Genomic DNA, 144179 nt, shown 5'->3' on the forward strand with positions numbered 1-144179 from the left:
TTTAAGCCACAAAATGTTGGTATGTTAGGCAGCAATAGATAACCTACAGTAATCTTGTTCTGTAGTCAAAGCTTTGGTTTTTCCAGCAGCCATGTATGGATGTGAGAGTTGGACCATAAAGAAAGCTCAGTGCTAAAGAATTGATGCTTTTGAACTGTGGTGTTGGAGAAGACTCTTGAGGGTCCCTTGGACTGCAAGGAGATCCAACCGGTCAACTCTAAAGGAGATCAGTGCTGAGTGTTCATTGGAAGGACTGATGCTGAAGCTCCAGTACTTTTACTACCTGATGTGAAGAACTGACTCCTTGGAAAAGACTCTGATTCTGGGAAAGACAAGGTGGGAGAAGGGGAGGAAAGAAGATGAGATGGTGGGATGGCATCACAGACTGTGATGGACCTCAGTTTGAGCAAGCTCCAGGATTGGTGATAGACATGGAAGCCTGGCAAAGAGTTGGACATGACTGAGCAACTGAACTGAATCTTGTTCTAATTAAAAGCTCTGTTGCAACAGGACCCTTCTTTTGAGCATTCAGTGGGACCCAAATGTTATGCTTTGACGTCATTTGGAGATGTCCTAATTCCAAAAAAAGTATCACAAAACCTTTACATTTTCCCAGTCCCTCACCACTTGATTTCAGTGCCCACGAAATGATGTATATCTTTATCTCAAGTTCTATCTCCTTCCAGGCAAAGATAATGCCCTTCCCTCTGGGAGGATTTATTTTTATTTGTTTTGTCTCTGCTGTTCCTCAAAGCACCTGTAAAATGCTCAAAATACCAAAGCAGTCATTTTCCAGCTGGTCAGTATATTGGGCAAAGCCCTCTGTAATCTAGCTTTGCGTTGTTTCCTTGATCAAGTGGTCACATGGAACTCATTATCAAGCTGTAAATATGAACTAAGGGTGAAAAGGTGTGTGTGCAACCTACCAAGCTACTTGTTAATGAAAACTGCTGGGGTTTTGGCTTTGGGCCTTTCTGAAAATACCACTTCCTCCTGGTGAAAGGAGTCCTTATCTAGGAGAAACATATCTCCGGTTCAGAGAACTCAGATTCTGCAGCCACGTGACATTACTTGGTCAGACATTACTAGGGTCCAGTTCAGTTCAGTTCAGTCACTCAGTCGTGTCCAACTCTTTGCGACCCATGGACTGCAGCATGCCAGGCCTCCCTGTCCATCACCAACTCCCCGAGCTTACTCAAACTCATGTCCATTGAGTCGGTGATGCCATCCAACCATCTCATCCTCTGTCATCCCCCTTTCTTCCTGCCTTCAATCTTTCCCAGCATCAGGGTCTTTTCAAATGAGTCAGTTCCTCACATCAGGTGGCCAAAGTGTTGGAGTTTCAGCTTCAGCATCAGTCCTTCCAATGAATATTCAGGACTGATTTCCTTTAGGATGGACTGGTTGGATCGTCTTGCTGTCCAAAGGACTCTCAAGAACACCACAGTTCAAAAGCATCAATTCTCTGAAGCTTAGTTTGTTTATAGTCCAACTCTCACATCCATACATTGGAAAAAACATAGCCTTGACTAGACGGACCTTTGTTGGCAAAGTAATGGGCCCAAGAGCAAGCCAAAAACTTTGCTAAAAAAAAAAAAAAAAAAAAAAAATCAAAGGGACTCCACTGTAATTCTGTTTAGACTTCCACAGGTCCCATGAAGCCTCCTGCCCTGCCATACATTCTGCGAACGTCACTGGAACTGCTGGACCAGGAACGAAGATGCACAGTTCTACCTCCCTGCGGGCACCCCACTCCAGTACTCTTGTCTGGAAAATCCCATGGACGGAGGGGCCTGGTGGGCTGCAGTCCATGGGGTCGCTGAGCGACTTCCCTTTCACTTTTCACTTTCATGCATTGGAGAAGGAAATGGCAACCCACTCCAGTGTTATTGCCTGGAGAATCCCAGGGAAGGGGGAGCCTTGTGGGCTGCCGTCTATAGGGTCGAACAGAGTCGGACACGACTGAAGCGACTTAGCAGCAGCAGCAGCTGGACCAGATGAGAGCCTTCTGCTCGGTGCTGCACTCAAACTGCATCTTCCAGTCCACCCGGAAAGTGGGTGCGAGTTCACTGAACAAGCAGACATGTATAAAAGAGAACTGAGGGGAAAGAAACCTATTGCACGAGCTAAAGAGTAGCACTTGCCCGATCTTTGTGGCCTGGACCAGCGAGCTCCCAAGAGACCTTCACCTTCAAGTTGAGGCGAAGCAAATGGATTAAGATGAACAAACGAAGGCATGCCTCCGTTTGAGGGGATCCACCTTCACCCACGATTTGAGGTTTTCATCAACATGGGGTTCAGGGTAGTTTGTGTTGTTCTTCAAGAGAAGGCTGAGCTGTTCCACATTTTCTTGCAGACTGCCCAGTGCCGGAGCGCGGATTTCTGGGGTGGCGTCGGGTCGGGCGCGCTTGGCCCCACGTTAGCTTTTGGAGAAGGGAATGGCAATGCACTCCAGTATTCTTGCCTGGAGAATTCCATGGACGGAGAAGCCTGGCAAGCTGCAGTTCACGGGGTTGCAACGAGTCGGTCACGACTGAATGACTGCAGAGAGGCCAGCTCCGCGCCGGAGAGAGCCCCGCCCCCTCAGGCCCCGCCCCCGTACCGCAGGCCCCGCCCCAGTCGCGGGGCGGGCCGGGACGACGCGACCCACGAACACCTCAGGGCAGGCAGTTGCGGACGCCGCGGGAGCGGACGCCATGGCTGCGTTAGGACTCGCTTCGTTGCTGGGCCGCGTCCCGGCTACAGCGTGGAGAGCGGCAAGTAAGGCGCCCCGGCCTGGGGCCGAGGTCGCGGGCAGGGTCGCGAAGGCCCAAGCACCGAGAGAAACGCGTCCGGCCGGGCGGCGGTGTGCTGCCGTCTCTGGGGCCCTCGGGACCGCAGAGCCTCCCTGGCCATCGGACTCGTGCGCGGGCAGGTCCTTCCCGCCCGGGCTCAGATGGAACCCGAGCGGCACGGTCACAAGTCCCGCCCGGCCGCAGGCCTGCTTTCCGCCGGCCGCCGCTCTGGCCACCAAGGCGGAGCGGAAGTTCCGGGTCCTGGAGGGCGCGCTAGTGCGCGTGCACGGTGCGAAAAGTGGGCCCTGAGGCAGTGCACGCGTCGTGTACCTAGGGTATTTACATTGGAAAGGATTTATGGCAGTTTGCAGTACAAAATACGGAAAAGCACTGAATTTTGGAAAAGTAGGCCAAGGCAAATAAGTATAATAAAAATTAGATGAAGCCAGGAGACTATTAAAGTATGCATGCTTTCAGTAAAAAACAGACATTTTTTTTAAAAGCCTTTTTTGTTGGAAATTTTTCTCGATATATGTTACAACCTTAACCCACAGAATATTCTAAGCATAGTTTTAATTTAGGACATCCTGGAGAAGTTGAAAGTTGAAAACAGTTCCAGCCGGCATCCTAAAGGGCCCAAGATGTTTGTTTTCATACATATATATATATAGTTTGTTTTCATTTATATATAGCTTGTTTTCATTTCTGTCATCATTTCTCCCCCAGACGTACTGCTTTTTGTTTTGTATTTTTTTCAGACTAAACTTTTTACTCTGTATTGGTGTGTAGCGTATTAACAATGCTGTGGTAATGTCAGGTGAGCAGGAAAGTGACCCAGCCATACATGTACATGTATCCAGTCTCTCTCCAACCACCTGCTCCTGACCCATCCAGGCTAGCACATAACATTAAATACAGTTCGATGGGCTATACAATGGGTCTTTGGTTATCCATTTTGAATATAGTAATGTGTACATGACCCAGACATACCACTTGTTGATTGTAAAAATTGTAAATGGTCCGGAAATGAATAATATGGAAAGTAAAATCCCCCTTGCTATACAAACCTCAAAGTAATAACTGTATACAATTTTGCTCTGTGTTTATTCAACATCCCTTTTTCACTGAGGTTAAAAGCTCAACAATGAAATGTTTCATATCAAAAACTTATACAACATCTATGAGTTAAGAAGCAAAGCCAACATTTATGAACCCATTCTCCAGTTTAAGAAATAGAATGTTTCCATTGCCAAGCTGTGTGCTGCTTCCTGATGCACTTGTGTAACTTTATAGAAATGACTTCATGCCTTTTGTATTTGTTTTACCATTTTTTCAAACAACATTGTTCTGAAATCCATCCATATTGTTATGTGATGTTGTAATTAGTAAATGGTGAAAATGTATCATACCTTTAGGGGGTTTCCCAGGTGGCTCAGTGGTAAAGAATCCACCTGCCAAACAGGAGATGTGGGTTCCATCCTTGGGTGGGGGAAATCCCCAGGAGAAGGACATGGCAGCCCACTCTAGTATTCTTGCCTGGGAGATCCCATGGACAGAGGAGCCTGGCAGTCCCTGGGGTCACAAGAGAGTCGGACACAACTTAGCAGTTAAACACACACACATCATACTTTTTTCCTTTCCCCCTCTCAGTGGACATTGTGTAATTCGGGAAGCACCAGATTTGGCTGCTACACATCTGTGGGTGCGCTTGCACAAGAGGTTGAATTCCTGGAATGTATGGTAAAGACCTGTTCAGTTTTACAATGTGATGCCAAATCGTAAAGGCATTTTTCATTCCTACTGGCAATTAATACTTCTGCCAGCAGTATATCAGAGTTTCTATTGCTCCAAATACTTGCCAACATCTGATAGCATCAGAAAATTTAATTTTTGTCTGTGTGTAGGGTGTTGAAATAGTATTTCATTATGATTTTGCATTTCTCTGGTTAGAGAAATGAAACATCTTTTCAAAAGTTTTTTTTATTTTTCTGGTGAAATATATCTTCATTTTATTGGGATTGTTTGTCTTTCTTATCTATATTCTTTACATATATTTGACCTCTATGCCTTTTTTAAGTTGCATAAGTGTGGCAAATAGCTCTGTTTGAGGATGGCAGGAATGACAAGTGCTTACTGAACTGAGAAGGCATCTTGAGACTGAAAAAGCGAGGCAGGGAGGTTCATATAATCAGTGGGTCAGTTTATCATAGGGTGACTTATAGGCTGGGATCAGGCAGACAGCCATCAGGAACCATTAGCAGCTGTACTTCACACTGCCAAGGGGCCAGTGGGACAGTTTTATAGTTAACCTAGGGTGTGAAGGTATGTGGGCTTCCCTGGTAGCTCAGCTGGTAAAGAACCCGCTTGCAATGCAGGGGACCCTGGTTCAATTCATGGGTTGGGAAATTTCCCTGGAAAAGGGATAGGCTACCCACTTGAGTAGTAACCCACTTGGGCCTCCCTGGTGGCTCAGATAGTAAAAAATCTGCCCACAATGTGGGAGACCTGGGTTTGATTTCTGGGTTGGGAAGATCTGAAGAAGGGGATGGCTACCCACTCCAGTAGTCTTGCCTGGAGAATCCCTATGGACAGAGGAGCCATGGGGTCAGAAAGAGGACACGACTGAGCAATTAAGCACAGCACAGCAGCATATGAAGGTAGAAGGTGTTGTGGTGGCTGGGAATATGTCAGCTAAGGTTTTCATCCTTGTTTAAGGGGACTAACAGTTTAGAGGTTACCTGATCCTAATGATTATTTAACAGTATCTATTAACTGCTGAGCCCTTGACAACAGAGAGCAATTTACCCCATACAGTCCTGGGTAGGGTCGGCAGAAAGACTGGAGGAACTGTGTAGCCCAAGATGATGTCACTTAAGATATCAGCTGTATAAGCTAGGTTGTGAGCTGTTTTTGTCACTCTTATGGTGTCTTTCTAAAAAAATTATCTTCAGAGCTTCCCTAGTGCTCAGTGGTGAAGAATTAGCCTGCCAGTGCAGGAGACACAGGTTCGATCCCTGGTCCAGGAAGATCCCAAATGCTATAGAGCAGCTAAGCCTGTGCACCACAGCTTTTGAGCCTGTGCCCAAGGGCCAGTGAACTCAACCACTGAGCCCATGTGCCACAATTGTTGAAGCCCATGCACCCTGTGCTCACCAACAGGAGAAAGCTCTGCAGTGATACGCCTCTGCACCACAACTAAAGAGTAGCCCCTACTTGCTGCAACTAGACAAAAGCCCAAATAGCAAGAAGACCCAGCACAGCCAAAAATAAAATTTAAAATAAAATTATCTTCAGCAGAAGATAGAATAAAATTATGAATCCGATTGTACAATTACAGAGCTTCAAAGGAAAGGTATCTTTTGGTAAACAAATTTATAATGCTATCTTCTTGTCTTGATACTTTTGTTTATTATCAGTGCTTTGTAGTCTTCTGAAAGAAAGCCTTCCCAACCCTAAGGTCATAAAGATATTCTCTCTCCTATATTTTCTCCTTAAAGGTCTATAGTTTAGCTTTTTTGTATTGATCTCTTTATTCCAGGAATTTATTTTCATGCATGGCGTGAAGCAGGAAACTGATTTCACTTTTTTCTCCTGTCAGTAACCACTTGTCCCGTGTCTGTTATGTTGGACTTCCCCCCACCCTCCGATGAAATGCAGCTGTCTTACATATGCATGGACACCTGGGTTTATTTCTTGGCTCTCTTTTCCGTGTCATTGATCTGTTTGTTCCTGTGATGTAATACCTATCTTAATATCCATAGTTTTGTAACAACTCTTAATATTTAGTAGGGTAAGTCCTTTCATGTTGTTTTTCAGAAGTGTCTTGGCTATTCTTGGATATCTGCTTCCATATAAAATTCTTTTTAAAAAGTTTCTGCTGGAATTTGGTTACAACTGCTCAGTATTTTCTAAGATTATTATTTTCTAATTGCTGCTTATGTATGGAAACGCAGTTGACTTTACTGATTTTGTATCTGGTAACCTGGGTAAATTACTTTATTAATTTCAATAATTTATTTGCAGATTTTGGTGGGGTGGTGCTGGGTAGACACAAATATTGCCTGCAAATAATGAAAATCTATTTCTCCCTTTCCAATCTTTATATCTTTTTATTTTCTCTTGTTTTTCTGTTCTTGGTTAGGTTTTTCAGTACATACACTGTTGACTAGAAGTGGTGATAGGCATACTTATCTTGTTCATAATTATAAAGGGAATATGTTCATATTTTAACATGCAACATTAGCTGTAGATGTGCCCTTTATTAGGTTAATGAAGTTTCTTGCCAGTTTCTAGAAGGATTGGGGTTTTGTTTATTTGTTTATGTAGTTACCTGTTTTTTTAAGACAAAAGAAATCTTGAAAAATTCACTTTTCTTCATCTTGTTTTTAATTCATTTTTCTTGTTTAATACAGTGGGTTGGTGAATTACAGATTTTTCTGTGCTAATTAACTCGGATTCCTAGAAAATATTCAGATGTATCCGGATGATTATGTTACTATAATATTGGGTGTGGTGTGCTGATATTGTGTTCAAAAACTGCCCTGTAGTTTTCTTCTCTTAAAATTTCCTTTGCTGGTTTTGAAATTAAAGTTATTCTAGCCTGTTACAATGAATTCAAGAGTATTTTAGTCCTTTTCTTTAAGATTGAAATAAGCCATTCCTTGAGTGTTTGTTACAGTTTACATGGAAAACTATCTGGACCTGCCCTTTGGTGTGAGGTAGGATTTTAAATCTGGAAAAGACTCTGATGCTGGGAGGGATTGGGGGCAGGAGGAGAAGGGGGACAACAGAGGATGAGATGGCTGGATGGCGTCACTGACTCGATGGACGTGAGTCTGAGTGAACTCCGGGAGTTGGTGATGGACAGGGAGGCCTAGCGTGCTGTGATTCATGGGGTCGCAAAGAGTCGGACACGACTGAATGACTGAACTGAACTGAACTGAAGATGTTAAATTACTAGTTTAATTTCTGTAATGATTATTGTGGGTTTTTTTAATCAGATTTTCTCTTCTTAATTAAGTTTTGATGAATTTTCCTGGGAAAGTGTTCATTTTGTATACTTTAAATATATAGGCATAAAGTTCTAACTTTTGCTCTATGTGGGCTATGTGAGCTTCCCAGGTGGCGCTTTTGGTTAACAGATTTGTAATGTTATCTTCTTGTTTTGATACTTTTGTTTATTATCAGTAGTCTTCTGTAAGAAAGCCTTCCCAACCCTAAGGTTATAAAGATATTCTCCTATATTTTCTCCTTAAAGGTCTATCAGTAGATGCACAGTTTTCTAATGCCTTTTTCCATGACTACAATACCACCTGTTTTATACTCAGTTCAGTTCAGTTGCTCAGTCATGTCTGACTCTTTGCGACTCCATGAATCGCAGCACGCCAGGCCTCCCTGTCCATCACCAACTCCCGGCGTTCACCCAGACTCAGGTCCATCAAGTCAGTGATGCCATCCAGCCATCTCATCCTCTGTCGTCCCCTTTTCCTCCTGCCCCCAATCCCTCCCAGCATCAGAGTCTTTTCCAATGAGTCAACTCTTCACATGAGGTGGCCACAGTACTGGAGTTTCAGCTTTAACCTCATTCCTTCCAAAGAAATCCCAGGGCTGATCTCCTTCAGAATGGACTGGTTGGATCTCCTTGCAGTCCAAGGGACTCTCAAGAGTCTTCTCCAACACCACAGTTCAAAAGCATCAATTCTTCGGCGCTCAGCCTTCTTCACAGTCCAACTCTCACATCCATACATGACCACAGGAAAAACCATAGCCTTGACTAGACGAACCTTTGCTGGCAAAGTAATGTCTCTGCTTTTGAATATGCTATCTAGGTTGGTCATAACTTTCCTTCCAAGGAGTAAGCATCTTTTAATTTCATAGCTGCAGTCACCATCTGCAGTGATTTTGGAGCCCCCAAAACTAAAATCTGACACTGTTTCCACTGTTTCCCCATCTATTTCCCATGAAGTGATGGGGCGGATGCCATGATCTTCGTTTTCTGAATGTTGAGCTTTAAGACAACTTTTTCACTCTCCACTTTCACTTTCATCAAGAGGCTTTTTAGTTCCTCTTCACTTTCTGCCATAAGGGTGGTATCATCTGCATATCTGACGTTATTGATATTTCTCCCGGCAATCTTGACTCCAGCTTGTGCTTCTTCCAATCCAGTGTTTCTCATGATGTACTCTGCATACAAGTTAAATAAGCAGGGTGACAATATACAGCCTTGACGTACTCCTTTTCCTATTTGGAACCAGTCTGTTGTTCCATGTTCGGTTCTAACTGTTGCTTCCTGACCTGCATACAAATTTCTCAAGAGGCAGGTCAGGTGGTCTGGTATTCCCATCTCTTTCAGAATTTTCCACAGTTTATTGTGATCCACACAGTCAAAGGCTTTGGCATAGTCAATAAAGCAGAAATAGATGTTTTTCTAGAACTCGCTTGCTTTTTCCATGGTCCAGCGGATGTTGGCAATTTGATCTCTGGTTCCTCTGCCTTTTCTAAAACCAGCTTGAATATCTGGAAGTTCACGGTTCACATATTGCTGAAGCCTGGCTTGGAGAATTTTGAGCATTACTTTACTAGCATGTGAGATGAGTGCAATTGTGCGGTAGTTTGAGCATTCTTTGGCATTGCCTTTCTTTGGGATTGGAATGAAAACTGACCTTTTCCAGTCCTGTGGCCACTTCTGAGTTTTCCAAGTTTGCTGGCATATTGAGTGCAGCACTTTCACAGCATCATCTTTCAGGATTTGAAATAGCTCAACTGGAATTCCATCACCTCCACTAACTTTGTTCGTAGTGATGCTTTCTAAGGCCCACATGACTTCACATTCCAGGATGTCTGGCTCTAGGTCAGTGATCACACCATCATGATTATCCGGGTCGTGAAGATCTGTTTTGTACAGGTCTTCTGTGTATTCTTGTCATCTCTTCTTAATATTTTCTGCTTCTGTTAGGTCCATACCATTTCTGTCCTTTATCGCGCCCATCTTTGCATGAAATGTTCCCTTGGTATCTCTCATTTTCTTGAAGAGATCTCTAGTCTTTCCCATTCTCTTGTTTTCCTCTATTTTTTTGCATTGATTGCTGAGGAAGGCTTTCTTATCTCTTCTTGCTATTGTTTGGAACTCTGCATTCGGATGCTTATATCTTTCCTTTTCTCCTTTGCTTTTTGCTTCTCTTCTGTTCACAGCTATTTGTAAGGCCTCCCCAGACAGCCATTTTGCTTTTTTGTATTTCTTTTCCATGGGGATGGTCTTGATCCCTGTCTCCTGTACAATGTCACGAACTTCATTCCATAGTCCATCATGCACTCTATCTCTCAGATATAGGCCCTTAAATCTATTTCTCACTTCCACTGTATAATCATAAGGGATTTGATTTAGGTCATACCTGAATGGTCTAGTGGTTTTCCCTACTTTCTTCATTATCAGTCTGAATTTGGCAATAAGGAGTTCATGGTCTGAGCCACAGTCAGCTCCCTGTCTTGTTTTTGCTGACTGTATAGAGCTTCTCCATCTTTGGCTGCAAAGAATATAATCAGTCTGATTTCAGTGTTGACCATCTGGTGATGTCCATGTATAGAGTCTTCTCTTGTGTTGTTGGAAGAGGGTGTTATGACCAGTGCATTTTCTTAGCAAAACTCTATTAGTCTTTGCCTTGCTTCATTCCGTATTCCAAGGCCAAATTTGCCTGTTACTCCCAGGTGTCTCTTGACTTCCTGCTTTTGCATTCCAGTCCCCTATAATGAAAAGGACATCTTTTTTGGGTGTTAGTTCTAAAAGGTCTTGTAGGTCTTCATAGAACTGTTCAACTTCAGCTTCTTCAGCGTCACTGATTGAGGCATAGACTTGGATTACTGTGATATTGAATGGTTTGCCTTGGAAACGAACAGAGATCATTCTGTTGTTTTTGAGATTGCATCCAAGTACTGCATTTCGGACTCTTTTGTTGACCATGATGGCTACTCCATTTCTTCTGATGGATTCCTGCCTGCAGTAGTAGATATAATGGTCATCTGAGTTAAAGTCACCCATTCCAGTCCATTTTAGTTCGCTGATTCCTAGAATGTCGACATTCACTCTTGCCATCTCTTGTTTGACCACTTGCAATTTGCCTTTATTCATAGACCTGACATTCCAGGTTCCTATGCAGTATTGCTCTTTACAGCATCGGACCTTGCTTCTATTGCCCGTCACATCCAAATTGTTTTTGCTTTGGCTCCATCCCTTCATTCTTTCTGGAATTATTTCTCCACTGATCTCCAGTAGCATATTGGGCACCTACTGACCTGGGGAGTTCCTCTTTCGGTATCCTATCATTTTGCCTTTTCATACTGTTCATGGGGTTCTCAAGGCAAGAATACTGAAGTGGTTTGCCATTCCCTTCTCCAGTGGACCATATTCTGTCAGATCTCTCCACCATGACCTTCCCATCTTGGGTTGCCCCACAGGCATGGCTTAGTTTCATTGAGTTAGACAAAGCTGTGGTCATAGTGTGATTAGATTGACTAGTTTTCTGTGAGTATGGTTTCAGTGTGTCTGCCCTCTGATGCCCTCTCACAACACCTACCGTCTTACTTGGGTTTCTCTTACCTTGGGCGTGGGGTATCTCTTCACGGCTGCTCCAGCAAAGCACAGCCGCTGCTCCTAACCTTGACAAGGGGTATCTCCTCACCACCGCCCTTACTGACCTTCAATGTGGGGTAGCTCCTCTAGGCCCTCCTGTGCCCGCGCAGCCACGGCTCCTTGGGCGTGGGGTATAGTTTGGCTTTTTTGTATTTAACTCTTTATTCTACCAGGAATAAAGTCGCCTGCAGCGCAGGAGACTTCAGAGACTCAAGTTTGATTCCTGGGTTGGGAAGATCTCTTGGAGAAGGGCATGGCAACCCACACCAGCATTCTTGCCTGGAATATCCAACAGATAACACTGGAATCATGATAATTCTCTTATATATAAACAGTATAAGACTAGATTTTGGTGAATTTTTATTTTGAAGTCTGATAGTATATACCTTTTAACTGGAGAGGTCAATCCATTTGCAATCACTATAAGTCACCTACATCTAAATATTTAGGTTGTGAACTTTCAAAGATGTGAATGTGTGTTCCATCTGCGTTGGGTGAGATTGAAATTGCAGCTTGCCCTGCATCTATTGCTGATGATTCTTCAGCTCTACCATCTTCCACCTCCTCTCCTTCCTCCAGTTAGTAACTCTTGCCTTTCACTTGATGCCAGCCCTTGTATGACAGTTGTTGAGCTGTCATACTATACTTTTCAAGGTATTGTACCATAAGATTAAAAATGTTTTATTTTTGTGTTTGTTTTTTATGTATTATTTTTGTGAGAAGTTTTATAAACTTATAGTACAGTACTATATAGCCCACTGTGATAGTTGGGTGAAAACTGAAAGTTGCTTAGTTGTGTCCAACTCTTTGCGACCCCATGGACTATACAGCCCCATGAAATTCTCCAGTGGGTAGCCTTTCTCTTCTCCAGGGGATCTTCCCAACCTAGCGATTGAACCCAGGTCTCCCACATTGCAGGCGGATTCTTTACCAGCTGGGCCACAGAGGAAGCCCAAGAATACTGGAGTGGATAGCCTATCCCTTCTCCAGGGGATGTTCCCGACCCAGGAATCAAACTGGGGGCTTCTGCATTACAGGTGGATTCTTTACCAACTGAGCTACCTTTAACAAGGGAAGACTAATTTTGTTGGACTTACAAACAAGTAGGACTTAACAAACATTCTCGGACTGGAACTTTGGTATGTAGGGGACTTACTGTATGTTGTGCTTAGTCACTGAGTCATGTCAGTGTGTTCAACTCTTTGCAACCTCATGGACTAGCCCACCAGGCTCCTCTGTCCATGGGGATTCCTCAGGCAAGAATACTGGAGTAGGTTGCCATGCCCTCCTCCAGGAGATCTTCCCAACTCAGGGATTGAACCCAGGTCTCCCACACTGTGGGTGGATTCTTTACCATCTGAGCCACCTGGGAGGCCCAAGAATACTAGAGTGGGTAGCCTATCCCTTCTCCAGGGGATCTTCCTAACCCAGGAATCATGTCTTGCATTGCAGGTGGATTCTTTACCAGCTGATCTCTGTTGGACTTACGAACAAGTAGGACTTACCAACACTCTCAGACTGGAACTCTTTTGTATATAGGGGACTTACTGTATATTAACTGATAAAATTGACCTTATTTCTGCCATCTCATTCTTTGTACCTTCTATTTGTCATACTTTCAATTAAATGTTTTCTTCTTTCATTTTTTTCCTCTGTGATTTCAAAGATACACATTGCTTTTTATCGGTTACTCTTGAAATCTGAATGCATGCTTGAGGAAGTTGAAGTTAATTAATATCTTCATGTTCCTCCTAAACAGTACAAAGCTTAGAAACGCTTTGAATTTATTCACCCTCCTACTCTGTTGTTCAGCCTTTTAGGGGTGTGTGTGTGTGTCTGTATGTTTTCTTGTGTATATGTTAGGGTAGAATTGTGTAGTAACACAAATCAACATATTACATTTTTATATAGTCAATGTTTAAAACTTCTATTTTTCTCTTTTTATCTCACACTTTACTTCTTGAATCAGTTTCTTACAGTACATTGTTTAGAAGTTCCCTTTGGTAATAGTCTTGTGATAAAGTTTCTCAGTGCTTTTTTTTTTAAGCATGTATTTTATTTTTAATCTGAAAATATGGTTTATTTCTCTCGTTCTTGCAAGGTTGTTTCAATAAACGTATCATTGTCTCACAGCTCTATCTCTTCTGGCTTTCTTTATAGCTATTGGGAGGTCCTCTTGTCTAATGTTTGTTCCTTTATTAGTAATCTCTGCTTTATCTAGCTACTTTTTATATCTTCCTTTGATATTGGCTTCTTCATCATACTTATTTAATTTTTCTTTTTACTTGCTGCTCTCTGTGTTTCCTACATCTGAAGATTCCTGTCTGTTGGACGTCTCCTGGTCTTTTCATTATTTCCTTCTGGAACTATGATTAAACAAACATTTGTTAGCCCTCATTTTATCCTCCAAGTATTTTAACATCACTTGTGTTATTTTTGTCTCCTTGTTGCTATGCTTTTTTCTGTATAATTTCTTCAGAACTTTATTCTGGGCCACTAAGTCTTTTCAGCTGTATCTATTCTGCTATTTAGGCCTTTTATTGAACTTTAAATTTGTGGTTGTTGGGGGTTGGGGTTTTTTTTTTTGTTTGTTTGTTTGTTTAATTATTGGCCTAGTGAATTCACAGTCTCTTACTCATTTTTCTCTTTGGCTCCATTTTTATTTCCTTAAATGTATTACTTATTTTAATTTTGATTTCAGTGTATAGATCTTTATGGTCCTAGCTCTGTTGTTTGTTGATTTGGCATATAATAGCTTGTTTCCTTGAATGTTTTATTGGTATTCCCTCTTTGAGACTTCCATAAGACGTGAATTGAAAAACTATTTGTCCTCAGAGGATTTGCTTCTGCCATGTGTGTGAAAGCACTTCAACTTCAGACTTTAATCCACTTTATAGAAAGATGCTCCCCTGAGGGTCTTTGAACCTTGCACATAGTGTGTAATCTGAGATAAACACAGATATGGTCAACCAGTGGCTTCAAAATATCAAGAGGGGCTCCCTTTTTAACATCGTTACACAGAACAAAGGTGTTCATTAACTAGAATTTGTCTTCTAGTCCCTTGCTCTTTGGACCAGCAACGGGAGCATCACCTTGGAACTTGTTAAAATGCAGACTCTTAGGTCATACCAAACCTATTAAGAATCTGCATTTTAATAAGATCTTCCCCAGGTAGTTATATGCACGTTTAAAAATCTTCCAAATCACTCTCTTTACTCAGTGCATGACCCTTCCTGGGTTCTGGCCTCTAGTAGGCTTTTTATTTTGCTTGGGTTCAAAAAACTGTGCTCTCCCAGCTGTCCTGAGACCTCTGTACACTAAACTCTAGGGGAGAAAGACCCAGGTTATATACCAGCTTAACTCTTTATCTTACAGGAATGCTTTGATACTCTTAATCATTATTTCCTTTCTTAACATTTCTTTCTCGGATTTAGGAATGTTTTTTTGTGTGTATGTGTATATACACACACACACACACACACATATATATATATATATTTTTTTAACCTTTTTGGATGATTTTGGCTGTAGGGTTTGCGCATCTCTATCAAATTGCTAGAACAGAAGTTTTGAAAAGTAATTTTTATTTTTTAGTGACAATTTGCTCTTTCCCTTTGCTTTTATTAGTTCTCTTAGAAAGTCATCTTCTTGCCTGTAATGTTCTTATAGACACAATTGTAAATAGGCTTTGGATAAGGCCAAAGCATCCCTTGAAAAAGAAGATGTGAGCTTTATGATGAATTTCCTCATTTCTGTAAAGGAGCCCAGTGTCCTGTCTAATCATGTACTGTGCAAAAATTAGAGAAGTTCTTTTCCTCTGCATTTTGTCACACGTCTACCTGATACAAAAATGGTTCTGTTTATGGTTCCGTGTCTGAGAGCACCTTGAGAAATCTGATCTTTTGGCTTTTCCTTGTAACCGTTACAGGCGGGTCACTGCACTGTCCACATTACAGTCTAAGGGAATGGAAAAAGAAATCCAGGGCAATTGATTTGTTGCAAAATTGAGGTGGCCTAAAATTTGCACATGTTTTTCCTAACCCAGCCCACTGGCCACAACTTGGACATGTGGCTGCTTGGCTACAGGGAAGGCTGGGATATGTGATCCCTAAGTGAGTGGCCTGTTGCTAAGCTTGATCACAGACAGTGGGAGTGGGCATTCTGGAACTCATTGGAAGGGTAGAAAGCAGCTCGGCTGCTGGACACACTGCACAGTCTCTACCACATCTGCCCAGTGTCACTTTTCCAGAAAATGATCATGTTCATGCTAAACAGAATTATTATAAATCGCAATTATACTCATACAAATAAGTTGACATTTTTTCCAGCTCCTAACACAGTGCCTGGCACATTGGCACCTAAGGCATAATATTACTTTTATTGTTTACTGTCGTATATCTGCATCGTTTAAGAAGCAAAATTTTAGCTTCAGATTTTGTCTGTGTTATACTTGATAGCCAGGGATTTTGTGCCATTTTTATTTTTGCATAAATGCTTCTGAATTTATAGAAAATTTGAAACATACCATACACTTACCAACGGAGAAGGCAATGGCACCCCACTCCAGTACTCTTGCCTGGAAAATCCCATGGATGGAGGATCCTGGTAGGCTGTAGTCCATGGGGTCGCTAAGAGTCGGACACGACTGAGCGACTTCCCTTTCACTTTTCACTTTCATGCATTGGAGAAGGACACTCCAGTGTTCTTGCCTGGAAAATCCCAGGGACGGGGAAGCCTGGTGGGCTTCCATCTATGGGGCCACACAGAGTCGGACACAACTGAAGCGATTCAGCAGCAGCAGCAGCAGCATACACTTACCAAAAACAAGACCTGGAGCTGACTGTGGTTCAGTTCATGAGCTCCTTATTTCAAAGTGTGTTAAGTCAGTCAGTTGTGTCCAAATTTTTGTGACCCCATGAACTGTAGTACACCAGGCTCTTCTCTCCATGGAATTCTCCAGACAAGAATATTGGAGTGGGTTGCCATTTCCTTCCCTACCTTATTGAAAATTCAGGCTTCAATTGAAGAAAGTAGGGAAAATCACTAGACCATTCAGGTGACCTAAATAAAATCCTTATGCTTATACAGTGGAGGTGACAATTAGGCTCAAGAGATTAGATGTTGAGGTAGACCCATTGCCTTCAGAACTATGGACAGAGGTTTGTAACATTGTAGAGGAGGCAGTGAACAAAACCATCCCAAGAAAAAGAAATGCAGGAAGGCAAAATGGTTGTCTGAGGAGGCTTTACAAATAGCTGCAGAAAGGAGAAGTGAAAGGCAAGGGAAAGATACATCCAACAGAATGCACAGTTCCAGAGAACAGCAAGGAGAGATAAGAAGGCATTCTTCAGTGAATAATTCAAAGAAATAGAGGAAAACCATAGAATGGGAAAGACTAGAGATCTATTCAGGAAAATTAGAGATACCAAGGGAACATTTCTTACAAGGATGGACGTGATAAAAGAAATGGTAAAGAACTATTAATAACAGAAGCAGAAGAGATTAAGAAGTGATGGAAAGAATACACAGAAGAACTATATAAGAAAATTATTAATGACCCAGATAACCATATGGTAGAGTCACTCACCTAGAGCCAGGCATTCTGCAGTGAAATCAAGCGGGCCTTAGGAAGCATCACTACAAACAAGCTAATGGAGGTGACACAATTCCAGCTGAGGTATTTAAAATCCTAAAACATGATGCTGTAAACATGCTGCACTAAATATGCCAGCAAATTTGGAAAACTCAGTAGTGGCCACGGGACTGGCAAAGATCAGTTTTCATTCCAGTCCCAGAGAAGGGCAATGCCAAAGAATGCTCAAACTACCATATGTTTGCTCTGATTTCACATGCTAGCAAGGTAATGCTCAAAATCCTTCAAGTTAAGCTTCAGCAGTACATAAACCAAGAACTTCCAGATGTATAAGCTGGGTTTTGAAGAAGCAGAGGAACCACAGATCAAATTGCCAACATTCGTTAAATCATGGAAAAAGCAAGGGAGTTCCAGAAAAACATCTACTTATACTTCATTGACTACACTAAAGCCTGTGACTCGATCACAACAAACTGTGAGAAATTCTCTAGCTTGTTTATGTCCGTGTACACATTATACATGTGAGATATCTCTAATTCTAAAAGGTATTATTAGAATTGGAGTTACAAAGAGCTCTATTTAAAAAAAAAAAAAAAAAGAATTCCTAGTTCTACCAGACTGAAAACCACAATCACAGAAAACTAACCAATCTAATCATGTGGACCACAGCCTTGTCTAACTCAATGAAACTATGAGCCATGCCGTGTAGGGCCACCCAGGACAGATAGGTCATGGTGGAGAGTTCTGACAAAATGTGGTCTACTGAACAAGGAAATGGCAAACCACTTCAGTATTCCTGCCTTGAGAATCCCATCCATGAACAGTATGAAAGGCAAAAAGATAGGACACTGAAAGATGAACTCCCCAGGTTGGTAGGTGCCCAATATGCTTCTGGAGATCAGCAGAGAAGTAACTCCAGAAAGAATGAAGAGATGGAGCCAAAGCAAAGACAACGCCTGGTTGTGGATGTGACTGGTGATGGAAGCAAGATCCAATGCTGTAAAAAGTAATATTGCATAGGAACCTGGAATCAAGGCATAGGTCCATGAATCAAGGCAAATTGGAAGTGGTCAAACAGGAGATGGCAAGAGTGAACATTAACATTTTAGGAATCAGCGGACTAAAATGGGCTGGAATGGGTGAATTTAACTGAGATGACCTGAGTTAAATTATATCTACTATTGTGGGCAAGAATCCTGTAAAAGAAATGGAGTAGCCATCATAGTCAACAAAAGAGTGCGAAGTGCAGTACTTGAATGCAATCTCAAAAGCGACAGAATGATCTTGGTTCTTTTCCAAGGCAAACCATTCAATAGCATGGTAATCCAAGTCTATGCCCTAACCAGTAATATGAAGAAGATGAACAGTTCTATAAGGACCTACAAGACCTACTAGAACTAACAAACACCCAAAAAAGATGTCCTTTTCATTATAGGAGACTGGAATGCAAAAGTAGGAAGTTAAGAAACATCTGGAGTAACAGGCAAGTTTGGCCTTGGAGTACAGAGTGAAGCAGGACAAAGACTAATAGAGTTCTGCCAAGAGAATGCACTGGTCATAGCAAACACCCTCTTCCAACAACACAAGAGAAGACTCTACACATATACACCACCAGATGGTCAATACTGAAATCAGACTGATTATATTCTTTGCAGCCAAAGGTGGAGAAGCTCTATACAGTCAGCAAAAACACAACCGGGAGCTGACTGTGGCTCAGATCATGAACTCCTTATTGCCAAAATCAGACTGAAATTGAAGAAAGTGGGGGAAACCACTAGACCACTCAGGTATGACCTAAATCAAATCCCTTACAATTATACAGTGGAAGTAAGAAATAGATTTAAGGGACTAAATCTGACAGACACAGTGCCTGATGAACTGTGGACAGAGGTTCATGACCTTGTACAGGAGACAAGGATCAAGACCATCACCAAGAAAAAGAAATGCAAAAAAGCAAAATGGCTGTCTGAGGAGGCCTTACAAATACCTGTGAAAAGAAGAGAAGCCAAAAGCAAAGGAGAAAAGGAAAGATATGCCCATCTGAATGCAGAGTTCCAAAGAATACCAAGGAGAGATAAGAAAGCCTTCCTCATTGAGGATAATGTTTGCTGTGGGTTTGTCATATATAGCTTTTATTATGTTGAGGTATGTTCCTTCTATTCCTGCTATCTGGAGAGTTTTTATCATAAATGGGTGTTGAATTTTGTCAAAGGCTTTCTCTGCATCTATTGAGATAATCATATGGTTTTTATTTTTCAATTTGTTAATGTGTATTACATTGATTGATTTGTGGATATTGAAGAATCCTTGCATCCCTGGGATAAAGCCCACTTGGTCATGATGTATGATCTTTTTAATGTGTTGTTGGATTCTGATTGCTAGAATTTTGTTAAGGATTTTTGCATCTATGTTCATCAGTGATATTGGCCTGTTTCACAGCAGGATCCTCTATGACCCACCTCCCAGAATATTGGAAATAAAAGCAAAAATAAACAAATGGGACCTAATTAACCTTAAAAGCTTCTGCACATCAAAGGAAACTATTAGCAAGGTGAAAAGACAGCCTTCAGAATGGGAGAAAATAATAGCAAATGAAACAACTGACAACTAATCTCAAAAATATACAAGCAACTTCTACAGCTCAACTCCAGAAAAATAAATGACCCAATCAAAAAATGGGCCAAAGAACTAAATAGACATTTCTCCAAAGAAGACATACAGATGGTTAACAAACACATGAAAAGATGCTCAACATCACTCATCATCAGAGAAATGCAAATAAAAACCACTATGAGGTACCATTTCACACCAGTCAGAATGGCTGCGATCCAAAAGTCTACAAATAATAAATGCTGGAGAGGGTGTGGAGAAAAGGGAACCCTCTTACACTGTTGGTGGGAATGCAGACTAGTACAGCCACTATGGAAAACAGTATGGAGATTCCTTAAAAAACTGGAAATAGAACTGCCTTATGATCCAGCAGTCCCACTGCTGAGCATACACACTGAGGAAACCAGAAGGGAAAGAGACACGTGTACCCCAATGTTCATCGCAGCATTGTTTATAATAGCCAGGACATGGAAGCAACCTAGATGTCCATCAGCAGATGAATGGATAAGAAAGCTGTGGTACATATACACAATGGAGTATTACTCAGCCATTAAAAAGAAAACATTTGAATCAGTTTTAATGAGGTGGATGAAACTGGAGCCTATTATACAGAGTGAAGTAAGCCAGAAGGAAAAACACCAATACAGTATAATAACGCATATATATGGAATTTAGAAAGATGGTAACAATAACCCTGTGTACAAGACAGCAAAAGAGACATTGATGTATAGAACAGTCTTATGGACTCTATGGGAGAGGGAGAGGGTGGGAAGATTTGGGAGAATGGCATTGAAACATGTAAAATATCATGTATGAAACGAGATGCCAGTCCAGGTTCGATGCACGATACTGGATGCTTGGGGCTAGTGCACTGGGACGACCCAGAGGGATGGTATGGGGAGGGAGGAGGGTTCAGGATGGGGAACACATGTATACCTGTGGCGGATTCATTTTGATAGTTGGCAAAACTAATACAATTATGTAAAGTTTAAAAAAAAAAAAAAAAAGAAAGCCTTCCTCAGCGATCAATGCAAAGAAATAGAGGAAAACAATAGAATGGGAAACACTAGAGATCTCTCCAAAAAAAATGTGAGATACCAAGGGAGCATTTCATGCAAAGATGGGCTCGATAAAGATTAGAAATGGTATGGACCTAACAGAAGCAGAAGATATTAAGAAGAAGTGGCAAGAATACACAGAAGACCTATACAAAAAAGATCTTCATGACCCAGATAGTCATGATGGTGTGATTACTCACCTAGAGCCAGACATCCTGGAATGCGAAGTCAAGTGGGCCTTACAAAGCTGGTGGAGGTGAAGGAATTCCAGTGGAGCTATTTTAAATCCTAAAAGATGATGCTGTGGAAGTGCTACACTCAATAACCAGCAAATTTGGAAAACTCAGCAGTGGCCACAGGACTGGAAAAGGTCAGTTTTCATTCCAGTCCCAAAGAAAGGCAATGCCAAAGAATGCTCAAACTACTGCACAATTGCACTCATCTCACATGCTAGTAAAGTAATGCTCAAAATTCTCCAAGCCAGGTTTCAGCAATACATGAGTCATGAACTTCCAGATGTTCAAGCTGGTTTTAGAAAAGGCAGAGGAACCAGAGATCAAATTGCTAACATCCATTGGATCATCAAAAAAGCAAGAGAGTTTCAGAACACTTCTGCTTTATTGACTGTGCCAATGCCTTTGACTGTGTGGATCACCACAAACTGGAAAATTCTGAAAGAGATGGGAATACCAGACCATCTAACCTGCCTCTTGAGAAATCTGTATGCAGGTCAGGCAGCAACAGTTAAAACTGGACCTAGAAAACAGACTGGTTCCAAATAGGAAAAGGAGTATCTCAAGGCTGTATATTGTCACCCTGTTTATTTAACTTCTCTGCAGAGTACATCATGAGAAACGCTGGGCTGAATGAAACAGAAGCTGGAATCAATATTGCCAGGAGAAATATCAATAACCTCAGATATGCAGATGACACCACCCTTATGGCAGAAAGTGAAGAAGAACTAAAGAGCCTCTTGATGAAAGTGAAAGAGGAGAGTGAAAAAGTTGGCTTAAAGCTCAGCATTCAGAAAACTAAGATCACGGCATCTGGTCTGTTACTCATGGCAAATAGATGGGGAAACAGCAGACTTTATTTTTAGGGGCTCCAATATCACTGCATATGGTAACTGCAGCCATGAAATTAAAAGACACTCCTTTAAAGAAAAGTTACAACCAATCTAGACAACATATTAAAAAGCAGAGACATTGCTTTCCAACAAAGGTCCATCTAGTCACGGCTATGGTTTTTCCAATAGTCATGTATGGATGTGAGAGTTGGAATATAAAGAGAACTGAGCACCAAAGAATTGATGCTTTTGAACTGTGGTGTTGGAGAAGACTCTTGAGAGTCCCTTGGACTGCAGGAAGATCCAACCAGTCCATTCTTAAGGAAATCAGTTCTTAATATTCATCGGAAGGACTGATGCTGAAGCTGAAACTCCAATATTTTGGCCACTTGATACGAAGAGCTGATTGATTTGAAAAGACCATGATGCTGGGAAAGACTGAAAGCAGGAGGAGAAGGGTACAACAGAGTATGAGGTGGTTGGATAGCACCACCAACTCAATGGACGTGAGTTTGAGTAAACACCGGGCGTTGGTGATGGACAAGGAGGCCTGGCGTGCTGCAGTCCATGGGGTCGCAAAGAGTCAGACAAGACTGAGCAACTGAACTCAACTGAGTACTGCCAGTCCATCATAACTGTCTCTTCAGAGAGCAATATGCAGGTAAAGAAGCAATAGTTAGAACCAGACATGCAACAATGGACTAGTTCAAAATCAAGAGTGAAGTACATCAAGGCTGTATATTGTCACTCTACTTATTTAACTTATATGCCAGTTACATCATGCGAAATGCTGGATTGAATAATAAGTCATAAGCTGGAATCAAGGTTGCTGGGAGAAATGTAAACAACCTCAGATATGCAGATAATACCTTTCTAATGGTAGAAAGTGAAGAGAAACTAAAGAGCCTCTTGATGAGGGTGAAAGAGGAGAGTGAAAAAGCTGGCTTAAAACTCAGCATTCAAAAAAAAAAGATCATAGCATCCAGTCCCATCATTTCATAGCAAATAGATGAAGAAAAAGTGGAAACAGTGACATTTTATTTTCTTGGGTTCCATGATCACTGTAGACGGTGACTGCAGGCACAAAATTAAAGGCACTTACTCCTTGGAAGAAGAGCTGTGACAAACCTGGACAGCATATTAAAAAGTGGAGACGTCACTTTGCCAACAAAGGCGTGTGTAGTCAAAGTTATGGTTTTCATTAGTCATGATGGATGTGAGAGTTGGACCATAAAGAAGGCTGAGCTCCAAAGAATTAGTGCTTGCAAATTGTGGTGCTGGAGGACTCTTGAGAGTTTCTTGGCCTGCAAGAAGATCAAACCAGTCCATCCTAAAAGAAATCAACCCTGAATATTCATTGGAAGGACTGATGCACTTCTGTGTCTGAAGGTGTATTCTTGATGTTTCCACAGATAGAGATGTATTCCACGTCCACCTACCCCTCCACCATCTTATTCTCACTATATTTATTTTCTTACTCGTTGAATTTTATGGGCCCTTTCATTGAGGAAGAAGACTAATTTTAATTTGCATTACAGTTGGTCATTCAGAGAGTCAGCAATGTTGTCAGTCACTGAGATCCATGCAGTGGATATGCAGAGTGTATTATTTTGAAATTGTTAATGTAGTTTGTGATGTTAACTTTTTGTAATCTTGCAAACAAGTCATGTAAATTCCAAATTGGCTGTGGAAGGTATATACGTATACACAAACAGACACACACACACATACATACATACATACAGATAGTTTTATGTGTGTATATTTGTGTGTGTGTGTATATATATATATGTATATATATATAATTTTTTAAAGCAGGGGTAGGATAATGTAGTGATTGTTAGAAAATGAATAAAATATATGTAATGAAAGAAAATTCTAATTATTTGTAATACTACCAGGAGCTTCTAGATAATTCTATAATAATAATAGATACAATTTGTCACTATGCTAGGTGCTTTTAATGAATTGCCCTATTTAGTCATCTCATGAGATAGGTACTATTATCTTCAATTTAGAGAGGGAAGAAATGGATTTTAAAAAGGAAAATAACTTGACAAAGATCAAACAACTAGTAAGCAGTTAGTTTCCTATTACTGGTATAATGAAATACCACACACTCAGTGGCTTAAAAACCCTTAACAGTTCTGGAGGTGAGGAATCTGAAATGGGCCTCTCTGTGTGGAAACCAAGGTGATAGGGTTGTGTTTCTTCTGGAAGCTCCTGGGGAGAATCCGTTTCCTCCCTCTTCCAACTCCCAGAGGCTGCCCAATTTCCTTGTCTTGGTGGCCCTTTCCTTCATCATTGGAGTCAGCAACATCTTCAGGTCTGTCTCCTACTGCCCCCTCTCTGGTTCTCTTTTCTAATTCTCTCTTCCCCTTTTAAGGACCCTTGTGATTAAAGTAGACCCACTCAGATTGTTCAGGACAGTCTCTCTAGATCAGGGTCATCTGATTAGCAATCTCAATTCCATTTGCTACCTAATTCTCTTCCAGCATCTGACCTAACCCACACAAAGATTCTGAATATTAGGTTCTCACCCTATTTCAGGGCCATTGAAGTGCTGCCACAGTGGTGTGACTGGAACTAGTACCCACCTCTGTCTCTAAAGCCATTCCTTCACAGACTTGAAACCCTGCCTGCCCCGCCCCCCCCCCCCCCCCCCCCCCCCCGCCCCCCGCCATCCCAGAGGTTGTTTTTCAGAGTGGTTTTGCCCTCATTGAAGATTTATCTCAATAAGGGTTGGATAACTTCCATAATACTGAAAACTTTTGTTGTGGTTCAGTCGCTCAGTTGTGTCCATCTCTTTACAATCCATGGACTGCAGCACACCAGGCCTCCCTGTCCATTACCAACTCCCGGAGTTTACTCAAACTCATGTCCATTGAGTCGGTGATGCCATCCAACCATCTCATCCTCTGTCATCCCCTTCTCCAGCCCCCAGTCTGTCCCAGCATCAGGGTCTTTTCCAATGAGTCACTTCCTCCCATCAGGTGGCCAAACTGTTGGACCTTCAGCTTCAGCATCAGTCCTTCCAATGAATATTCTGAAAACTTACCTTTCTCATTGTAACATAGAAAGTGATCACATTTATACATTGCAGGTGCCCAGTGGGTTGCTTGGTGGTAAACAATCTACCTGCCAATGCAGGAGACATGGGTTTGATCCCTGAGTTGGGAAGACCCCCTGGAGAAGGGAATGGCAACCCATTCCAGTATTCTTGCCTGGAGAATCCCATAGACATAGGAGCCTGGCAGACTCCACTCTATGGGTCGCAAGAGTCAGACATGACTTAATGACTAAAGCAACAGCAACAACAGGTGCCTGGTACATTTAAAAATGTTTAATTTACAGAAAAAGAGGACCATTATTAGAATTTAAGAGTCCTAAATACAATTCCTTGTGACATCTTGAAATTTAAATACTAAGTATTATCATTTAAAAGTTCCTACTACTTAGTTACTCTTAGTGACCTGATTCTTGGTATTTTGGGCATTGTTTCAAATAGGAATCAAAATAGTTTTTACAATTTTGATAGTGATTAGCTTATTTCACAGCTCTTCTTTTCAAATTGATAGCATCGGTTGCCTCCAAAGAAGGAAACTGGCTGTCTGAAAGATAGGGGCAAAAGGAAGAATTGTCACTATATTTCCTTTTGTATTTTTAAATTTTGATAAATGTGAATGTATAAGGTTAAAACAAGTAATTAAAAGTATTAAATTTTGGAGTAGAATAAATGAACAGCTTCTGTTTTTTCACTGTCTTCCCTCTGCCAGGATCACCCCTTCTGTGTAATTTGAGGAAAATAAGTTCTCAAGGAGGAAAACCTGAACCTAGCAAACAACCTCTTAAGAAGCCAAAGTTACCAGAAGGTCGTTTTGATGCGCCAGAAGATTCCAGTTTAGAGAAGGAACCACTGACAAGTGAGTATAGTTAAACTCCTCTCAATTTTTGAGGTCTCAAAGAAAGTGTTTCTGTTACTGAGAAAAAAATTAAAGACACATATTACTGTTTATAATTCTTCATTAGCAGTAATAAAGAATATTTCAACAATGAATAAAATTGCTGTATTGACCATCAATATGTATGGGTTTTAAAAAGAGTTTTACAGGCCCTTGGCAGTGATTGATTATGTTTGCTCATGTATTCAATTCCATTATTCACATGAAAAACTATGTGAATTAAGATCTACTTTGATGCAAATAACAGAAACCTATTTAAACAGCCTTAACAGAAGGTAGGGTGTGTTGTTAGTAAGGTGCAGGGAACAGGTTAGGCTCAAGGGCAGTAGTGCTGCTGGCCGTTGAAGGAAGACTGGGACCTCAGGGCTAAGCACTGTGGAAACCAGATAGTCTCCCTCCTCTTGTCTCTGGTGGTACTGAGCTGTTTTCTGTCTCCATACTCCCTCTGAGTCCACTGGGCAGAAGGTAACTGCTCCCAGCAGCTACTCAGTTCAAGAGAATAACCAAACTGAGAATACAGTTTTAGTCTTCATTTCAAATTTCTTAAGAAGAAAGCTCACTGGCCCAGCTTGCATCTGGTGTCCACAGCTAAGTCAACCAGTGGCCAGGGGCCTGGGTCACAGATGAAAGAGGTTGTTCTCACTGTAACCATGTGATTTGGGGAAAGAAGGGGAAGTTTGTAGAATAAAGAGGTTTTCTAGAAAGAAACGGAGAAGGCAATGACACCCAACTCCAGTACTCTTGCCTGGAAAATCCCATGGACGGAGGAGCCTGGAAGGCTGCAGTCCATGGGGTCGCTGAGGTTTGGACACGACTGAGCGACTTCACTTTCACTTTTCACTTTCATGCGTTGGAGGAGGAGATGGCAACCCACTCCAGTGTTCTTGCCTGGAGAATCCCAGGGATGGGGGAGCCTGGTAGGTTGCCGTCTATGGGGTCGCACAGAGTCGGACATGACTGATGCGACTTAGCAGCAGCAGCAGCAGCTAGAGAGGAAGGATGATAGACCAAACATTATTTTGTATTCAGTATGTACAAATTTTGGCTCATGTCTTAAACCTCTGGTTTTTTTAAAGTACTGCTTTGTTTTCATGCTGTACCCTTTTGTACCTTTGAATTGTGGAAAATGTGCAAGTATTAGCTATTCAAAAAGTAGTATTTCATACAGTATAAATGTAAACATGCCACTTTTTAACTTTGGCAAGGTTGCCCTGCTTGTGTGATTTTTCCAGTTTCATGAGTGGTAACCCATCTGTATAGTGAAGCCTGTGTCTGGAATTCTTTCTAGAATGTAAAACTTCGGGGTTTTGCTCACTCATGAAATATTTCAGTTATGTCACTGTACCAAGCACAGTCTAATAAGGAGATCAACCAGCCAAGATGATGGAGACTTCTAAACCTTCAGAAACTTCTTTGAAGGTTTTGCTGCTAAGTCGTTTCAGTTGTGTCTGACTCTTTGCGACCCCATAGATGGCAGCCCACCAGACTCCCCCATCCCTGGGATTCTCCAGGCAATAACACTGCAGTGGGTTGCCATTTCCTTCTTCAATGCATGAAAGTGAAAAGTGAAAGTGAAGTCACTTAGTCATGTCCGACTCCTATCGACCTCATGGACTGCAGCCTAGCAGGCTCCTCTGTCCATGGGATTTTCCAGGAAAGAGTACTGGAGTGAGGTGCCATTGCCTTCTCCGTTGAAGGTTTTAGCTAAGCACAAAAATCTGAGAGGAACGATTTCCTTACAGTGTCTCACACAAAAGCAGCAGTCTCAGAAATAGACCCTCACATATATACTTAAGTAATTCTTGACAAGTGTGCTGAGACCATTCAGTGGGGAAAAGAACAGTCTTTTCAACAAGCGGTACTTTGAAAACTGGATATCCACATGCAAAAGAATGAAATCCTTACCTTATACCATATTCAAAAACTAACTGTAAGTATATTAAAGACCTAAACTTAAGAGGCAAAACTGTAAAACTCTTAGAAGAAAATTGGAGAAAATCTTTATGTCCTTGGATTTGACAATGATTCCGTGCATGTGACAACAAAAGGACAACCAACAAACAAAAATACATGAATAAGACATCATTAAAATTAAGAAATTTTGTTTATCCAAGAACATTATCAAGAAAGTGAAAAAAATAACCTATGGAATGGGGGAAAATATTTGTAAATCATATATCTGAAAAGAATTAATATCCAGAATACAAAAAAATTACAACTCAACAACAAAAACAACCCAATTCAAAAATGGGCAAACAACTCGAATAGACATTTCTTCAAAGAAGATATACAAATGACTGACATAGGTTTGAAAAGATGCTTAACATCACTAATCATTAAGGAAATACAAATCAAAACCATGGCGACACACCATTTCACACCATCTCTGTAGTTTAAGAAAAACTAGAAAATAATAACTGATGGTGACAAGTGTGGAGAAATTGGAACCACACGTTTCTGGTAGGAATGTAAAATGATACAGCTGCTATGGAAAACAGTTTTGCAACTTCCCGAAAAGTAAAATACAGAACTACCATGTGACCTTGCAATTTTACTCCTAGATATAAATCCAAAATAATTAAAAACAGAGACTTAAACAGATATCCGCACATCCATGCTATATTCACAATAGCCAAAAGATAGAAACAACTTAGACGTCCATCAATGAATAGATGAACAAAGTGTGTTCTGTACACGTAGTGAAGTACTGTTCAGTCCCAAAAAGGAACGGCATTTTGATATATGCCACAACATGGGTGGACCTTGAAACATTGTGCTTAGTGAAACAAGACAGACACAGAAGGACAGATATTATATGATTTCACTTATACTAGGTACCCAGAGTATGCAAATTCATAAATTCAGAAGGTAGATTAGAAGTCATCAAGGTTTAGAGGGAAGGGGGAATGGAAAGTTTATTTAGTGGGTACATAGTTTATACTGGGAATGATGAAAAGTTTGGACCATAGTGTTATGGTTATACAGCATTGTGAATATTTAATGTCACTAAATTGTACCCTTATAAATGGTTAAATATATATTAGATACAAAGAAGAAAGCATATTTCAACAGTTAATCATCTGTCTGACATTGCTAGACATTCATCTTAATTTTTGAGTTATTAAAGTTTACGTTGAAAATACATTACCAAATCCAGCAGATGCTTTGCAGTCTTCATTTTATCTGAACTGTCTACAGCCTTTGACAATAACAACTACTACTTACGGAAATCTTCTGTTTTGGTTTTGGTTATGCTGTCTTTAGTTTCTCATTCTACTTCTTTAAACATTTCTTCCTGGTCTCTTTTTTAAACTCCTCTGTATCTGCTCAACTCCCAAATGTATGTATTTGCCAGATCTTTGTCCTGAGCCCTCTAAACATTCCTAAAAGAGCTCATATCTTCCTGAGATTATCTGAAGTATCATGTGTGTTGATGATGATTACACATTTATACCTTTAGTCACACCTCCCTCCTGAGCTGCTCCACCTACAATTGCAACGTCTTTGTTTGCATATTCCAGATATATTTCAAATTAATACATCTAAAACTGAACTCATCCTTTTCTCAGTGTTCCCTTCCACCAGTCCTGCTCCAGTCCTCTTCCTTCTGGATTCCCATTATACCCCATCAACTCAGTCACCAACCCTGAAATCGGGATAATCCTTCACTCCTGCCTCTTCCTGTGGCCTGGATCCAATCCCTAACCAAGTCTTTTTGGTTCTACTTTCTTAACATCTCTTAAATTCACCTCCTCTTTTCCATTCTATTGTCGTTCAATCCCCAAGTCGTGTCCAAGTCTCTGCGACCCCATGGACTGCAGCATGCCAGACATCCCTGTCCTTCACTATCTCCCAGAGTTTGCTCAGTTTCATGTCCATCGAGTCCGTGATGCTATCTAACCATCTCATCCTCTGCCACCCTTCTCCTTGTGCCTTCAGTCTTTCCCACCATCAGGGTTCTTTTCCAGTGAGTCGACTTTCTCATTGGGTGGCTGAAGTATTGGAGCTTCAGCTTCAGCATCAGTCCTTCCAATGAATATTCAGGGTTGTTTTCTTTTAGGACTGACTGGTTTTATCTCCTTGGAGTCCAAGGAGTCCATCTTATTAATAAAGCCTAAATTCTGGCTGTCTCTAGTTCTTTAGGTCTCCTAACAAGTCTGTCTTCTTCCTTGTTGTCTTCTTTCTAATCTAGTCTCACAGCCTCTAGTACATACTTTATGGCTAGCCACCTGTCTGATGCAAAGGTGAATAAGGAAAGGAAAATGAAATATGTAGATTACTATGAACAGGACACTTTGTGGTAACCGACATGAGAGATACACAGAAAAAGGTCAAAGAGAAGTAGACAAAAGAGGGAACATTTGAGCTGAGGTTTAAAGGAACAGTGAAACTGTGATAAGTAGATGGGAGTTGTGGGGGAATGTTTCCAATAAAGAGAAAAAGGAATGCTTAGAAAGAAAGGACTGGGAACATGACACATGAAAGAAGTAGCCAGTGCATAAACTGTATAGTGGATTAATAGAAAATAAAGCTGGAAAAGTAGATTCGGTTCAGATCTGAGAGGACTTGAAGTAAATGGGCTTTTTGCAGTGGACAGTAAGGAATACACTGAATGTTACTGGATGGAGATTGTTTTAATCATCTTCTTAAAGTATAATCTGCATATAATAATATTTACCCATTTTAAGTGAAACAGTTCATTAAATATTAACATGATTACAGTCGTGTAACCAACACAAAGAATAACACAGTTCACCCCTCAAAGACTCCATTCTCACATCCCCCTGGAAACCTTTGACCTCTATCACTAGTTTTGCCTTCTTTTTTTTAGAATTTTAGCCAGATAGTCTTTTGTGTCTGCCTTTTTTCATTTAATATGACTGGGGGTGGTATTCTGTTTTTGGAATACTAATTCAGCTTTCTGTGCAGGTTAGGCTGGAGCCATGAGAGTTAGAAAACAGAGATGAGTTAAAAATCTATTGCTTTCATCTAGAATGAGACTCAGAACATGATTTGGAGTTGATTTTGGACACCCAGCCTCCAGAACTGTAAGAAAATTAATTTCTATTTCTTTAAACCACCCAGTTTCTGGTATTTTGTTATGGCAGCCCAGGCTGCACTAAGGCACCAGTGAGTCCCAGAGATACAGGAGAGAAAAAGCTTCCACTTGAGAGGCTTTCAAAGGAAGTCAAAGCGAGGAGTTCTTTTAGAAAACAGAATAATGAGGGGGAAGGACAGTTTATTTACAGTGAAGATAGAATTTTAAAATAAATGAATATTTGAAAATTTTCAAGGTAAATTCTGTATCTCCTTTCTTTTGCTTAGAGAGGGACTGCAGGATTTGGGTGATGATTTAGTTTTCTAAAGAGACGTACTTTGGGGAGGTTGATTGAGGTGATGGAGTAAAAGGACATGGAGCTGAACTTCCCTCACGAACACATCAAAAATACAACTACATATGGAACAGTTTTCACTGGAAACTGGCAGAAAGACTGGTATAATCAAGGCTGTAAGAAAGATCCACATATAATTGGGTTGGAAGGAAAGAAAAGTGATCAACTCAGGACCCATGCCCTTGGGAGAGGACTCAGAGGAAATGGGAGAGTACATGATGGAGACAAACTCTAGGGACTGAGCTGTGAGAACCACAGATTGGGTGCTCCTGTCCTGGCATCTTACACAGTGGAAGCAAGCCCCCTTGGCTGGTTGGATGGTGACTGGGACTAACAGTAAGGTGGTGGGATACCTGGACTCTGCTTATGAGGAGGGTGCATGCAGGCTTAACCCAGAGGCAGAACAGAGAGACTTCTGCTCCAGCAGCTGCCAGCTTTCCTGTGACTGCCTCAGTGTGCACCCCAACCCAAGACAAGCCAACTCTCTGGCCCCATTCATACCATGTCATGGTGTGGCCCTGAATCTGGCAGCCACAGCCAGAAAGAAGATTCAGCCATAGGATACAGAGGTGATCCAGTCCCAGCGTGGCTGACACAAGTTGACAACCTGGGCAGACCCCATTTGCTTTAACACTTCCCACTCTGGGACAAGGAGAGAGGAAAAGACACACTTAAAGGGAACAGAAGCAGCTCATGCCTGACTTTTGGGCTTCAGCTCCAGCAACCTGGGGTCATATGTCACCCCCAATAGGGCAGTGACAGCCACCTAGCTGTGGCAAGGGGAGTCCCATCCCACACCTGGCTCCAACTCTAGCCCCTCTACCACCAGGCCCACCTTCTGCCAAGGAGATAGCTATCCGCACAGCCAGAGGAAAGACATGACCTGAATCCATGTCAGATTCAGCTCTCCCACCAAAGGCATTCAGCACACACAGTCTGTATAGGGACACTCCCACATAAGAGCACCACTTTGGACAAAATGTTTGATCTAAATTCCTCAAGATAGAGAAAGTTAAGCAAAATGAAAATGCAGAGGAATTTCTCTCAATAGAGCAGTAGGAAACCCCTGAAAAGAAACTAGTGGAATAAATAATTGACTAAATAAAAAATTCAAAGCATTTGTTATAAATATGTTAACTGAATTAGGGGAAAGAATATATCTGCATAGCAATATTTTTAATTAGGAACTAGAGAATATAAAAAAACTCCCATCAGAAATGAAGAATTCTTTAGCTGAAGTAAAAAAACACACTGAAAGGAGTGAGTAGCTGGCTGAGTGACACAGAAGAATGCATATGTGATCTGGAAGATAGAATAATGGACATCACCCAATCAGAACAGCAAAAAGGCAAATTTTTAAAAATGAAAACAATCCAGGAAATCTTGGGGGTAACATATGAGGGGGTTAGAAGGAGAAGAGAGAAAGAGGAGATGAAAAATGTATTTGAGGAAATTATAAATGAAAAATTTCACAGTCTGAAGAAGAAAACAGGTACTGGAAGAGAGTCCCAAGAAGATGAATCCAAACAAATGCTCTCCAAGACATACCATAAATAAAATGGCAAATGTTGAAGAGAGAATTCTGAAGGATGCAAAGGAAAAATTATCATATACAAGGGAATCCCTATAAATCTACACCTAATTTCTCTGCAGAAACTTTACAGACCAGAAGGGAGCAGGAGATATATTCAAAATCCCAAAAGGGAAAACCCATAACCCATGATACTCTTCCCAGCAAGATTATCATTAAAATAGAGGAGTGATGAAGAGCATCTCAGATAAGCAAAAACAGAATTCATCATTACTAAATTCACCCTAAAAGAAATGCTGAAGGGACTTCTCTAAATGGAAAAGCAGTAAATTATAGGGAAGGGGAAATCCTGCTATAAAAGGCAAATGTATAAAAGTCAGGACTAAGGATCACCACTTAAGTAAGTGTGCACACACTCAATCTTCTCCAATTCTTTGTGACCCCATAGACTGTAGCCCACCAGGATCAGGATCATCTGTTCATGGGATTTTTTTTTTTTTCAGGCAAAAATACCGAACTGGATTGTGATTTCTTTCTCCAGGGGATCTCCCTGACCCAGGGATCAAACCTGCATCTCGTGCATTTCCTGCATTAGCAGGTGGATGGATTCTTTACCACTGAACCACCAGGGAAGCCTCATATCTATCAATAATTACTTTAAATGTCAAAGGACTAAATAATCTAAAGACATAGTGTGGCTAATTTGATTAAAAATGAGATCCTTCTATATGCTGCCTACAAGAGACTCACTTCAGAACTAAAGACAGAGACTTAATGTGAAAGAATTGAAACAGTTATTTCATGCAAATAAAAATGATAAGAAAGCAGGGGTAGAAATACTCAGATAAAGTAGACTTTAAACAAAGACTGTAACAGCAGATGAAGAACGGCATTATAATAATGATAAAGGGGTCAATTTAATAAGAGGATATTATCATTAACATATTTACTGCTGATACAGGAACACCTAAACATATAAAGCAAATATTAACAGACAAAAAGGGAGAAATTGATAATAACAATAACAGTAGGGTACTTTAACACCATATTTACATTAATGGGCAAATCATCCAGATGGAAAATTAGTAGGGAAACACTGGTCTTAAATAATACAACAGACCTCTTGGACTTAATGGATATGTATAAGACATCACATACAAAAACAAAAGAATACATTCTTTTCAAGTGCACATGAAACATTCTCCAGGATAGAACACATGCTAGGCCATAAAAGAAGTCCCAGCAAATATGAAAGTATAGGAATTATATCAGACGTTTTTTTCTGACCATAGCAGTACAAAACTAAAAATTCATTACAGAAAGAAAAATGGGTAAAGAGCAAATACTTAGACACTAAACAGCATGCTATTAAAAAACCAGTGGGTCAATGAAGAAATCAAAGAAGAAATGAAAAAATACCTCAAAACCAAAGAAAATGAAAATGCAGCACTCCAAAATCTATGGGATACAGCAAAAGCAGTTCTAAGAAGGAAGTTTATAGCAATACAGGCATTCCTCAAGAAAGAAGAAAACAACCTAACCTACCACCTAAAAGAATTAGGAAAAGAGGAACAAACAAAGCCCGAAGTCAGCAATAGGGAGAAAGTAAACGTTCAGTTCAGTTCAGTCACTCGGTCATGTCCGACTCTTTGCGACCCCATGAATCACAGCACGCCAGGCCTCGCTCTCCATCACCAACTCCCGAAGTTCACTCAGACTCACATCCATCACGTCGGTGATACCATCCAGCCATCTCATCCTCTGTCATCCCCTTTTCCTCCTGCCTTCAATCCCTCCCAGCATCAGAGTCTTTTCCAATGAATCAACTCTTCCCATCACGTAGCCAAAGTACTGGAGTTTCAGCTTTAGCATCATTCCTTCCAAAAAACACCCAGGACTGATCTCCTTTAGAATAGACTGGTTGGATCTCCTTGCAGTCCAAGGGACTCTCAAGAGTCTTCTCCAACACCACAGTTCAAAAGCATCAATTCTTTGGCGCTCAGCTTTCTTCACAGTCCAACTCTCACATCCATACATGACTACTGGAAAAACTGTAGCCTTGACTAGATGGACCTTTGTTGGCAAAGTAATGTCTCTGCTTTTGAATATGCTATCTATGTTGGTCATAACTTTCCTCCCAAGGAGTAAGTGTCTTAATTTCATGGCTGCAGTCACAATCTGCAGTGATTTTGGAGCCCCAAAAAATAAAGTCTGACACTGTTTCCACTGTTTCCTGATCTATTTCCCATGAAGTGATGGGACCAGATGCCATGATCTTCGTTTTCTGAATGTTGAGCTTTAAGCCAACTTTTTCACTCTTCTCTTTCACTTTGATCAAGATGCTTTTAGTTCCTCTTCACTTTCTGCCATAAGGGTGGTGTCATCTGCATATCTGAGGTGATTGATATTTCTCCTGGCAATCTTGATTCCAGCTTGTGCTTCTTCCAGTCCAGCGTTTCTCATGATGTACTCTGCATACAAGTTAAATAAGCCGGGTGACAATATACAGCCTTGATGTACTCCTTTTCCTATTTGTAACCAGTCTATTGTTCTATGTCCAGTTCTAACTGTTGCTTCCTGACCTGCATATAGGTTTCTCAAGAGGTAGGTCAGGTGGTCTGGTCTTCCCATCTCTTTCCGAATTTTCCACACTTTATTGTGATCTACACAGTCAAAGGCTTTGGCATAGTCAATAAAGCCGAAATAGATGTTTTTCTGGAACTCACTTGCTTTTTCGATGATCCAGGGGATATTGGCAATTTGATCTCTGGTTCCTCTGCCTTTTCTAAAACCAGCTTGAACATCTGGAAGTTCACGGTTAACATATTGCTGAACCGTGGCTTGGAGAATTTTGAGCATTACTTTACTAGCATGTGAGATGAGTGCAATTGTGCGGTAGTTTGAGCATTCTTTGGCATTGCCTTTCTTTGGGATTGGAATGAAAACTGACCTTTTCCAGTCCTGTGGCCACTTCTGAGTTTTCCAAATTTGCTGGCATATTGAGTGCAGCACTTTCACAGCATCATCTTTCAGGATTTGAAATAGCTGAACTGGAATTCCATCACTTCCACTAACTTTGTTCGTAGTGATGCTTTCTAAGGCCCACATGACTTCACATTCCAGGATGTCTGGCTCTAGGTGAGTGATCACACCATCGTGATTATCTGGGTCATGAAGCTCTTTTTTGTACAGTTCTTCTGTGTATTCCTGCCACCTCTTCTTAATATCTTCTGCTTCTGTTAGGTCCATACCATTTCTGTCCTTTATCGAGCCCATCTTTGCATGAAATGTTCCCTTGGTATCTCTCATTTTCTTGAAGAGATCTCTAGTCTTTCCCATTCTCTTGTTTTCCTCTATTTTTTTGCATTGATCGCTGAGGAAGGCTTTCTTATCTCTTCTTGCTATTGTTTGGAGCTCTGCATTCAGATGCTTATATCTTTCCTTTTCTCCTTTGCTTTTCACTTCTCTTCTTTTCACAGCTATTTGTAAGGCCTCCTCAGACAGCCATTTTGCTTTTTTGCATTTCTTTTCCATTGGGTTGTCTTGATCCCTGTCTCCTGTACAGTGTCACGAACCTCCGTCCATAGTTTATCAGGCACTCTATCAGATCTAGTCCCTTAAATCTATTTCTCACTTCTACTGTATAATCATAAGGGATTTGATTTAGGTCATACCTGAATGGTCTAGTGGTTTTCCCTAGTTTTCTTCAATTTAAGTATGAATTTGGGAAAAGGAGTTCATGATATGAGCCACAGTCAGCTCCTGGCCTTGTTTTTGCTGACTGTATAGAGCTTCTCCATTTTTGGCTGCAAAGAATATAATCAATATGATTTTGGTGTTGACCATCTGCTGATGTCCATGTGTAGAGTCTTCTCTTGTGTTGTTGGAAGAGGGTGTTTGCTATGACCAGTGCATTTTCTTAGCAAAATTCTATTAGCCTTTGCCCTGCTTCTTCTATATTCCAAGGCCAAATTTGCCTGTTACTCCAGGTGTTTCTTGACTTCCTACTTTTGCATTCCAGTCCCCTATAATGAAAAGGACATCTTTTTTGGGTGTTAGTTCTAAAAGGTCTTGTAGGTCTTCACAGAACCGTTCAACTTCAGCTTCTTCAGTGTTACTGGTTGGGGCATAGACTTGGATTACTGTGATATTGAATGGTTTGCCTTGGAAACGAACAGAGATCATTCTGTCGTTTTTGAGATTGCATCCAAGCACTGCATTTCAGACTTGTTGTTGACCATGATGGCTACTCCATTTCTCCTAAGGGATTCCTCCCCGCAGTAGTAGATATAATGATCATCTGAGTTAAATTCACCCATTCCAGTCCATTTTAGTTCACTGGTTCCTAGAATGTCGACGTTCACCCTTGTCATCTCCTGTTTCACCACTTCCAATTTGCCTTGATTCATGGACCTAACATTCCAGGTTCCTATGCAATATTGCTCTTTACAGCATCAGACCTTGCTTCCATCACCAGTTACATCTACAACTGGGTATTGTTTTTGCTTTGGCTCCATCCCTTCATTCTTTCCGGAGTTATTCCTCCAGTGCTCTCCAGTAGCATATTGGGCATCTACTGACCTGGGGAGTTCCTCTTTCAGTATCCTATCATTTTGCCTTTTCATACTGTTCATGGGGTTCTCAAGGCAAGAATACTGAAGTGGTTTGCCATTCCCTTCTCCAGTGGACCACATTCTGTCAGACCTCTCCACCATGACCCGCCTGTCTTGGGTGGCCCCACAGGGCATGGCTTAGTTTCATTGAGTTAGACAAGGCTGTGGTCCATGTGACCAGATTGGCTAGTTTTTCTAGTTTCAGTGTGCCTGCCCTCTGATGCCCTCTCACAACACCTACTGTCTTACTTGGGTTTCTCTTACCTTGGACGTGGGATATCTCTTCACAGCTGCTCCAGCAAAGCGCAGCCGCTGCTCCTTACCTTGTACCAGTGGTAACTCCTCACTGCCGCCCCTCCTGACCTTGAACGTGGAGTAGTTCCTCTCGGCACTCCTGTGCCTGCACAGCCACCACTCCTTGGACGTGGGGCTGCTCCTCTTGGCCGCTGCCCCTGGCCTCAGGCGTTGGGTAGCTCCTCCCAGCCGTCACCCCTAACCTTGGATGGACGTCGGGTAGCTCCTCTCGGCTGCTACTGTGCAGTCACAGCCTGGCACTCGCCCACCACCCCAACCTCGGATGTGGGGTAGCTCTTCTTGGCCATGCTTCTGTGAGGTCCGTCGCAGCCAGCGTGCTTCTGCCACGCGGTCCTGCTAAGTAAAGATTATTTCCCTCTAAGTAAAGAGTCAGTTTAGTTCAGTTCAGTTCAGTCACTCAGTCGTGTCCGACTCTTTGCGACCCCATGAATTGCAGCACTCCAGGCCTCCCTCTCCATCACCAACTCCCAGAGTTCACTCAGACTCACGTCCATCAAGTCGGTGATGCCATCCAGCCATCTCATCCTCTGTCGTCCCCTTTTCCTCCTGCCCTCAATCCCTCCCAGTATCAGAGTCTTTTCCAATGAGTCAACTCTTCCCATCACATAGCCAAAGTACTGGAGTTTCAGCTTTACCATCATTCCTTCCCAAAGAACACCCAGGACTGATCTTTAGGATGGACTGGTTGGATCTCCTTGCAGTCCAAGGGACTCTCAAGAGTCTTCTCCAACACCACAGTTCAAAAACATCAATTCTTCAGTGCTCAGCTTTCTTCACAGTCCAACTCTCACATCCATACATGACTACTGGAAAAAACATAGCTTTGACTAGATGGACCTTTGTTGGCAAAGTAATGTCTCTGGCTTTTTAATATGCTATCTAGGTTGGTCATAACTTTCCTTCCTAGGAGTTAAGCGTCTTTTAATTTCCAAAAGTGATTTTGGAGCCCAGAAAAATAAAGTCTGACACTGTTTCCACTGTTTCCCCATCTATTTCCCATGAAGTGATGGGGCGGATGCCATGATCTTCGTTTTCTGAATGTTGAGCTTTAAGACAACTTTTTCACTCTCCACTTTCACTTTCATCAAGAGGCTTTTTAGTTCCTCTTCACTTTCTGCCATAAGGGTGGTATCATCTGCATACCTGAGGTTATTGATATTTCTCCTGGCAATCTTGATTCCAGCTTGTGCTTCTTCCAGTCCAGCGTTTCTCATGATGTACTCTGCATAGAAGTTAAATAAGCAGGGTGACAATATACAGCCTTGACATACTCCTTTTCCTATTTGGAACCAGTCTGTTGTTCCTTGTCCAGTTCTAACTGTTGTTTCCTGACCTGCATATAGGTTTCTCAAGAGGCAGGTCAGGTGGTCTGGTATTCCCATCTCTTTCCAAATTTTCCACACTTTATTGTGATCCACACAGTCAAAGGCTTTAGAGGGAAATAAATAGAGAGCAACAATAACAGTAGAAAAGATCAGTGAAACCAAGAGCTGGCTCTTTGGCAAAATGAACAAAACTGGTAAAGTTTAGTCAGGATCACCAAGAAAAAAAGAAGACCCAAATAAATGAAAGGAGAAATAACAATGAAAATCACAGAAATACAAAAGAATCACAAATAGTTATATGCCAATGAATTGGACAACATAGAAGAAATAAATTTCTAGAAACATACAACCTGTCAAGACTGAAACAAGAAGACTTACACAACTTGGACAGACCAGTCATTAGTATTGAAATTGAATCTGTAATTTTAAAACTCCCAGCAAACAAAAATCCAGGACTGGCCAGTTTCAAAGGAGAATTCTACCAAACATGTAAATAACAGCTAGCACCTAACCTTCTCAAAGTATTCCAAAAAAGTGAAAATGTCACAACACTCTCAAATTCATTCTGCAAGACCACCAGTAATGACCCTGGTATCAAAACCACACAGAGACACTACAACAAAAAGGAAGTTACAGGTCAGAATCTTTGATAAATACAGATTCTAAAATCCTCAACAAAATATTAGCAAACTGAATCCAAAGATAAAAGGATTATATACAATGATCAATTTGAATTTATTTCAGAGACACAAGGATTGTTCAGTATTTACAAATCAATTAATGTAGTAGTGTACATTAACAAAAGAAAGGATAAAAACCACCTGATTATCTCAATAGATTCAGAAAAACCTTTGAAAAAAATTATCATTCATTATAAAACTCTTCATCTAAGTGGGTATATAGAGGGAACATATCTCAACATGATAAAGGCCACTTATGACAAATTCAAAGCTAACATCATATTCAACAGTAAAAGCTGAAAGCCTTTCTTTTAATTCAGGAACAAGACAGGGATGCCCACTCTTGCCACCTATTTAGCATCATATTGGAAGTTCTAGCCACAGCAGTAGAACAAGGAAGATAAATATGTATGCAAGTGTGAAAGAAGTAAAAGTGTCACTATTTGCAGATGTATGATACTGTACATAGGAAACCCTAAAGTCTCAATCCAGAAACTACTAGAACTAATAAATTCTGTAAAGTTACAGAATATGATTAATATACAGAAGTATGTTTCTTTTACATACACTAATAAACTATCATAAAGATACACCTAATAAACTATCACATAATAAATATACACAAACTATCATAAACATGAAGCTTAAAAAACAACTTCTTTAAAATCACATCAAAAAGAATAAAACACCTAGGAATAAACTTAAAGGTGAAAAACATGCTCTGAAAACTGAGACAGTGATGAAGGAAATTGAAGATGATGGAAGAAGTGGGAGGATATCCTGTGCTCTTGAATTGAAAGAAAGCATACTGTTAAAATGGTCATACCACCCAGAGCAATCTGCAGATTAAAGGCAATCTCTATCAAAATAACCATGCCATTTCTCCCAGAACTAGAATAAATAATCCATACATTCATATAGAACCACAAAAGGCCCCCAAATTGCCAAAATAATCCAGAGGAAGAACAGATCTGGAAAGATCAAGCTCCCAGACTTCAGACTGTACTACAAAACCATAGTAATGAAAACAGCCTAATACTGGCACAAAAACAGACACATAGACTAATGAAACAGAATAGAGAGCCCAGAAAGAACCCATGCACCTATGGCCAATCAGTCTACAACAAAAGAGGCAAGAATATACAATGGGAAAAGAAAGTTGTGTTGGGAAAACTGGACAGCTTCATAAGAAAGATTGGACATTTCCTCACACTACATACAGAAATACTCAGTGGATTAAGTATATACATGTAAGACCTGAAACCATAAAGAGAACATAGACATAACACTCTGTGACATAAATTGTAGCAATATTTTTTTTAGTCTGTCTCTTAAGCAAAAGAGAGAAAAGCAGAAATAAACAGATGGGACCTAATTAAACTTAAAAACTTTTGGATAGTGAAAGAAACCATGGATAAAATGAAAAGACAACCTGTGAAATAAGAGAAAATACTTGCAAACAATTTGACCAACACAGGGTTAATATCCAAATATATAAACAGCTCATACAACTCCATATTAAAAAAAAAAATAATAACCCAATCAAAAAATGGGCAGAAGATGGGAATAGACATTTTTCCAAAGAAGACATAGAGGTGGCCAGTAGGCACATGGAAAAAAATGCTCAACATCACTAATTATTAGAGAAATGCAAATCAAAACTACAACGAGGTATCGGCTCACAGTGGTCAGAATGACCATCATCAAAAAGTCATCAAATAATAAATACTAGAGAGGATGTGGAGAAAAGGAAACTTTCATACACTGTTGGTGGGAATGTAAATTGGTTCATACAATATGGAAAATATTATAGAGTTAACTCAAAAAACTGAAAATAGAACTACCATATGACCCAGCGATTCCACCAGCATGTATATATCCAAAGAAAATGAAAACACTAATTTGAAGGCACAGATTGCACCCCAGTGTTCATAGCATTATTTACAATAGCCAAGATACAGAAACAACCTAAATGACCAACAGATTAGTGGGTAAAGAAGATGTGGTGTATACACGTACACACACACACACACACAGGAATATTACCCAGCCATTAAAAAGAATGAAATCTGCTATTTGAAATGGACCTCAAGAATATTCTGCTTAGTGAAAAAAGAGAAAGAGAAATACTTGCTTTTCATCTCTTATATGTGGAGCCTAAAAAATAAGAACGAGGTATATAGCAAAACAGTAACAGACTAACAGGTATAGGAAACTAAACTAGTGGTTACTACTAGGGAGAGGGAAGTGGGGAAGCCAAGATAGGGGTATGGGATTAAGAGATATAGACTACTATCTTTAGGACTTCCCTGGTTGTACAGTGGTTAAGAATTTGCCTGCCAGTGCAGGAGACAGGAATTTCATCCCTGGTCTGGGAAGATTCCAGATACCACAGGGCAACTTAACCCAGTGCAAGGACACGATTACTGCGCCTGCACTCCACAACTACTGAAGCCTACATGCTCCAGAGTCTTTGAGCTTCAGTTCCTGAGCCCACACGCTGCAACTGTCAAAGCTCTCACACTCTGGAGCCCATGTGCCACAACTAGAGAGTCCATGCACCTCAGTGAAAGATCCCCCGTGACGCAGGGAAGATCCTGTGTGCCACAGCTAAGACCCAGTGCAGTCAAATACATAAATATTCATTATGTAAATACCTTTGGAAAAAGAACTGGGTGGTTCTAGCGGCTGATTCCTCTCCTGTTCTCCCCATGTACAGTCAGTACAGTGTGTGTGTCAAGAGCAAGACTGCAGCCAGAATGTGTGAATTGAAACTCACTTTCACCACTTGGTAGCTGTGTAACCTTGAGCTCCTCATCTGTAGAGTGGAGATAATAATTGTTCCTGTCCCAAAGGATTATTATGAGCATTAATTAATATGTATAAAGTCCTCAGAATTGAGCATGAACTCAAAATGAACATTCCTATTATGAACACCCAGTGTTAACAGTAATAGCAGCTGTTAGGCACATGCAGGAGACCTGGGTTTCATCCCTGGTCGGGGAAGATCCCCTGAAGGAGGGCATGGCAACCCACTCCAGTATTCTTGCCTGGAGAATCCAATGGACAGAGGAGCCTGTTAGGCTGTGGTCCATGGGATCACAGAGTCAGAGATGACTGAGTGACTAAGCACATGCACATAAATGGCAGTTTCAGGTAACCAGTTGCTGAAGCCAAAACCGTGTGATGAGGAAAATTAACACTCATAGCTAGAATTAATTGAGCATTCTTATGTACCTGGCACTGTGCCAGACCCTTTACATGCATTTCTTTTTTTATTTCTCAAGATAACAAGGCAGGTATGATTGTCCCCAGTTCACTTATAAGAAAAAATAAGGGGGGAAGGCGCCAAGATGGCGGAGGAGTAGGACGGGGAAAACACTTTCTCCCCCACAAATTCATCAAAAGAGCATTTAAACGTCGAGTAAATTCCACAAAACAACTTCTGAATGCCGGCAGAGGACATCAGGCACCCAGAAAAGCAACCCAACTCCTCGAAAGGAGGTAGGAAAAAATATTAAAGACAATGAAAGAGACAAAAGAGGGAGGGACGGAGTTCCGTCCCGGGAAGGGAGTCTTAAAAAGAGAGAAGTTTCCAAACACCAGGAAACCTTCTCACTGCCGAATCCGTGCCGAGCTTTGGAAGCACAGAGGACAACATAACAGGGAGAAAAAATAAATAAACAATTAAAACTTGCAGATTGCGAGCCCTACGGTAACTCCTCCAGCGGAGAAGCAGCGCAGACGCCTGCATCCGCCTGCATCCGCCATTAGCAAGCGGGGGCTGGGCAGGGAGGCGCGGCGCGGGCTGCATCGCTGAGAGTAAGAATCTGGCCTGAATACTCTGAGCACTATCTGAGCGAAATAATTTGGGCTAGCAAACCAGACTGTGGGATATCTACTATGCGAAAAGCCAGCCCTAACCTAAGACACCGCCAGCCCGCGCACGGAACAAAGGACTAAACAGAGGTAGCCGGCTGCAAACCTTCCCCCTCCGGTGACAGGCAGCCAGAGCCGGAAGGGGGCAATCGCAGCCCCAGAGAGACATTATCTATAAAACTGGCTTCTTTGCTAACTAAAACTTATTGGGGGTCTGGACGGTCAACATCTGCCTGAGAAGGTGCACCGGTTTTACACCCAGATAACCAAGTGGCGGGGAGGCGATAAGTCGCAGCATTGGCGCTCGCCAAACACCTCATCACCTGAGCTGCTCGGACCTGGGAAGAGCACAAAACGCAGCCCCAACTGAGTCTGCGCCTCTGAGGACTACCTGAGTGCCTGAACCTGAGCGGCTTGGACCTGGGAGGTGCATGCAACCCAGGGCCAGCCTCGGATTGTTCCCGGCGGAACAACCTAGAGCCTGAGCAGTGTGGGCAGGGAGGCTACACGCGCCGTGAGCGGGGGCAGACCCAGTGTGGCTGAGGCACTGCGAGCGCACGCCAGTGTCATTTGTTTGCAGCATCCCTCCCTCCCTCCCCATAGCGCGACTGAACAAAGAGAAGAAATACAGCTCCACCCACCAGAACACCGACACAAGCTTCCCTAACCAGGAAACCTTGACAAGCCACCTCTACATACCCACACACAGCGAGGAAACGCCACAATAAAGAGAACTCCACAAACTGCCAGAATACAGAAAGGACTCCCAAACTCAGCAATTTAAACAAGATGAAGAGACAGAGGAATACCCAGCAGATAAAGGAACAGGATAAATGCCCACCAAACCAAACAAAAGAGGAAGAGATAGGGAATCTACCTGGTAAAGAATTCCAAATAATGATAGTGAAATTGATCCAAAATCTTGAAATTAAAATGGAATCACAGATAAATAGCCTGGAGACAAGGATTGAGAAGATGCAAGAAAGGTTTAACAAGGACCTAGAAGAAATAAAAAAGAGTCAATATATAATGAATAATGCAATAAATGAAATTAAAAACACTCTGGAGCCAACAAATAGTAGAATAACAGAGGCAGAAGATAGGATTAGTGAATTAGAAGATAGAATGGTAGAAATAAATGAATCAGAGAGGATAAAAGAAAAAAGAATTAAAAGAAATGAGGACAATCTCAGAGACCTCCAGGACAATGTTAAACGCTACAACATTCGAATCATAGGGGTTCCAGAAGAAGAAGACATAAAGAAAGACCATGAGAAAATACTTGAGGAGATAATAGTTGAAAACTTCCCTAAAATGGGGAAGGAAATAATCACCCATGTCCAAAAACCCAGAGAGTCCCAAACAGGATAAACCCAAGGAGAAACACCCCAAGACACATATTAATCAAATTAACAAAGATCAAACACAAAGAACAAATATTAAAAGCAGCAAGGGAAAAACAACAAATAACACACAAGGGAATTCCCATAAGGATAACAGCTGATCTTTCAATAGAAACTCTTCAAGCCAGGAGGGAATGGCAAGACATACTTAAAATGATGAAAGAAAATAACCTACAGCCCAGATTATTGTACCCAGCAAGGATCTCATTCAAGTATGAAGGAGAAATCAAAAGCTTTTCAGACAAGCAAAAGCTGAGAGAATTCTGCACCACCAAACCAGCTCTCCAACAAATACTAAAGGATATTCTCTAGACAGGAAACACAAAAATGGTGTATAAACTCGAACCCAAAACAATAAAGTAAATGGCAACGGGATCATACTTATTAGTAATTACCTTAAACGTAAATGGGTTGAATGCCCCAACCAAAAGACAAAGACTGGCTGAATGGATACAAAAACAAGACCCCTACATATGTTGTCTACAAGAGACCCACCTCAAAACAGGGGACACATACAGACTGAAAGTGAAGGGCTGGAAAAAGATTTTCCATGCAAATTGGGACCAAAAGAAAGCAGGAGTCACAATACTCGTATCAGATAAATCAGACTTTAAAACAAAGGCTGTGAAAAGAGACAAAGAAGGTCACTACATAATGATCAAAGGATCAATCCAAGAAGAAGATATAACAATTATAAATATATATCCACCCAACATGGGAGCACCGCAGTATGTAAGACAAATCCTAACAAGTATGAAAGGAGAAATTAACAATAACACAATAATAGTGGGAGACTTTAATACCCCACTCACACTTATGGATAGATCAACTAAACAGAAAATTAACAAGGAAAAAAAAAAAAAAAAAAACATGTATCTATAAAGCTCACTAAAGCAAAGCACAGTAAAATGAGGTATGGCAATAAAAAAAAAAAAAAAATAAGGCATTGAGTGAAAGTAATGTTCAAAGTAATCTTGTTTCGTAGCCTTTCAAACCCTGTGGATTTGAAGTCTGTATTCTCTCTGCCCCTTTCCTCCTGTTCTAATCCAGCCAGTCCCCAGATGAGAGCCTGAAAGGGGTCTGAGAAGTCTAAGTCATTAATGCAAGTAATAAAGTTGATTGAATATGAAGATTGTATCCTAAAGTGATCTCTCAGGCTGGGAAGAAGCACGTCTAGAGCGTGTTTAAGGACTGCATAGTAGTAGCTTCATCAGTAGCATCCAGCCTCGTTAACTGTCAGCTCAGCACCCTCATCTGCAGAATTGACGATAATGCTTTTCCCACCTCCATTAACTGCCTTTTTTAAAATTTATTATTTCTTCAGAATTTCCTGATGATATTAATCCTGTTACAAAAGAGAAAGGTGGACCCAGAGGCCCAGAACCTACCCGATATGGAGATTGGGAACGAAAAGGACGCTGTATTGATTTTTAAGCCACATGTTGTTTAACTACAGTATCTTTTTCTGATAGTGTACATCTGAATTAACTTTTGTTTGATTATTGTCTTTCTGTACATCATTTAAGTCTCCTAATTTCTATAATGTGTTTTAAAATATATGTAATAGCTTTGAAAGAAAATATGCTGCTATAAATTAGGAAAGAGGAAATATTTTTATATTAGCACATTAATTTTAATTTAAATGTTTTGGGGTATTTAAGGGATGATTAGAGCTGCAAACTTTCATTTCACCATGTTTCAATTTAAGTTAATCAGTTGTTTATAAGATACAAGTGTAAATAAAACTTAAAAAAAATTTTGTTGCCGTGTTCTAAATAATTGTGACTTTTTCAATGTGAGTTAAGTAGTGCATTACAGTTTGGTAAGGCCACAGTAACAATAGAAAATCTTTAACTCTGGAGCCAATTACTTGGGCTCAAATCCCAGCTCTACTGCTTACTAGCTTATGTAACTTTGGGTAAGTTATTTAACTTCTCTGTGCTTTGGAATCCTTATGTGTCAATTGGAGATAATATTAGTTCTACCTCGTAGGACAATTGAGCTTAAATGAGTGAGTATGTGTGAACCACTTGGAGCAGTGCACAGCACATACCTCTCAGTGAGTTAGTGATGCTTACATCATAAATATTTTCCCAGGTCTCTAGGCTGCCTGGGGGGAAAGATTTAAAAACTGACATTTGAAATACTTGAGTTGAAATTGTTTTTAATGAATATAACATATAAAAAACTGTTAGTTAGATATTAGTGATTATTTGCATGGATGAACTGAGCTGAAATGTAGTTTATGTTAAACATAAAGTTCAGGCTAATATGAGAAAAGCCGGGGATGAAATGGGCCAGCTTAATCAGTTGTGAGCATTCAAAAGCTCCTGCCCTGTGGCCTTTGGATAACTGGGTCGGGAAAAGTCAAGTCTAGTTTACACAGCTGGGCTGAAGGAAGAATGGGAACCGCTGAGCCCCTGTAAGGTGTCCTCTGCTCTCCTCTGGCCTCACTCAGCCACCTGGACTGGACCTTCAGCCCCCAGTCTACATTTAAATAAGTTGGGAAGGAAAGTTTGCAGAGCATGTAGAATGCAGTAGGCTGGTGATTATGTGATATGAGTTATAAGTGCAGTATCATCTGAGATTATAGGAAGGCTTATTTAAGGGAATAAACTTTTTTTTTTGGGGGGGGGGAAATACACTTTTTAAAAAGGGTATCCTACTTCAAACCAACCAGTATGGTAACTGGGGTTAGTTATTCAGTCTTTATATCAGTTATCTCTCTCAGTCAGCATTTGTTCTTCTAATTACAGTTACTGTGTCTGCTGCGAAGTAGTAACCACATTTCTTTAAAAATATTCTATAATATAGTCAACCTCCAGTGAATTTTTGTTACTTTTAACATTCCAGAAATAACATTTTCAATTAGTTCATTAATATTATTTTGTACCATATAGTTCCACACTAATCATCATATGTGATACACAAAAGACAATTATATACTTCAAAAACAAATGTAAAATATGTTGCAATGAAGTGTATTAAAATAATAGACTCCTTAACCTCCATTAACAGTAGCATGTTCCAGGATAGTTATCATATATTAGAGGTAAAATCTGGTGACATAAAAACATTTATAGTCTATGTCCATCAAACATTCATGAAAGAACCTGAAGACTCACAGAAGATGATGTGGTGGCAATGGAAGAGTGTTACTCAGATCTGCGGGAAGCAAAGTTGACGGAGGACCCCAGCTGCTGCCCCCTGGACCCACCACTGTGTTCTTGATGAAGCCACACGTCCCCTACCAGTGAGTGAGTGTGGTGGGGCTGCGGTGAATGAGTGTTTCAGCCTGACCCCCAAAGACTCCCACGAGCCTTGCAGATTTTTCTTATGGCTGTGCTGCTGAGTGAGACTCTTCCCTCCCAACCCTTCTTTCCCTCTCTCCCCCCTTCACAGGTGTCAGACTCAGCCTTCTCCTTCCATTTATAGCTCACAAATGTCGCCCCAGTAAATCTCTCTCATGTTTAATCCCATCTTAGCATCTGTTTCTCAGAGAACTCAAACTAAACATGGATAATTATAAAAGAACAACTTCCAGACAGGTTTTCAGAAAATGTCATTAAAGTTTGTGGCTTTTTCTAGTATAATTATAATTTGAACACTAATTTTACATTGGAGATTTCTGGGAAACTGTAGGTTGAGCATTGGTGTACAAAGCTCCGTAGTTTGAGTCTTGTATCTAGTAGGTGTTTTGGTGGAATTTAATCATGTCCAGCATTTTTTTCTTAACTTTGATGTCAGATGTTATAACCCACCATAAGCCAAAATACAATATTATCAGCTATTAAACTATTAAACCTACTATTACCTCTTCCAACAGTACAAAAGATGACTCTACACATGGACATCACCAGATGGTCAGTACCAAAATCAAATCCATTATATTCTTTGCAGCTGAAGATGGAGAAGCTCTATACAGTCAGCAAAAACAAGACCTGGAGCTGACTATGGCTCAGATCATGAGGCCCTTATTGCCAAATTCAGACCTAAATTGAAGAAAGTAGGGAAAACCACCAGAGCATTCACATATGACCTAAATCCCTTATTACACGTGGAGGTGATGAATAAATTCAAGGGATTAGATCTGGTAGACAATGTCTAAAGAAGGACAAAGTTTCGTAACATTGTACAGGAGGAGGAGACTAAAATCATCCCCGAGAAAAAAAATGCAAGAAGGCGAAGTGCTTGTCTGAGGAGGCCTTATAACATAGCTGAGAAAAGAAGTGGAAGGCAAAGAAGAAAGGGAAAGATACACCCAACTGAATGCAGAGTTCTAGAAAATAGCAAGGAGAGGTAAGAAAGCCTTAAGTGAACAATGTACAGATGAAGGAAGTAATAGAATAGGAAAGACTATATATAGTCTTCAAGGAAATGAGAGATACCAAGGGAACATTTCATGCAAAGATGGGCTCGATAAAGGCCAAAAATGGTGTGGACCTAACAGAAGTGGAAGATATTAAGAAGAGGTGGCAAGAATACACAGAAGAACTGTACAAAAATGGTCTTAATGACCCCGATAACCATGATGGTGTGATCACTCACCTAGAGCCAGACATCCCTGGAGTGTGAAGTCAAGTGGACTTCAGGAAGCATTACTACAAATAAAGCTAGTGAGGTAATAGAATTCCAGCTGAGCTATTTAAAATCCTAAAAGATGATGCTGTGAAAGTGCTGCTGTCAATATGCCAGCAAATTTGGAAAACTCAGCAGTATTCAGGACTGGAAAAGTTCAGTTTTAATTCCAGTCCCAAAAAAAGGCAATGCCAAAGAATGTTCAAACTACTGCAATTGCACTTATTGTACAAACTGTACAGTTGTGTGTATTTGACATGCTAGCAAGATAATGCTCAAAATCCTTCAAGCTAAGGTTCAACAGTATCTGAACTGAGAACTTCAGATATACAAGCTGGAGTTAGAAAAGGCAGAGAAGCCAGATATCAAATTGCCAGTATCTGATGGATCATAGAAGAAGCAAGGGAATTCCAAAAACCATCTGCTTCATTGACTACACTAAAGCCTTTGACTGTGTGGATCACAACAAACTGGAAAATAGGAATACCAGATAGGAATACCAGACCACCTTACCTGTCTCCTGAGAAACTTGTATGCAGGTCAAGAAGCAACAGAACCAGACATGGAACAATGGACTGGTTCCAAATTGGGAAAGGAGTAAGTCAAGGCTGTGTATTGTCACCCTGTTTATTCAACTTATATGCAGAGTACATCATGCGAAATGCCAGGCTAGATGAATCACAAGCTGGAATCAAAATTTCTGGGAGAAATATCAACAACCTCAGATATGCAGATGATATCACTCTAGTGACAGAAAGTGAAGAGGAACTAAAGTGCCTCTTGATGAGAGTGAAAGAGGAGAGTGAAAAGGCTCGCTTAAAATCAGCATTCAAAAAACTAAGATCATAGCACCCAGTTCCATCACTTCATGGCAAATAGATGAGGAAAAAGTGGAAACAGTAGCAGATTTTATTTTCTTGGGCTGCAAAATTACTAAGGACAGTGACTGCAGCCACAAAATTAAAAGATGCTTACTCTTTGGAAGAAAAGCTGTGGCAAGCCTAGACAGTGTATTAAAAAGCAGGGACGTCACTTTGCCAACAAAGGTCTGTATAGTCAAACCTGTGGTTTTCCTAGTAATCTTGTACGGATGTGAGAGTTGGACCATAAAGAATTTGAGTGGTGAAGAATATATGCTTTTGAACTGTGGCTGAAGAAGACTCTTGAGAGTCCCTTGGACAGGAGGGAGATCAAACCAGTCAATCCTAAAGGAAATCCACCCTGAATATTCATTGGAAGGACTGATGCTGAAGCTCCAGTACTTTGGCTACTGATGCAAAGAACTGACTCATTGGAAAAGACCCTGATGCTGGGAAAGATTGAAGGAGGGAGAAGAAGGCAATGACAGAGGATGAGATGGTTGGATGGCATCACCTGACTCAATGGACATGAGTTTGAGTAAACTCAAGAGTTGGTGATGGACAGAGAACCCAGGAGTGCTGCAGTCCATGGGTTTGCAAAGAGTCGGACACTACTGAGCGACTGAACAACAACAAAAAGACATGTATAGTGTCCTCAAGCCATCCCTGGCCCAAGAAGAGCTTTCTTGGTGGGCATGCCCCTTAGAGTCACTGGACCCAAAGCTGCCAGGACTGGCTGCTCAGTGAATTATAAGAATTATTGGATGACCTGTGAATATTAAGTATTTGTGATTTGTGTTTGATATCAGTTCTGGTCCTCTGGGTACTTTGTTCTGCATGTCCCTCCTCGGATGCTTCAGTTGTAAGATCTCTTTCTGACACTCCATCTGCCTCTGGGGTTTGGTTCTCACAGACGCTGTTTGTGCCTCTCCCCATCCTGCTCCTTCTCTCTGCTGGAAGAGCAATACCATAGATTCTCTCTAAGCTAACCTCTCTCTGTCATCACCCGAATCTGGGGAAAGAAAAATGCAACCTTCTCTACTCTTGGGGCTTCCCTCGTAACTCAGTTGGTAAAGAATCAGCCTGCGATGCAGGAGACCCTGGTTCAATTCCTGGGTGGGGAAGATCAGCTGGAGAAGGAATAGGCTACACACTCCAGTATTCTCAGGCTTCCCTTGTGGCTCAGCTGGTAAAGAATCCACTTGCAATGCGGGAGACCTGGGTTCAATCCCTGGGTCTCTACTGGTGAGGGGTTTTAGATAAAGATGATAGAATCTACTCTATGTCAGTGGTTATTAACCTTTTCAGTCTTAAGGCCCTTTTATACTCTAAAATCTTTTACAGTCCGTACATGGTGTAGGACACCAATGAACTGTTGTTTATGTGTGTTATATCTGTCAATATGTGCTATATTAGGAATGAAAGATGAGCAGTATTTAAAATATTTAATTCATTTTAAAATAACCTAATAATAAGCCCATCACAAGTAAACATAACATCTTTTTGAAAAGCAACTAAGGTAAAATAACTTCCTGAAACAAAAAAAAATTAAGTGATATTGTGTTCTATGTTTATTGTTCTCTTTAATGTCTAATAAAAGGCAGCCGTATCATCTCGTATCATCTATTGGGATAATATTTTAATTGTGGTGTAAGGAAGAAAATATGTCTTTATACAGACATGTAAACAGAAAAGAGAGTGTCTCACAGACCCCCTGAAAGGGTCTCAGGGTCCCCCAGGGTCCTTGGACCACACACTTCCAAGAACTGCTGAGCTGACGTACATTAAAAGTGTGTTAGTTGCTTAGTCATGTCTGATTCTTTGCCACCCCATGGACTGTAGCCCGCCTGGTTGCTCTGTCCATGGAATTCTCCAGGCAAGGATACTGGAGTGGGTGGCCATTCCCATCTCCAGGGGTCCTTCCCGACCCAGGGATCAAACCCGGGTCTCCTGCATTGCAGGCAGATTCTTTACTGTCCAAGCCACTCACCAGGGAAACCAGACTTAAGTCACAGGGCAAGTGCCAAATACAGGCTCCTTAGAAAGGCGAGCAGAACAGGTGGAGCCTCCAAGACCAAATCTCAGAGGTCCAGAGAGCGCTGACGTGCAGGGAGCTGCGGCCTGAAATGCGGCCGCCCATCACCACCACCGGCCCCAGGACCGCTGAGGCTGCGGCTCACCACGCCGGCAAAATGAAGTCCAGGGCCGTTCTTTCTCCTCCTCTCCTCTCTGCTGTGGGAGGGTCCTGAAGGTGGAGGTCTGCACCCTGGGCGGGGGCGTGGGGGGGGGGGGGTGGTCGGGGCGCGGGGCGCGCCCTGTACTGTTCAGGGTGAATAAGGCAGGGATGCAGTCTGGGGAGCCATCTGCAGAGATCGTGCTCCAGAGGATTTTGACCGACACAGACACTACCTGTCCACCACTGGCATCAGAGAAAGCTATCTGAAAAGCAGTTTCACTGGGGCATACTACGTGTTAGTGTAACATATATGAAATACATAGGCATGTAGAAGGTTTAGTAATCCCTCAAACATGGCTTCCCACATGGCGCTAGCAGTAAAGAACCTGCTTCCTAGTGCAGGAGACCTAAGAGATGTGGGTTCAATCCCTGGGTGGGGAAGATCCCCTGGAGGAGGAAATGGCAACCTACTCCAGTATTCTTGCCTGGAGAATCCCACCGACAGAGGAGCCTACAGCCCATAGGGTCGCAAAGGACACGCCTGAAGCGACTTAGCACACACACAAACATGTTACATGGCTATTCCTGCTCATTTGAAGAACGTTTCCATAAGAGCAGTGTAAAAATAAAGTTTAAATAATCCCTAAAAGGTGTTAAATGTCTGTTCCTGCTAATTTGAAGAGTCCTTCCGTAAAGATTGGACATTGGAGCCTATGATTTATTTGTATGCCTTTTACACAGCCTTAGTTATAATAAATATGAAAATTAGTTACATGAAAATGGGTTAAAATTTAGCAGCCTGTATTCTTTTAAAATACCACTTAGGTATATTTAGGCCCTGTGTTCCTAACCTAGTTGTAGGAAGTGAAATCTTGTCTGAAGGCTTGAGTCCACAGTCCTGTTAGCAGTTGCTGGTGGAAGGAGTCAAGGACACACTGAGAAGCAGTTTGCTGCTGGTGCAGGTGTGGGAAGGACATGGACATCAAAGGAGCATTTTAGAAGCCAATTACAAGGGAATGTTGGAGGCTGAAAATACGCACAGGGGAAAACTAGGAAAGCGTCTCTGCAGGCTTGCCTCTAAGTAGCCCTTTGGAAAAACCTGAATTTATAAACTGACATGTTAAAGACTGTGGCCTGTAACCACTGTCTTAAACCACTGTGTGTTCCCTAGCACAGGGGGTCTCTGTGTTCAAACTGGCATCTACAACTTCAGAGTTATATAACATTTGGCTTCTGTGGTTTACCAGAAGAGGTTTATATTTTGTTTCATTCCTAAGTCAATGACTCAGGTAAATCCTTTTATTTTTAAAAAAGCTTACATAAGATTTTATTTTTGCCATTTTCTAATTTGCATTCTGCTGGTCAGAAGTCTCAGAACTTTTGAGTGGGTGGCCCCATATCAAGTCTGAGCCCTGGATTATATGCGTCATGGCCCTGCCATTGTCCATATCTACATTCCGAATGCCCCAGCAGGGCAAAACCTCCAGATCTTGTTATTTCACGGTTTATGTTGATAAGCTCATGCTGACTAGAACGCCCCCTACCTTCCTCTACCATCGTGTCTTGTCGTCCTCTTGTCCTTTGTAGAATGAGGCTAGGCATAAACAAATTGTGAAATGCCCTTCTCTACTACGAAAACCTGTCAGACCCTAATGCTTCCCCAGCCCGTTAGCCCTGACAGCCTGTGACTCCGCCAGCAGCTCCTCGTCGCAGTGCCCTGCCTTCACGCACGCATGTGCTATGCTGCTTCTGGTGACTTGGCCCTGGTCCTCCAGGCCAGTGTTCTGGGGAGTTTTTCTGTTCTGTAGGAGTTGTTGTTCAGTTGGTCAGTTCTGTCTGACTCTGCTACCCCATGGACGCCAGGCTTCCTTGTCCTTCACTATCCTGGGGTTTGCTCAAACTTGTATACATTGAGTCGATTATGCCATCCAACCATCTCATCCTCTGTCACCTCCTTCTCCTTCCCTCAGCCTTTCCCAGCATCAGGGTCTTTTCCAGTGAGTGAGCTCTTTGTGTCAGGTGGCCAAAATATTGGAGCTTCAGCTTTGGTATCAGTCCTTCCAAAGAATATTCAGGGTTGATTGCCTTTAGGATGGACTGGTTTAATCTCCTTACTGTCCAAGGGATTCGCACGTCTTCTCCAACACCAGAGTTTGAAAGCATCAATTCTTCGGTGCTCAGCCTTCTTTATGGTCCAACTGTCACGTCTGTACATGACTACTAGAAAACTCCGTAGGGGTTAGAATTCCCCAAACTGCGTTTTTACTGAGGGTTCTGAGTGCAGGTTAAGTTCTGCCATTTAGGTGCTCTTAATGGGATTTGAACGGGGGTGTGCGGGGGCTGCGGTCCTGCTTGACTGTTGTGGCCCCCGGCACAGGCGGAGACTGGCTCTGCCCATGGCGCAGGTCAGCATCCAGTCACCAGCCCTGCAGGGCCCAGAGGCATGCCGTGGTGACACCTGTGACTCCTGAGGACTGGTCAGCGGCTGTGGTAGTGTCCTCTTGTCCTGACCAGTTTGGATAGAGAAGTGAGTTCCACTTCCCTTGCTGCGATGGGGCGAGTGTCGCCCCTGCCAGAAGCCACTCTAGAGACCTTTTCCTTGAGTTATTCCTAGAAGCTTAGTCTAGTCACTGCCAACCAGCGCTTCCAGAAATGCAGTCGGCACTTGAATACCCTTCTGTTTAGAATAGCTGGAGAGATCTGTTTTCCATGATGAACCTTGCATGTCTGGTATTTATCTACACGGAGACCGTCGTTGTCAGCTTTGTTCCTAGACTTCTCGCCCCTTTTCTGTATGTAGTCTGCAGCTCTCTCCAGATACTTGACCACCCACATGGCAGTCCTTCCGCAGCTGACCAACAGGATTTCCAGAAAGACAGAAAGAAACAGAGAAGAGGAAGAGAGAAACAGAGTAGAAATTATTAAAGAATCAATACAAGACTATTTAGCAGAATCAGAGGATCCATTGCCAGACTAAAGAAGCCCACCAGCAGTGATTCCATGACATTACAGACAATCAAGAATAAAGAGAACATCAAAAAGCTTCCAAAAAAGAGACATTTTTAAATGTCACATAGAAAACAAAAAGGTATCGAGCTTTCCAACAGAACACAGGAAAATAATAAAGCAATCTGATACAAATTTTGAGGGTAAATTTTTTTTAAATTTAGAATTAAATGCAGCCAATATAGCCTGCCTATTGAGTGTAAGCATAGAACATACAAAATCACGTAGGGGAATAGAATATAAACATTTTCACACAGTAAATCCTAGGGAAAAAGAAAACTTCAGTCCCATGTACTTCATCTTAGAAAACTACTGATACCTGTGCCTTAGCAGAAAAAGGGCATAACTGAAACAAACAAAACAACAGCAAAACGTGGATCCAGGAAGCAAGAGCGTCAACACAGGGAAGTTCTAGGACTTGCTCCAGACGAAAGTGAAGTGGGAAGCATGTGGAAGGGGACCCAGGACAGGCAGGTGAAAGTGGTAGTCCGTCATTTAACACGCTTGAGCATTCAGTCAGTTCAGCTCAGTCGTGTCCGACTCTTTGCGACCCCATGAATCGCAGCACGCCAGGCCTCCCTGTCCATCACCAACTCCCGGAGTTCACTCAAACTCATGTCCACTGAGTCGGTGATGCCATCCAGCCATCTCATCCTCTGTCGTCTCCTTCTACTCCTGCCTTCAATCTTTCCCAGCATCAGGGCCTTTTCAGATGAGTCAGTTCTTCACATCAGGTGGCCAAAGTAATGGAGTTTCAACTTCAGCATCAGTCCTTCCAATGAATAGTCAGGACTGATCTCCTTCAGAATGGACTGGTTGGATCTCCTTGCAGTCCAAGGGACTCTCAAGAGTCTTCTCCAACACCACAGTTCAAAAGCATTGATTCTTCAGAACTCAGCTTTCTTTATAGTCCAACTCTCACGTCCATAGCATATTAAAAAGCAGAGACATTACCTTGCCAACAAAGGTCCGTCTAGTCGAGGCTATAGTTTTTCCAGTAGTCATGTATGGATGTGAGAGTTGGACTGTGAAGAAAGCTGAGCACCGAAGAATTGATGCTTTTGAACTGTGGTGTTGGAGAAGACTCTTGAGATTCCCTCGGACTGCAAGGAGATCCAACCAGTCCATTCTAAAGGAGATCAGTCCTGGGTGTTCATTGGAAGGAATGATGCTAAAGCTGAAACTCCAATACTTTGGCCACCTCATGCGAAGAGTTGACTCATTGGAAAAGACTTTGATGCTGGGAGGGATTGAGGGCAGGAGGAGAAGGGGACGACAGAGGATGAGATGGCTGGATGGCATCACCAACTCGATGGACATGAGTTTGAGTAAACTCCAGGAGTTGGTGATGGACAGGGAGGCCTGGTGTGCTGCAGTTCATGGGGTCTCAAAGAGTTGGACATGACTGAGTGACTGAACTGAACTCACATCCATATGTGACTACTGGAAAAACCATAGCTTTGAATAGACAGACCTTTGTTGGCTTGAACATTAGAAAACTTGTTTAAAACATTTGACAAATATTAGAGAATTTAGGAAACATTAACAGGTACCAAGAAAACTATTCAATTAAAAAATGAGATAGTTATTAAATTATTAACTCCAGGAACAACAAAACTTTTTGTACAAGAAAGGATATGTAGCTTCAGTACACTATTTGGCTCAGAAGGTATGTGATTATCACACAATCCTAATAAATCCTTAACTGTATGGAGAGGAGGGGGAAGAAGTGGGCAGAGGATGATATGTTGACCGTATTATAGGAAGTCAAGAGATATTTGATGAAACTGATGAATCCAAGGATGACAGTGTATGCATATTATTTAGAAATCTGGCAGTAGATACCCAGAGAATCAAGCAGAAGAACTGAAAGTAGTTTCATTCATTTCTTAAATGAAACTATTAGGTACTATTTTAAGAATTTATACATATTAAATGGGCTCCAAAATCACTACAGATGGTGACTGCAGCCATGAAATTAAAAGACGCTTACTCCTTGGAAGGAAAGTTATGACCAACCTAGATAGCATATTCAAAAGCAGAGACATTACTTTGCCAACAAAGGTTCGTCTAGTCAAGGCTATGGTTTTTCCTGTGGTCATGTATGGATGTGAGAGTTGGACTGTGAAGAAGGCTGAGCGCTGAAGAATTGATGCTTTTGAAGTGTGGTGTTGGAGAAGACTCTTGAGAGTCCCTTGGACTGCAAGGAGATCCAACCAGTCCATTCTGAAGGAGATCACCCCTGGGATTTCTTTGGAAGGAATGATGCTTAAGCTGAAACTCCAGTACTTTGGCCACCTGATGCGAAGAGTTGACTCATTGGAAAAGACTCTGATGCTGAGAGGGATTGGAGGCAAGAGGAGAAGGGGACGACAGAGGATGAGATGGCTGGATGGCATCACTGACTCAATGGACGTGAGTCTGAGTGAACTCCGGGAGTTGGTGATGGACAGGGAGGCCTGGCGTGCTGCGATTCATGGGGTTGCAAAGAGTTGGACACGACTGAGCGACTGATCTGATCTGATCTGATACATATTAACACATATATATGGAATCTTGGAAAATGGTACTGATGTACCTATTTGCAAGGCAGGAACAGAGGTACAGAGAGAAGGGACTTGTGGACACAGCAGGATAAGGAGAGGGTGGAATGAATTAGAGTAACGTTTGACATATATACACTGCTGCTGCTGCAAAGTTGCGTCAGTTGTGTCTCTCTGTGCGACCCCATAGATGGCAGCCCACCAGGCTCCTCTGTCCCAGGGATTCTCCAGGGAAGAACACTGGAGTGAGTTGCCATTTCCGGGGTGGTATTGGGGTGGCGGGAGGGAGGCTCCAGCAGGAGGGGATATGTGTCAACATAGAGCTGATTCACATTGTTGTGCAGCAGAAGCCAACACAACATTGTAAAGCAGTTGCACTGCAATTAAAAAATTTTTTTAAATAATTTACACAGGTTCGTTGTAGAAATTTAGAAAACACAGTATAAAGAAGAAAACAAAAATCATCCATAAAACCTCTGTACTCACTTAACCTTTGATGTTCTTCAATAATCTAAGTATGTATACATGCTTTTTATATGTTATCCTAACAATTTCATAGTGAAAATGATGTTTCACTGTTTTAATCTTCACTTTTTTAGTCACAAGTGATGTTAAACACTCTTCTCTAATCAGCTTTTGTAGTCTTCTGTTAATTGCTTTTTCTTGTCTTTTGCTCATTCCCTATTGGTTATTGGTCTTTTGTTATCAATTTGTACGAAACTTTTGCTTTTCCCTTGTAGTCTTTGTGTTGAAGTTTTTATTATTTTTGTGGGGTCAGATTTTTTTTTTTTTTCTCTCTCTGTATAACTTGGCCTCTGTGACCTTAATTACTGGATCCCTTCCCACGTTCCTTGGTGGTTCCTGCCCGTGATGAAGTCTTAAGTTCTGGGTCCTTCCTGGTCTGGCCGTTGACATCTGTTGCGGCCCTTCCTTCCCAGTCAAGCCCCACACACAGGCTTTTCAGCACCTCCACAAGAAAGCGGATCAACAACCTTCCGCCCGAAGTGCTGTCTTCCTCACTGTCTGCCCAGAGAGCACCTAGTGAGCTATGCCTCACGTCCTAGACTAACTTTCCCGTGTTATTTCCACAGTCAACTACTGCAGACATACTAAATTGTTTTAGAGTCAATTTTAATTCTTTGTCTTCCATTAGTCTGTGGACTCCCTGTCTCGTACCCGGGTTTATTTTGTCAGCTTTGTACCCCCATTTGCAGCATGGTGCTGGTCATTTAGTAAACACTCAGCAGGTGTTGGCTCAGTGTTGACCCCTTCATTATTCGTACCGGGCAGAACTTCAGTGGCCCCAAGACTCCCTCTCCCATCAGTAGGATGTCCATAAGTAGGATGAGAAAGCCGTTCCGTTGATTAGGCTACGTTATATGGCAATGATGATGGAATAGTCCTTCTGGTGGTCAAGTTACCTTTGTAAGAATCCACTGCAGCCAGCCAGGGGAGGAGTCTCCTGCTGACTTTGAAGTAAGACCCTCTGTTGTGAGAGTGCAGTTGGCTGGGCCCCGAAGGCAGCTTTCAAGAGGTGAACGTCGTCCTCAGTCCTACAACCACAAGACTCTGAATCCCACAGACCACCTGAATGAAGTTGGAAGCAGGTTCTGAGCCTCAGATGGAATCCCAGCTCCAGCTGACGCCTGGATTTTAGCATGGTGAGACCCGAGCAGAAGACCCAATGCCCCAGAACCCAGACTCTGGACCCAGGGAAGCTGTAGATTATGTTTGCTGTTTCAGCAGCAACAGGAAGCTGGTCACAGTGTTCAAGCTGGTGTTACTAGGGCATCGGCCTCGAACCTCGACACCAAGGACTCGGCTGGTTTTAAGACATTGCATTTTGGGTAACTGGATCCTTGTTTTCATTAGTTGTACAAGAGAATTGCTCTCAGACCTACTCTGCTACGCTGTTGCTGCGTCTCAGAAGAAACGAAGCCCTGCTACCTGCAGGCCTTCTTCCCTGGGATGCTTCCCCAGGGACCAACAGCTAAGCTTAATTCCTGCTCTGGGGCTCCTTCCTGCTGCGTTCTGTCAGCCTGTGGTACCGCTCTGGTTACCTCACAGTGAGCCTGCTCCCCTGGACGGATCCTGTGAGTGAGCTCTACCTCTCTTTATTGTGACATTTTTGCGTGCCATGTTGGTCTGCTGCACTGAGCTTCCCGCAGCAGCCTACAGCCTGGTCTCACTGGCTGCCCGGAAGATAAGACTGTTCCTTCTCACAGTGTTCCCTGTAATAGGTTTCCTAGCCCGGGATGGTTTTCTAGAATTGGGCCAGTTGCCTCCCTCAGGCGAGATACAATAGTTAATCCTAAATCAACTTTAAATTGCTATAAAGATACCCGCCAAATTCTTTTACGAATGTATTTATTAAAGAGTAATGCACTTTTTTCCTGAAAACATCCAAAAATACTAAAAGGCTTGGAATTTTCTCAGGTTTCTAACGTCAATATGAGACAGGTTAGCAAAAAGTTCCGCTTGAGTTGCATGGCGTGGGATGAGAACAAGTGGGCAGCGGTTAAGGAAGGCGAAGAGGGGCAGGCGGGGCCTGTGTGCAGCCTAAGGAGAGAGGGAGGGCTAGGAGGGTTTGGCCCAGAGACAGGCTTGGTCTCAGCGTGTCTGAGGCCCGTCCCGGCCTGAATGCAGTTGCTCTAAGGGTGCAGACTGCGCCTCAGCACTGCCCTCGTTCTCAGCAAACAGGCCGTGACCCTCAGGCTGTGTAAGGCCTCAGGCCCTTACATAGGCCCACTGTTAAAAACCATTAAACTTACCCCACTTTTTAGAACAGTCACATTCACTTAAACTACCAGTGTTATTTGCATTTAACCTTTATTGAGGAAACCTAAAAAGAATGACTAGAAATGGGAGTTAGCTCCAGCCAAATTACAAAACTCTTTACCATATTCAGATGGTCTCCAAAATTTAGAGTACCTGAACTGTGAGAGGCAAGGATGGTTTCAGAAAGAATCCTGCTGACGTTCTCAGATGCTGTGCTGAAGCAAAGCTCCACCTCTGGCTGCAAGCAGCTCGGCTCAGCTGAGGGCCAGTGCAGGGCTGAGGTGCCCCGGACGGCCTGCCAGGCCCTCCACCCACCCACCGCCCCACCGCAGGCCGGCGAGCAGGCCTTGTCACCCCTCTCAGGTTGAGTCACTAAAAAGATGCTTAGGCATGAAATGTCATAGCTATTTCAGTCAGTGAGATACAAGACAGTTCCCATTTTTCTTCAAAATTAGAGTTGCAGATAAATCTTGCCGGACATACCCAGAACTATTTCAAGACCTCCATATCATGGTTTAAGTCCTCTGCGAAAACTTTCTTTTCTCCACACTTTTCCAACTATGCTCTCTGACACTCCTCACATCCGTCACCTCCCAAAAGCCCTCCAGATCCTCACTTGTTTTAAGTTAAAGGTGTTGCTCATTAGAAGGCATTAATGACCTCTGACACATCCTTTGCCGCTGGGCATTAAGCAGTGCCCTCAACAAAGGTCCATCTAGTCAAGGCTATGGTTTTTCATGTGGTCATGTATGGATGTGAGAGTTGGACTGTGAAGAAAGCTGAGCGCCGAAGAATTGATGCTTTAGAACTGTGGTGTTGGAGAAGACTCTTGAGAGTCCCTTGGACTGCAAGGAGATCCAACCAGTCCATTCTGAAGAAGATCAGCCCTGGGATTTCTTTGGAAGGAATGATGCTAAAGCTGAAACTCCAGTAGTTTGGCCACCTCATGTGAAGAGTTGACTCATTGGAAAAGACTCTGATGCTGGGAGGGATTGGGGGCAGGAGGAGAAGGGGATGACAGAGGATGAGATGGCTGGATGGCATCACTGACTCGATAGACGTGAGTCTGTGTGAACTCCAGGAGTTGGTGATGCACAGGGAGCCCTGGTGTGCTGCAATTCATGGGGTCACAAAGAGTTGGACATGACTGAGCGACTGAACTGAACTGAACTGTGGAAAGAGACCAGACATGTCATCTTTGTTATTGCTGCTTACACTCTTATTATGGAAAGTTGCAAAATACACAAAAAGTAGAAAGAGTAACATAATGTGTCCCCCGTGTAGCAATTACCCAAGTTTAACAGTTGTTGGTATTTATCTGAGTTTGTTTCATTACCCCCTTAACACTTTTCCTCCCCTCTAAGATACTCTACAGCCAACAACTTCAGACTGAATGTCTCATTTTCAGATAGAGGAGTTAAGCAAGTTTCAGAGGATTTCAGAGAATGGCCCCTGGCCGAGTGGCCAGTCTAGCAGGGGTGTGACACCTGGGGGTGTCCACATGAAGGAGGCACTAGCCCAGAGCTAGGATGTTGAAGTCAAGGGATTTGTAAAATACATCTTTTCTGAGAAAGAACTGATCTTGACTGCAAACCAAAAAAAAAGTCTTGTTCTTTTAAGGTTTCACCTTAAGTATAAGAAGATTGTGCCTATATTCACTTCAAGGTATTTATTTTAGATGTAAAATACTCATAATGACATTGGGTTAAACATCCTGTTTATGATGACATCCTATTGAGTCTCAGTTATTCAGTTCTATCGCTTGCTTTTAGAGACCAGGAATGGGGATTTCACACATTTTAGAAAATACATTAAAAAGTTTAATCATCTTTCACATTAAGGAAAATTATTATTGATTCAGTTCTCTTTGATTACATAGTATGTTTCCATTTCTTTTCCTTTGAGAAAGTGGCATTTAGACTCATAGCAGCTGTTTTATTCCTTAAGCGAATCTCTATTTTCAAATATTCAATACCTCGGACAGCCCCCGTGTACCTTTCCATGTACATGTAACCCAGGTGAAGGCTTCCTTCTTGCCCTGGCGTGTTTGGGAGAGGGGATGTGTCCCTCTGTCCTGTGTGATAGTCCTCAGTGCAGAGGGGTCCTGCCTGCTGTGGCTCACAGCCCGTCTACGCCTCCCGCCCCACCACCTCTGTTGGGATGCTGAAGATGCAGCCAGGCTCGAGGAGAGTGGCTGGAAAGACCGCGCTTCCTGCAGGGTGGAGTCCCTTTCCTCTGGGGCTCATGCAGCCCCTCCTGAGGGTGCAGGGCGACCGAGGCTGCGTTTGGGGGCAGCACATGGCAGGGAGCAGCCGCACACTAACATGACAGTTGTTCAGGAAAAAGCCACTGCACTTTGTTCTTAGGTTCAGTTCAGTTCAGTCACTCAGTCGTGCCCGACTCTTTGCGACCCCATGGACTGCAGCATGCCATCACCAACTCCCGGAGCTTGCTCAAACTCATGTCCATCAAGTCAGTGATGCCATTCAACCGTCTCATCCTCTGTTGTCCCCTTCTCCTCCAGCCCTCAATCTTTCCCAGAATCAGGGTCTTTCCCAATAAGTCAGTTCTTAGCATCAGGTGGCCAAAGTATTGGAGTTTCAACTTCAGCATCAGTCCTTAGGTTAGTGGTTTCCTTTAATTATGGTGGCCTCACCAGTCTAGTAAGGAGAGGCAAATATTGTGTTTTTAAGATGTTTCACGTGTCTCTTACTTTCCCAGGGAAGTAAGTAGCTGTTACGTGCAGGCTTTTGGAGGGGCACTAACCCAGACTTGCCTCTGAAGGAGACAGGAGGAGGGTCAGGCTACAGCTTCAGCTTTCCCCTACCCCAAGCAGCAGCCGGTGGAAACACCCCTGGGATGGGGATAGAGTGAGGATACTTGGGGCTAAAGGCCAAGTCCACAGCCTCGAAAACTGCACTTGTTTCCTGGGGTCACCACAATGAAGCAGCACAAACCAGCTTAAGCAATAGGAGTGTGTGCTCTCATAGCTCTAGATGCTGGAAGCCTAAAGTACAAGAGTCCGTCCGAGACCCACAGGGGACACGCCTTCCTTGTCTCTTCCTGGCTTTTGAAGGGACACTGGCCGTCCTCTGCGGCCCGTCCTCTGCATGCTCACTACTCCAGGGTCTCCTGCCACAGTCACACAGCTTTCTCACGGTGTGTCTCTGGGTTCACATGGCATCTTCTTATAAGGACAGCAGTCATGCTGGATTAGGGGCCCACCCTCCTCATCTTAACAAATTATGCTTTTTCCAAATAAGGTCATATTCTGAGGTTCCAGGGGTTAGAGCCTCAACATATCGTGTCCGGGAAAATACATTTCACCCTGTAACAGGGCACAAGAGACCTTTACTGAGCCTGGTGTGAAGGAGGCCACCACCAGCCTTTGAATAGACCCAGGGAGTTTTCGGAATGCTAACAGCTCTCAGCATCAGCCAACCAGCAGCCAGAGGCTCTCCGACTCTCTCAACTGTACACACTTACAGACACTTACACTACCTCCGGGAGGGGAAGGAGCCTGCCCACTGCACCCACCCCCAAACAGTAGGACTGCGCTTTCATTTCCCTGGGCGGGAGGCAGACGTGGGGACACAGCCCCTGAGTGCCGGGGGTAGGTCAGAGGACCAGTCTTGACACCTGTGTTCTCAGCACTCCCTTGGCTGTCCCCTCCTCCTGCCTCCTGCCTTTTCTCACGCGGTGCCTCATTTTTTTCACTCACCCTCCACAGATGCTGGTGTTTTACGTTAGGATACTCTCCTTTCATTCTGCCATTCAAAACTTTTATGGCTTCTATACACATGGGCAAAAAAAAGTCAAAACTGCCACCTCCTGCTGGTCAACAGTCTTAGTAACAACATGTTGCAGTGACAGTTTTTCTTTACTACATCCTATATAAAATGTGTAGGAAGAACACATTCCCCTACCAGACCCTATAGGCAGCAGGGAAGGGATGGAAAAAACATGCATCGCCTCAGTCAGTCCCCAGGGGCCAAGAATATGGGAGCCTGAATTTTTTTCTTCCAGTTATATAAAAATCAAAGAAATGCCCCATTTCTGCTCATATTCATTTGAGATATCACCACCCTGATTTTTCCTTAGTTTAAAAACTAAAATCCATCTGCAGTTTTTTTAAATCACATAAATAGCAACCTCCCACTCAGAGAGAAAATGGAAACCTCTGTACACTCTTCTGTAATCAGAGCATCTTCACCCAGTCACAAAGAGGGGGGAAATTCAAGAAATAAAGTACAACAGGCAAACTATTTATAAAACCATAAAAAATTATGTAAAAGCATTTGTTAAATTTGATAATACAACTAATTATCGATAAAAATTGTTAAACCACTTGATTTATTGAATAACTTTCAAAAACTCTCCTTTAAGACAATGAGAAGGCAGGTCTGCAGGAAACTGTCCTGTACCCTCCCTTAGTAGAAAACCATTAAGGTGGTTTTAGCCATCTGAATGCAGGATCATGTTACAAACAGGAAGTCAATTTATTTTATATTTATAAAATTTTATATAAATAAAGTGACTCATTCCCCTGAAGCTTTATCAGCCATAACCTATAGGAAAGGATGTGGGGAAGGTAATGGCAACCCACTCCAGTATCCTTGCCTGGAGAGGAGCCTGGTGGGCTACAGTCTATGGGGTTGCACAGAGTTGGACCCAACTGAGCGACTAATTAACAACTGCTGCTGCTTGGGGAGTAAGTTACAGGGCTGAGACCCATCACCAAAAAAGGGCAGTAAAACAGAGGGTGTTGCAGACTTGGTAGGAGAAGGCGATGGCACCCCACTCCAGTACACTTGCCTGGAAAATCCCATGGTCGGAGGAGTCTGGTGGGCTGCAGTGCATGGGGTCGCACAGAGTCGGACACGACGGAAGCGACTTAGCAGCAGCAGCAGACTTGGTCACCTCCCTCCCTTAGTAAAGAACTCTTTCTCTTTAGTCAGTAAAGAATTGTATAGTATCCAATTAGTCATCAAACAAACAAAACCCTCTCATCTCTTCCTGTCCCTTCCCATGGATTATTGCAGTCATTTTCTTTATTTTTGCCCTGAGTCTTTCGTTTTAGAGTCACAGACTCCCTACTTAAAATCTCTTTTCCTTGCTCCGCTCAATACTTAAAAATTCGTCTCCACTGTCTTCTACACAGCACTGCCCATTAACCTTCCAAAATTTGCTTGGTATCGTTTCTCTGTTGCCAAAGGATAAAGGATGAAGGCCACACTTACTTGCCTCAACCATGGGGCTCCACCCAACCTCTCAGCCTGACCCCTACTTACTTGTAACAGAGCGGGCGCTTCTGCTACCTGCATCCCTGACTTCCCTGCAGCAGCCTGTTACTCTCTTGGCCCATCCGCGTCCTCCCTGTCCTGCTCCCAGAATGATCTGCTCTTGTAGGGCGTTCATCACACACAGCTTCCACAAGCTACTCATAATTGCCGGTTATCCTGAAGTTAGAGGATGTCTTTGTCTTTGGATTGTAAGCTTCACAAGGGCAGGGACCCTGACTGTGTTTCTATGCCTCTCTTCATAGTACCTGAAACAATGCTTTGTCCGGAATGGCAAAACCAGTAAACTTTCGTGGATTGAAAAAAGCAACATAAAGATGGAAAGAGGCAAGTGAGAACAGGCCAGTGCCCGGATCGTGTTCTTGCAGAGCTAAGAGCAGTGTCTTGAGTTCAGTGTCGCAGGGAGAACCAGGGTAGGGCAGATGGCGTCTCTGAGGAGTGGGACTGCGGGTTTGGGGAAGGATGCAGGTGAAGGTAAGTGCTTACCTTGGGGTCGTGGCTGAGGTTCTGACCGCAGACTATAGATCTGCAAAGAGCTTGATGATCTCCAGGTGCAGCCACGTCACAGAGGGGCGGAGCCCAGGGAGGACCGGGCTGACCTGCTGCTCAGAAGCTCCTCCCACCCCGCCCCATGGCCGGTCTTCACTAAGTGTCAGCTGTCCCTAGTTTAGAAAGGCAGGTTTCCAGTCTGAATTTGTTTTACTGGAGGAGTCTATGGTAAATGTTCATGTAATACTTTCCTCCACACTCAGCCATTTTGAGACTAACATAGGCTGTAGATGAAACTGATAGTCGAGCCCATAGACGTCTTCTTAACTTAAAAGCGAGTTGCTGCCTCCACGTCAAGATTCTAAGGAAGCCTGTTTGCTTTCTTAACTTCTTGGGGGAAAAAAATGAAAGTATTAGTAGCTCAGTTATCTCCGACTCCATGGCCAGCCTCCTCTATCTATGGGATTCTCCAGGCAAGAATACTGGAGTGGGTGGCCATTCCCTTCTCCAGGTGATCTTCCTGACCCAAGGGATCAAACCCAGGTCTCCTGCATTGCAGACAGATTCTTTACCATGAGCCACTGGGGAAGCCCCTTACAATCATAAAGTGTGTGTGTGTGAAAGTCGTTCAGTCGTGTCCACCTCTTTGTGACCCCATGGTCTATATGGTCCATGGAATTCTCCTGGGCCAGAATATGGGAGTGGGTAGCCTTTCGCTTTTCCGGGGGATCTTCCCAACCCAGGGATTGAACCCAGGTCTCCCACATTGCAGGCGGATTCTTTACCAACTGAGCCACCAGGGAACCCCTACAATCATAAAAGAGCCCAGTAAAAATGTATGCACATTGGTCCAGCAATTCCACCTTTATTTAAGCTGTACTTATGATTAGGATTACAGTATTGTTATAATAGCAAAAGACTAAATATAATCCCCCACCCCCAGTCATCATCAGGACTGATGAATCAGCTGTGGTGCAGAACACTGTGGCCCTGGAAGACGAGGCCCTGCTGAGTGACAGCCTCCAGGGTATGTTGTTCAGTGAAAAGCGCAGGACACAGGACAGTAGGTGCAGCTCGCTGGCCCCTGTCTGGGCCTGTGTTGGGGGAGGGGCCGTCTATCATTCTGCTCAAGGGGACTTCATGTTAAAAAAAATTGTTTTCAAGTGTTGAAATAGGGTAAGAAAATTAAAATAGGCTAAGAAAGTATATAGGCATACCCATACATAAGAAGGCATAGACCTTCTTACCCTATTTGAATTTTCTCTATATGTATGTATTACCTTTTCAATTAAAAAGAGCTCATTTTAAAAGGCTCAAAAGATAAAAATCCCTTTTGGAACCAAAATTGTATTATATCATTATTATGCATTACACTGTTCAGTAGAGAAACTTCAAGAATCCGCTGTGAATCGAGGTATGAATGTCAGAAAATGATTGTTCATGTGTTTGGAGACTTAGGTACTGCTTCGTATTTTAATTTTGTCGCCAGAGGTTTGCATCAGAATGTGCCATAGAGTAAGTCTGCTTATTTCTTTCCAGGATGAAGTGAAGAATCTACAAAGGCTGGCTCCTTGAAGCCTGTGGGTAAGTTTTAGAGGCACGCCCCTCTCCAATGCAGAGAAGGCGTCAGTCAGGGTGAAATAGAAGGTCCCTTGCTGTTTGTGTCAGGCTTTCAGCTTCCTTTCCCTGTTACCTTGAGCAAATCAGGTCTCCTGCAATCTAACTTTCTTCCTACATAAGGGGGAGTTACTTCTGCCACACTGGTCTCCAGGTGGGTCACAGGGAGCCAGTGAGGGATGGAAATCACATCTAAGGGATTGTTTATCATTTCACTACTCAGCATGTGCAAGTCACATTGCAAACATCCCCCAGAAGAGTAGCCTGACACTCAGCCATCAGCTTTCTGGAGTTTTCTGAGAAGACAGCCACTGTGAACCCACTGGCTCAGAACATGCGGGGACAGCTCTACTCACTAATATGTGTAAACTGAAACCTCGCTGACAGGAGGTGACTTCAGAATGAAAGCGAAGTGAAAGTGAAAGTGTAGTGGCTCGGTTGTGCCCAACTGTTTGCAACCCCATGGACTGTAGCCCCCCCAGGCTCCTTTGTCCATGGGATTCTCCAGGCAAGAATATGAGAGGGGCAGTTTCCATTCCCTTCTCCAGGGGATCTTCCCAACCCAGAGATCGAACCTGGGTCTCCCACATTGCAGGCAGGTTCGTTAATTATCTGAGCCTCCAGGGAAGCTGACTTCAGGGTGGTGGGGCAGAAACGCTAAAATTGGAGGAAACAAAATACCCAGAAACAAAACCCCAGTGACTCAGTCCTGGCAGCAAACTTCCCACAGCATCTTGCTTTGGGGAAACTGTCGTCTCAAAGGTGGGTAAAGATGAATAGGGATGAGAAGACAGTTTTAATAACTCAGAACCCAGATTAACAGTTGGGAAGGCCCTTTCCACATTTGAGCCCAAAGGAAAGGAATGAAGGGAATTTTTCCTCCATCAGGTAAAGAATGCAGGTGGATAGGGGCCTCACTCCGAGGTAGGAGGGACACGTGTGTGCCTTCTGGGCAGTCTGCGGGTGCACTCACACAGACATCTGAGCCTCCAAACCTGAGCCAAAGCTATTATGCATTATGGAGGTGTTAGTATTGCAAAAGGCATTGCTTAATAATTCAGCACATGCATTAAGAAGGGTTTAAAAGTCATTTATTGGAAAGAAAAATGTATAGTCAATCCACTTACAATCGGCAATTTTATTACATTTTAATAAATAAATAAATAAAAATTTATTTTGTAAATTTTCAGGATTTCAAACATTAAATGTAAATGAGTGTAAATTTATTACATATAATAAATGATAGCCAAGGTTATCATTTGTCTTTTTTATATTTTCTTTTATATCCAGTTTAATATTTTTATGAGGCAACTTGCATCATAAATCATAAGACATTTCTTAATTATTTCTTACCTCTGTGACTTTTCTCATTACTCTGCTGTTCCCATAACAGATTTTCCTCAGCAACAAGAAATTAGGGGTTTAAAAAGAAATGTTACTTGTGTGATGCAGGCTCAGGAAGACTTATTAGAAAAGAAACTTGTGTTAAGGAGAAAGTGGGGCCGGGATATTATTGGCCGACCAGCTTAATATTCACCGCAGGATGATACATGCTTAAAAAAACCAAGAGGAAAAACAAAGCCTCCATTTATGGAAATAAAGCGCTTGGCGCACAGGAAAGCAGTCATTCTATTTTCTGTGGATCAAACCACAACCGAGATAGAGTTCAGTCTGGGGAAACACAGACGGTGAGGGATACGAGAGTGGACCCCCTCCCCCAGAACAGGAGTCTGTGCACAGCCTTGGGAGGAAGCACTGGAGGCCGTGGGAGGACTGGCCTGGGGCAGAGAAACAAGAGGCTGCAGGACGCTGGGCAAAGAGCACCAGGTGGGGGAGGTGTGAACGCGGGTTACGTCTGTCCACAGAACTAGGGTCCCTTTTCAGAAATCGGAGAGAGGCACGTGATGGAGGGAATTATCCAAAACTAGGTTCCAGCAAACAGAGCTCTCTGAAAATGGAAAGTAGGCACTTACCACCCCGGAGATGCAAGATGAATGGCATCGACAGGGCCGCTTGGAGCAACACTGTCTGATGGAACCTCCTGCAGTACAACGATGTCGGCTTCAACACCAGTCACAGACTCAAAGCTGAGAGTTATGTTTCATCTGGTGGGAATGTGTAGGACTTCAAGCCCGGGAAACAGCATCTCAAGTAACCCTTAGAGAACTGCTCCCAGGAGGCAAAGGGAAGAGCCAGGTTACATATAAGTTTTGCAACAAAGGGAAGGTAGTCTGAACATCGAAAGATTATTGTCAATTAAAGGAAGCCAGGTATCTCAAGATAAGGAATTCAACACTTTCCTACATATCGAAACAGGTAAGAGTCTGGGCTTACTGCGATCATTGCTTTCGTGTGCATCTCAGCCATCCTGGGCCAATATCCTGTGTTTTTCCACATCCAGAGCTTCCTTGGGCTCCCCGTGAGGTGTGGCTGCCGTCTGATGACTGTCAGATCACATCTGTTCTCCTTCCTGAGTGTTGGTAGGACTCGCTGGCTCACACCGGAGAGCTGGGATCACTGATGACCGTGACATCCTTGTTTACTGATCTGGTGGGAAATGCTCATTTCTCAGAAATCTCCTCGATCCGTCCTGCTGTGACTGGTGCCTCTGCCACGTGGGAAGAGAGCTCTTGAAACCAGACTGGTGTGACTGAGAAACCGAGTTATTTTGTGATTTTAATATGAACAGTCCTATGAGGGTAGTGCAGGCAGAAAGCCTAGAAGAAGTCCCTGCACTGAGCCAGAGTGTGAACTAAACCACCCTTAACAGCTCTGTTCTCACCTCCTCATGCCCCTCACCCCCACCCTCCACTAACACTAAGCTGCCAGTGTGTCCTTGACCCCATGGTGCTAGGTCACATTTGAAGGTTTTCCCTGCAGGATGCCCTCGTCCAGCGAGTTTCATTTTCCTCACCCTCTCTCACATTCTCAATGATTCTTCTTCCATAAAACTTTCCCCCCATACCCCCAACACCATGTCTTTTGTGTCTGGGACATGTGTCTCTCAGTGACAGCCTTATGCTGTATTCCAGCCAGTTGTTGCCACCTCTGCTGACCCCCTTGCTAGAGACGCTTAAGGGAAGGGTGGCGCCTTGGGCTTCCGTAGTGGGGCCGCTGACCAGAGATGCTGCGTGAATGTGTCTGATAATCTACCTAAACACGTATGTATAAAATGATGCCCAGAAATCTCCATGTAAGGGAGGATGTTGCAACTTATCAATTACAGGTAAGGATGAAGAAGTCAAGGTTTTGAAATAATTTGTCCAATAAAGAACAGACTGGTGATTGCCAAGGGGAGGAAGTTGGAAGAGGGATGGAGTGGGAGGTTGGGATTAGCGACTGCAAACTACTGTATATAGAGTAGATACATGACACGGTCCTGTTGTATAGCACAGGGAAGCATAGTCAATATCCTGTAATAAACCAGAGTGGAAAAGAATATTTTTAAAAGGATATACATATACATATATATATATGTATCTATATACATGTATATGTATATATGTGAGTAAGTGATAGTCACCCAGTCGTGTCCGACTATTTGTGACCCCATGGACTGTAGTCCTCCATGCTCTTCCTCTGTCCATGGGATTCTCCAGGCAAGAATACTGGAGTGGGGTGCCATTTCCTTCTCCATATGTGTGTATATATATATATATATATATACACACACACATATATATATATATAACCAAATCACTTTGCTGTATAGCAGAAATTAATACAACATTGTAAACCAACTACACTTCAAAAAATACTGATAAAATGATTTGTCCAATATCATGCAAAAAAAAAATTGGCACTTGATCTTTTTTCAAATATGTATCTATTTAAATTGATTGGTGATTGCTTTACAATATTGGTTTTTTTTCTGTCACGCATCAGCATGAATTAACCGTAGGTGCACACATGTCTCCTCATGATCATGTTTTAACTCTCGTCTCACTGGCTCATTCCTGAACCTCACTATGTCAGATTAAATACAGTTGCTTTGAAAGAATTTTAATTAAAGTTCTTGGCCACAGGGGATCTCAAGAGAGTTCCTGCCTTTTAGCAGTGAGATCCAAAAAGGCTAAATAAATTTCTCAAGTTTATTCAACTATGAAGTGTCATCAGTCAGTCAGTTCAGTCGCTCAGTCGTGTCCGACTCTTTGCGACCCCATGAATCGCAGCACCCCAGGCCTCCCTGTCCATCACCAACTCCCGGAGTTCACTCAGACTCATGTCCATCGAGTCAGTGATACCATCCGGCCATCTCATCCACTGTCGTCCCCTTCTCCTCTTGCCTCCAATCCCTCCCAGCATCAAAGTCTTTTCAAATGAGTCAATTCTTCGCATGAGGTGGCCAAAGTACTGGAGTTTCAGCTTTAGCATCATTCCTTCCAAAGAAATCCCAGGGCTCATCTCCTTTAGGATGGACTGGTTGGATCTCCTTGCAGTCCAAGGGACTCTCAAGAGTCTTCTCCAACACCACACTTCAAAAGCATCAATTCTTCGGCGCTCAGCCTTCTTCACAGTCCAACTCTCACATCCATACATGACCACAGGAAAAACCATAGCCTTGACTAGACGAATCTTTGTTGGCAAAGTAATGTCTCTGCTTTTGAATATGCTATCTAGGTTGGTCATAACTTTCCTTTCAAGGAGTAAGCGTCTTTTAATTTCATGGCTGCAGTCACCATCTGCAGTGATTTTGGAGCCCCCAAAAATAAAGTCTGACACTGTTTCCACTGTTTCCCTATCTATTTCCCATGAAGTGATGGGACCAGATGCCATGAAATGTCATAGTTGGCCTTAAAACCAGATCTCCTATTTATTAAGAATGCATGTCTTGGGACTTCCCTGGTGGCCCACTGGCTAAGACTCTGAGCTCCTAATGCAGAAGCCCTGGGTTCAATCCCTGATCAGGGAACTAGATCCCATATGCAGCAACTGGGACACAGTATAGCCAAATAAATTTAAAAACTAAAAAATTTAAAGAAAAGAATGCATGTCTCTGATGTATCAAGGTTAGCTGTTATTTTAAAATTAAATGTGTTCACATTTTCCTGATTCCAAAATAATACATGTTTTTTATAGAAACATTGGAAAATACAGAAAAAATAGAAAAGAGAGTGATGATCATCCATAATTTCCAAATGCAAAGGTTCAATTATTCATCCATTCCATCAGTGTCGGCTAGCAAAGACCCTGGGAACACAGTTGAAGTTGAAATAAATTGAACTTATCTCTCATTGCAGTGAGGAGGGATGAACACCATGGAGACTCACAGGGTCTCTCAATAAGAGAGTGTTAGAATTATTATCGAGTTTGTGCCTTGGTTGAGTGATGGAGGGAAGGTTTAAGGAAGAGGAGAAGAAATTTTGCTCTAGACTGGTTCCTGTCAGAAAACAAAACAGTTGTGTGACTGGGAATCTCAAGTCTTATCTCTAAGGAGGGCAGACAGGGGGATGAAGCTGTCACTTATAAAGAAGCAGTCACTCATTTTGTCCAAGAGAGGATGCACTTTGAGGTAACTCACTGGCCTTGCTTCTGTCTGTCCTTAGACAAAACTATAAATTGGCCTTGCTTACCCCATTTTATCGTGGTCTCAGACCTACCTTGCCTGAGGCCAGTGTGCTCTAAGATGCTTTGTGTTTCATTAGAATATAGCATGGCCCAGCCATGTCAGGCATTCCGAAAATGAGGATCATGGCGTCCGGTCCCATCACTTCATGGCAAATAGCTGGGGAAAAAGTTGAAACAGCAACAGACTTTATTTTCTTGGGCTCCAAAATCACTATAAATGGTGACTGCAGCCACAAAATTAAAAGACACTTTCTCCTTGGAAGAAAAGCTATGACAAACCTAGACAGCAAAGACATCACTTTGCCGACATAGGTTCATATAGTCAAAGCTGTGGTTTTTCAACCAGTCATGCATGGATGTGAGTGTTGGGCTATAAAGAAGGCTGAGTGCCAAAGAATTGGTGCTTTCAAATTGTGGTGCTGGAGAAGATTCTTGAGAGTCGCTTGGACTGCAAGAAAATCAAACCAGTCAGTCCTAAAGGAAATCAACCCTGAATATTCACTGAAGGATTGATGCTGAAATTGAAGCTCCAAATTTTGTGTCTACCTGATGCGAAGTGCCAACTCATTGGAAAAGATCATGATGCTGGGAAAGATTGAAGGCAGGAGGAGAAGGAGGCGACAGAGGATGAGATGGTTGGATGACATTACTGACTCAATGGACATGAGTTTGAGCAGAATCCGGGAGATGGTGAAGGACAGGGAGGCCTGGTGTCCTGCAGTCCTTGGGGTCACAAAGAGTCGACACAACTTAGCGACTGAACAGAACAACAACAACCATAGTCAGGCGAGCTCTGAATGTCTGAGCCTACTTCTTCTTGTCTTTCTTCTCAATTCAGTTCTTCATTCAGTAAATACTGACTGAACACTTAGCTATAACCCAGGCAAACAAGTCAGCACATAGAGAATAGAGGCTGGTGGATGTTCTCCTGGGGTTTATATTCTAACATGGGATTTAAGTAAGCAAACAAACAAACATCAAAGCAAGGCAGGTCGTGCTGACCTTCAGGGTCAAATGTTAGGAAGGAACCTGCAGCCCAGGAAGAAGGCCCCGTGGCAGAGGTTCTGTTTGCGGGGAAGCCCGCTTTTGAGCAGCTCTGAGCAGAAATCTGAATGAAGTGAGGGAGCAAACCCTGAAAGGTCTGAGCCAGGAGAATTCCAAGCATTCGAACAGCAAGTCCCCAGTGGGGAGAGTGGGCTTGGTACATTTGAAGAAGAGCCAGGGGGCCCGTGGTGGCAGAGGGATGAGTCTGTCATGGGAAGAAGGTCCCAGTGAGGGGCCGAGAAGGAGGTCAGATCACGTGGGCCTTTGTAAGCAAGGACCGGCTCTTGGGTGCTGTTCTAAGTGTGATGACTCACTGGAGAGCTCTGAGCGGGCCGTGGATGTGACCTTGCTCACATGTTTAAAGGGTCATTCTTGTTGCTGATAAGGAAGACTATCCATGGAAGAGTAGTGGGGGCGGGGCATGATGTCAGCTAGGAGACCCTTAGGCAATAAAATACAACCACTGGGTCCCAGTGAGCGGTGACACACCCATACCAGGAGGCACGTGTTACACGTAGCAGCTGAGCACCTGAACTGTGGCTCGGGTGGGCTTTAAGAGTAAAATACACGTGGGATCTAGGAGACCGCTGAAACATGTTGTAAAATTATGTTTTACATGTTTTGTAATTTTCATAGTTATTACAGACCTAAATGGTAAAAATTTGCATATATGTGGTTAAAATACATCATTGTAATTGGTTTCACTTTTTTAATGTGTTAATATGTATTACAAAATTACAAAAAGTTTCCTATTTTGTATTTTTATTTTTTATCTTTTAAATTTTGATTGGAGTATGGTTGATTTGCAATGTTGTGTTAGTCTGCTGTACAGCAAAGTGAAACATTATATAATACACATATATCCACTCATTTTTAGATTATTTTCCCATATAGATCATTACAGAGTATTGGGTAGAGTTCCCTGTGTTATAAAGTAGATCCTTGTTGTTTATTTTATGTATAGTAGCACCTGTATATCAGTCCCAATCTCCCAATTTATCCCTCTCCCCTTTCTCCCCACCCCAAAACCATAAGATTCTTTTTCTACATTGGTGATCACTTGCTTCTTTTAATCTGACTGCTAGAAAAATTGAGAAATATGGCTGTGGCTTGCATTATCTTTCGGTTGGACAGCACTGGTCTAGAGTGAGTGGGTGAAGATGCTGAGGTGATGGTGGGTGAAGGTCTGACAGGTGATGTATTCCCAAGGTAGTGTTGGTGTTGTTTGCTGATGGATCTGAAAGAAAGGAGTCGAGGATGAATCCACCTGGAGCATCTGGGTGCCCGGAGGTGCCATTTACCCAATGAGGGACTGTGGGAGCAGGCACAGGTTTGCTCAGACCGTTGTCAGGTCCTGGAGGGTATGAGTCCGGGCTGGAGTGAGTGCAAAGAAAGGCTGGGAGGTGAGGAGGAGGGCGCAGTGATGAAAGGATGCCCTTGAGCTCTCAGCAGAGAAGTCTGAGGCACCCGTGGGCACAGGGAGGCTGAGAGGCTGGGATCTGGAGCCCCGTGGGGAGGCTGCTTAGACGCCTGGCCCTTCTGCTGGCAGCGGGGCGGATGAGGGTCACTTCGTGTCGCAGGTGTGCAGGGAGCTGGTGGGGTGCGGGCGTCTGCAAGTTCCCTCCAGACGGATTTCACGTTGTCTGTGAAATGGGAAACAAGCCATCTGCTGAGAGCTAACCTGGGAGACGGCACTGAAAGCATGAGAAGCAGTCACCTCGAAGAGCGGGAGAGAGGTAGTCTGAGGTTCCGGCTCCTGATCACTGTCACGCTCTCCAGAACTAGTTCCTCCACAAAGCGCAGAGGTCCCAGCATCCTCCCAAGACCCTGGCCGCTGGGGTCTTTGCTCTCCTCTCTCCGGTGGTCTTTTCCTCCACTTACCCTGTGATATCCCAGACCCCAGAGACTCCGGATCACTATGGGAATGAGGACTGCACTGCCACAGTTTCCATCTCAAGCCCCTCGCTTTCCAGCTGCCACCTTCCAACTTCAGCTTATTAACTGCTGTGGCCCCAGCCCAGCCACCCGCCACCCTGGCCCCTCCGCCCTCTCACTGGCCCCACCCCACTCCTGTGTCAGGCCCTGCCTTTCATTTAATTTCTCTTCTTTTCTTTCATTATACAATACAAGCTGCAATTTCTCTCATATTGATAAACACCACTTTTATTCTCCTTCTACTACAACGATTTCTCTCTTTCCCTGTGTAGGAAAAAAAAAAAAAAACTTAAAAGAACTGCCTGTGTTCACTGTGGCCAAGTCATTTGGTCCCATTTTTCTCTGGAAACTTCTCTACTCAGCCTTCCCTCACCACCCACTCTAACTCCACACTGCAACCTCTAATGACTTATTCTTCACTCTACCAGGGGTTTCATCTTATTTCATCCTTTTCTTTCCTTGACTTCCAAGACATTCGGGTTTTCTGCTTCTCTTCTCTCACTGGCTGCTCCTTCTGAACATCAAAGACTTCAGACCTTGAACTTCCCTTTTTAACTTCCACTCACTCCCTCAGTGACAGGATTCAGCCTCGTGGCATTAAATGCTTCAGACTCCCAGACTTTGTCTTTGACCCAGGTCTGTCTCCCGAAAGCCAAGCTTCTGTATAACTTCCCATTCCACATCCCAGCTGGAGTGTCTAATTTCATCTCAGACATGGCATGTCCCAGTCTTCTGGGACATCAGCAGCTCTGTCTTCCCAGTTATTCAAGCCAGAAGCCCGAACAACCTGGAAGTCATCCTTGAGCGCTCGCAGTCTCATACCTTGCATCCAGCATGAGACCTGGCCATCTCTCATGCTGCAGGCCACCCCCAGGTCTTCCCTGACCACTCTAGACCACATGCTCTTTCATACCTCGTGCCCTGCTGGTCTGTGATAAGCCCTGAGCGCGTGGGGGAGAACAGGGGTGTAAGAGAACATGGAGAAGCTTTATGAACAAAAGGAAATAAAAGTGGGAAAGAGGAAAGCGACCTCTGTGGAGGACTGCTAGGAGCTCGGCCCGGCTGTAGCCCAGGAGGAGGCTGGAGAAACGCGTGGGGGCCAGATCCCCGGAGGCTTTCCCTACTAACAAGGCAGCGTGAACTGCATCTTGCTGGCAACGAGGGTCTTCAAAAAGTCTTCAGTAGGGGAAACAGAAGCAGATGCGTGTTGGAAAGACTGCTCTGAAGGCACGATGGGGGATAAGGACCCCAGGACACACCCCTGGAAGACAGGCGTGGGCACAAAGGAGAACCGCTGCCGAGCTGAGGAGCGGGAAGAGTGGGACGGGAGGAAGACAGGACCAGAGGAGCAGAGACAGGGAAGACCAAGGCAAGGAGTTGGGAAAGCGCAGCATCTCTTCCATCTGGGGCAGCACGGACCCTAGAGAAGGGGAGTCGAGGGCAGTTTGGCTCCTGCCATGGCGGTGTTTGGATGGTGGACAGGGCAGGAGCCGAAAGCACAAAGGAGGAACCTGGAGTTTCTGCCAGGCAGACTGTTCCAGGTCCAGGGACTCCTGGGTGAAGACAGCCAGGATGCTGGGTATCTTGAGTCAGTGCAGACTTGGGCTGAGATGTGAGCTGAGGAGTCATTTGGACACACACCCTTTTGTCCTGGAACTGCTCAGCAGTAGTTCCTCCTGAGGGAGAAGAAGAAACATCACTCCTGGGGTGGGCGGGGGGGACTTGTGGATGGAAGGAGCCCCAGGGGCGGTCAGAAGGGCTGGGGGGAATATGAGAGCAAAGGGAGGCTGGTACCCCGGAAACTAGGAAAGGGCTCTCCTGAAGGGGAGTGGTCATAAAGCAAGGCAAGAGTTGTCTCCACCAGCCCAGCTGCGTAACAAACACCATGGACTTGGGACTTTGACAGCAGACAGCTGGTACCCACAGTGCTGGAGGCTGCGAGGGCCAAGATCAAGCTGCCGGCAGACTCAGTTCCCAGGAACATACCTCTTACTCTCCTGTGAGTAAGACCTCTTACTTCCAGACGTTCTTGATCCATCCTCACACGGCAGAGATGGAGACAGAAACACAGAAGAAGCACAGGTGAGATCTGGTCTCTCTTCAGCTTTTTTTTTTCTTTAAAAAAAACTTTTTTTTGGCTGCACTGGCTCTTGGTTGCAGCACGTGATGGCGCGGTCTGTGTCGGGGCTGGAAAAGAATTTCCAGACAGAATATTTCAGAAAGGAGTGAATTTATTAAGAACAAAGAGCAGAGATAGTGTGGGTGCTTCACGCACAGTGGCTGACCTCCTGGAGACCAGGGAGAGTTGATGGTGCCCTGGGAGAGCAGCAGGCTGACTCGAGTGCCTTGTTCCAAGGCCATGGATGTGAAACCTGGCACCTGCGACCCTGGTCTGGGACTTCAAGAAACTGGACCGCTAGACCACCGGGGAATCCTCCCTCCCCGCTCTGCTCTTCTCTTTATTGATTTATTCACTCACGGACTGATTTTTGGCTGCACCGGGCCTTCCTTGCTGCATTGCTCTGGTCGCCACGAGTGGGGACTGCTCTCCAGTTGTGGTGTGCGGCCTCCTCACTGTGGGGGCTTCTCTCCTTGCACAGCACAAGCTCCAGAGCACGGGCTTCAGTGGCTGTGGCTCTCAGGCTTAGTCGCCCTGGGGCATGTGGGATCTTCACAGACCAGGGATCGAACCTGTGTCCCCTGCACTGGCAGGCAGATTCTTAACCACTGGACCACCAGGGAAGTCCTCTCTTGTGCTTCCACTAATCCCGTCATCGCAACCCAATTACCTCCCAAAGGGCCCACCTCTGAACACTGTCCCACTGGAGGTTCCAATTCAAACATATGAATTTGGGGTAGACAACGTTCAGTCCCTCAGAAGAGTTAAAGGGGTTTTCAGAAGTCGGGAAGCATTGGTGGCCTTGGTCAGAACAAACTTTGGTGAAGTTGTGAGTGTAGAAATCTGATGGCAGAGCAAGGCAAACATTGGAAAGTGCAAGACCACAATCTCAGTCCAGCGCTCCAGAATCTGCTGCAAGAGAAGGAAAAAGATGAGTGTGCTTTTCTCTAGATGGACAGGTCTGAGCTGCTCACAGGCATCTAGGAGGTGTCAGTAAAGAATAATGTGGTCACTTACAAGTTCTGGAGAGAAAGGAGGCTAGTGGAGCAAGGTCCTTCGGGTAGCAGGAGAGGATGCACACAGAGGAAGAAGACCTAGCTGGACAAAAAAGCAAGGTTGCCTCTGCTGGAGTTAGAGGGAGGGAAGAAGGCTGGGCCAGAGATGGTAAACCCGTAGGTATGAGCAGGGCCAGCTCTGGGTGTGTGACTGTGCCCTAGCTGCGCTCAGCCTCACCAGGGGTCTAGGCTTGCCCACTTGCACATTCTTGATAACGTTCTGTTTGAACTTTTTTGTTTATCTGTTTTATCTTGTATGTGGAGTCCAACAGAACCAAGAGGCATGCCCATGAACAGGGAACATATACCTGATGGCCATGTGCTCACACCCAATTTCAAGCCCACAGACACGACAGGCAGTAGAGCCCATGGCTATGCATGAAAACATATCAGGGAGCTGTGAGAATATTTCAGAGTTCAGAATTTCTGGGTTTGAAAACCACTGTGACCCTGCCAGGCAAATGTCTGTTAAATTTCCGTGGTTTATATTTACATTTAAAATTAAATTCAGACAACACAGAACTGATTTGCAAGAAGAGTTACAACGTTTTAGAAAAATTGTCCCACAAAAATCACCAGCTCTAGATGTAGTAAAATTTATATTTCAAAATAATTTGTCAGAAATGTATCTCACTGTTGTCATAGCCTATAAAATACTCTTAAGAGCTAATAGTTGCATCAGCAGAAAGATTCTTCTCAAAATGAAAAAATACCAAAAACTATTTCCAATTTTCCTTTTGAAAAGAGCAACGGATGTTACTTTCAATTAATATAATTGAAAATAAAGTTGTTGAAAGTAAATATTGTGCCAGCCTAATTAAAGAACTTATAGATAAATGAGCCAAAATAATCTTGTGATTAGAATGTCACATTAGCAAAATACTGTAATACTGTATTATATACAATTATGATACCAAAGATGTTATTTTTTGCAATTTGTAAGTTTATGTTCTATTCGAGCTTGCTTAGTCGCTCATTTATGTTCAGCTCTTTGCAACCCCATGGCTGTAGCCCGGCAGACCCCTCTGTCCATGGGATTTCCCAGGCAAGAATACTGGAGTAGTTTGCCATTTCCGACTCCAGGGGATCTTCTCTACCAGGGAATTGAACCCACGGCTCCTGCATTGGCAGGTGGATTCGTTACCACTGTGCCACCGGGGAAGCCATGGGAAGTTTTATTCACCTGTCACTATTGCTTCTCATATATGTTGTTAATATGCAGTATTTTTAATACACACTTGTTAATATACAATTAATACAATCTTTTTGAAGGAAAAAGCTTTATGTTTTAGTCCCTGTAGCTGCATTTGTTTTCTTAATTCTAAAATTAGGGTCCCTGCATTTTCATTTTGCATTGAACCCTGCAAAACATGTGAACCTGGACCTGGCTATAAGGGTGGGATGATGAGGGGATCCAGGCCTCATACACTCAGTTTCTCTTCTTCTTCTAGAAGAGTTGGAGGCAAGGAAAATGGGGGTTGTAGGGGGTGGATGCAAGGTGGAGTCTGAGTGTGTGCCCTGAGGGAGTGAAGCAAGGTGGCATCTGAGTGTGTGCCCCTGGGGGAGTTTTAAAGGTTTAAATTGTCATATGTGGGATCAGTGAGGGAATGGAGCACTTTGTCCAAGGGCTTGAAAATACTTTCAATGTGGTGACTTCTATAAGCTTTCTTTCTCTTTTTATTACTAAACTATAATATATTATTTATTTTATGACCAGCCATAAAGAAAATTACCTTGGGAATTATCTATTTCTGCCAAAATATTTGCTAGGCTTAATACCATGCTATGAAAGTGGAATACAATTCGCTTGACTGGATATGAAATCAGTGGTGTGCTGAAGTCTTAGCTGCTGTGGATGAAAGAATCAACATGAAAGAGTGGTGTAAACTGTAAAGCCTTCCAGGTGCTACAGTCATCACATTTAATTTTAGTAAACAATCTCAGTTCAGTTCAGCCGCTCAGCTGTGTCCGACTCTTTGCGACCCTATGAATCGCAGCACGCCAGGCCTCCCTGTCCATCACCATCTCCCGGAGTTCACTCAAACTCACATCCATCAAGTCGGTGATGCCATCCAGCCATCTCATCCTCTGTCATCCCCGTCTCCTCCTGCCCCCAATCCCTCCCAGCATCAGGGTCTTTCCAATGAGTCAACTCTTCGCATGAGGTGTCCAAAGTATTGGAGTTTCAGCTTTAGCATCAGTCCTTCCAATGAACACCCAGGACTGATCTCCTTCAGAATGGACTGGTTGGATCTCCTTGTAGTCCAAGGGACTTGCAAGAGTCTTCTCCAACACCACAGTTCAAAAGCATTTTTGAACATTGGCACTCAGCTTTCTGCACAGTACAACTTTCACATCCATACATGACCACTGGAAAAACCATGGCCTTGACTAGATGGACTTTTGTTGGCAAAGTAATGTCTCTGCTTTTGAATATGCTATCTAGGTTGGTCATAACTTTCCTTCCAAGGAGTAAGCGTCTTTTAATTTCATGGCTGCAGTCACCATCTGCAGTGATTTTGGAGCCCAGAAAAACAAAGTCTGACACTGTTTCCACTGTTTCCCCATCTATTTCCCATGCAGTGATGGGACCAGATGCCATGATCTCCATTTTCTAAATTTTGAGCTTTAAGCCAACTTTTTCACTCTCCTCTTTCACTTTCATCAAGACGCTTTTAGTTCCTCTTCACTTTCTGCCATAAGGGTGGTGTCATCTGCATATCTGAGGTTATTGATATTTCTCCCGGCAATCTTGACTCCAGCTTCTGCTTCCTCCAGCCCAGCGTTTCTCATGATGTACTGTGCATATAAGGTAAATAAGCAGGGTGACAATATACAGCCTTGACATACTCCTCTCCCTATTTGGAACCAGTCTGTTGTTCCATGTCCAGTTCTAACTGTTGCTTCCTGACCTGCATACAAATTTCTCAAGAGGCAGATCAGGTGGTCTGGTATTCCCATCTCTTTCAGAATTGTCCACAGTTTATTGTGATCCACACAGTCAAAGGCTTTGGCATAGTCAATAAAGCAGAAATAGATGTTTTCCTGGAACTCTCTTGCTTTTTCCATGATCCAGTGGATGTTGGCAATTTGATCTCTGGTTCCTCTGCCTTTTCTAAAACCAGCTTGAACATCTGGAAGTTCATGGTTCATGTATTGCTGAAGCCTGGCTTGGAGAATTTTGAGCATTACTTTACTAGCATGTGAGATGAGTGCAATTGTGCGGTAGTTTGAGCATTCTTTGGCATTGCCTTTCTTTGGGATTGGGATGAAAACTGACCTTTTCCAGTCCTGTGGCCACTGCTGAGTTTTCCAAATTTGCTGCCATATTGAGTGCAGCACTTTCACAGCATAATCTTTCAGGATTTGAAATAGCTCAGCTGGAATTCCATCACGTCCACTGGCTTTATTCATAGTGATGCTTTCTAAGGCCCACTTGACTTCACATTCAAAGATGTCTGGCTCTAGGTGAGTGATCACACCATCATGATTATCTGAGTCATGAAGCTCTTTTTTGTACAGTTCTTCTGTGTATACTTGCCACCTCTTCTTAATATCTTCTGCTTCTGTTAGGTTTATACCATTTCTGTCCTTTATTGAGCCCATCTTTGCATGAAATGTTCCCTTGGTATCTCTGATTTTCTTGAAGAGATCTCTAGTCTTTCCCATTCTATTGTTTTCCTCTATTTCTTTGCATTGATCACTGAGGAAGGCTTTCGTATCTCTTCTTGCTGTTCTTTGGAACTCTGCATTCAGATGCTTATATCTTTCCTTTTCTCCTTTACTTTTCTCTTCTCTTCTTTTCACAGCTATTTGTAAGGCCTCCTCAGCCAGCCATTTTACTTTTTTGCATTTCTTTCCATGGGGATAGTCTTGATCCCTGTCTCCTGTACAATGTCACGAACCTCCATTCATAGTTCATCAGGCACTCTGTCTATCCAATCTAGTCCCTTAAATCTATTTCTCACTTCCACTGTATAATCATAATACATTTGATTTAGCTCATACCTGAATGTTCTAGTGGTTTTCCCTACTTTCTTCAATTTCAGTGTATATTTGGCAATAAGGAGTTCATGATCTGGGCCACAGTCAGCTCCCAGTCTTGTTTTTGCTGAGTATATAGAGCTTCTCCATCTTTGGCTGCAAAGAATATAATCAATTTGATTTCAGTGTTGACCATCTGGTGATGTCCATGTGTAGAGTCTCCTCTTGTGTTGTTGGAAGAGGTTTCTCTTACCTTGGATGAGGGGTATCTCCTCTTGACCCTCCTGCGCCTGCACAGCCCTCACTCCTTGGACGTTGGGCTTCTCCTCTTGAGTAAACAATCTATGAAATGTGAATTGTAAAAAGTGTTTTTGTATAAAAAAGTAGAATATTCCAAAACATAAAATTGTTATATGTTGTTTGTTGAAAATTCAAAAATATTGTCACATAGATAAACAGATTACCCAGAAGTCCTTTCAAAGTCAACTATTCTTTGCAGCCAAAGATGGAGAAGCTCTATACAGTCAGCAAAAACATGACTGGGAGCTGACTGTGGCCCAGATCATGAGCTCCTTATTGCCAAATACACACTGAAATTGAAGAAAGTAAGGAAAACCACTAGACCATTCAGGTATGACCTAAATCAAATCCCTTATTATTATACAGTGGAAGGGACAAATAGATTTAAGGGATTAGATCTGATAGACAGAGTGCTTGATGAACTATGGGCGGATTGTACAGGAGGCAGTGATCAAGACCATCCCCAAGAAAAAGAAATGCAAAATGGTTCTCTGTGGAGGCTATACAAGTAGCTGAGAAAAGAAGAGAAGGGAAAGGTAAAGGAGAAAAGAAAAGATATACCCATTTGAATGCAGAGTTCCAAGGAATAGCAAGGAGAGATAAGAAAGCCTTCCTCATTGATCAATGCAAAGAAAAGGAGGAAAACAATAGATTGAGAAAGACTAGAGATCTCTTCAAGAAAATGAGAGATACCAAAGGAACATTTCATGCAAAGATGGGCACAATAAAGGACAGAAATGGTATGGACCTAACAGAAGCAGAAGAGATTAAGAAGAGGTGGCAAGAATACTAGAAGAACTATACAAAAAAAGAGCTTCATGACCCAGATAACCACAATGGTGGGATCACTTACTTAGAGCCAGATATCTTGGAATGTGAAGTCAAGTGGGCCTTAGGAAGCATCACTATGAACAAAGCTAGTGGAAGTGATGGAATTCTAGTTGAGCTCTTTCGAGTCCTAAAAGATGATGCTATGAGAGTGTTGCAGTCGATATGCCAGCAAATTTGGAAAACTCAGCAGTGGCCACAGGACTGGAAAAGGTCAGTTTTCATTCGAATCCTAAGGAAGGGCAATGCCAAAGAATGTTCAAATTACTGCACAATTGTATTCATCTAACACTCTCTAGCAAAGTAATGCTCAAAATTCTCCAACTGAGGCTTCAACAGTACATGAACTGAGAACTTCCAAGTGTTCAAGCTGAATTTAGAAAAGGAAGAGGAACCAGATGTCAAATTTCCAACATCTGCTGGATCATAGAGAAAGTAACAGAGTTCTAGAAAAACATCTACTTCTGCTTTATTGACTACTCCAAAGCCTTTGATTGTGCGAATCACAACAAACTGTGGAAAATTCTTCAAGAGATGGGAATACCACAACACCTTACCTGCCTCCTGAGAAATCGGTATGCAGGTCAAAAAGCAACAGAACCAGACATGGAACAACAGACTGGTTCCAAATCAGGAAAGGAGTACATCAAGGCTGTATATGGTCACCCTGCTTAGTTAGCTTATATGCAGAGTACATATGTGAAATGGTGGGCTGGGTGAAGCACAAACTGGAGTCAAGATTGCTGGGAGAAATATCAATAAACTCAGATATGCAGATGACACCACCCTTATGGCAGAAAGTGAAGAAGAACTAAAGAGACTCTTGATGAAAGTGAAAGAGAAGAGTGAAAAACCTGGCTTAAAATTTAACATTCTATGAACAACCCAAATAAAAGCACTGAAATTGAACCTGTGATAAAAAATCTCCCAGAAAACAAAAGCCCAGGACCAGATGGCTTCACAGGAGAATTCTATCAAACGTTTAGAGAAGCACTAATGCCTATCCTTCTAAAACTCTTTCAAAAAATTGCAGAGGAAGGAACACTTCCAAACTCATTCTACAAGGCCACCATCACCCCGATACCAAAACCAAAGACAACATGAAAAAAGAAAACTACAGGCCAATATCACTGATGAACACACATGCAAAATCCTCAATAAAATTTTGGCAAACAGAATTCAGCAACACATCTAAATGCTCATACACCATGATCAAGTTGGGTTTATTCCAGGGATGCAAGGATTCTTCAATATATGCAAATCAATGTGATATACCATATTAACAAATTGAAAGATAAAAACCATATGATAATCTCAATAGATGCCGAAAAAGCCTTTGACAAAATTCAGCACCCATTTATGATTAAAACTCTTAAAAAAATAGGCATAGAAGGAATCTACCTCAACATAGTAAAGGCCATATATGATAACCCCACAGCAAACATTATTCTCAATGGTGAAAAACTGAAAGCATTCCCCCTAAGATCAGGAACAAGACACGGGTGTCTAATTTCCCTACTATTACTCAGCATAGTTCTGGAAGTCCTAGCTACAGTAATCAGAGAAGAAAAAGAAATAAAAGGAATCCAGACTGGAAAAGAAGAAGTAAAGCTCTCCCTGTTTGCAGATGACATGATACTGTACATAAAAAACCCTAAATATAGTGTTAGAAAATTACTAGAGCTAATCATTGAATTTAGCAAAGTCTCAGGATACAAAATCAATACACAGAAATCACTTGCATTTTTATATACTAACAATGAAAAATCAGAAAGAGAAATTAAGGAATCAATCCCATTCACCATTGCAACAAAAAGAATAAAACATCTAGGAATAAACTTATGTAAGGAGACAAAAGAACTGTACACAGAAAATTATAAGACACTGATGAAAGAAATCAAAGATGACATAAACAGGTGGAGAGGTATTCCATGTTCCTGAGTAGGAAGAATCAATATTGTGAAAATGACTATACTACCAAATGCAATCTACAGATTCAATGCAATCCCTATCAAATTACCAATGACATTTTTCACAGAACTAGAACAAAAAATTTCACAATTCATATGGAAACACAAAAGACCCAGAATAGCCAAAGCAGTCCTGAGAAAGAAGAGTGGAGCTGGAGGAATCCACATTCCTGACTTCAGATTATACTACAAAGCTACAGTCATCAAGACTGTATGGTACTGGCACAAAAACAGATATATAGACCAATGGAGCAAGATAGAAAACCCAGAAATAAACCCATGCACCTATGGGTACCTTATTTTTGACAAAGGAGGCAAGAATATACAATAGGGAAAAGACAGACTCTTCAATAAATGGTGCTGGGGAAACTGGACAGCTCCATGTAAAAGAATAAAATTACAACACTTCCTAACACCAAACACAAAGATAAACTCAAAATGGATTAAAGACTTAAATGTAAGACCAGAAACTATAAAACTCTAGAGGAAAACATAGGCAAAACACTCGATGATAAGTCAAAGCAAGATCCTCTATGATTCATCTCCTAGAGTAACAGAAATAAAAACAAAAGTAAACAAGTGGGACCTGATTAAACTTAAAAGTTTTGCACAGCAAAGGGAACTATAAGCAACGTGAAAAGACAACCCTCAGAATGAGAGAAAATAATAGCAAATGAAACAACTGAAAAAGGGTTAATTTCCAAAATATACAAGCAGCTTGTACAACTCAATACCACAAAAACAAAACAACTCAATCAAAAAGTGGGGAAAAGACCTAAACAGACATTTCTCCAAAGAAGACATATAGATGGCTAACAAGTACATGAAAAGATGCTCAACGTCCCTCATTATTAGAGAAAGCAAATCAAAACTACAATAAGATATCATCTCACACCAGTCAGAATGGCCATCATCAAATAGTCTACAAACAATAGATGCTGGAGAGGGTGTGGAGAGAAGGGAACCCTCTTACACTGTTGGTGGGAGTGTAAACTGATACAGCCACTAAGGAAGACGTATGTGGAATCCTTAAAAAATTAGGAATAAAACCACCATATGACCCAGCAATCCCATTCCTAGGCATATATCCTGAGGAAATCAAAATTGAAAGAGACACATGTATCCCATTGTTCATTGCAGCACTATTTACAATAGCTAGAACATGGAAGCAAATTAGATGTCCATCGAAAATGGATGGTTAAAGAAGTTGTGGTACATATACACAGTGGGATATTACTCAGCCACAAAACGGAATGCCTTTGAATCAGTTCTAATGAGGTGGATGAACCTAGAGCCTATTACACAGTGTGAAGTGAGTCAGAAATAGAAAGATAAATATCATATTCTAATGCATATATAGGGAATCTAGAAAAATGGTACTGAAGAATTTACAGGGTGGCAATGGAGAAACAGACATACAGTATAGACTTATGGACATGGGGAAGGGGAGGAGAGGGTGAGATGTACGGAAAGAGTAACATGGAGACTCACATTACCATATGTAAAATAGATTAGATCAGTCGCTCAGTCGTGTCCGACTCTTTGCGACCCCATGAATCACAGAACGCCAGGCTCCCTGTCCATCACCAACTCCCGGAGTTCACTCAGACTCACGTCCATTGAGTCAGTGATGCCATCCAGCCATCTCATCCTCTGTCATCCCTTTCTCCTCTTGCCCCCAATCGCTCCCAGCATCAGAGTCTTTTCCAATGAGTCAATTCTTCGCATGAGGTGGCCAAAGTACTGGAGTTTCAGCTTTAGTATCATTCCTTCCAAAGAAATCCCAGGGCTGATCTCCTTCAGAATGGACTGGCTGGATCTCCTTGCAGTCCAAGGGACTCTCAAGAGTCTTCTCCAACACCACAGTTCAAAAGCATCAATTCTTCGGCACTCAGCCTTCTTCACAGTCCAACTCTCACATCCATACATGACCACAGGAAAAACGATAGCCTTGACTAGACGAACCTTTGTTGGCAAAGTAATGTCTCTGCTTTTGGATATGCTATCTAGGTTGGTCATAACTTTCCTTCCAAGGAGTAAGCGTCTTTTAATTTCATGGCTGCAGTCACCATCTGCAGTGATTTTGGAGCCCAGAAAAACAAAGTCTGACACTGTTTCCACTGTTTTCCCATCTATTTCCCATGAAATGATGGGACCGGATGCGATGATCTTCGTTTTCTGAATGTTGAGCTTTAAGCCAACTTTTTCACTCTCCTCTTTCACTTTCATCAAGAGGCTTTTTAGTTCCTCTTCACTTTCTGCCATAAGGGTGGTATCATCTGCATATCTGAGGTTATTGATATTTCTCCCGGCAATCTTGATTCCAGCTTGTGTTTCTTCCAGTCCAGCGTTTCTCATGATGTACTCTGCATACAAGTTAAATAAACAGGGTGACAATATACAGCCTTGACGTACTCCTTTTCCTATTTGGAACCAGTCTGTTGTTCCATGTCCAGTTCTAACTGTTGCTTCCTGACATGCATACAGATTTCTCAAGAGGCAGATCAGGTGGCCTGGTATTCTCATCTCTTTCAGAATTTTCCACAGTTTATTATGATCCACACAGTCAAAGGCTTTGGCATAGTCAATAAAGCAGAAATAGATGTTTTTCTGGAACTCTTGCTTTTTCCATGATCCAGCGGATGTTGGCAATTTGATCTCTGGTTCGTCTACCTTTTCTAAAACCAGCTTGAACATCAGGAAGTTCACGGTTCACCTATTGCTAAAGCCTGGCTTGGAGAATTTTGAGCATTATTTTACTAGCATGTGAGATGAGTGCAATTGTGCGGTAGTTTGAGCATTCTTTGGTTTGCCTTTCTTTGGGATTGGAATGAACTGACCTTTTCCGGTCCTGTGGCCACTGCTGAGTTTTCCAAATTTTCTGCCATATTGAGTGCAGCACTTTCACAGCATCATCTTTCCGGATTTGGAATAGCTCAACTGGAATTCCATCACCTCCACTAGCTTTGTTTGTACTGACACTTTCTAAGGCCCACTTGACTTCACCTTCCAGGATGTCTGGCTCTAGGTCAGTGATCACACCATCGTGATTATTTGGGTCGTGAAGATCTTTTTTCTGCAGTTCTTCTGTGTATTCTTGCCATCTCTTCTTAATATCTTCTGCTTCTGTTAGGTCCATACCATTTCTGTCCTTTATCGAGCCCATCTTTGCATGAAATGTTCCTTTGGTATCTCTGATTTTCTTGAAGAGATCTCTAGTCTTTACCATTCTGTTGTTTTCCTCTATTTCTTTGCATTGATCACTGAGGAAGGCTTTCTTATCTCTTCTTGCTATTCTTTGGAACTCTGCATTCAGATGTTTATATCTTTCCTTTTCTCCTTTGCTTTTCACTTCTCTTCTTTTCATAACTATTTGTAAGGCTTCCCCAGACAGCCATTTTGCTTTTTTGCATTTCTTTTCCATGGCCAATAGGAATTTGCTGTGTGGATCAGGAAACTCAAACAGGAGCTCTGTATCAACCTAGAGGGGTGAGATGGGGTGGAAGATGGGAGGGAGGTTTAAGAGGGAGGGGATATATGTATAACTCTGGCTGATTCATGTTGAGATTTGACAGGAAGCAGTAAAATTCGGTAAATCAATTATCCTTCAATTAAAAAATAAATAAGATTTTTTAAAACGTCAACATTCAAAAAATGAAGATCATGGCATCTGGTCCCTTCACTTCATGGCAAATAGATGGGAAACAATGGAAACAGTGAGAGACTTTATTTTCAGGCCTCCAAAGTCACTACACGTGATGACTGCAGCCATGAAATTAAAAGACGCTTGCTCCTTGGAAGAAAAGCTAGGACCAACCTAGACAGCATATTAAAAAGCTGAGACATTATTTTGCCAACAAAGGTCCGTCTAGACAAAGCTATTGTTTTTCCAGTAGTCATGTATGGATGTGAGAGTTGGGCTATAAAGAAGGCTGAACATTGAAGAATTGATGCTTTTTAACTGTGGTGTTGGAGAAGACTCTTGAGAGTCCCTTGGACTGCAAGGAGATCCAACCAGTCCATCCTAAAGGAAATCAGTCCTGAATATTCATTGGAAGAACTGATGCTGAAGCTGAAACTCCAATACTCTGGCTACCCGATGTGAAGACCTGATTCGTTTGAAAAGACCCTGATGCTGGGAAAGATTGAAGGCGGGAGGAGAAGGGGATGACACAGGATGAAATGTTTGGATGACATCACCGACAAGATGGACATGAGTTTGAGCAAGCTCCAGGAGTTGGTGATGGACAGGGAAGCCTGGTGTGTTGCAGTCCACGGGGTCACAAAGAGTCAGATATGACTGAGCGGCTGAACTGAACTGAACCTGAAGATTCCTCACTGAATTTCATTCCAGTTAAAATGTTTCTAAAATTATCTAAGTATAATCATCTTCCACTTCTCTGCTTGTTCCTCCTTTTCCCCTACTTTCTAACAAACAAACCAAAGGTGAGTCACTGACCTATTCGAATCTTTGTTACTAAGACCACTGTGCATATATATATATATATATATATATATATATATATATATATATATATTATTAGAAGGTGAAAAAATACTAAGACCAGCCTCACAGGAAATTACCTTTATGAACTTATTTTCTGGTAAACAGCCTCACAATTGAAATGCCTGAGAATTTCTTAGCAGGGAAGAAAGGTGAAGATTCAGGTATTGCATGAGGGATGAATTAATCACTGCAGGAGAGAACACAGGCTGGAAATGGGTTGAGGATCCCTGACTCTCTGTCACCTCCAAATTATTTAAATGTAAATAGGTCATCTGAAAGCACATTTAGATTTTCCCAAATGACCACTGTAACTCAGAATGTTTTGCTCCCTCTCTGTTCAATTCAATCTAACCATACTTGTTGTTCCAGAATATGTTTCTGAGGTCAGGAGACTTGTAAGAGTTAAACCCTTTGCAGATGCCTTGCTTGTATTTGGGATTCATTTACTCCCAGAACAGGATCTGGCTGATTAGAGCCTCAGATATGTCTGAAGAAAATTCTATGTTACGTGCATCACTGAAATGCCTGCTGCCTCTCTAGGAGGCTATGTGAAAATAGCTTGTGGAGTAATCTTATTTTTGTCTTTTTGTTACCATGAGTTTTCCACAAGAGCTGGCCTTTTCTAAAATGAGGCTGACTAACCATTTACAGGACTAATTGGTATTGTAGGTTGATTGGAATAGTATCTATTTTTATTTTAAAAAGCACATACCGAGAAGCACTTGTTTGGTGGCTTGCTTGTCAAATGAGTTCCCCCCGCCACGGTGCTGTGTGGGAATGTGAGTCTTTATCCCTGCTGGAGATGGGGCCACTGTAACCAGCATCACTCAAGTACATAACCCGACACAAGTTTACAAGTTAGGGCAAGAGAGGACAGGACCCCTGAACCTGAATCTGCCATAGCTGACCACTGTACCCTGCCACTGGAGTAAATCTCCAAGACAGAGCTCTGGGTGAAGTAGAAAAGAAAAGCTTTAGTGCTTTGCCTGGCAAAGGGGGACACATTGGGTGAATGCCCTCAAAACTGTGTGTCCCCCACCTGGAGGCAGGTAGTGAAGAGTTCCGAGAGGGCACGATCAGCTCGTGGACGTCCTTCTGAGGGCTGGCGGTGAGGTAGGTGGGAGTCAGCATCAGCAGCCTTCTGGCTCCAACCTGCCTGGGGTCTGCAAGCTTTGGGCAGCATACCTCGTTAATTGTGGACTTTTCCCACCTGGAGGGCTTTTCAGTCTCTGCAAAACATCTCAAAGCTGTTGTTGTGTGAGTCCTTTGATAGAGACCTGGGACCCTGCCCCCAGGCTGCACTGTTGTTTCCTACTGTTTCTCCCTTGTCTCCTTATCCCCTCCCTTCACTGATTCACACCTGATTCAGTCTGCCCACTGGAAGTCAGGGAAGGTCCTGGAGGCTGAAGGAAGGCTGTTTCCCGTGATTACAGGACCGGGGCCTCAGAAGGGCCTTGTGCCGAGGGCCCTGCTTGGTGTCAACCCTGACCTCTTGTTCTCACACACGCGTCTTCATTACTTTCTCAAGTTAGAGGCTAGGACTAAAACCCATTCGCCAGGCCTTTCCTTTGAGGGGTGATCACCATGAAGGCCAAAGTCATCTACGGAGGCTTCATGGGGAAACTGAGATTGGAATTAGATGTGGCTGTTGCTGTAGGACTGTTGTGGGGATGGGAGGGAATAAAACGAACAAACCTGTGACAATCGGATGAGCCTGAAAGATGGGTGGAATCAGCCAGACGAGAAGCCTGGGATGTGGAGAAGGAGCCTCCAGCAGAGGCTGCTTAGAGAAGCACTGGTAGGTTGTGACCACTGTTGATCCCCACGGGACCCTCCCCAGCACCCGCACTTTCAGGTAGACACAGATTTCCTCCCGTCTCTTCTCCCACCTTGACTCTTGAATTTGGACATGGAATCTGATTTGGTCAGTAGGATATCAGCCAACATGACCTTAGTGTATAGGGATTTGTTCTTCGGAATTCAGCCTTTGCCGTGTGACAGAGAAAACCTGTGAGGAGAGAGACCTGACTGGCCCAGTCACCTCAGCCACCCTGAAGGAGGAAACAGACAGAACAGGCTCCATCTTGAAAGCAGGACTCCATCTTGGGCCGGACTGTGGACTTTGAGCTCTATGCCCAGTATCTATGGAAATGACATATCAACTGGAAAACCAGGCTCCCAGTAAAGAATATCCTAATTATCTGTGTAACCGAATTGAATCATACATTCTATTATGCTTATTGGGGTATGACCACAGGCCTATTGATAATTGTCCACTGTCAACTACCTAGGCTTAAGGCATATGAATCACGGGTTCTTTTCCTTTGTTCAGACTAGTTTCCAGGAATTTGGGGAGGTGGGTTTGGGCACATACACTTAGGGTATATAAGGTTTTCACAAAAACTGTTCAGGGTCGTTGGCTAAGAGGAGACTCTGCCTTGGGCCCACTGGTGTAATAAACTGCACTCCACTACCTGCATTGTCCTTCTGAGTGAGTTTGTTTCCCAGAACGCATGGCTACAACAACCACAGCTGAGCCACCAGATGGGTCAGCTAGGCCAGCCTGCACCAGCCACCCAAGCTAGGGCATTCTGGATGGTCACAGGGGCATGGGGGACCGGACGTGACACTTCGGAACCAGCTAGCTGAGACCAGGTGGGTGCTGCCCCACGGGCTTGTGAGCAGTCAGGTGGCGGCTGTTCTAAGGTACTAAATTTGGGGGTGATTTCTTACACAAAAAGTTAGGTGAGTAAGGTGAAAGATTATGTCTCTGGCTGCTCTTTCTTGGTCACCTGTGTGGGTTCATCATGCTTGGTTTGTTGGTTGGTTTTAGTTGCTAAGTCGTGTCTGACTCTTGCGACCCCATGGACTGTAGCCTACCAGGCTCCTCTGTCCATGGGGATTCTCCAGGCAAGAATACTGGAGTGGGTTGCCATTCCCTTCTCCATGCTTAGCTTTAAAAAAAAAAAAAAAATAAATATATATATATATATATATATATATATATATATATATATATATTTATCTGTTTATTTGGCTGTGCCAGGCCTTAACTGAGGCATGTGGAATCTGCAGTCTTTGCAGCGGGTTCTTTCAGTTGAGGCATGGGGATGTTTAGTCGCCACATTTGAACTCGTAGCTGCAGCGTGTGGGATCTAGTTCCCTGGCCAGGGATGGCACCCAGGCCTCCTGCACTGGGAGTGTGGAGTCTTAGCCATTGGGCTGCCAGGGAAGTCCCCATGATCATGCTTGTTGTTGTTGTCTTCGTTGCTAAGTCGTGTCTGACTCTCCACGACCCCATGGACTGTAGCCCACCAGGCCTCTTTGTCCATGGGATTTTCTAGGCAAGAATACTGGAGTGGGTTGCCATTTCCTGCTCCAGGGGATCTTCCCCACCCAGGGATGGATCCTGCATCTGCTGCACTGGCAGGAGGATTCCTTACTGCTGAGCCACCAGGGAATCGTGCTTAGCTTGATAGTCAATAACTATTGATGATTTTTAAGTCTCAATCCCAGGTCCTCTTTGTTTTCAGTCAGCTCTCCCTCATCACTGCTTTCATCCAGGTCCACAGCTTTTTAAATGCAGTACTGAGCCATGAGTTTGTACCTCCAGCTCAGCCCTCCCCCACCAAGCTCCTGGCTCAGATGTCCACCTCCTGCCTGACACCTCCAATTGGATATTTCACAGGCTCTCAGGCTCAAGATTATCTAAAACATACTCCTGCTTTGGTGTTCACTCAAGGAATACCATGACTGCAGCTGCACAAGGCCGAAATCTCACTCACGGTTCCCCCTTACCCCAGCTTTGAGACAGAACTGATCATTTAAAGTTGTATATATTTACGGGTCCAACTACATGGTTTGCTATATATATACGTGCACACATACATTGTGAAATGTGTACCATAATCTAGCTAACTACCATGTCCCTCACCTCACAAAGTTCTAATTTCTTTCCTTTTTTCTTTCTTTTTGTGCTGATGGCATTTAAGATTTATCCTCTTAGCAAATTCCAAATAGACAACACAATATCGTCAGCTGGAATCTCACTGTTGCGTGTTACATCCCCGGAACATAACTTCAGGGTCATCCCTGACCCCTCCTTCTCCCCACTTGCCTCTGTTGCCCATTACTAGGTCTTGTTGCTTTTGCCTTCTCAGCACGTCTTAAGCCCACACACTTGTGACCATCTCCACAGCCACCACTCCAGTCCATTCTTCATTATCCCACTCAGACCCCGACTAAGGATGCCTGACTGCCCTCCCTGCATCCAGTCTGTTCCCTGCCCTGCTGCCAGGAATGGCTGTTTCTCAGACATAAGTCTGATCATGTCAGTCCTGAGTTTGAAGCACTCCACTAACTTCCTATAACTCTTGGGATAGAGATCAAAGTAACAGTTGTGGCTGGAAAGGATGTGTAAGTTCGAGGCCCTCCTGAGAGGGCCAGTGATGAATAATCTGTCTGCTAACGCAGGAGACACGGTTTGATCCTTGAGCCAAGAAGACCCCACTTGCTGTGGAAACACTAGGTCTTTGTGCCACGACTATCGAGCCTGTGCCCCAGAGCCCAGGCGCCACGACTTCGGAGCCCACATCTCACAACTACTGAAGCCCACATGTCTTACAGCCTGAGCTCCACAGCAGGAGAAGCCTCCACAACGAGGAGCCCACGCCTCACAAGAGAGGAACCCCCACTCGTCACAGCCAGGCTTCCCTTGGTGCAGTAAGGAAGACCCGGCACAGCCAGATAAATAAATAAAATATGCTTAAACAAATGGCCATAATATCTCATATTCCCCCCAGCTATAGAGTACTACTTGCTTCACAACCTACTTAATATTTGGTATTGTCAAGTCATTTTAATTTTATTCATTCTGGTGGGTGAGTGGTAATCTCACTGGTTTTCACATACACTCCCATAATGACTAGTAATGTTGAAGACTTTTTCATGTGCTTATTAGTCATGCATGTATCTTCTTTTTGATGTGTCTCAAGTCTTTTGCCATTTTTATTGGGTCGTTTGTCTTTTTACTATTGATTGCAGGAGTTTCTTATATATTCTCTCAATAAGTTCTATTTATGGTGCCTTACAAATATTTTCTCCAAATCTACTGCTTGCATCTTTATCTTCTTTTTTAAAATATATTTTCAGGGAATTTTCTGGAGGTCCAGTGGAGAATCCCATGGACAGAGGAGCCTGATAGGCTGCAGTCCATGGGGTCGCTAAGAGTTGGACACAACTGAGTGTCTTCACTTTCACTTTTCACTTTCATGCACTGGAGAAGGAAATGGCAACCCACTCCAGTGTTCTTGCCTGGAGAATCCCAGGGACAGAGAAGCCTGGTAGGCTGCAGTCCATGGGGTCGCTAAGAGTTGGACACGACTGAGTGTCTTCACTTTCACTTTTCACTTTCATGCACTGGAGAAGGAAATGGCAACCCACTCCAGTGTTCTTGCCTGGAGACTCCCAGGGACGGGGGAGCCTGGTGGGCTGCCGTCTATGGGGTCGCACAGAGTCGGACACGACTGAAGCGACTTAGCAGCAGCAAGTAGTTAGGACTTTGCACTCTCACTGCCGAGGGCCTGGGTTCAATCCCTGATTGGAGAACTAAGATCCTGCAAGCCTTTCAACACAACCAAAAACATATGTATATGTATATATTCATATATATTAGTATATATATTTCAAAATTTACATTTCCCCTAGCCACCTTTTTTGAAACATAACTTGACACACAATGTTTCCCTTAAACATTGTGTAAATTTAACATGTACGGTGACTTTTCACTTTCTTAATGGTATCTTTTGAAGAGCAGAAGTTCTAAATTTTAATAAACTCAGATTTTCAATATTTTTTCTTTTATAGCCAGTGCATCTCATGTCCTAAGAAATCTCTGCCTATCCTAAGGTGGTAAAGGATAAATAATATTTTAAAGACAATTAAAAATAAACCTATGCCTATTTCCTTTCCCTTTGTCCTAAAAAATGATGCTACTTCTAGTTTAAAATTACTGAGATAATATGAACCATTTTGGTAAAAAGGTCAAGAATGAGAATGACAGAAAATTTCATGTATAAAATATTTCATCCCACCAAGGTTACCAAGCTCAGAGGCCTGGCAAAGAGGAATAGGCTCCTCTGATGACTAGGCAAAGAGGCTGAGTTCTTCAAGGACACACCCCCTCCATTTCCACCAAATGGTACACGGCTCATTATCAATAATTTTGGTGTTCCATATAAATCAGTTCTAGTTTGACTTTTTATATCTAAGATGAAACCAGTCAATCCTAAAGGAAATCAACCCTGAATATTCACTGGAAGGACTGATGCTGAAGCTGAATCTCCAATACTTTGGCCACCTGATGCAAAGAACTGACTCCTTGGAAAACACCCTGATGCTGGGAAAGATTGAAGGCAGGAGGAGAAGGGGGCGGCAGAGGATGAGGCAGTTAGATAGCATCCCCGACTCAATGGACGTGAATCTGAGCAAAGTCCAGGAGAGAGTGAAGGACAAAGAAGCCTGGCATGGTGCAGTCCATGGGGTCACAAAGAGTCAGACACGGCTGAGTGACTGAACAACAATAATAAAAACAAAACAGGAATGAATTCGCAGTCTTATTGGGGCAGGCAAGGAACCCACAGGAAGGTTACAGAGTCAGTCTCCAGAAAGGACAGGTGTTCAGCTGTGAGGATGCAGGGAGCAGGATCAAATAGGTGCACAGACCTCCACAGGGATGAGCCATCTTCAGCTGTCTCTGTTTTTGGGTTACTCCTCTCATACTCAACTTCCAAGAGGACAGTGTCTAAATGACCTAATTCGGTCACATGCCCCTGGAGGTACAGGGACCTTGGGTGACAGCCACTCCTTCATAACTGGATTCAACAGATGAAGGGGGTGATTGCCCCCAGGGAAAATCTTGGGTGTTTCTCCTGGCAGAGGTGGGGCTGGATTCTTGGAGGACAAAGTCAGTAAATGCCCAGTATACTCAAAAAAATGGCAGGACACACAGCCTTTGCCTTGTGTCTGTGTCTCTTACTTATGGTGACATAGCCTTTAGTCAATAATCTTTGAGTCTTCCCTCAAATAACTGGCCTGACTGAGTTGTATCACATCACTGCCCAGGCTACCTGTGTGAAAGCAGAAAATCTGACTACAGAAGAGCTTTGCTGTTGTTGTGATTGTTTTAAGTCTTGAAATTGACCACGCATTTCTGATTACTCAAGGTTTTTGTAAGTTGTTGTTCACTTGCTCAGTCATGTCCAACTCTTTGCGGCCCCATGGACTGCAGCACACCCGGCTTCCTTACCCTTCATCATCTCCTGGAGTTTGCTCAAAATTATGTCCATTGAGTTGATGATGCCATCCAACCATCTCATCCCCTTTTTCTGCTACGTTCAATCTTTCCCAGCATCAGGGTCTTTTCCAATGTACCAGCTCTTCACATTAGGTGGCCAAAGTATTGGAGCTTCGGCTTCAGCATCAGTCCTTCCAATGAATATTCAGGGTTAATTTCCTTTAGGGTGGACTGATTTGATCTCCTTGCTGTCCAAGGGACTCTCAGTGAAGAGTCTTCTCCAACACCACAATTTGAAAGCATCAATTCTTCAGCACTCAGCCTTCTTTATGGTCCAATCACATCCATACATAGCCACTGGAAAAACCATAGCTTTGACTATACAGACCTTTGTTGGTAAAATAATGTCTCTGCTTTTTAATATGCTGTCTATGTTGGTCATAGCTTTTCTTCCAAGGAGCAAGTGTCTTTTAATTTCACGGCTGCAGTCACTATCTGCAGTGATTCTGGAGTCCAAAAAAATAAAGTCTGTCACTGTTTCCATTGTTTCCCCATCTATTTGCCATGAAGTGATGGGACCAGATGCCATGATCTTAGTTTTTTGAATGTTGAGTTTTAAAGCCAGCTTTTTCACTCTCCTCTTTCACTTTCATCAAGAGGCTTTTTAGTTCCTCTTCACTTTCTGCCATAAGGGTGGTATCGTCTTCATATCTGAGGTTATTGATATTTCTGTCAGCAATCTTGATTCCAGCTTGTGATTGATCCAGCCCAACATTTCACATAGTGTACTCTGCTAGAAGTTAAATAAGCAGGGTGACAGCCTTGATATACTCCTTTCCCAGTTTTGAATCAATCCATTGTTTCATATTAGGTTCTAAGTTGACATGCAGAAACTCTGTAAAATGTGATATTAAGTGGGGAAAGGGTAAAAGACTCAATAGAATATAACATGATCCAGACCAGAAGTGAATTAGGGCAAATATAGACATATTTTTGTGTATTACATTCCCCCTTTTTACTTTATTTTTTGAAATTTATATTTAAAAAATTTATTGATATATTGGAGTATTACTGATTAACAATGTTGTTTCAGTTTCAGGTGTACAGCAAAGTGATTCAGTTATACATGCATCTATCCTTTTTCAAATTCTTCTCCCATTTAGGTTGTTACATAATATTGAGCAGTATTGCTATATAGTAGGTCCTTGTTAGTTATCCATTTTAATTATGGAACTGTGTACTGTCATTCTCAAGCTCTCTAGCTAGCCCTACCCCAGATTCCGTTCTTTCAAAGTTACTTAAAAAGTTATGTTTCTCCACCTTCTGGTTACCAAAGGAGAAAATTAGAAGGGATAAATTAGGAGTTTGGGATTAACATATACAAAGTATCATATATAAAATAGATGACCAACAAGGATCTACTGTATAGCACAGGGAACTATACTCAGTATCTTATAATAACCTATAAGGGAAAAGAATTTGAAGAAGAATATGCATATAACTGAATCACTTTGCTATACAGCTGAAAGCAAGGCAACATTGAAAATCAACTATACTTCAATTTTAAAGAAAGACTTTGGAAATTTATGTTTCCCTACATTGAAGAGTGCGATGCTGTGGGCTCTTGAGATACTTGCTCAAACCCACACATTCAGGAGGCAGGTGGGGGGCAAGCATCTGGAAGTCACACACCTTTAACACAGAGCACACGCTGCTCACCATCGGGTCCACGTGTCCCTAAAGGTCAGTGGAGAGTGAGTGCCCCACACCAGGTCGGCTGACTACAGGAAGCTCAAAGACGCTGATGGAACTGGCGTAAGGCTGAAAACGAAACAAAAACAAAATCTGGGTTTCTGCTCTTTGCGGTGGTTTGTCTTGTGTATGTTTACATATCGCTGAGTATGTGTGTGTGCTCCTCTGGCTTCAGAGCACTTGGCTTCTCTTTATTTTTTGTCATTGCTGGATCTAACTTGTTCTATACGGTTTTCCATCCTGAGCGGTAGCACAGCTTATGAAAAGAGCAGGGCCTGGATGCCAAAAAATGCACACAAGTCAGTCATGCTACTAAATATCTAGACAACTTTCAACAAAGTGCTCCACCTCTCTGAGTCCCGGTTTCTGCACTGGGCAGCAAGAATTTCAATTGTCCTTCTAGGTACACAGTCCACTTGCACTGCTGGTCCCCCTGGTATTAGGAGGGGTCATGCACTTGCTCTGGCCAGTGGGTTGAGACTGGGAGCAGGTGTGCGTCCCTAGGGAGAAGCCTTCAGACAGCTGTTGTTGTCATTGTTTAGTCACTCAGTTGCATCTGACTCTTTGCGACCCCATGGACTGTACCCAACAGGCTCCTCTATACATGGGATTTTCCAGGCAAGAATACTTGAGTGGGTTACCATTTCCTTCTCCAGGAGATCTTCCCAATCCAGGGATCAGACTCGCATCTCCTGCATTGGCAGGCAGATTCTTTACTGCTGAGCCACCAGGGAAGCCTTATGACAGTTGTCATCTTGCCTTTTCCCTGAAAGATGACAGAGTCCTCTGGTCCTTGAGTGTGGAGCAGAGTCCCTACCAAGCCAATGCACAAGCCTATAGCATCACCATTCTGTTTGACATCATTAGGATTTAGGGGTTTGTTACTCAGCATGAATTAGCCCATCCTGGCTGCCATTTTCTTTCATGAATAGTGAGTTCAGTAGAATTTACCTCTGAGGTTGTTGTGGGGACTGTCAACACCCAATGGTTCCATCTGCTCTTACCCTTGTTCTCACGGCTCTCAGCAGACATGCCGCCTCCACCCTCCAGCCCCTCTTGTCCACGTCACTCCTCCGACTCACCTCCCCACCCTCCCATTGTCTCTCTTTTACGGTGTCCTCTGTGGAACCCTGGCTCCATTGTGTTCAGATTCTCTAAATTGTTTCTCATCTTTTTCTCCCCAACTGGAAACAGAATTTCAGAGCCTAAAGGGACCTCCCTTCTCTAAGAATCTGCAGAAACAAACCTTCAACCTCACTCCCAGCCACGAGCATCAGTAGACATCTATAGACACCATGACATCCTAGACTCATCAGTACCAGTTCCTGCTCCTCCTTGGGAGCTGCCATCAGACCTGTCTTCTTTAGTTGTCAGCATCCATTTCCTAAGGACTCTTGATTGCCTCTCTTCCTGGGGAGCCCGTGGTCACTGGGCTGCTCTACCTGACCTCTCCCATGCAGTTCAGATACCTCCTTCCCTGTCCTCCCCTCTCCCATCCACGCTTCAGGTAAGCTCTGCTTCCTACCCATGAACCTACATCTTCTTTTTCTTCTAACCACCTCCACCTCTTCCTCAACATTTTATCTAAATCACAATCACAGGCCCTTGGGCGCCTCAGCAGATGATTCCTCTTCCCTTGTTCCTGGCTATGGGCCAGTCATGCAGGAAAACAGTGCATAGTACGGACCTGTGACTACATGCTGTGTGTGTTGCCTAAAACTAAATGACTTTTCCAGAACAGCTAGCATTGCTGTTCACTCTTCTAGTCCATGGAGTTGCAAAGAGTTGGATACAACTGAGCAACTGATCACGCATGCTTACTTCTCAGAAATCCCTCCTTGAAAGGTCTCTGTTCTCTTCCTGGCCACATGTCACCTTTCTCTGTCCACTCATTTGGCTGGCAACCCCCATAGTTTTGTCTTCGGGATTTTCTATATGTTTTCCTCCAGGGAATCTCACCCACCCTATGGCTCCTATGACCATTTAAATGCAGAGGACTCCCAGTGACCAGCACCAGATTCTCTCTAGACAAGAGCTCTAGGAGTAGCTATGTGGTGTCCCATTAGACCTGGGGACACCTTATACTGAACATGCCCTCAAACAAACACCGTTTCTCCTCCGACCCCAAATCTGTGCTGTCCCTTCTATTTTGATCTGGCTTAATGGCATCACCGTTTACCTGTCTCCCGATTTGGAAACCTCCCTGTTGTTCTCACCTCCTTCCTCTCAACCCCTGCATACAGTCAGCTGCTAAATCTTGCTGCTTCTAATTTTAAAACATCATTTGATTCTGTCTCTCCCAAACCCTATGCTACTGGCTTAAAATAGGCTCTCAACGTATCTTCTCTGGACTGTTTTTATAAGCTGTCTGTAGTCTGTTCTCCCGATAAATTTCCCCCTATCCCGTTCTCCAGCTTGCTGCTGTAGTTATAGAAAACAAAGCTAATCAGGTCTTTTCTCCGTGTAAAGGTTTCTGGCGGCTCTCTATGCCCAAAGGGAAAAATTCCAACTATGTAGTTTGGCTACAAAGCTCTTAACCTCCTGGTCCTTCTTCTTCTTCCTGATTCCTTTCCTCTGTTCATCTTCTTCATGCACATGCTGGTTTCTGCCCTCCCAGGCCCATTGCTTCTAGCACGACCGTGCATTTTGAGAAGTCTGTACATATCTTGTTTCAAACTGTTCTGTTTGCTCCTCTCTCACCCTATTCACTTGAAAGCTTCCGACATCTGTTATAACCAAGTTTAAGCATCACATACTTGGTGAAGCCTTACCCAGTTCTTCCAATTCTTATATTGCTGTTCTGTTCCTTTGGCTCCCAGAGCACTATGTATTTGCTGCAGACTCTACAATGTGTCTCTTCATCTTTCTATTAATATGTTTGTCTCTCACCCTGGATAGACTGTAAGTTTCAGATTATTGGAGAACTGAATAGAAGTTGTTGAATACATGTTGATGAGTGAACACAGTGTTGTTTTTGGTACCAGTCTCTTCTGTTCTTCTTACTACATCTGTAACAGACAATCAACTTGAACTTAGGTTCTTAATACCTCCGGGCTGACCAGCTGGAGCCAGGCTATTCAGTCGTGTAGCCACCAGTGGCCACTAAACCCTTGAAGTTCTGCTAGTACAAGGTGAAATAAGCTGTAAGTGTAGAATACACACTGGATTTAAAAGACAATATCAAAAAGAGAATGTAAAAATGTCTCACTAATAACTTTTAAAATTATTCACATGTTGAAATGATAATATTTTGGATACACTGGATTAAATCAAATGTACTATTAAAATTAATTTCACCTGTTCCTTTATTTTTAAATGTGGTTACTATAACATTTAAAAGTACACATGTGGCATACATTATATTAAATGTAGATGTTGCTGTGACCTTTCAACCCATTACGTAGATGATCTCTTGGTGGTGAGCCTGTGTTCTGTTTTTTGTTTTTTTCTTTCTGAATCCTTGCAGTGGAGGAATCTTTTCTGGCGGGGATAGGGAGACACTAAAAGATGATATTTGTTAACTGATTACTGCTGGACCAACTTTCCCAAAGCATCCCCTTACACTTGTTCCCCGTGCTACTCTCCTAGTGAAGAGTCTACAGGTTTTCTATCATCAGCTACTACATCGAGGCCAGATTGCTTTGTCTGGTGTCACCAGCCTTCTTCAATCCTGTTGCACTTGACTTATCCAGCCTCATCTCTCACTTGTGCTAAGTAGCATCCTTGTCCCTCTGTCTGTTTTCCAAGCTACTTCAAGTCTTTGTTTCTATGCCTGCTGCTCTTGCATAGAATCTCCCTCCCTGGCCCTCTAAATCAAGCTAGCCTTAAAGATAATGGCTCCTAGTTCTGTCTCCCACATGACTTTTTTTCCGGCTTATTAGCACTTACTTTAATGTCCTCCTAGTTATTTGTAAGAGTCATGCAGTTTAAGCTGTAATTAGTTCATTTACTCAACATCTGCACTGCCATCACCATTCAGTTTAATTCCAAAAACATTTTCTTCTGTGCCAAGAATGGGGCTAGGTGAGCCTGGGGTTGGGGGTCACGTTTCTGCAGGGCATGGGCTAGGAACTGGCCCGATAACGCACAGATTCCTGCCCAGTGCCTTTCCTAGCATTCGTCCTACCACAGGCCTGGGCCATATTTGTTCTGATTCCTTAGGTTCCATGTTAGAAATTGCTAGTATGCCACACCACACCAAAACATTCAGACTCCTTCACCCAGGGTTCAAAGTCCACGGGCCTGGCTTGCAAGCTCTGGGCTCTGAGAAAATGTCTTCTTTCCCTATTCTTGTGCATTAAAAGTGATTGTGATACAGCTTCTCCTTAAAGCGACCCGGCCCAGGGCCCTTCGTTCCTGGACCCCAGTCCTTCTCGCCCTTACGGGAGGGAGGCCTTACTCTGGTACTGAATCTCAGCTCCTGGATGGAGCAGTGGGGCCAAATCCTCTCACTCCTCCAGGCCACATGGCCCTTCTGTAGGACGTGTGTGTTAGTGTGTTAGTCGCTCAGTCGTGTCCGACTCCTTGCGACCCCATGGACTGTAGCCCGCCAGGCTCCTCTGTCCACGGAATTCTCCTGGCAAGAAGACTGGAATGGGTAGCCTTTCCCTTCTCCAGGGGATCTTCCCAGCCCAGGGATCAAACCTGTGTTTCTTGCATTGCAAGAAGATTCTTTACCGTCTTAGCCACCTGGGAAGCTAGGATGTCCCCATGTGTAGGATGCGGACAACACTATTCAGGGCTGTGTTAAGGACTGGATGACTTAATAGCTCAAGGCGCACAGTGGCCACCGACCGACGTCGGCCTTCAATAACACATGTCACAACCCCTACAATAGAACAGGCAGTTTTGCCTATTACGTCCCATACGGGCCTCCAGCTTCAAGCCCAGTGTCTGTTTCCAACTTGCCGGTGAAGAAACGTTGAATGAATGACAGAATCCGCCCAGTTACGATTACTTCTGCCTTTCCAATGTCGTGCCGCAGGTGCAAAGGCAAAGAAGCACACGGAAAGGTCGTCCTTTACAGGGTCAGACTCGAGGTCCCCAGCGACGATAGCGTCTGCAGAGAGCGCGGAAGTCCACAAGCGCGTAAGGCGCGGCACCTTGCCGGAACCACCTGGGCGCCGGGCGCGAGCGGAAGCGCCCAGCGGTCCACTTTCGCGTAAGGCGCGGCACCTTCCCGGAACTACCTGTGCGCTAGACCGGAGCGGAAGCGCCCCGCGGGCTGGGTTCGTGGGAGGCCCGGCGCATGCGCGGCGCGTCAGCGTCCGTTCCTTCCGGCGGCGCCGCCCGGAAGCCTTGGCCCCGGCCCCTCCCCCTCGCCGGCTCGGCGGTGCGTGCGGGGCCGGCCCGGCGAGGAGGCGGGACACGTCGGCCCTGCCGCCTCCGCCGCCGCCGCCGCCGCCGCCGCCGCCGCCGCCCCTCCTCCTGCTCCAGCCGCCGCGGCCGCCGTTTCCCGGCTGAGTCCGAGCGGCCCCGGTGGCCCCCGGCGCGTCCAGCTGCGCGGCCCCTCGCCCGTCCCGCCCGGCTGCTGCCCGCGTCCACCCCGCCGCGATGGCGACGCGCTCGTGCCGGGAGAAGGCGCAGAAGCTGAACGAGCAGCACCAGCTCATCCTGTCCAAGCTGCTGAGGGAGGAGGACAACAAATACTGCGCCGACTGCGAGGCCAAAGGTAGCGCGGCGCGACCCTCGGGTCGGGGCTCCGGGGTCCCCTGCTCCCGCCGGACCGGCGCGGGCCGCCTGGCAGGTGCCGCGGCGGGTGGGGCGGCCGGGCGGGCCGCGTTCTCCGCCCGGGCGCTGCGGGGCTGGGCGGCCGGGGCAGCCTCTGGCCGGCGACCGGGAGGACTGACTGTGCGGCGGTCCTCGGGGCAGTCCTCGAGTGGTCCTCCCGGCGATCCTCCCGGCACTCCTCGCCTGGGGCGCGCTCAGCGAGGCAGCTGGGGAAGGGCTTGAGGCTGGGCGTTCGTGCTGTGCTCCAGCCTGGATTTTGGCCCGAAAGAGAAGGGGTTTCGTTAACTTGAGTCTTCTTGGACGCGGGGCTGCTTCTGTTGCTGAAGGTTTTAACTCGATTCTCTCCGACAGGCTAGTCCAGGGGAGTCTATATGTGGACCCTGGTCTGTGTGCCTCTTGAACGTCGAAGGGGTGTTCTTGAGATCCAGACATGAGAGGAACCTAATTTTAGTTTGTTCAGTTGGAGGGCTTCTGCCTCAGCCTTTGAAATAGACACTCTTATTTTTAGCGTATATGTTTCGGCTTTGGAGAACTGATGTATATTTAATGTCTTATAAGTAATCTCACGGGAAACACGTTTCAGAGTTTTTTTTTTTTTTTTTTTAAACAAACCCCTCATACGGCTAAAAATGAAACCCGGCTTATTTGTGAATTGGTGTCCCTGGTGAGAGACCGAGGGTTCTCCGGAGCCGCATTCAGTCTCTGGGAAGGTAATTGAAGATTTCTGCACTGTTTGACCTGGACTTTTCCTGAAGCTTTCCTGTTCTTCCTCAACGCTGTGTAAATGAGTCACGCCTCAGTGGGCAGGTGATACTTGACAAGACTCAGCCACACGCCATTGGCAGGTTCCTTTACTACCCTGACGGTCCTCGGCTACTGGGAGGTCGTGTGACTGGACTGGAAGTTTATGAAGCACTTTTCAGTATCATAGTAAAGTCACTTGGGGCCAATCTTTCAGGCAGTGAGTTGCACACGCCTGATTATTGCACTAATATTTACCTGCTATGGGTTACGTGTGTGATTTTTGGAGAATGAATTCCTTTCTGTATTGAGGCTCTATTACTCATCACCACACTAGTGAAATACTGGAAAATGGGCCTTTAAAAGGCCAGTATTTGAGTTTATATTGTATGTATTTTGAGTAATGAATCAATCACATAGTTAGATGCTAGGAAGTATTAGATCTGTTCATTAGAGATTGAATAACAATTTTAGCAGTTCCCTTTCTTTATTTATAGAAACTATTCAAAAATAATTTTTGTTCAGATTTCTTTCTGCCAAAAGGTACTTTGTAAAATCAGATTTTCACTAATGCTTCTTAAAATAATTTATAGGTTTAGAGAAAGCCATTGTTTACCACATGTTGACATTTGCGTTTATAGTTTTTGAGGTGGGAGAAGGATATAATCAGGTACTTCTCACATTAGGACAAAACTTTTACTTTTTCTGATGTGAGAAATAGCGAGCATTAGTATTCCTCACATGTTGGATTGCCACTGAGGTCAGTAGATGTGTATTGAATGGATGTCTTTTTTATTTTGGTTTTGTTTGGTCTTGTGTGTGTGGTTTTGTTTTTGAGAACTGGAGGAAGTGAGACAGAAGAGAGTACCGAGAGCTCAAGGATGTGGTTGGTGTGAAGGGCATGAGCCACAGTCAGGATTTAGAAAGGTCAGCGCTTTTTCCTGATGCTACTGAATCTAGGATAGTGTTAAGACGATCTTCTAAATTATTTCATTGTTTCATCTTGGTCCTTCAAGGGGAAAAAAAAAAGCAAATAGTTCAAAGCACTTACTGGTTGAATGAAACTTGATTTCATAGTTGTAATAATTGAAAAAAATTGACACAGTAAGGCAGTTGCTATGATTAAATATATTTTGTAAAGTTTTTGAGTCTTTGGTATGATCTAGAAATCTTGGTTTATTTCTTGATTTTGGATTTATTATGTATACCAGATGACAGGGCTTCTCATGTGGTGCTAGTGGTAAAAAACTAGCCTGCCAGTGTAGGGAGACATAAGAGACCTGGGTTCAATTCCTGGGTCAGAAGGATCCCGCTGGACGAGGGCTTGGCAACCCATTCCAGTATTCTTGTTTGGAGAAGCCCATGGACAGAGACACTTGGCGGGCTACAGTCCATAGGGTTGCAAAGAGTCAGACACGACTGAAACGATTTGGCACGCACGCGTGTGTGCCAATTGACATAGTAAATGTAGGTAGTGAAATTCTGATTGTACTTTTTTTCAAAATTGGAGGATAAAATTGTTTTACTTAATTGCTATTGTTGCTAAGTTGTGTCCACTTCTTCTGTGATCCCATGGACTGTAGTCCACCAGGCTCCTCTGTCCATGGGGTTTCCCAGGCAAGAAGACTGGAGTGGGTTGCCATTTCCTTCTGCACGGCATCTTCCCAACTGTGGGATGGAACCCATGTCTCCTGCAATGGCAGGCAGATTCTTTACCACTGAGCCACCAGGGAAGCCCCTGGAGGATAATTGCTTTACAATTAAATATACTTTTAAAAGACATGCTAAAGGTCTTATTTTTACAGCTCAGTTATTATAAGTGGTTCCATACTGTATATGTGTATTGATGTTTTTTTTTTTTTTTTTCTTCACTGCCTAATAAACTGCATCAAACTTTTCATGTATTTTGAAGCTATTTCCTAGTTAACTTAATTTTCTTTCTTAAAAAGTATGCTTCCCCCATGGGTCTTTGTATCAGAACTAGACTTTAGGGCTAGAGATTTCCCTCTTCTATTGCCTTATACCAACTGGCAGAAGTTTGTCCCTTGGATTTTGACGTTTTCTTACTGGGTCACCGGTGTGTGCTTCCTGATTTTGATAGTATTTGGGAAGGGAGGAAGGAGCAAAGGATGGCATAGGTGCCAGTTTCCTGCTCTTGGTCCTACTCTTAGCAAGTCTGTTGAGCGACCGGAGAGTAAGAGCAAGCAGATGGTGCCGCCCTTCCTCTCTCAGGCCTTGGTGGGCTCTCCGCACGACTTTGAAAGCAGTTCTGTCGGTGACTAGTTGGCGGCACTTCACGGAGCAGGGAGGATTTAGAGCCCCTTGCTGACTTAAAGTGTACTCTTCACTGTTTGAAGTATTTATCATCTGCAGTAAATATTAGCTGTCACTCTGAGCATGTATAGGTTGGCATGAAAAATGCATCTCTTGCCTTGTAAGTTTTGGGGTGGTTGGAATCAGAAGATGCTTGAACCCTAGAGACTGCCTGGTATGGAGAGGTATGATCTCTTGACTCAGATCAAACACTCATTTCTTCACAGTCTTGACTTGAGGACACACTGCTAAGTGCTGTATCGGATTCGAGCACTAAACTTGCTGCAAGACCCTAAAGGAGCTTGTTTGGTGGGGGCTGCATTTTTGCACATGAGTCCTTTCAGCACATGCAGCATTTCAGAACAGTGCACTCAGGACACTGTTGGAACAGTGTGAGCCGCGCCTCGCTGGCCACTTACTGTGGACTGCTGCTCGCCTTGCACCTAGCTTGTGTCCCTTGATTGTCTTCACAGCGCCTAGAGTGCTGTCTCAGGGCCTTTGCACATGCTCTTTTCTTTTGCCCAGGAAGCTGACAATTTTTATCTGGTCAGTTTACCTATCTTCCCGTTTCTGCTTAAGTGTCTCTTCAAGGGAATTGATTCTCTCTGATCTTCCCAGGTTAGATTAGGCTTCCATTTATACATGTGAGACGCACCTTGAGTTTTTTATTACACTCACCACAGTTGTAATTAAACATTATTTGGGTAATTATTGGGAAATCGGGGATTGGATTGTAGCTCTGAGACGGAAGGGACCTTGTCTGTCTTGTTTTGCCTTGTAGCCCCAGTCCTGGGCGCAGCAGGTGAGATGCAGCTCAGCAGATACCTTTGAAAGGGTGGATGTGAAAGCACAGAGCTGAGGACAGGCGGCAGATATGTGGATGAGCGTACACCTTTCGGCCTGTGGGTAAACTTTGTTGGCAAAGTAATATCTCTGCTTTTGAATATGCTGTCTTAAAGCACGATCAGACTTGGCAGTGACTGGTCAGAGGAGGAACTGGAGTGGCGAGAGCCAGCCACCTGGTCACTTGCTTATAATAGTGGTCCCGGCCAGAATGTAAGAGGACGTGAACTGTCCTAAGGTGAATGTATTGTAAGTCAGCGGATAGGACAGGAAACGGAACCACTGGAGCCATCATGATATCTGTTAAGAAGTAGACCCTCCACAACACTGTCGAAAGGGCTGGAGGAGCTGAGGTCAGGGAGTCTCTCCTGGCCTTCTGATTTCAAGGCCACACACCACTGCCTCTGCCACCACTGCTGCGGCTGCATCTCTCCCTTCAGCTGATTGGACAGCCAGGCTGCTGTGGCCAGTCAGTGCCTATTGGGCATATATGTCGGCTGTCCTAACTGTGGAAAGACGGCAGCTGCCAAGCCTGTGCCATCCACATGCCCTGCTGCAGACCTAACTTAGGTCCAGTCCTCTCCCATCAAGGGAGCCTAGGCTTTCTGACCTCTTCACAAATTAGAAGAGTGAAATGGAGCTGTGAGACCCAGTCCTAGAGGCCACTACAGGCAGCTGAGGGTGGTGAACATTTTTCATTAACTGTTACTTTAAAATAGGTTTATATAGGAACCCTGAAATAACAAAGTAATTCTTACTAAAAAGTACAATTCACCTCTAGGAACTGGTGTTTATAATGATGTTAATACTTGTAGAATAAATTTATGTAAACAGAAGTCTGTGATTATAATTTCTCTAAGTTCAGGTCAGTTCAGTTGTGTCTGACTCTGCGACCCCATGGACTGCAGCACGCCACGTCTCCCGGTCCATCACCAACTCCTGGAGTTTACTCAGACTCATGTCCATTGAGTTGGTGATGCCATCCAGCCATCTCATCCTCTGCCGTCCCCTTCTCTTCCCGCCCTCACTCTTTCCCAGCATCAGGGTCTTTTCCAGTGAGTCAGTTCTTCGCATCAGGTGGCCAAAGTATTGGAGTTTCAGCCTCAGCATCAGTCCTTCCAACGAGTGTTCAGGGTTGATTTCCTTAAGGATTGGCTGGTTGGATCTCCTTGCAGTCCAAGGGACTCTCAAGAGTTTTCTCCAACACCACAGTTCAAAAGCATCAATTGTTCGACGCTCAGATTTCTTTATAGCCCAACTCTCACACCCATACATGATTACTGGAAAAATGAAAGCTTTGACTAGATGGACCTTTGTTGGCAAAGTAATATCTCTGCTTTTTAACATGCTGTCTAGGTTGGTCATAGCTTTTCTTCCAAGAAGCAAGCCACCTTTTAATTTCATGGCTGCAGTCACCATCTGCAGTGATTTTGGAGCCCCCAAAAATAGTCTGTCTCAGTTTGTATTGAAGTGATGGAACCAGATGCCATGATCTTAGTTTTCTGAATATTGAGTTTTAAGCCAACTTTTTCACTCTCCTCTTTCACGTTCATCAAGAGGCTCTTTAGTTCTTCTTTGCTTTCTGCCATAAGGGTGGTGTCATCTGCATATCTGAGGTTATTGATATTTCTCCTAGCAATCTTGATTCCAGCTTGTGCTTCTTCCAGCCCAGCGTTTCTCATGATGTACTCTGCTTAGAAGTTAAATAAGCAGAGTGACAATATACAGCTTTGACGTATTCCTTTCCCAATTTGGAACCAGTCTGTTGTTCCATATCCAGTTTTAACTGTTGCTTCCTGACCTGCATACAGATTTCTCAGGAGGCAGATCAGATGATTTGGTATTCCTGTCTCTTTCAGAATTTTCCACAGTTTGTTGTGATCCACACAGTCAAAGGCTTGGCATAGTCAGTAAAGCAGAAATAGATGTTTTTCAGGAACTCTCTTGCTTTTTTGATGATCCAGCGGATGTTGGCAATTTGATCTCCGGTTCCTCTGCCTTTTATAAATCTAGGTTGAACATATGGAAGTTCATGGTTCACGTACGTACGGGCTCGGAGACTTTTGAGCATTACTTTGATAGCATGTGGGATGAGTGCAATTAGTGGTCGGGTCATAGACTTGGGTTACTGTGATATTGAATGGTTTACCTTGGAAACGAACAGAGATCATTCTGTTGTTTTTGAGATTGCATCCAAGTACTGCATTTTGGACTCTTTTGTTGACTATGATGGCTACTCCATTTCTTCTAAGGGATTCCTGCCCGCAGTAGTAGATATAATGGTCATCTGAGTTAAATTCACCCATTCCAGTCCATTTTAGTTTGCTGATTCCTAAAATGTTGACGTTCACTCTTGCCATCTCCTGTTTGACCACTTCCAATTTGCTTTGATTGATGGGCCTAACATTCCAGGTTCCTGTGCAATATTGCTCTCTACAGCATTGGACTTTGCTTCCATCACTGTTCACATCTACAGCTGGGTGTTCTTTTTGCTTTGGCTCCATCCCTTCATTCTTTCTGGAGTTACTTCTCCACTCTTCGCCATGTTGGAGAAGTAGCACATTGGGCTCCTACTGACCTGGGGAGTTCATCTTTCAGTCTCCTGTAATTTTGCCTTTTCATACTGTCCATGGGGTTCTCAAGGCAAGAATACTGAAGTGGTTTGCCATTCCCTTCTCCAGTGGACCACGTTTTGTCAGAACTCTCCACCATGACTGGTCCATCTTGGGTGGCCCTACACGGCATGGTTCATAGTTTCATTGAGTTAGACGAGGCTCTGGTCCATGTTACCAGATTGAGTAGTTTTCTGTGATTGTGGTTTTCATTCTGTCTGCCCTCTGATGGAGAAGGATAAGAGGCTCATGGAAGCTTCCTGATGGGAGAGACTGACTGAGGGGGAATCTGGGTCTTGTTCTGATGGGCAGGGCCATGCTCAGTAAATCTTTAATCCCATTTTCTGTTGATGATCGGGGCTGTTTTCCCTCCCTGATATTTGACCTGAGTCCAGTAATGGTGCAGGTAATGAGGATAACAGTGGAAACAGTGTCAGACTTTATTTTTGGGGGCTCCAAAATCACTGCAGATGGTGACTGCAGCCATGAAATTAAAAGACGCTTACTCCTTGGAAGAAAAGTTATGACCAACCTAGATAGCATATTGAAAAGCAGAGGCATTACTTTGCCAACAAAGGTCTGTCTAGTCAAGGCTATGGTTTTTCCTGTGGTCATGTATGGATGTGAGAGTTGGACTGTGAAGAAGGCTGAGCACCGAAGAATTGATGCTTTTGAACTGTGGTGTTGGAGAAGACTCTTGAGAGTCCCTTGGACTGCAAGGAGATCCAGCTAGTCCATTCTAAAGGAGTTCAGCCCTGGGTGTTCTTTGGAAGGAATGATGCTAAAGCTGAAACTCCAGTACTTTGGCCACCTGATGCGAAGAGTAGACTCATTGGAAAAGACTCTGATGCTGGGAGGGATTGGGGGCAAGAGGAGAAGGGAACGACAGAGGATGAGATGGCTGGATGGCATCACTGACTTGGTGGACATGAGTTTGAGTGAACTCCGGGAGTTGGTGATGGACAGGAAGACCTGGTGTACTGCGATTCATGGGGTTGCAAGGAGTTGGACACAGCTGAGCAACTGAACTGAACTGAATGAGGATAATGGGGACCTCTTTCAGAAGGGGGTCTGCTGCATTCAGTGCCCCCGACCCTGCAGCAGCCACCGCTGACCCACGCGTTTGCTAGAGACTTCGGACCCTCATGGGCAAGTCTGGGTCAGTCTCCTGTGGGGTCACTGCTCCTTTCTCCTGGGTCCTGGTGCACATAAGGTTCTGTTTGTTTCTTCCAAGAGTCTGTTTCCCAGTCCTGTGTAAGCTCTGGCGGCTCTATGGTGGGGTTAATGGCGACCTCCTCCAAGAGGGCTTATGCCATACCCAGGTCTGCTGCACCCAGAAAAGAGACCTATCAATCTAAAGTTTCTCTCAGAATGTTAAACTTCAGTCTGATGCTCTGTTCCCAGAATTCTGTGGATTCTCAGGTTTCCCCTTTTGATTATGTGTAGAGTTCTGACATTGGAGCTGGTATGGAAAACACGCGTCTCTCTGACTCATCAGTTTATAACTTTGGCTGCATGTGGTCCCCTGCTTTTTTTCTCCCAGTTCATCGTCTTTGTCTTTCTTTTTTTAAAGATTGAAATGTTCATCCTCCTGCTGCTGCTAAGTCACTTCAGTCGTGTCCAACTCTGTGTGACCCCATAGACGGCAGCCCACCAGGCTCCCACATCCCTGAAATTCTCCAGGCAAGAACACTGGAGTGGATTGTCATTTCCTTCTCTAATGCATGAAAGTGAAAAGTGAAAGTGAAGTTGCTCAGTTGAATCTGACTCTTAGTGACTCCATGTACTGCAGCCTACCAGGCTCCTCTGTCCATGGGATTTTCCAGGCAAGAGTACTGGAGTAGGGTGCCATAAAACCATAATTCAAAAAGATGCATATATCTCGGTGTTCATTGTAGCACTATTTACAGTCAGGACATGAAAGCAACCTATCCATCAAAAGATTAATGGGTAAAGAAATTGGGGTACATAGACACAATGGAATATTACTTGGCCATAAAAAGAAACAAATTTGAGTCTGTTGAATTGAGGTGGATGAACCTAGAGCCTGTTATACAGTATAAAGTAAGTCAGAAAGAGAAAAACAAATATCATATATTAATGCACATACATGGAATCTAGAAAAATGGTACCGATCAACCTATATCCAGGGCAAGAATAGAGACAGAGATGTAGAGAACTGGCCTGTCAACGCTGGGGAGAAGGAGAAGGTGGGATGGACTGAGAGAGCAGCAGTGACATATATACATTACCATCTGTGATGTAGATTGCTAGTGGGGAGCTGCTGTGCAACACAGGGAGCTCGGCCCGGTGCTCTGTGACGATTTAGAGGGGTGGAAAGTGGGGAGGAAGGCTCCAGAGGGAGGGGATATATGTAAACTTATGGCTGGTTCACGTTGTGTGGTGGAAACAAAAAAAGCAATTATCCAGTTAAAAAGAACTGATTCACTTATAAACAAGTGAAATACGTTAGGAACGATACATCATTTATGTTGAATGAGTGTCTAAACATCAGTATTTTGTAGCCTCAAAAATAAATCAATAATTAAAAAATAGTTACTATAAATTATAGGCTTTCATGGCTTGATTTCAGTACTTAAGTGAATTTGTATCTTAATTCTTGCTGTATAAGATGTGTATATAGCCCTTACTGACCTTTATGGACTCCAACCCATTCTCTCTGTAAGGCAAGGTCAAATAATTGACATTATAATTCTGTACATTGTAAACTCAAGCCTTTTCCTTGCTGCTGCTGCTGCTATTACCAGTCTTTTCCCTGGATAGAATCAACTCATTTTTCTCTTCTCAATAGAGGAAGATCAAAGAAACTTGGAAACCGTTTTGTTTCAGTTGCAATTATTATCAAAAGTGTTGACTGTGTTACATGCTGACCACTGTAAAAAGTTGATTTAACAAACATATAATTTTTGTTGGTAAGTCAGTATTTTCTGGGCACTGCAAAGGTCAAGTATCATGTCAGGTACTGTCAAATGTGCTAAAAAAGTTCTGGATGTGGTCCATAAAGTAGTTAGGGATCTCAGTAGATAAGAAACAATGATCAGTTAAATTGTAATCTATGTGTAGATTATAGGTTCATTAGAAATTTAGTATTGGGAAAATTCATTGTAATTTGGTGAAGGTAAAACTGTAAGGTTGAAAATTCAAACAAACAAAAAACTAAGGTTCAGTTTAGTTCAGTAGCTCAGTCATGTCCGACTCTTTGCGACCTCATGAATTGCAGCACGCCAGGCGTTCCTGTCCATCACCAACTCCCGGAGTTCACTCAGACTCACGTCCATCGAGTCAGTGATGCCATCCAGCCATCTCATCCTCTGTCGTCCCCTTCTCCTCCTGCCCCCAATCCCTCCCAGCATCAGAGTCTTTTCCAATGAGTCAGCTCTTGGCATCAGGTGGCCAAAATACTGGAGTTTCAGCTTTAGCATCATTTCTTCCAGAGAAATCCCAGGGCTGATCTCTTTCAGAATGGACTGGTTGGATCTCCTTGCAGTCCAAGGGACTCTCAAGAGTCTTCTCCAACACCACAGTTCAAAAGCATCAATTCTTCGGCGCTCAGCCTTCTTCACAGTCCAACTCTCACATCCATACATGACCACAGGAAAAACCATAGCCTTGACTAGACAGACCTTTGTTGGCAAATTAATGTCTCTGCTTTTCAATATGCTATCTAGATTGGTCATAACTTTCCTTCCAAGGAGTAAGCGTCTTTTAATTTCATGGCTGCAGTCACCATCTGCAGTGATTTTGGAGCCTAGAAAAAGAAAGTCTGACACTGTTTCCCCATCTATTTCCCATGAAGTGATGGGACCGGATGCCATGATCTTCGTTTTCTGAATGTTGAGCTTTAAGCCAACTTTTTCACTCTCCACTTTCACTTTGATCAAGAGGCTTTTTAGTTCCTCTTCACTTTCTGCCATAAGGGTGGTGTCATCTGCATATCTGAGGTTATTGATATTTCTCCCGGCAATCTTGATTCCAGTTTGTGTTTCTTCCAGTCCAGCGTTTCTCATGATGTACTCTGCATACAAGTTAAATAAGCAGGGTGACAATATACAGCCTTGACGTACTCCTTTTCCTATTTGGAACCAGTCTGTTGTTCCATGTCCACTTCTAACTGTTGCTTCCTGACCTGCATACAGATTTCTCAAGAGGCAGGTCAGGTGGTCTGGTATTCCCATCTCTTTCAGAATTTTCCACAGTTTCTTGTGATCCACACAGTCAGAGGCTTTGGCATAGTCAATAAAGCAGAAATAGATGTTTTTCTGGAACTCTCTTGCTTTTTCCATGATCCAGTGGATGCTGGCAATTTGATCTCTAGTTCCTGTGCCTTTTCTCAAACCAGCTTGAACATCAGGAAGTTCATGGTTCACGTATTGCTGAAGCCTGGCTTGGAGAATTTTGAGCATTACTTTGAGCGACTTCACTTTACTAGCATGTGAGATGAGTGCAATTGTGCGGTAGTTTGAGCATTCTTTGGCATTGCCTTTCTTTGGGATTGGAATGAAAACTGACCTTTTCCAGTCCTGTGGCCACTGCTGAGTTTTCCAAATTTGCTGGCGTATTGATAGATACACAAATTATATAGTGCTTCATTCTTGCCAGCCACTGGTGGCAAGTATTTATCAAATATTTATCAAATATTTTACACATATTAACATATAATTAGTCCTCAATGTAATCTTTTGAGGTTGGTAATACAAGTGAAGGAAACTGAGGCACACAGAACTTAAGTAACTTCCCAATGTTGCCCAGTTGGGAAATGGTAGAGCCAGAAATTTTTTCATGAAAAAAATTTTTTTTTTTTTGAAAAAATTTTTTGATGGCTACCATATATTTCAGGCACTTTTCTGGGAGCTGGGAATTAATCGAGGAACAGGAAGATGAGGTCTACATTAAAGGATTTGCTGGTCTGTTGGAAGCAGGATTGATTCCAGAGTTGGCCCCTGAGTGGCATCCGGGGGCTTGGATGTGGAAGGGTCTCATCACCCTAAGTCATGTCGGTCACTGTGCCTAAACTCATTGTGCATATAGTATGGTTTCTTCTGGACACCTCTTTTTCTTCTGGGAGTCTGGAGATTGCATATGGGCTAGGCAAGCTCGCAGGTAAAAGCCCTAGGCACGGAATCTCTGAAGAGCTTCCCTGGCCGGCAGCATTTCACACCCACTGTCTGAACTCACTGTGGAGAAGTTTGTTGAGTGCAGACCCGCTGGAAGAGGCCTTCTGCACACCTGTGCCTGATTTCTCCCGGATTTCGCGTTTTGTACCTTTTCCTTTTGCCAGTACGCTTGGTATCCTTCTGCTGTAAGAAATCGTAGCCGTGAGTACACATGTACGTTGAGTCCTCTTAGTGAAGTAGCACACTTGCGGGTAGACTTGGGGACCTTACAGCATTGTTTGATAGTGTGTGTTTTCCTCCAGTATATTGGCAGACCCGACTTCCCAGGTGGCTCAGTGCTTTGGAATCCCCCTGACAAGCAGGAGACTCAGGTTCACTCCCTGGATCAGGAAGATTCCTCTGGAGGAGGATAAGGCAACCCCCTCCAGTATTCTTGCCTGCAAAATCCTGTGGACAGAGGAACCTGGGGGGCTACAGTCCTTGGGGTCGCAGAAGGTCAGACACAGCTTAGCAACTAAACAACGACAGTATCAGCAGACAATATCAGCAGACCACGTCAGTGTTTCAGCATATCTCAGCTATCTCTAGAACCCAGCCTAGGAGTATTGGCCAGAGGAGCAGGTATAAGCATTAGAGGAAATTCCCAGCTTTACTGGATGAGATGGAGTTGGGAATCTGGACCATAGAGTCAAGATTTTGAACCCAGGAGATTTAGCTCCAGAGTGTGTGTTGCTAGCTGCATGTTACATGCTTGAAAGAAAATACATGCTTTTGTAGTTGAAATTTGTGATAGAAGAGATTATTTTGAGGGAAGAGATTATCACCTTCAAGCTGACATAAGGGCTTCCCTGGTGGCTCAGTTGATAAAGAATCTGCCTGCAGTGCAGGAGACTCTGGTTCAATCCCTGGTTTGGGAAGATCCCCTGGAGAAGGAAATGGCAACCCACTCCAGTAACCTGGGAAGTTCCATGGACAGAGGAGCGGGCTACAGTCCATGGGTTTGCAAACAGCCGATGAACACAACTTAGCAAATAAAGCACCACCACCACCACCAGACGTAAGGTCTTCGTCAGAGAGGTTATTGCTAAATGTGTTCAAGTGTGGACAGAGTCTTTGTTTTACTTTATCTCTTTGCTTTTAATAGCATAACCAGCCTAACTTCAAAATACCAATTTCAACAAAACAGAATTTTTTTTTCTGATGACTAAACTTTATTCTATGAATTGATTGAATCAACAGAGAAGTCCTTAAGTGTTTTTGTTTGGAAGGGGGGTCTTCCGTATAACTTATTTGTTTCTGTTTCTGCAGTTACATCCTTAGGTCAGGTACTGATTATCTCCCTGTACCATAGAATTAGCACGGTAGAATTGGAAAGCAGTGTCCTTGGGTAAGTTAGTAAAGCCAGATGTGAGTCTAAGCTTTGCTTCTAGACTCTGCTAGAAGGGACAAGCAGGGACAACTGCTTGGTGACCAGTTGTCCCTGTCCTTGTTGAGCCTTACTGCAAAGATTTATTTCATCTCCCTCATGGTCTGTGCTGGTTCCTGAATTCCCTGCCTCTTGTTGCTTCTATGCTAGTATTTACTATTATTGTTAATTAAAAACCTCTGTTATTGAGGGTCTATAATTATTATTGAGGGTATAAAATATTTGGGGGTCTTACTGAACTTTGAATCATGATCAGACCTTTATACTTTTTAAAGACTTCACTGATGACTGAGGTCTTGCTGAGCAAATTTACGTGTCACTGTTTTTATTTAGCTTCAAGGCATATCATGTAGCTAACAGGAATATTCTTTACTGGTTGAGAAGTCTTCCATGTGAAACCTTTTCATTTTACTGCTTTCTTGGAGTAGAGTAAAATTAAAGAAATCCCCACCTCTTCCAGTCAACTACTAAAGCCAAGATATGGGTTCAGTCATCATTTTAAAGAGGAGACCTGTAGGTGCATTTTCAGTTAGTCATGTACATTTATCAGTGGCAGTATTTTTTGCCTAAGATGTTACATGGAGTTTTGTTAACTGCGAATGGCATTTACCTATAATATCATATAGAAATGACTTTTTGAAAGTATTTTGCTTAACACAAAATAAGAGCTTACACGAGATGCTATTGGAAATACGTGCTGGTTTCATGTTCATATGCATTTCGAGTGGTAAATGTAAGGACTTTGAGGGTCCAAAGGGGAGATAATTATAATCTTGCTAGTAATCCTCCATTCTTTTCACTCCCCGCTCCACAACAACTTTTGGTCTTCATTTTCTGAGATCCAAGTGGTTGCTTCTAAGAGTCATTGATGACAGATCCTCAGATGTTTCCCACTGATCTTTTTTAAAGAGTGTGTTTCAAGTGATCAGCTTGAATACAAACTTAAAAAGAAAATCAAAGGAATTTTTAAAATTTTGTAACAAATCATATTTAGGATAGCTTTATCTTCCAGTGTAAGAAAATTTACAAAAAATTATAATTTATTCTGGACTTTAAAAAAATTGAAGTATAGTTGGTTTATAATGTGTTTCAGGTGTGCAGCATAGTAAATCAGTTATAAATTTTTTCAGGTTATTTTCCTTTATAGATTATTATAAGATGTTGAATATAATTCCCTGTGATATACAATAAATCCTTGTTGCTTATCTGTTTTATGTAGAGTAGTCTGTGTCTGTTAATCCCATACTCCTAATTTGTCCCTCCCCTCACCTTTGATAACCATTTATTTGTTTTCTCTGTCTTTGAGTCTGGACCACCAGGAAATTCTCAGTGTGTTAGTTTTTAGATTCCCCATATAAATGTTATCATATACTTGGCCTTGTCTGATTTACGTCACTAAGTGTAGTATTTTCTAGGTCCAACCATTCATTCTTGTTTTGGCTGGGTAACATTCAACTCTGTGTGTGTGTGTGTGTGCGCGCGCGCATGCGTGTGCGTGTGCGCATGCATATAGTCTAGACTTTTGGTAGTAGTTCATTCAGTTCTACTTGTGAAAGGTGCTTTTGGTGTAGGGTGGTGATAGTGCGTGGTGCCAAAAAACTAGCAGAAGTATATTTACTGAAGTGAAATGATCATCACTAGTATATTAATTTCCTATTGCTGATACTAGAAATCATCACAAACTTAGTGACTTAAAACAACACAAATGTATCATCTTATATTGGAGGTTGGTGTCCAAAATGAGTCTTACTGAGCTAAAATCAAATGTGTTCCTTTGGGAGACTCTAGACAGAAACTGTTTTCCAACTTAAGAGCTCACCTGGGATGCGTGCTTCTTGGCCACTTCCTCCAACTTCATGGTGCTGTCTTCAGATCTCTCGCTCTCTGCTTACGTCACTGCCATGATTATGTTGAGTGTACCTAGATAATTCAAAAGAACACCATCTCAGTGCCCTTAATTATATCTGCAAAGTTTCTTTTGCCATGGAAGGTAACATATTTACAGATCTAGATACTGGATGTCTATGGAGTCATTGTTCTGCTTACTACAAGTGGATTTGTGATGAAAAGTTATATATTGAACCTAGATTTTTATAATAGGTACTGCTTGGGATATACTTAAGAGGGCATAGGATGGTGAAAGTGAAAGTTGCTCAGTCGTGTCCAACTCTTTGCGACCCGATGGAATTCTCCTGGCTAGAACACTGGAGTGGGTAGCCTTTCCTTTCTTCATGGGATCGTCCCAACCCAGGGATCGAACCCAGGTCACCCACACTGCAGGCGGATTCTTTACCAGCTGAGTTACAAGGGAACCCCATAGGAAGGTGAAGGGAATACAGTTTAAGTTAGACATTCTCGCAGAAATTATTTTTAAAATCTCTGAAGCACTCGAGTAATTTAACAGTTGCAACGTGACCATTTATGTAGAAAATCCTTAAAAATTTATTTTTAAAAAGTATTAGAACCAGTAATTGAGTTTATCAAGGTGATTGTAGAAAAATTAACTATTCCTATATACCATCAACAAACAGTTGGAAGTTGAAATAAAAATTACCATTTGCAATTTATAAAATCTGAAAACATAGTGATAAATGTAACAAAATAAATGCAAGACTTGTATGCTGAAAACTACCAAAGACTGGGAGAAATTAAAGAATACCTAAAGAAATGGAGAGACATACCATGTTCATGGATTAGAAGACACAGTCTTTTTAAGATGTCAGTTCTCTCCAAATTAACCTGTAGGTTCAACATGATTGCAGTCAGAATCTCAGAAGGCTGTTTTTGGTGGAAATTGACAAGTTGACTCTAAAATTTATAAAGAAATGTGGAGGAGACTCCCAAATCCGAATAATTTTGAAAAAGAACGTTCAGTTTTTTATATGAACTGACTTCAACAGCTACTGTAATCAAGACAGTGTGGTATTGGTCTAAGGACAGACATAGATTGATGGAACACATAATTTAAAAAAATAGACTTACATATACAGGTCAGCTGTTTTTAGCAGAAGTGCCAAGGTAATTCAGTAGGGAAAGGGTAGTCTTTTAAACAACAACAGAATGTACCTCGACCTTTAACTCATACTAGGCATGAAAATGTACTTGAAAGGAATAATAAAATTAAACAAGCTAAAACTATAAAAAACTGATCTTTTCCAGTCCTCTGACCACTGCTGAATTTTCTAAATTCGCTGGCATATTGAGTGCAACACTCTCACAGCATCATCTTTTAGGATTTGAAATAGCTCAACTGGAATTCCATCACCTCCACTAGCTTTGTTTGTAGTGATGCTTCCTAAGGCCCACGTGATTTAGCACTCTAGGATAGTCTGGCTCTAGGTGAGTGATCCAGAGAAGGCAATGGCACCCCACTCCAGTACTCTTGCCTGGAAAATCCTGTGGATGGCAGAGCCTGGTAGGCTGCAGTCCATGGGGTCGCTAAGAGTCGGACATGACTGAGCGACTTCACTTTCACTTTTCACTTTCACTTTTCACTTTCATGCATTGGAGAAGGATATGGCAACCCACTCCAGTGTTCTTGCCTGGAGAATCCCAGGGACGGGGGAGCCTGGAGGGCTGCCGTCTATGGGGTTGCACAGAGTCGGACACGACTGAAGCGACTTAGCAGCAGCAGCAGGTGAGTGATCACACCATCGTGATTATCTGGGTCATAAAGATCTTTTTTGTACAGTTCTTCTGTATATGCTTGCCACCTCTTCTTAATATCTTCTGCTTCTGTTAGGACCAAACCATTTCTGTCCTTTATTGTGCCCATCTTTGCATGAAAGGTTTCTTTGGTATCTGTAATATTCTTGAAGAGATCTCTGTCTTTGCCATTTTATTGTTTTCCTCTATTTCTTCGCCCTGATCACTGAGGAAGGCTTTCTTATTTCTTCTTGCTATTCTTTGGAATTTTGCATTCAGATGGGTATGTCTTTGCTTTCTCCTTTCCCTTTTGCTTCTCTTCTTTTCTCAGCTATTGTAAGGCCTCCTCGGACAGCCATTTTGCCTTTTTGCATTTCCTCTTGGGGATGGTTTTGTTGACTCCTCCTGTACAATGTTGCTAAATTCAGCACTCACCACAGGACTGGAAAAGGTCAATTTTCACTCCAGTTCCAAAGAAAGGCAGTGCCAGGGAATGTTCAAACTACTGCATAGTTGCACTCATCTCAAACGCTAACAAAGTAATCCTCAAAATTCCCCAAGCTAGGCCTCAACAGTATGTAAACCGAGAACTTCCACATATTCAAGCTGGGTTTAGAAAAGGCAGAGGAACCAGAGATCAAATTGCCAACATCTTTTGGATCATAGAAAAAAAGCAAGAAGCAAGAGAATTCCAGAAAAACATCTACTTCTGCTTCATTGACTATGCTAAAGCCTTTCACTGTGGATCACCACAAACTGTGGAAAATTCTTCAAGAGATGGGAATACCAGACTACCTGACCTGCTTCTTGAGAAATCTGTGTGCAGGTCAAGAAGCAACAGTTAGAACTGGACATGGAAGGGAGTATGTCAAGGCTGTATATTGTCACCCTGCTTATTTAACTTCTATGCAGTGTACATAATGGTAAATGCCAGGCTAGATGAAGCACAAGCTGGAATCAAGACTGCCGGGAGAAATAGCAATAATCTCAGATACACAGATGATACCACCCTTATGGCAGAAAGCAAAGAACTAAAGTACCTCTTAATGAAAGTGAAAGAGGAGAGTGAAAAAGCTGGCTTAAAAATCAACATTCAAAAAACTAAGATCATGGCATCACTTCGTGGCAAATAGATGGGGAAACAATGGAAACATTGACAGAGTTTATTTTCTTGGGCTCCAAAATCACTGTGGATGGTGACTGCAGCCATGAGATTCAAAGACACTTGCTCCTTTGGAAAAAAGCTATGACAAACCTAGACAGCATATTAAGAAGCAGAGATATCACTTTGCCGACAAAGATCAGTGTAGTCAAAGCTATGGTTTTTCCAGGAGTCATGTAGGGATGTGAGAGCTGGACCATAGAGAAGGCTGAGTGCCAAAGAATTGATGCATTCCAGTGGTGATGCTGGAGAACGCTCTTCAGAGTCCCTTGGATGCAGGAAGATCAAACCAGGCAATTCTAAAGCAAATCAACCCTGAATATTCATTGGAAGGACTGTTGATGAGGCTCCAACACTTCTGCCACCTGATGCAAAAAGCTGACTTAGAAAAGACCCTGATGCTGGGAAAGATTGAGGGCAGGAAGAGAAACAGGAGACTGAGGATAGGTTTATTGGATGGCATCACTGACTCAATGGACATGAGTTGGAGCAAACTCCAGGAGATAGTAAAAGACAGGGGAGCCTGGCATGCTGCAATCCATGGAGTTGCAAAGAGTTGGACAGGTCTTAGCAACTGAACAGCAATGTTGAGCAAGAAATTGAGGATATAAACAATCAAGAAACAGAATTTGGCCCCAGGTAGCTGAGGTGCATATGAAAGGATTGAATTCAGTGAGCCCAGAGATGGACCTAACAGAAGCAGAAGATATCAGGAAGAGGTGGCAAGTATACACAGAACTGTACAAAAAAGATCTTCACGTCCCAGATAATCACCATGGTGTAATCACTACCTAGAGCCAGACATCCTGGAATGTGAAGTCAAGTGGGCCTTAGAAAGCATCACTACAAACAAAGCTAGTGGACGTGATGGAATTCCAGTTGAGCTATTTCAAATCCTGAAAGATGATGCTGTGAAAGTGCTGCACTCAATATGCCAGTAAATTTGGAAAACTCAGCAGTGGCCACAGGACTGGAAAAGGTCAGTTTTCATTCCAATCCCAAAGAAAGGCAATGCCAAAGAATGCTCAAACTACTGCACAATTGCACTCATCTCACATGCTAGTAATGCTATGCTATGCTATGCTAAGTCACTTCAGTCGTGTCTGACTCTGTGCAACCCCATAGACGGTAGCCTACCAGACTCCCCCGTCCCTGGGATTCTCCAGGCAAGAACACTGGAGTGGGTTGCCATTTCCTTCTCCAATGCATGAAAGTGAAAAGTGAAAGTGAAGTCGCCTAGTCGTGTCTGACTCTTAGCGACCCCATGGACTGCAGCCTACCAGGCTCCTCCATCCATGGGATTTTCCAGGCAATACTACTGGAGTGGGGTGCCATTGCCTTCTCCGACATGCTAGTAAAGTAATGCTCAAAATTCTCCAAGCCAGGCTTGAGCAATATGTGAACCATGAACTTCCTGATGTTCAGGCTGGTTTGAGAAAAGGCAGAGGAACCAGAGATCAAATTGCCAACATCCGCTGGATCATGGAAAAAGCAAGAGAGTTCCAGAAAAACATCTATTTCTGCTTTATTGACTATGCCAAAGCTTTTGACTGTGTGGATCACAAGAAACTGTGGAAAATTCTGAAAGAGATGGGAATACCAGACCACCTGACCTGCCTCTTGAGAAATCTGTATGCAGGTCAGGAAGCAACAGTTAGAACTGGACATGGAACAACAGACTGGTTCCAAATAGGAAAAGGAGTACGTCAAGGCTGTATATTGCCACCCTGCTTATTTAACTTCTATGCAGAGTACATCATGAGAAACGCTGGACTGGAAGAAACACAAGCTGAAATCAAGATTGCCGGGAGAAATATCAATAACCTCAGATATGCAGATGACACCACCCTTATGGCAGAAAGTGAAGAGGAACTGAAGAGCCTCTTGATGAAAGTGAAAGTGGAGAGTGAAAAAGTTGGCTTAAAGAGATCATGGTATCCGGTCCCATCACTTCATGGGAAATAGATGGGGAAACAGTGTCAGACTTTCTTTTTCTAGGCTCCAAAATCACTGCAGATGGTGACTGCAGCCATGAAATTAAAAGACGCTTACTCCTTGGAAGGAAAGTTATGACCAACCTAGATAGCATGTTGAAAAGCAGAGACATTACTTTGCCAACAAAGTCCGTCTAGTGAAGGCTATGGTTTTTCCTGTGGTCATGTATGGATGTGAGAGTTGGACTGTGAAGAAGGCTGAGCACTGAAGAATTGATGCTTTTGAACTGTGGTGTTGGAGAAGACTCTGGAGAGACCCTTGAGAGCCAGTCCAAGGGTCTGAAGGAGATCAGCCCTGGGATTTCTTTGGAAGGAATGATGCTGAAGCTGAAACTCCAGTACTTTGGCCACCTGATGCGAAGAGTTGACTCGTTGGAAAAGACTCTGATGCTGGGAGGGAATGGGGGCCGGAGGAAAAGGGGATGACAGAGGATGAGATGGCTGGATGGCATCACTGACTCGATGGACGTGAGTCTGAGTGAACTCCAGGAGTTGGTGAACTCAGGGAGGCCTGGCGTGCTGCAATTCATGGGGTTGCAAAGAGTCAGACACGACTGAGTGACTGAACTGAACTGATACATGGAAGAATGCTAAATTCCTTAGCTTGATATCTGGTTTTCCTTACTTATCAGTAATCTTTGATATTCAGACTGCCTGCCCCCTTTGTTTCAAACTTGTGTGTACTATAGCCTTGTGTATACAGAAACTGTATACACAACTGGATAGCTGGGTGTATATAGAAACTGTTCCCAGGAGACAGGAGAGGGAGTCAGGCTGTAGCTTCCTCAGAACAGTTTCTCAGGGCTACTGAGATGTTATCTCCTGGGCTCAGAGTCCTTAACATTCCCACCAAATAAAATAAATCTCTACTTTCAGGTTGTCATTAATTTTTTTAGTTGATGGTGACATGGATTCCTTTTCTATTTTAATTAAATTACTATTTTTATATGCAAAGGTCACTAGTCTATTGCTGCTATTCTTTGCCCAATATTATCAGTTTAAAATAAATGTTTTTTTTCCTGTGAAATGGTGCTCAACTCTTGTACAGAGGCCGTTTTCCCTCATTAATTAATGAAAATTAGTTGTTATTTGAAATTTGTTTTTTTAGTGGAGACAGTGATTTCACTTCTGTAGATAAGCCAAGGCTATCTGGTGCTTCCCTTTCTTTGGGCTTTTATCTCTTGTCTCCTTGTCTCCCTGATTTTTAAGTGTTCTTAACTGATTTGTCAAGATATGCCTGAAAGCAACAGAAATCTGGTTTTTACCTAAAATAAATGTTTTGCTAGTTTCCAAAAAATAGTTGAGAGGACTTCCAGATTGTGGTCTGGCTTCAAGACTGAAAGGAGCTTCAGGTCTCCACTCCATCCAAACAAGACGAAAAAAGCTGAGCAAGCTGAACAATCAGCAGATCTTATTAGATCTGTCAGAGAAATGAGGTCATAGGGCAACTGCAGTCCCCCAAATTGCAGAGATAGGTGAATATAGAGAATCACAAGTTCCATCATAATTCTTGGAACCAGAACTGGACTGGGAAAACCCAAACTGTTACTGATGAGTTGCTGGAGGACTCCAGGAAGACTCAGTAAATGGGGAGGGTCAGATATGTTTGTGAGTTTTACCTCTAGATACTCAACACAGTAAATATGGGAGAAGAGCTCCTAGTGCTTCTGGCTGGAGAAGAGGAGGGACTGTTTAGATATACACCAGAGCACTCTGTTCTTTACAGCAAGGTAGAGCCTGGGGAAGAACTATTTAAATACAGATTAACTGACCTGGGGGAAAAGAAGCACCTCTCGGGGCTGGCCCCAGGCCACGCTATGACAGGACCGGGGGGAGATGAGAGATTTGGGGCTAAAGTAGGGCTCCAAGGGGCTTCCCTGGTGGCTCAGACGGTGAAGAATCCGCCTGCAATGTGGGAGACCTAGGTTCCATCCCTGGGTTGGGAAGATCCCCTGGAGGAGAGCATGGAAACCCTCTCCAGTTTTCTTGCCTGGGAAATCCCATGGACAGAGGTGCCTGGTGGGCTACAATCCATGGGGTCACAAAGAGTCTGACACGACTGAGTGACTAAGCACAGAGCTGGGCAACAAATTCCTAACTCTAGCCATCTCTGGAAATCCAGTGCCTGCCTAGTCTAGCTAGCCGTCCTCTCCCCTTGAAGGAAGGATGGCAGAGACTGAAAGTATTTTGGTGAAGTTCCCAGTACAGAGGCAGAGACTCCCTGGAGAGCTGAGACCTAATCACAGGGCTATGGAACGCCCCCTTCCCCAGTTACTAAGGCCTCTCTACAGCCGTTTCTTTTACCCAGCACAGCATGTCTAGCCATCAAGAAAAAATTGCAAGGCACATTAACAGGCAAAAAACATCATTGAAGTTCTTAAATTTCATAGTGAAACTGTTACCAGATATTTGAGGTATGGTGAAAGTCTGCAGCCCATAGCCTGTGAGAGATAAATGTAATTGGAAAAACATGTAAAAATAGCTTCATACGTTTAAATGAATGTGTAAAACATATGTGTATATATTAGTGAGTATATAACAGGTGAAGTTCCTATATGTTCAAATTGAATAAAGCAAATCACGTCAGGTTCTTTGAGTTTGAGTGTTTGTAGAGGGAGAGTATCAGTCCCAAACAGTGCTTACTGTTGTTATGTCACAGCTAAAGAAACAGACCTTCAGGCTAGTACCACTCAGCTGAGCTTTAATCTTAGGTGAAAGTCCCTCAGTCGTGTCCGACTCTTGTGACCCCATGGTCTGTAATCCGCCAGGCTCCTCTCTAGTCCATGGAATTTTCCAGGCAAGAATACTACTGGAGTGGTTGCCATTTCCTGCTGCGGGGGATCTTCCTACCCAGGGATTGAAGCTGCATCTCCAATGTCTCCTGCATTGGCAGGTGGCTTCTTTACCACTGGAGCCACCTGGGAAGCCTCATCTTTATGGCAGACCTTGAATATTCATATTCAAGTTACTTTTAGAATTCACATGAAGTGAGGAGCATTATGCTGATTAGAGACATTTCATATTTGAATGTGTCCCCTGAAAATATTTAAAGTGGAGAGTGTAATTATTCTTTATGTTAAGCCTGGGTTTAGTATCTCTTTACTAAGTTTAATGAGGAAAAAGTTGGGAGGAGGGCTCTTCTAAGTTAAAAGGCATGTCAGAGACAACACAGTGAATGGTCCTTGAGAGGATGCTTTTTTTGAAAAAGTCCTTTAAAAAAATTTTTTTTTGGAATCACAGTTGTGGGAAGTAAAATAGGTAGCATTAGACGACATTGAGAACTTACTGTTAATTTGGTAGGTGTGGTAATTGTGATTATGGAGGGAAAATTCATAGTTTTTAAAGCTTCATTATGTTTTTAGGAGTGATGTCTTTTTGCCTGAGATTACTTTTAAGACACTTCAGCACACAAAAGATGAAAATATGGCAAAAAACTACCAATTGTTGAATCTGGGCATTGGGTATGTGGTTATTATTCACTGTGCTACTCTCTGTATTTAGAAAATTTTGATAATGAAAGTTAGGAAAAAAATTCTAGTTTTTGTATCTAAGAAGTAAATAAGCTATCAGCAAATAAGGAGGCTTATTCTGGACTTAAAAAATGTTTAGTTCACTTTGATCTGCATTTTTTCCCCCTTCAGTTAGAAGACTATATTGTTAACTAGTTTTGACTGACAGTATGTATCTGGACATTTATGTAATCTTATACTGAATGTGTAGTTTTCAACATATATCATCTGTTCTGAACATACTTAGAGGTTGTGTAAACATACCGGGAGAACAAAAGAAGTTAAAAAAAACTTCAGATAAATTATTATTACAAAGACAGAGTGATTAAGGAATAAGTAAATTAGCTGTTGCCTCCTCATGGTAGACCCTAGTCATTTTTGGATGCTGGATCAGAAAAACGATTATCATGCAGCTGTTTAAGTACTGACTCAGCTGTTGTTAATAAAGCATCTGAAAAGGTAATAATGAGTGTGGTACTAATTTTACTTCTTCCTCATCCTATTTTTTTAAGAACATAGTAAAAAGAACTGCAGCAAACCGTGAAAGTGCACCAGAACCTCTAATACTGCTTCCTAAGTTGTATTTTATCCAAGGGTACCTGAAGGTGAAGGTGAAGTCGCTCACTCATGTCCGACTCTTTGCGACCCCGTGGACTGTAGCCTACCAGGCTTCTACGTCCATGGGATTTTCCAGGCAAGAATACTGGAGTGGGTTACCATTTCCTTCTCCAGGCGATCTTCCCGACCCAGGGATCAAACCCGGGTCTCCTGCATTGGAGGCAGATGCTTTAACCTCTGAGCCACCAGGGAAGCCCAAGGGTACCTGAAGAAGTGTTCATGTCACATGTGTTTTCTAAGCACCGGTTGTGTGTTAGGCACAGGTGCTGATTGTCATAGAGATTGAAGTTGTGTAAGGCACTAATGAATCCTGACCAGGGCTTTCTGTATTTAAGACTTTCCATAGTAGGGGATAGAAAAGGACTAGCGTTAATTTAAGCAAAATAGCATTTTTTTTTTTTTTTAAATCAGAAGAGGCGGGAGGCTTGCACAGCCAGTTCTTGGATCTGCCGCAGGGCTCAGTTCTGAACCTCTCCACTTCTGTTTGTGCTTACTCCTCTGCCAGTCTCAGCCAGTCTCCTGCTCTAGTTATTGACTGTAAGGGGATGGCTCCCCCTGGCACGTACCTTCAGAACTCCACACTGGTCTGTCCCCCTGCATGTGCTGTTCATTCACTAGCTCCAAGTTGACATGTCTTAACTTAATTCATCTTTCTCCTCCCCAGGCCTGCTCTTCGAACAGTCTTCCCCATCTTGCTGTGCCCTTGTGCTCAGTCCCAGAACTTTGGAGTTGTCCCCGCAATAGCTAAAATAGTCTTCCAGCTTTATTCTTGCCTCTATGGTCTGTTCTAACCCAGCTGCCAGAATGATCTATTTAAAAAGTCAAGTTAGGTAGTTAGATCCTGTCATGGCTATACTTGAAACCCTCCATTATTTTTGCCTGTCAGAGTAAAAACCAAAGCGCTTATGGCGGTCCACGCCGCCCACTCAGGCTCTGAACATACTAACCAGCCTCTCTGCCCTGGTGCCTTTTCTCTCTTTGGAATGTTCTTCCTCCAGGTGTGCATGTGGGCCTGGCCTCCACACCTTGGTTAGATTAGGTCTTCATTCAGTATGTACTTAATTTTGTTTAATAGTTGTCTTCCTTTCTAGAATGTAGAAGTCAGGCATTTTTTGTCTTTCTTATTCACTGCCTAGGATACTTCCTGGCGCATAAGTGTTTGGTAAGTATTTGTTGAGTGAGTAAGGAACCGAGCAAGGGGAAGCACATGCTCGGCTTGAGAATGCTGTATCTGCCAGTTTAAGACATTATTTATGAAACGGTACGAGCAGCATCTGCAAAGCTAATTTGTCTCAGTGGTCTTGGAGGTATTTCATGCAGTATCTTAAGTGTTTGATGAAGATCACTGTGATTTTGGTGATTCTTTTTTATGGAAAATAAGGCCTCACCCAATATCTGTCTTTCTTTTTTTAGCTTATGTAAAACTTTGTTTAGTCAGGTTTGTAAAAGCCACTGGCTTTGAATACTGGAATCACATATTATTTTTGTATGTTTTAGGTTGTTTTAGTAGAGCTTCAGCACTGCAAATAGAACGCTCTAGGTGTGTTGGCAAAAATGCTTTGACACAGGAAATTAGGTCCTTGTGAAAGACCTGGGAGGGGCGGGAAAGTCAGTCCCAGATCACAGCAGAACTGATGCGCCAGGGAGCTTCACGCCCAAAGGCTGTCCTTGGGCTGTTCAGTGTCAGAAAACAAGCAGCTAGCTGTGATCCTGGGATTAGAAAGCTGCAGCTACTCTCCTACACGTACCAGCTGGTACTGGAGTGTGGGGTCTTCCCGTCATCCGTGAAAACTGGTACTTCTCACCCAGGACTCGACTGGAGACCAGACATTCTACCATCTGGTTTTCTTGTAGAAAACAGTGAGAAAGGCAGGAAGATAGTCTCCACCTCACTTTGGCTTTCAGGTATTGATTGCATAAGTGAAAGTTGCTCAGTTGTCTGACTCTTTGTGACCCCACGGACTATACAGTCCATGGAATTCTCCAGGCCAGAATACTGGGTAGCCTTTCCCTTCTCCAGGGGATCTTCCCAACCCAGGGATCAAACCCAGGTCTCCCGCATTGCAGGTGGATTCTTTACCATCTTAGCCACCAGGGAATCCCAAGAATACTGGAGTGGGTAGCCTCTTCCTTCTCCAGAGGATCTTCCTGACCCAGGAATCGAACCGGGGTCTCCTGCATTGCAGATGGAGTCTTTACCAAGTGAGCTATTGATTGCATGAGTGCATCTAATTGCTAGAAACTCATTTTCATTCAAAAGGCTAACTGCAAAGGAATCTGAGAAATAAAGCTTTTTTAGCTCTCTGTCCTCTGGCACACCACAAGTTGGGTCGAGTGGCCGTGGTGTAAGCACGTCAATACTGTCTCCATGGCTTCTGTTTCAGCTGGTCTCAGAGTGAGCAGCGCACCCACAGCCTGACCTGGGAAAACGAGCCCAGCCTGGCAGACAGCTTAGCGCCTTGCCTTCGCTCTCTGTGTCCCTGGGCCCGGGGCCTGGCTCTCCTCACACGCTCTCCCCTCCTCCCCACTCTCCTCACTGATCCATCGGCCTGCGCCTCGGCAGCTCTCGGGCTGGCTTCCTGAAGGTGGTGTCTCTTTGAGTCATCATCCGGGAGTCCGGGGCTGTGTCCCGCTGTGGGGGTTTAGTTCTGGAGGCAGCAGGCTGTGGGGCCAGTAGTGGGCTCTTCTCCACAGCCAGGAGGGGGCAGGCTCACCAGGAGGGAAGTGTGGTGTGTAGGTGATATTTTTTAACGCATGACCCAGGGGAGCGTTAGATAGCAGACAGAGAGGTGGTTCGCCGTGGACGGAAGAAGAATCAGGAAGACTGTGGAGCAGTTGATGAGGAGGGAGACTGAAAGGGTCTGAAGTGGGAGCGACAGCAGGTGAAGTCTTTGGCGGAGAGTGAGGACAGCGGGGTATTGAAGGAGGTTGAAGAGTGTTCTCTGCACAGCATACTGGCTAATAGTACTTTATAGTAGTTTAAAAAGTGTTTTAAACTAAGCTGGCTCCTCACTGAGGAGTGTTTGCTTTCTAACTCTCGTGGTTTCAGAGTCTTGCTGTCAGAGCTCTTGGCGCACACTCTTACTTGCTGAGGGTGGATCTCTGTGGAAGGCGGGCAGGGCTGGCTTGCTTCCCCCGTGGGCACCCAGCCTGTCACTGAGGAGCCTGTTCATGAAAAGTTTCATTAAATGGAGGTGGTGCAAATGTATCACACTTTCCTACTGCGCTTTTCAACACTCATTAAATTGAACATGTTAAATATGCTGTTGGTCATTACTAGGCTTTTATGATTTGCTCCTTCATTTGGGGGTGGGATTGTCTATCATTGTCACAGGTTTCTCATGACCAGTTGTTGAGTCCTTCCAGGCAATATTCATTCCTCAGAGTTCGGTGCCAGCCACACTGTTCACCCCTAAATGCTCTAAGTCCATATGTAAGTGATAGGTAAGCACTTTGCACAGATTTTCAGTCTCTCATCTACATTTTTTTGTAACAAAAATTATAGAAAGTTTAGCGATAGAAGAGTCCTTTCAGGTATCTGGTCTAATCTCCTATTAGAGATTGATTAACTAATTAATAGATTAAATGCTTTGCATCAACCTGTTAACAGGGAGAGGATATGACAGTGAACCAGTTTCTACTTTGTGAGGCCGGAGTAGCAGATGGTCTTCTGGACAACTGGAATGTGTTAGTCACCCTTGACATTTACATAAGGTATCACTCAGATTTTCAGCTTTTTCATTCTCTTTAAATTCAGCTGTTGTACATAATGAGAAGGGAGATAAATTCTGGGTTTTTATGCTTAAACAAATTATATCCGTGTAATGGCAGAATATTAAGAAAAAATAAAATGAGGAATGATTGCATATTATATATTTACTCAACAAGTTTATTTGAACATAGATTTGGCAATAGCAGTAATGCAGACATGCTTTAAAACTTGGAGTGCTGTTTGTTGTATTAAAAGCACATGTTATCTCATGGAATCTGTCAAGAATAGTTTAAAAGGGAGGTAGTTGTAAATATTGAATCTCTTTCTGCTTGAGAGGAATTTTGCATAGAGAAAGTACTAGAATATTTATAAAAATGTAAACAAAAGAGGACTTCCCTGGTGGAACAGTGGATAAGAATCCCCCCGCAAATGCAGGGGACACAGTTCGATCTCTGGTCCGGTAAGATTCCCTTAGGCCACAGCTCCTGAGCCCACGGTCTAGAGCCCTCGAGCCGCAGCTGCTGAGCCCGTGTGCTGCAGCTGCTGAAGCCCAGGGCCTGGGACCTGTGCTCACAACAGGAGAGGCCCCTGCTCTGCACCACCAGAGAAAGCCTGCACGCAGTGACAAAGACCTAGCCCAGCCAAAAATAAATAAAATAAAATCAAGGAAAGCGGTAACACACTTGCTCAAACTTCTGAACTTTTAAGCTGAGTTTCTGAATGATGCTCAATCACCTGAACAAAGTGAGAAATAGGGTTGACAAGGCTTAAACTTTAGGACAGTCTGATGAAGCAAGTATCTAAAATTAAGCTTCATCTTCTCCTTTTATCTTATACTGTCCTGATGACCAGTGGAGTCTTAAACGACTATCACAGTTTAACTTCTTTGCCAAAGTACATTAGCATTTGAAAAACGTCATGGGAATGCTGTATTTGTAGATTTTTTAGTTCTCTAAGAATCTTCTTAGTTTTTTAGTGTCTATGATATTTTGAGTTTATTTACATATTTATTCTTCTAAGGGATTCTTGCCCACAGTAGTAGATATAATGGTCATCTGAATTAAATTCACCCTTTCCAGTCCATTTTTGTTCACTGATTCCTAAAATGTCGATGTTCACTCTTGCCATCTCCTGTTTGACCACTTCCAATTTGCCTTGATTCATGCACCTAACATTTCCACGTTCCTATGCAGTATTGCTCTTTACAGCATCGGACTTTGCTTCCATCACCAGTCACTTCCACAACTGGATGTTGTTTTTGCTTTGGCTCTGTCTCTTCATTCTTTCTGGAGTTACTTCTCCACTGATCTCCAGTAGCATATTGGACACCTACCAGCCTGGGGAGTTCATCTTTCAGTGTCCTGTCTTTTTGCCTTTTCATACTGCTCATGGGGTTCTCTAGGCAAGAATACTGAGGTGGTTTGCCATTCCCTCTCCAGTGGACCAAGTTTTGTCAGAACTCTCCACCATGACCTGTTCGTCTTGGGTGGCCCTACAGGGCATGGCTCATAGTTTCATTGAGTTAGATAAGACTGTGGTCCATGTGCTCAGATTGGTTAATTTTCTGTGATTGTGGTTTTCAGTCTGTCTGCCCTCAGATGGAGAAGGGTATGAGGCTTATGGAAGCTTCCTGATGGGAGAGACTGACTGAGGGGGAAACTGGTCTTCTTCTGATGGGCGGGGCCAGGCTCAGTAAATCTTTAATCCAATTTTCTGTTGATGGATGGGGCTGTGTTCCCTCCCTGTTGTTTGACCTGAGACCAGACTGTGGTGGTGGTGATCTTCTTCACAAGGTCCCATGCATGCACTGCTGCACTCAGTGCCCACAAGCCTGCAGCAGGCCACCGCAACCCACATCTCTGCCAGAGGCTCCTGGACACTGACAGGCAAGCCTGGCTCAGTCTCTTGAGGGGTCACTGCTCCTTTCTCCTGGGTCCTGGTGTGCACACAAGGTTTTGTTTGTGCCCTCCAAGAATCTGTTTCCCTAGTCCTGTGTAAGTTCTGTAATCAAATCCTTCGAAGGAGGACTGGCCTCCAAAGTAACAAATAGCTGAGAAAAGAAGAGAAGCTAAAGGCAAAGGAGAAAAGGAAAGATATATCCATTTGAATGCAGTTCTAAAGAATAGCAAGGAGAGATAAGAAAGCCTTCCTCAGAGATCAGGGCAAAGAAATAGAGGAAAACAATAGAATGGGAAAGACTAGAAATCTCTTCAAGAAAATTAGAGATACCAAAGGAACATTTCATGCAAAGATGGGCACAATAAAGGACAGAAATGGGAGGGACCTAACAGAAGCAGAAGAGATGACAAGAGTACACAGAACTATTTTAAAAAGATCTTAATGACCTAGATTACCATGATGGTGTGATCACTCACCTAGAGCCAGACATCCTGGAATGCAAACCATTGGGATTTAGGAAGCATCACTACAAACAAAGCTAGTGGGTGTGATGGAATTCCAGTTGAGCTATTTCAAATCCTAAAAGATGATGCTGTAAAAGTGCTGCACTCAATAGGCCAGCAAATTTGGAAAACTCAGTAGTGGCCACAAGACTGGAAAAGGTCAGTTTTTATTCCAATCCCAAAGAAAGGCAATGCCAAAGAATGTTCAAACTACCGCACAATTATACTCATCTCACATGCTAGCAAAGTAATGCTCAAAATTCTCCAAGCCAGGCTTTAACAGTATGTGAACCATGAACTTCCAGGTGTTCAAGCTGGTTTTACAAAAGGCAGGGGAACCAGAGATCGATCACATTGCCAACATCTGTTGGATCATCGCAAAAGCAAGAGAGTTCCAGAAAAACATCTACTACTGCTTTATTGTTAATGCTAAAGCTTTTAACTGTGTAGATCACAACAAACTTTGGAAAATTCTTCATGAGATGGGAATACCAGACCACCTGACCTGTATGCAGGTCAAGAAGCAACAGTTAGAACCCAGGCATGGAACAACAGACTGGTTCCGAATTGGCAAAGGAATAGGTCAAGGCAGTATATTGTCACCTTGCTTATTTAACTTCTATGCAGAGTACATCATGCAGACTTCTGGGCTGGATGAAGTGCAAACTGGGATCAGGATTGCCAGGAGAAATATTAATAACCTCAGTTATGTAGATGTTACCACCCTTATCAGATCAGATCAGATCAGATCAGTCGCTCAGTCGTGTCTGACTCTTTGCGACCCCATGAATCACAGTACGCCAGGCCTCCCTGCCCATCACCAACTCCCGGAGTTCACTCAGACTCACGTCCATCGAGTCAGTGATGTCATCCAGCCATCTCATCCTCTGTCGTCCCCTTCTCCTCCTGCCCCCAATGCCTCCCAGCATCAGAGTCTTTTCCAATGAGTCAACTCTTCACATGAGGTGGTCAAAGTACTGGAGTTTCAGCTTTAGCATCATTCCTTCCAAAGAAATCCCAGGGCTGATCTCCTTCAGAATGGACTGGTTGGATCTCCTTGCAGTCCAAGAGACTCTCAAGAGTCTTCTCCAACACCACAGTTCAAAAGCATCAATTCTTCGGCGCTCAGCCACCTTCACAGTCCAACTCTCACATCCATACATGACCACAGGAAAAACCATAGCCTTGACTAGACGAACCTTTGTTGGCAGAGTAACGTCTCTGCTTTTGAATATGCTATCTAGGTTGGTCATAACTTTCCTTCCAAGGAGTAAGCGTCTTTTAATTTCATGGCTGCAGTCACCATCTGTAGTGATTTTGGAGCCCAGAAAAATAAAGTCTGACACTGTTTCCACTGTTTCCCCATCTATTTCCCATGAAGTGGTGGGACCAGATGCCATGATCTTCGTTTTCTGAATGTTGAGCTTTAAGCCAACTTTTTCACTCTCCTCTTTCACTTTCATCAAGAGGCTTTTGAGTTCCTCTTCACTTTCTGCCATAAGGGTGGTGTCATCTGCATATCTGAGGTTATTGATATTTCTCCCGGCAATCTTGATTCCAGCTTGTGTTTCTTCCACCCTTATGGCAGAAAGCAAAGAGGAACTAAAGAGCCTCTTGATGAAGGTGAAAGAGGAGAGTGAAAAAGTTGACTTAAAACTCAGCATTCAGAAAACTAAGATCATGGCATCCGGTCCTACCACTTAATGGGAAATAGATGGGGAAACAGTGGAAACAGTGTCAGACTTTATTTTTCTGGGCTCCAAAATCACTACAGATGGTGACTGCAGCCATGAAATTAAGATGCTTGCTCCGTAAAAGAAAAGCTATGACCAAGCTAGGCAGCATATTAAAAAGCAGAGACATTACTTTGCTGACAAAGGTATGTCTAGTCAAAGCTATGGTTTTTCCAGTAGTCATGTATGGATGTGAGAGTTGGACTATAAAGAAAGCTGAGTGTGGAAGAATTGATGCTTTTAAACTGTGGTGTTGGAAAAGACTCTTGAGAGTCCCTTGGACTGCAGGGAGATCCAGCCAGTCCATCCTAAAGGAAATTAGTCCTGAATATTCATTGGAAGTACTGATGTTGAAGCTGAAACTCCACTACTTTGGCCACCTGATGTGAAGAACTGACTCATTGGAAAAGACCGTGATTTGGGAAAGACTGAAGGCGGACGGAGAAGGGGATAACAGAAGATGAGATGGTGGAATGACATCATCAACTCAGTGGACATGAGTTTGAGTAAGCTCCGGGTTTGGTGGTGGACAGGGAAGCCTGGCGTACTGCAGTCCATGGGGTCACACACAGTTGGATATGACTGAGCAACTGAACTGAACATACTTATTCCCTTTTCCTAAGTTTAATAAAAATATAATAAAAATAATGTAGTTATGTATTTCCTAACTTTTGGGCTGCCTTTACCCTTGAGAGGCATCCTAGTTCCTTAGCTCAGAGCACGGGCTCTCCATTGAAATCAGCTGTCTCATTGTTATCTCTGGGGTTTGTTTTCTCTTCTTTTCCTTCTTTCCTCTCTCCCTCCCTTTCCTCCCTCCTCCCCTGTTTCTTTCTTGTGGTGGGTGTTTAAACTTTTAAGCCTCAGTGTCACCACATGTCAAAGGGTGATGCCTGAGTCAGGGAGTTGTGAGGATTAAGTGAGCTTGTGAAGTGTTCTGTACAAAGTAAGGACTTGAAAATTATGTCAGGTCTTTTTGTTTTTTAGCACTCAGTCATTTTTACAACTTTGAAGGAAGCATTTGTGAATTGTGTTTTGTCTGGTAAACAGTGATATTGAGCACAGCCTGGGACTACCTCCACTCAAGAATACTTTTTGGAAGGCTCAGGAAAAGAAGGTAGTGATGTTTCTTTCTAGTTTTTACCCTTTGTCTGCTGGTCTCCTAGAGCGGGCGTAGGACAGGAGCTTTCCCTGCCCTGTCCTGCAGGAGCCTCCGCTCTAAGGGGATTGGCAGACCCTGAGCACAGAGAGTCCCTTGGACTGCAAGGAGATCCAGCCAGTCCATCCTAAAGGAAACCAACACTGAGTGTTCATTGGAAGGACTGATGTTGAAACTGAAGCTCCAATACTTTGGCCACCTGATGCGAAGAGCTGACTCACGGGAAAAGACCCTGATGCTGGGAAAGATTGAAGGCAGGAGGAAGGGGAACGACAGAGGACGAGATGTTGGATGGCATCACCTGCTCAGTGGACATGAGTTTGGGTAAACTCTGGGAGTTGGTGAACAGGGAATCCTGGCGTGCTGCGGTCCATGGGGGCGCAGACATTTGGACACAGCGACTGAACAGCAGCAAGAAGCAGCACAGAGCGGAGGGCCTGCCTCAGGGAGCCAGGAAGGGAGAGTAGAGCAGAGCAGAGCAGGGAGGGGAGCACTGTCAGTCTGGGGAGGGAGGGACGTATAGGGAGGGGGCCGGGGTCAGCAGGGGTGCTGATGCCCTGGGCCTCCTCTGCCCCGGGAGGCCTGCCCCGCGGGGGTGCCTGAGGCTGCGGCACTGGCCTGCATGCTCAGGGAGGAGGTTGGGGCGGGGAGCCCCAGAGGGGCTTCAGGAGGGCAGTGATCGCGGCACTAGGGCAGCACGGGGCTGCAGAGGGCGTTTGGACCTGGGGCGGGAAGGCTGTTCCTCCAGCTCTGGGAGGGAGCCTGAAGCCGACCCGCTGCCCTGTGGGCCTCACCAGGTCGTCCGAGGGCGCCTGGGCCTTCTCAGCGCCTTTGCTGAGTCCGTTGCTGGTCTCGTTTTTTGTGTCAGGTTTACTTTTGGATCAAATGCTTTGTTTTCACATGGATTCCGACAACTTTAGGAGGAGAATTATTTACAACTTATTTTGCAACCTGTGGGATAATGTTAATACAGGTGTAAATGGCCTTGAAACTAAGGCTTGGTTGCCATTTTATTTGCCAGGGTTATTTTGTTACGTTTGAGGAGTTTCAGTTAACTGGTAAACTGATGACATTGACAGAAACTTTTCTGGGGAGACCTGTTTATTTTTGAAAAATATACATTTTTTTTAAACACATTTTTACTCTTACTCCAAGGAGTGCTGTTGCTTCTCTGGAAGTGAATATACCAAGTATCTTTGAGTTCAATACATGTGGGCATTGAAATTGGCATTGTGTGGTATTTGTGGCATCTCTCTGCCCTCTGCTGGTGAAAATGTATTGTTGCGCTGAACTCTGTGGCTTCAGTCACATTATTATTTATTTCTTTGAATGAAATAATACCCTATATCAAGAGTGGCCAGAAAAAACTTACATTTGGGGACAAACATCTTTATTGTTTGGGGGGACTCTGCTCTCCTTATGGAAGTCGGGTGCAATGAATTATTCTGCTTCAAAGGCCTGTAGTGCTGTGGGTGAGAAATAGACCTCCTCTGTCCACAATACTGATGATTATGTTTTTTGTCATTTAATTGCTTTACTTTGGCTGTGCTGGTTCTTCACTGCTGTTTGGGCTTTCCCCTGTTGTGGCGAGCTGGGGCTGCTCTGTGTGGTGCGGGCCTCCCAGCGCAGAGCGCAGGGGCCCGGCCCAGCCGGCAGCGGCTGCAGCGCGGGCTCAGTGGTCGTGGTGTTTGGGATCTTCCCAGACCAGGGACTGGACTGGTGTCCCCTGCACTGGCAGGCAGATTCTTTACTGCTGAGCTGACAGGGAAGCTCTGATGATTATTTTTATATTGCTTGTGTTTGTATTCTTTTCTGAACTTTTCTGCCAGCTCCAGATCTGCTTTGTCCAGTGTGGTGGCCACTAGTGAGTGACCAAGTGAAGTCACTCAGTCGTGTCTGACTCTTTGCAACTCCATGGACTGTAGCCTACCATGCTCCTCCACCCATGGGATTTTCCAGGCAAGAGTACTGGAGTGGATTGCCATTTCCTTCTCCACCACTAGCCATATGCTATTTAATTGAACTTAAATATTCAGTTCCTTAGTCTTACTGACTGCATATCAAGGCCCTAAAGCCACATGTAATGCTGATAGCTACTGTGTTGGACAATGAAGATTAAAGAATGTTTTTGTATTGCATAAAGTTCAATTGACAGTGCTGTTCTGATTTGTAAATTTTAAATAACAAGGATTGTCATTTTCATGAAGTCTTTGTTCTTACATTTACGATGAATTTCTTTCCTTGGGATATACCCTTTTCACATGAAAACAGTTTATCAGGGAAGAATCCCAGTTAATTGAGGGAATATGTTTAGGAGGATTTTAGTTCATTAAGTTTTTTTTTTTGTACCCTGTAATTACTGCAGTTTTATTACCAAATGATTACTGTGCAGTTTCCTCAATGTAGAACATTGAGCATTTCTAGTGTTTTGTCTGTTTTAAAGATTGCTGCTGCTGCTAAGTCACTAAAGTCATGTCCGACTCTGTGCGACCCCATAGACGGCAGCCCACCAGGCTCCCCCGTCCCTGGGATTCTCCAGGCAAGAACACTGGAGTGGGTTGCCATTTCCTTCTCCAGTGCATGAAAGTGAAAAGTGAAAGTGAAGTCGCTCAGTCGTGTCCTACTCTTAGCGACCCCATGGACTGCAGCCTACTTAGGCTCCTCCATCCATGGGATTTTCCAGGCAAGAGTACTGGAGTGGGGTGCCATTGCCTTCTCCAAGTTAGGTTAAAAATACTGGTCATATTTTCTCTGTGCCATTTAATTGAGATGATAGCTTCTTTTCCCATAGAAAGCTGTAAATTAGAGCATATGTAGAGAAACTAAGGCTTTGTGACAGTGTGAATCATGCTTAATATATGTTTTATTAAGGAGTGGAGTTTTATGGTGTGTGTGTCCCATAGTTTGTGTAATCAGTCACACTTTGAAAGGACCTTTAGGCTGTTTCTGGTTTTGACTCTTACAGATAATGCTGTACATTTGTGTAAGGTTTCATTTCTCTGGCGGGTGCTCAGTAGTGCAGTTGGTGAGTTGTATGGTTATTGCATGTTTGACTCATTGCAAAACTGGCAGACTTTTCCAAAATGGCTGTGTTATGTAATATTTGTACCAGCAGTGTGTGAGTGATCCGCATCTCCACAGCTGTGACAGCATATGGCATTGCTGCTTTTTGTTTTTTTAATCTTAGCCATTCTGTTCGGTGTGTAGCGATGGTGACAGTGGTACTGGTTTGCGTTTCCCTCATGGCTAATGATGTTGAACAGCTTTTCACGTGCTTATTTGCCACGTGTGTATCCTCTTCAGTGATCTGTTCATGTCTTTCATTTTCTAATTTAATATTTTTTTTTTACTGTTGACTTTTTAAAAATAGACTTTTTAGAATAGTTTTAGGTTCACAGCAAAACTGAGTAGAAGATAAAGATTTTTCCATATGCTTGAAGAAGTGGTTGGCGAGAGGTCAGGTGAATGTGCAGATGAGGCAAAACTTTGTAGCCCAATTTGTTCAACTTTTGAAGTGTTGCTTGTTTTGAACGTCATCATGGAGGAGAATTGGGCCCATTCTGTTGAGCAATGCCAGCTGCAGACTTCACAGTTTTCAGTGTATCTCGTTAGTTTGCTGAGCATACTTCTCAGATGTAATGATTTCTCTGGGATTCAGAAAGCTATGGTGTATCAGACGGGCAGCAGTCTCCCAGACAGTGGCCATGACCTTTCTTTGGTGCAAGTTTGGCTTCGAGAAGTGCTCTGGGGCTTCGTCTCAGTCCAACGACTGAGCTCGTTGTCGTTGGTTGTTGTATAAAATCCACTTTTTGTCGCCCATCACAGTCTGATCGAGAAATGGCTCATTGTTGTTGCATAGAATAAGAGAAGAGGACATTTTAGGACAACTGTTTTTTGGGTTTGTGGTCAGCTCGTTTAGGCACCCGCTTATCGAGGTTTTGCACCTTTACAATTTGCTTCAAAAGCTGAATGACCGTAGAATGGTAGGCATCGAGTTCCTCGGCAGCTTCTCGTGTGGTTGTAAGAGAATCAGCTTTGGTAAGCTTGTCAGTTGGTTGTTGTCAGCTTTTGATGGGCGGCCACTGCGCCCATCTTCAAGGCTCTTGTCTCCTTTACAGAACCAGCACTGCTCTGTACGTTCTTTAGCGGTTCCTGGGCCAGATGCGTCGTTGAAGTTGCAAGTTGTCTCTGCTGCTTTACAACCCATTTTGAACTCGAATAAGAAAATCACTATTGACTAACATTATTTCTCTAAGTCTAAAATAAATATAAAATACACAGCAAGTAATAAGTCATTAGCAAAAAACATAAAGCGAGAAATGTGCATTAAAGTGTATACAACATAACTACATTTATTTAAGAATATATTCCAATATATTGTGACAATCAAGTGACATAGTTCAACAGTGAAAAACCTCAATTACTTTTGCACAACCTAATATTTCTAAAATTTCAATTTCTGATTGTTGTTGGAATGTAGAAATAAAAGTTTTTTTCCCCCATATTTATCTTATATCCCACATCCTTGCTAAACCTCACATACTTGTTTTAGTAGCTTTTTATAGGTTCTGTTAGATCTCCTATCTAGATGATTGTCATCCTCAAGTAAAGACAGTTATTACTTCCTCTGTAATTTTGTTGCCTTAATTTTCCTTTTTAGAACCTTCAGTATAATAGAAATGGAGAGAATGAACTTATCTTATTCATGATGTTACATTAAATGTGAGAGTGTTCAGACTTTCACCCCTAAGAATGATATTAGCTTTTCATTTTTCATAGATGTTTTTAATCAAGTTGAGGAAATTTCCTTCTTGCCTAGTTTGCTGAAGTTTTTTAAAAAATCAGAAATGAATGTTAGATTTTATCATGTGCTTTTTCTGCACTTTGAGATCATAATAGTTTCTTTATATTTATTTA

At 43.2% G+C, this 144179-nt stretch overlaps 2 protein-coding genes across 9 annotated transcripts in view; both read left to right on the plus strand.

The window, feature by feature from the left end:
• Window positions 1–2522: 2522 nt before the first annotated feature.
• Window positions 2523–51042, plus strand: SDHAF4 (succinate dehydrogenase complex assembly factor 4). 4 transcript variants are annotated; one of them, XR_011568364.1, is made up of 5 exons: window positions 2523–2760; window positions 25504–25650; window positions 46153–46283; window positions 47847–48081; window positions 48655–51042. XR_011568364.1 is itself a non-coding variant. In XM_019967022.2 (4 exons), the coding sequence occupies exons 1-3, from the start codon at window positions 2538–2540 to the stop codon at window positions 46260–46262; spliced, it is 480 nt and encodes a 159-aa protein (XP_019822581.2). In that variant the 5' UTR covers window positions 2523–2537; the 3' UTR covers window positions 46263–46283; window positions 47847–51042. The 4 variants fall into 4 exon arrangements, 3 of the variants coding, with proteins under 3 accessions (XP_019822581.2, XP_070651782.1, XP_019822582.2); XM_019967022.2 differs by having other exon boundaries at window positions 47847–51042; XM_070795681.1 differs by having other exon boundaries at window positions 47850–51042.
• Window positions 51043–105846: 54804 nt separating this feature from the next.
• The window catches only part of SMAP1 (small ArfGAP 1), a 190231-nt gene continuing 151898 nt past the window's right edge, over window positions 105847–144179 (plus strand). For 3 of the 5 annotated variants that reach the window (XM_070795682.1, XM_070795684.1, XM_070795688.1), the window contains exon 1: window positions 105847–106202. In XM_070795682.1, the coding sequence (XP_070651783.1) occupies window positions 106085–106202 (118 nt within the window). In that variant the 5' untranslated portion in view covers window positions 105847–106084. The remainder of the gene's footprint in view (window positions 106203–144179) is intronic. The other 2 variants (XM_070795683.1, XM_070795685.1) reach the window with 1 other exon arrangement.

Source organism: Bos indicus, chromosome 9, assembly GCF_029378745.1.
Source record: "Bos indicus isolate NIAB-ARS_2022 breed Sahiwal x Tharparkar chromosome 9, NIAB-ARS_B.indTharparkar_mat_pri_1.0, whole genome shotgun sequence".
Classification (NCBI taxonomy): domain Eukaryota; kingdom Metazoa; phylum Chordata; class Mammalia; order Artiodactyla; family Bovidae; genus Bos; species Bos indicus.

What these genes read in the sequence shown, in the direction of transcription:
- SDHAF4 (XM_019967022.2), top strand. Translation starts at nt 2,538, where the DNA reads ATGACTGCAGAGAGGCCAGCTCCGCGCCGGAGAGAGCCCCGCCCCCTC. An exon ending in TACAGCGTGGAGAGCGGCAA is followed by an intron (nt 2,761 to 25,503) that starts GTAAGGCGCCCC and finishes TCCCTCTGCCAG; the next exon opens with GATCACCCCTTCTGTGTAAT. An exon ending in AGAGAAGGAACCACTGACAA is followed by an intron (nt 25,651 to 46,152) that starts GTGAGTATAGTT and finishes TTATTTCTTCAG; the next exon opens with AATTTCCTGATGATATTAAT.